This window comes from Bos mutus, chromosome 7, assembly GCF_027580195.1.
Source record: "Bos mutus isolate GX-2022 chromosome 7, NWIPB_WYAK_1.1, whole genome shotgun sequence".
Lineage (NCBI taxonomy): Eukaryota > Metazoa > Chordata > Mammalia > Artiodactyla > Bovidae > Bos > Bos mutus.
Window position 1 is genome coordinate 46,991,165 of NC_091623.1, and position 119,273 is coordinate 47,110,437.

The 119,273-nt window shown below is 55.2% G+C and overlaps 6 protein-coding genes across 10 annotated transcripts; 2 read left to right on the plus strand and 4 right to left on the minus strand.

Moving 5' to 3' along the window:
* Nucleotides 1-2,449: 2,449 nt before the first annotated feature.
* Nucleotides 2,450-36,048, plus strand: UPF1 (UPF1 RNA helicase and ATPase). Of its 2 annotated transcripts, none has more exons than XM_070373372.1 (24): nucleotides 2,450-2,950; nucleotides 14,724-14,866; nucleotides 16,505-16,594; nucleotides 18,910-19,077; nucleotides 19,470-19,650; nucleotides 20,754-20,915; nucleotides 21,540-21,657; nucleotides 21,807-21,905; nucleotides 22,356-22,464; nucleotides 22,620-22,779; nucleotides 22,883-23,001; nucleotides 23,421-23,585; nucleotides 23,679-23,793; nucleotides 24,596-24,739; nucleotides 25,114-25,327; nucleotides 28,310-28,427; nucleotides 28,823-28,979; nucleotides 29,146-29,288; nucleotides 30,678-30,852; nucleotides 31,363-31,444; nucleotides 32,633-32,794; nucleotides 32,927-33,144; nucleotides 33,483-33,605; nucleotides 34,183-36,048. In XM_070373372.1, the coding sequence occupies exons 1-23, from the start codon at nucleotides 2,729-2,731 to the stop codon at nucleotides 33,600-33,602; spliced, it is 3,384 nt and encodes a 1,127-aa protein (XP_070229473.1). In that variant the 5' UTR covers nucleotides 2,450-2,728; the 3' UTR covers nucleotides 33,603-33,605; nucleotides 34,183-36,048. The 2 variants fall into 2 exon arrangements, with proteins under 2 accessions (XP_070229473.1, XP_070229474.1); XM_070373373.1 differs by having other exon boundaries at nucleotides 21,540-21,624.
* A 359-nt stretch (nucleotides 36,049-36,407) lies between these two features.
* On the minus strand, nucleotides 36,408-38,142 carry GDF1 (growth differentiation factor 1). The gene is made up of 2 exons (XM_070373376.1): nucleotides 37,818-38,142; nucleotides 36,408-37,200 (listed from the first exon to the last, which is right to left on the minus strand). The coding sequence occupies exons 1-2, from the start codon at nucleotides 38,140-38,142 to the stop codon at nucleotides 36,416-36,418; spliced, it is 1,110 nt and encodes a 369-aa protein (XP_070229477.1). The 3' UTR covers nucleotides 36,408-36,415.
* A 244-nt stretch (nucleotides 38,143-38,386) lies between these two features.
* CERS1 (ceramide synthase 1) lies at nucleotides 38,387-57,782 on the minus strand. 2 transcript variants are annotated; one of them, XM_070373375.1, is made up of 7 exons: nucleotides 57,292-57,778; nucleotides 54,945-55,104; nucleotides 49,805-49,985; nucleotides 47,552-47,713; nucleotides 46,939-47,086; nucleotides 46,613-46,722; nucleotides 38,387-38,526 (listed from the first exon to the last, which is right to left on the minus strand). In XM_070373375.1, exons 1-7 carry the CDS (start codon nucleotides 57,526-57,528, stop codon nucleotides 38,484-38,486), a joined length of 1,041 nt encoding a protein of 346 aa, XP_070229476.1. In that variant the 5' UTR covers nucleotides 57,529-57,778; the 3' UTR covers nucleotides 38,387-38,483. The 2 variants fall into 2 exon arrangements, with proteins under 2 accessions (XP_070229476.1, XP_070229475.1); XM_070373374.1 differs by lacking the exon at nucleotides 38,387-38,526 and adding an exon at nucleotides 39,732-40,277 and having other exon boundaries at nucleotides 57,292-57,782.
* A 2,566-nt stretch (nucleotides 57,783-60,348) lies between these two features.
* COPE (COPI coat complex subunit epsilon) lies at nucleotides 60,349-78,550 on the minus strand. The gene is made up of 10 exons (XM_070373381.1): nucleotides 78,363-78,550; nucleotides 71,456-71,518; nucleotides 69,783-69,883; nucleotides 65,939-66,091; nucleotides 64,761-64,814; nucleotides 64,221-64,302; nucleotides 63,077-63,232; nucleotides 61,814-61,882; nucleotides 60,698-60,772; nucleotides 60,349-60,549 (listed from the first exon to the last, which is right to left on the minus strand). Exons 1-10 carry the CDS (start codon nucleotides 78,486-78,488, stop codon nucleotides 60,502-60,504), a joined length of 927 nt encoding a protein of 308 aa, XP_070229482.1. The 5' UTR covers nucleotides 78,489-78,550; the 3' UTR covers nucleotides 60,349-60,501.
* A 140-nt stretch (nucleotides 78,551-78,690) lies between these two features.
* Nucleotides 78,691-86,398, plus strand: DDX49 (DEAD-box helicase 49). Its single transcript, XM_005898303.3, has 13 exons — nucleotides 78,691-78,993; nucleotides 80,068-80,191; nucleotides 80,842-80,927; nucleotides 81,017-81,138; nucleotides 81,711-81,898; nucleotides 82,017-82,157; nucleotides 83,102-83,177; nucleotides 83,486-83,562; nucleotides 83,710-83,807; nucleotides 84,814-84,888; nucleotides 85,498-85,586; nucleotides 85,695-85,766; nucleotides 85,865-86,398. Exons 1-13 carry the CDS (start codon nucleotides 78,879-78,881, stop codon nucleotides 86,051-86,053), a joined length of 1,452 nt encoding a protein of 483 aa, XP_005898365.2. The 5' UTR covers nucleotides 78,691-78,878; the 3' UTR covers nucleotides 86,054-86,398.
* Nucleotides 86,399-86,987: 589 nt separating this feature from the next.
* Nucleotides 86,988-95,272, minus strand: HOMER3 (homer scaffold protein 3). 3 transcript variants are annotated; one of them, XM_070373379.1, is made up of 10 exons: nucleotides 95,090-95,272; nucleotides 93,317-93,398; nucleotides 93,075-93,231; nucleotides 92,505-92,636; nucleotides 90,742-90,849; nucleotides 89,555-89,676; nucleotides 88,917-89,073; nucleotides 88,474-88,584; nucleotides 88,281-88,364; nucleotides 86,988-87,456 (listed from the first exon to the last, which is right to left on the minus strand). In XM_070373379.1, exons 2-10 carry the CDS (start codon nucleotides 93,328-93,330, stop codon nucleotides 87,265-87,267), a joined length of 1,077 nt encoding a protein of 358 aa, XP_070229480.1. In that variant the 5' UTR covers nucleotides 93,331-93,398; nucleotides 95,090-95,272; the 3' UTR covers nucleotides 86,988-87,264. The 3 variants fall into 3 exon arrangements, with proteins under 3 accessions (XP_070229480.1, XP_070229479.1, XP_070229481.1); XM_070373378.1 differs by having other exon boundaries at nucleotides 95,059-95,272; XM_070373380.1 differs by lacking the exon at nucleotides 95,090-95,272 and adding an exon at nucleotides 94,409-94,879.
* Between the last annotated feature and the right edge of the window lie 24,001 nt (nucleotides 95,273-119,273).

The following is a 119,273-nucleotide window of genomic DNA, read 5'->3' on the forward strand; positions in this document are numbered from 1 at the left end:
AAGTGAAAGTGAAGTCACTCAGTCGTGTCCGACTCTTAGTGATCCCATGGACTGCAGCCTTCCAGACTCCTCCATCCATGGGATTTTCCAGGCAAGAGTACTGGAGTGGGGTGCCATTGCCTTCTCCAATCTGATACTAGTATAGCCAATATAGCTCTCTTTCGGTTACTATTTGCCTGGAGTATCCTTTTCCATGCAGTTACTTTTGGCCTTTTTGTTTCTGAATCTAAAGTGAGTCTTTGGGGACTTCCCTGGCAGTCCGGTGGTTCAGAGTCTGCACTACCAATGTAGGGAGCATGGGTTTGATCCCTGGTCAGGGAACTAAGATCCCACATGCCAAGTGGCAAAGAGAAAAAAAAAAAGTGATTGTTTTGCAGACAGCATAGCTGAACCATGATTAAAAACAAAAGAAAAACACCTCTGAAAACCTCTGCCTTTTAACTGGAGCGTTTAATTCATTTACACTTAGTGTAATTACTGATAAGGACTTATTTCCGCCGTTTTGCTATTTGCTTTCTGTATGTCATGTCTTTTTTCAATTCTTCCATTACTAACTTCTTCTGTGGTAAATTGATATGTTTTAGTGTATCATCCCAGAGAAGGCCATGGCACCCCACTCCAGCGCTCTTGCCTGGAAAATCCCATGGACAGAGGAGCCTGGTGGGCTGCAGTCCATGGGGTTGCTAAGAGTCAGACACGACTAAGCGCCTTCCCTTTCACTTTTCACTTTCATGCATTGGAGAAGGAAATGGCAACCCACTCCAGTGTTCTTGCCTGGAGAATCCCAGGGATGGGGGAGCCTGGTGGGCTGCTGTCTATGGGGTTGCACGGAGTCGGACACGACTGAAGCGATTTAGCAGCAGCAGTGTATCATCCACAATGTCATTTTGCAAATGTGAGGCTATGTAGGAAAAAAGAGGAGATCCTTAGAAGTGGAATTACTAGGTCAAGGGCAGGGCAGGGCATGCACTGAAACTGCTAAGTTTTACCAGATTGGTCTTAAATGATGCTACCAATTCAATTGGATACTTTCCATAGAGGGCTTTGCATTTTATTGAAAGCATCTGTTAGCTTGCTAGGATTCTCCCTTAAACTGTGTCTTCCTGTAGGGGTGGGGGGGACCCAATTATTCATTTTTTATATTCCCACGTTTTTGTGCACAGGAAGCCAAAAAAGATGTGAAGAAGGAAAAAAGGAATCTTTTATCATGTCATGACAGGAATACTGGAAAATGAGGAACCATGCAGCAGCTGGAACTTTAGGAACAGCCATGCAAACCAGGAGCCCTGTGAACTGACTTCAAGTATTTAGTCCCAGAATCTTGGGAAGTGGTGGGGAGGGTGGTTCTCTGGGCTAGGAGTTAGGAGATTAAGGCTCATAAACTAGTAATTAAACTTTTATTGTGCACCTTTCCCATAAGTCAGCCCCTGTCCACATGGAACTTTTCTTTGTAAATACCTGGGAGTAAAGAGTAGCTCATTTATTCCTCATCCCACCTTTTTATTTATTTTTGGCTGTGTTGGGTCTTGGATGCTCCTCACACGATTTAGCAGGGCTACTCTCTAGCTGTGGTACACGTGCTTCTCAGTCCAGTGGGTTCTCTTGTTCCAGAGCACTGGCTGTAGGGGGTTTGGGCTTCTGTAGTTGTGGTCCAAGGGGCTTAGTTGCCCCACAGCATGTGGGCTCACCCCAGATCAGGGATCAAACAGTGTCTGCTGCATTGGCAGGCAGATTCTTAACCACTGGACCATCAGGAAAGTTCCCCTCATCCCATCTTAATGGCTATTATTTCCCTTTCCCAGCTGAGGAAACGCTAGGCTCAGAGAGGTAAAATCGCTTGTATAATTAAAGTCACACAGCCAGTAGGTGGCCAGGTTTGGGTTTCAACCCAGAGCAGTGCTCCCAATCGCTGTTATTTCATGCCTCTGAATAACACCATTGTCCAGAGCAGCAGCAACCACCTTTTCTGTGTGCTAGGCTCTGTGGAAAGGACTCTCCCCATTCACTTATTCAACCAGTGCACACTGAGCAGCTACTATGTGCCCTGCGCCCTCATCTTAAAAGATTTGGAGAAATTAGCCCAGGGAGTTTCTCCGAGTGAAGGGGACGCACCACACTTTCCTCGCCAAGCCTCCCCAGCTGGGTGTTCCACCTCGGTAAGGCATCCAGCTGGCGCTCAATTACCCCATGGCACTATCGCCGCTTCTAGGGGCACAGACGACCACAGCCGCACCACCCGCTGCCCGAGTGCCACAGACAGCGGTTGAGGCGGACCCATGAACTCGCGTGGTCGCCGGGACGGCGGTTGGAAGCCCCGCCCCCGCGCGTGCGCGCTGCGCGTCCCGTCTGTCCGCTCGGCTCCGGCGGTACGGGCGCGGTTGAAGGCGTCCTCGAGGAGCGCGCGCGCCTGCGCCGTCGTCGGGCTCGCGCACGCGCACCTGCGCCGGCCTCACGCACGCGCACGGCGGCGACGACGGCGGTGGCGGCGGTTCCTGCCGGGGGCTGCGAGGGCGGGCGGCCCCGAAGGAAGCGACGGAGCTGAGGGGCTCAGCGGCTAGGCGCGCGTGACTCTCAACCCGGCTCGCTCCGCGGCGGGCGTTTTGAGCCGGTCCAGGGGCGCGGACGCGGCGGCGGCGGCGGCGACCCGAGGCCTGCGGCCTAGGCCTCAGCGCGGCGGCGGGCTCGAGTGCGGCGCGGAGCCGGCCGTAGGGCCCTACGCGGCGGCACAATGAGCGTGGAGGCGTACGGGCCCAGCTCGCAGACGCTCACCTTCTTGGACACTGAGGAGGCCGAGCTGCTCGGCGCCGACACCCAGGGCTCCGAGTTCGAGTTTACCGACTTCACCCTCCCCAGCCAGACGCAGACGCCCCCCGGCGGCCCGGGAGGTGGCGGCGCGGGGGCCCCGGTCGGAGCCGGCCCGGGCGCGGCGGCCGGACAGCTCGACGCGCAGGTGAGCGGCACATGGCGGCGCCGGAAGCCGGGGCCGGGCCTCGGCGGCGGGGGACCTGCTCGGGTTTCCCCTCCAGCCGTGCCGGGGCTGATCTGCTCGACTCCTGCAATCCCGCCTGGTCCAGAGTGACCCGGCCGGGTATCTCCCGCTCAGTACAGGTCCGGAGTAACCTGCCTCCAGTTTCTGCTCTCCAGCCCGACCCGGGTAAACCTACTTCAAGTCCTTCTCTGGTCTCTCCCGAGTGATCTCAGGATTTAGTTCCAGACTGAGTCTTAGCTGATCGGTCCCAAGTCCCCTTCCGGGCCTGTCCGAAGTGTCCGTCTCTGGCCTGGGCAGGAGTGACTTGTCCCCGAGTTCTCCTTCAGCTGGGTCAGTGCCCCACTCAAGCCAACTCCTGATCTGCGCCGATTCCCCCCTCAGTCTCATCTGACCGCTGCCCCACCCCCTTACCTGTAGTCTCTGGGCACCCCTGCCCTCGTTCATGCCCACTGTGCGGTAGGTTTATATTTCATTGGGCCCACGGACGCTGGCGAGAGGAGGGCTGAGGCTCCTCTAGCAGAAACGGAATTTTTGCATTCAGTAGAGAACCCCAAGCTCGCAGACTTTTAAGATTATTGAGGAGGCAGTTTGCGTTTTTTCTTCTTGCATTGCCTGTTGCTGAAACCGACCTGTTACGTAACTCCGCAGCCCTGCCTTGGAAAAGTTGGTTTTGAGTTTGTTCCTCCAGTGGGTGAGTGGTAGTGGGTTTTATATATGTGGCTTTGCCACGTCAGGAACTTTTGTTCTTAATGATGTGAACATTTAGCAAAGGCTGCTTGGTTATTTTAAATTTGGGTTTGTGTTATGAGAGTGTATCCGGCATGCACTTCCTGGATCTGAGTCCCTGACCCGGGATGGGAGAGGGCGCTGCCTATGGTCTTGGGCTAGGCTCCCCAGGAATGTAGCCATCATCCTGTGGGTCTCAAATTCCATTCCTGTGCCTGGCACCTCCCTCATTTATTTTCCTGAATTCTCAGCCACAGAAGAGCTATAGGCTTCACTTTGTCGCAGGTGTCCCTTGGCGTGAGGACCCACTGCCAGAGTCGGGGGAGCCAACCCAGCCTCAGCCAGCGTGAGCTGAAACTGTCTCCTGGGGGCTTGCATTCTAGTTGATTGAGTCACTCCCGTGGGTAGACCACCCACTTGGACTTTGTTTTAGCCCCTAATAGAAGCAGAAAGCATTTGACTCATTCTAACCCCAGATTCCTTAAAAATAGAAGCTTAATGGGTGGGGCATCAGGGAGAACAGGTGTGCACATATCTGTTTTTTCCTTTTTGTTGACATATCATGGGGGAAGGGAGAGTGTGCTTGGGAAATAAGTGAGCTGCTGTAAGCTCATGATAACACCTGTTATCAGAGTGGTTTCATGCTCTGTGGATGCTGTTTCCACAGCTATAACATGGGAGTAACAGCTGTATTTTTGTTACTTTTAAACATACCTGAAATCTGGACTCAATGTTTGAATGAATAGAGCACACAGTGCTGTCTGTGATTTGTGTCCGGTGTGTCCAGAAGACGGAGGCTGAAGATCTCTTGGCTGAGCAGTGTGCCATGATCCGTGGCAGTTCAGGGAGGCTTTGTGGAACCTTATCGTTTTATTGCAAATCCTTTTTAAACTGTAGACTGTAAAACAGCAAACTTGGGTCAGCTCTGAGTTCTAGTTTTGTCCCTTGGGTTCTGTTTTTGATTAATTGTGGGGGCGTGTCTTTCTCTTTCTGTTGAAGTAACTAATTTCCTTTTTTTTAAAAATAAATTTACTTATTTTTAATTGAAGGATGATTGCTTTACAGTAATTGATTTCTTTTACTGCACCTGAACACTGAACTGTACTGAATAAGAGCATTAGAACACTCCAGCAGAGGGAAACATTACAGTTGAGCTCACTTGTTATGACATCAAAAGGGTTTGTCCTTTTTCACTTTTAGGTAACTCTGATGACCCACCCACCTGTAGCCTAACTTTGGACTTGTGTTTGGGGAAGGGGAGTGAAAAGTTGATTATCTCCTGTGTTGGTGGCATTGGCTGCCTATGACATTTGGGAGGTTTTCCCTTATTTGTCCTCAAGACTTGCTGTATAACCAAATGTATGGTGGGGCTTCTGTTCCGAGTGCCTTTTGATTTTATCTTTTTGGATGAGTGGCTGTGAATTGTCAAGTGCCGTGCAGCTCCTTTTGTTTCACAGCTTTATTGAGATAGAACTCACATCCCGTACACTTCAGCCAATCGGAGTGTGCTCCTCAGTGGCTTTAGTGCAGAGTGTGCAGCCTCGCCCACAGTCGGTTTTAGGACATTTTTGTCACCGTGAAAAGAAGCCTGGTGCCCCTCAGTCTGCCAGTCCTCCCTTCTCTAACCCCAGGCAACCACTGATCTCTCTACCTGCTTTGGACCTTTGATGTAAACGGACTGCATGTGGCCATACTGTGCCTGTGTCATCTGCTCTTTCCCTGAGTGTGTTCAGGGTTCGTCCGCGTGGTAGCGTGCGTCGCTGCGTCCCTTTCTATGACCGGATGGCGCTCCACAGCACGGACAGACCGCGTTCTGTGTATCTGCTTGTCTGCGCTGGGCCTTTGGCTTAGCTACTGTGGGAACGCTGCTGGGAACATCTGTGTGCAAATTTGTGTGTGGGTGTAAGCCTTCAGTGAAATTCTGGGTGGTCTGGTAACAGCTGCCTGCTACCTTTTCAGGGGCTACCAGGCTGTTTTCTAATGTGTAGCTATATCACTGATACCACCTTTAATATCAGTCTTGACTGCCAACTTTGGTTTTGCCTGAAGGTTTAGGTAACACATGTGTGTCTTGGGGCAGCGGGGAGAATGGCACGCTGAGTTGAACTGAGTTGGTTCAGGTAACAACTTGTTTTCTTATTTATGAAATGAACTGATATTTGTCACAGCCCTGTCAAATGTCCCTAAGATAAGGCAACAGTTTTCTTTTAAGTATTTGACCCTTTTTGGGCCTGTCTGCTAACGTCTCCAAGGGCAGGGAAAGGTGAGTTCAGAAGTCCTTTGTGTGACAGCTGGCGTTACACGCCTTCTGGTCTGCTTAGTTGTTACATTTCCCTTTGGTGCTGCTGTCGTGTTTCCTCCAAACATCGGACTTAGGATGATGAAAATGTTGAGTTGGGAACACTACCAAACAAAAGAAGGAGTGAACCACTGATGCACACGGCAGCGTGGATGCGTCTCAAAACAAGCACATTGGGTGGAAGATGCACTGAAAAAAAAGTATATACTCTGTGATTCTTCTCATATGAAACTCTAGAAGGGACTAGGTAGCCTGTGGTGACAGAAGGTAGGACAGTGGCTGCGGGGAGGGGAGGAGAGCAGGGAGGGGAGGACAAAGGCAGGAAGAGACTGGGGGTGATGGATGTGCTTGTTATCTTGATCGATGGATTCATGAGTATTTACATACATCAGTGTGTGTCGATTTTAAAAGCTGCAAAGAGCTGCTACCTTGTCTTCAAATGCTGGCTGCCTTCAGAAGTCCAGGAAGGTTGTTCTGACACATCCTTGACTATCTAGGTAAACAGATCGTCTTCTGATTCCTGGCCCTTAGCTTATGATGAGGACTGAATTCCTTACAGTCCCAGGGTTCCTGAAAGTGGTGAGTTGAAAATTTGTGTGGACCTTTTTTGGTTGTGTGAACACTCGGTTAGTACAACTGTGACATAGTGCGCTTTGAAAAAATTGGAGATAAGATGCTGCGAACTTCACAGCTCTGGCAAGTATTCTATAGCACTTGTCTTTCATTGGATTGCCGGGGTTTGAAAACCAAAAGGGAGGACTTATGTGGCTTAGTGCTGAATAGCTGAAATAGCTTTTAACTCTGTTTACCCAATTAATTTCTTTACCCAGATTTAGCATGATTGAGGGGGAAGTTAACTCTAACACAGTAGCAAAATTCTCTATCAGCCTAGGTCCCACAGCCAAAAAGGAGACACCTTGCAAACAGCTTTACTGAGGTATGGTCGTACACCGTGGAGTCCTCTTGTTTTTAAGTGTTTGATTCAGTGGGTTTTGTTTTTTTTTAGCTGTGCAGCCATCAGACAGCCACTCACTATCTTCTGTTTCATGCCATCGCTCTTTCCTCTTCTGTTTTGCTCCTGCTGATCTTGGTAGTCTCTTGTTAAAGCCCTGAGGTAGGGAATTGGATGAGCCCACACTTGGCCACTTCAGCCGGCCCGTCGGGGATGTGTGCGGCCTGTGTGGGTTCCGCACCGGGGTGCGGAGGCTTGGCCACCCGCTCAGTGACGAGCCCGCGCGCCCCATGTGTCTGTTCGCCGGTTCTTCGGTTCCCTCCACACAGGCTCCCAGGCTGCCCTCCTTGGCCTGATTCTCGACGGCTGCCCCTCGGTACTTCCCTTTCCGCGTCCTGCTGTGCTCCAGGAGCGCTGTGGGCGGTGGCTCCTGCTGGGGGGCAGAGTGAGTCCTTGTCAAGCTGCTGTGTTAGAAATGGCAGGTGCTGCCCAGTCTGCAGTTGGCCATGGGGACAGTGAGGGTCCAGAGGAGGGGGTGGTCTGCCCGGCAAAGTGAAAGCCTTTACGAGTGGTGCTCCTTGAGTCGTTCAGGAAGGTGTGTCCACTTGGCAGGGAACACAGGGCTTGGCATGGAGGGCTAGCGAGTGCAGGCAAGGGCCAGTGTCTACACCGAGGGGCCCAGCTCAATCTGGGAGCCTTGTGTTGCTGCTGAAGGGTGCTGTGACCTCACTTGAGAGCGGGGCCCTTCGATGACGGGAGGTCCGGCGGAGTGTGGTAAGCGGGGCCCTCAGATGGCGGGAGGTCCGGCAGAGTGTGGCTGAAGCTAGAAGGGGGATTCAGGTAGAGAGTGCTGGGGTTAGGTGTGTGGCCTTCTGTGTGTGACAGAGAACGCTCATGGTACCAGGTGGCCCTTCCTCCTCTTGGGGTCCCACGGCTGGCATCAGATCCTCTTGTGCCTTTTTAAACGTGTGCTGGTCCAGTAGCAGCTTGCGAGCTGGACAGCCAAACCCGGCGTCTCAGGACCCCTGTGGACTGGGCTGTGATGGCCTCTAGACCTCCAGTTGGCTCAGGCTGCCTGTGGAGCTTTGGGGACCTTTGTCACGACTGAGGATAGCCCTTCCCGTCTACTCCAGCTCCTCCCGTAGCTCACCAGCCGGGGGTGACATGAGCCTGGCGGCGCCACTGCTCGTGCCCGGGTGGAAGGCATTTGGCTGTGCTTGTCTCCCCTCACTCTTCTCAAGTGCATGGCTCTGCAGAGCTGACACAGTGTCCGGGCAGCGCTTTACCACCTGTATTGTATAAAAATGGACGTTACGAATTCTCTCGTGTATAAGTAAATAAAGCGAACCTTGCCCTTCTTTCTTCTTGATTTGATGATTGTGAAGATTTTCCTTTCTCTTTTCCTTCTCTGATGTGTTTTAAAGCAAATCCAACTTATTTCGCTCTTCTGAGGTTGAGCCATATGAGTTAGTAATACTTAGCTGTTTAGACCTACGGTATTTAGAATGCATTTCTACAAACAGAGAAAGGGCGTCTTCGTAGCCTCACTGCTGTTACCAAATGAACAGCACCAATGGTAGTCTTTCCGCGATTGTCTAGTACACTGGACTTCCCTTTCTCCACAGTCATGTTGTTTACCTGGCCCAGACCCCTGCGAGGGCTAGTGTTAATGTGACTGCCTGTCGTGTCTCCAGCCCTGCTCTCCCGGGCAGCTCCTCTCTCCTTTTCATGCCACGAGCCAGGATCCTGTCCAGGTCACTGTCTTGTGAGGGGTCCTGCCTCCTGGACCGAACCTCTCGTCACAGTCTGGCTTCTCCCTGCAGATGTGGGTGGATCCTGTTTCAGTCTGTGAGCTCCTCTGAAAAGTGGCTGACCCCAGAGCTGGGGTGGGCTCAGCTCTCGATGAGAACAAGAAAAGGGGAGGCAGGTGGCGCCCGTTTAACTCAAAGCATAGGGGCTGCTGTGCTGGGTGGGGCCGTGTGCAGTCCCCTTTGTTGCAGGTCAGAATGGTCAAATCGTAACAGTTTCTTTTGATTAAAACAGATTAAAGAGGGCTAAGAGATTGTATCACAGTGTGTAATCATTAACTGGATCTTGAATTTAAAAAACTATAAAGGATGTTTTAGGGCACTGGGGACATGTGTGTATGTGTGTTAGATAGCAGTGTTATATTAGCATTATTCCTGAGTGTGATGCTTATATTGTGGCTGTGTGGAGAAAGCCCTTGTCCTGGGGCCTGTGACTCTGAAATGGATCAGGAAAGTAAAAGTATCTGTGTGTGTGCGTGCTTGTGCAGAGCAGGAGAGGGAGAGAGCAAGCCTGGTAAAATGTGAGTGGCTGGTAGATCCAAATGGGGGATGAGTGGTCATTCTTTCTCTGTAGTTTTGAAACTTTTTCAAAGTTGAGGGAGAGGGATCTTCTGTTAGGCTGTTCCTCAGGGCTCAGAGACCCAGCAGCTCCTCTCTGCCTCAGGCCACCTCAGGAAAGGCAGTTTCCCATTCACTCTTTTTTAGACGGTGGAAGAAAAGAATAAATGATGAATCATTTTTCATCACAACCTTTATATTTTGGATGAGAAGATGTGTTCATTGAGCCTGTCCTGTGAGAGCATACTGGGGTGTGGGCTTAGTTCTAGGTGCTGGGGTCATGGCAGGAAGCAGAACAGGCAGAGTTGGCCCCACTGGCACCCCTCGGATGGGGTCAGTGGTGGATGGAGACTGAAGGACCAGGAGCTGTCTGTGCAGAAGCCAAGGGGGTAGTGAGTGCAAAGGCCTGGGGAGTGGAGCCTTTCAGGGACCGAGGAAGGTCCGTTTTATGGTGAGTGGTTGACGCTTACAAGGTGTGGGTAATGTGTGGTCTAAAAGTTCTTACCAACACATTTGGTGGTAATTTTTAATTAACGTGCGTTTCCTCTGTGAGAATGAAGTGACTTTTCTTCCTGCTGCTCTGATGTGCACAGAATTCTGCAGTGGGTCATAAGAAACTCTCTTGGCAGAAAATCCCTGCAAGGCCTTAATCAGGGGTGGAGAGGAAACTGTTTCTTTGGCTTTCTAGACCCAGTGACCTGGTGCCTGGGGGTGTGCTCAGAGAGTGCAGGGGGAGGCTTGGGGAGGCCTTTCCCCTCTTGAGCCCAGCAGGACCCAGGGCTCCTGGCTGTAGTTGAGGGGTTGTTAACTTCAGTCAGTCCTGTGCCAGACAGGGACCTTCCCCTCCCTCCTTCTGTTATGTTGCCTGGCTTGGGTTGTGTGCCTTCTCTGTGCCAGGCACTCTTTAGTGCTTTAATTCAGTTAATTATAGTTTCTAAGGTCAAATGTATTTTTGAAGTTAATGTTTATCTTAAAACTTTCCAGAAAGTAGAGAGAGAAACTAACAACCCAGCTATGGAAGTCTGTGCTGTGGTCAGGTCACAGCAGGGCAGGAGTCGGGCTGGGCAGGGGCTGGACATGCACGTGTGCGTGTGCAAAAGTACTTGTGAGAAGGGTCACACCCACACTCCCAGCCACAAAGCTGAGAGCCTGTCGGGGAATCTGGACTGCTCTCTCTGGTCTCCTTGCCTTAGAGGCTGAGGGAGAGTCCATCTAACTTTGTCTCGTCTGTATTGCATTGTCTCTCAAGAGAGTTCCTAGAGCAGACTTAGATTTCCTGCTCCTTATGAAGCCGGAAGGGTTCATAACAGTGATGCAGGGAAAGGATCACTGCTTTCAAGAGCCTCACACATTCCCGATGCTGGCTCTCTCCTCCCTCTGTGAGGGGAGAAGTGTGGGGTCTGAGGCCTGGATGAAGCAGGATGGGTAGCTTGGGGGCCCCTGGTGGCATGCAGGTTTCTGTATTACTCTACATACTAATTTTGGCATTTCAGGAAAGTAAAGATTCACATCACTAATGTTTCCTTGAACAAAAAAGTTTATGCACCCTGATGACACATTTTAGAGGCTCCTCCTCTAGGAGTTGGTGAGACTTTCATTTTTCTTTTCTTTAAATTAACCATTTTTAAAATTGAAGTATAGTTAAAGTACTGTGTTCGTTTCAGGTGTACAGCAAAATGATTCGGTTATACACACATATGTGTATATTCTTTTTCAGATTCTATTCTGTTACAGTTCCTTATAGGTCTCTATTGCTTATCTGTTTTATTCACAGCTGTGTGTACGTGTCAGTCTCAGAATCCTAGTTAACACCTTCCCGCTCAGCCCCTTTGGAAACCATAAGTTTGTTTTCTGTGTCTGTGAGTCTTTCTGTTCTGTAAATAAGTTCATTTGTTTCATCATTTATTTGTCTGTTTTTAATATTCCAACATATAAGTGATATCATATGATATTTGTTTTTGTCTGTCTGACTCCACTTAATACGATACTGTCTCATCCATCCATGTTGCTGCAAGAGGCATCGTTTCGTTCTTTCTAATGGCCGAGTGGTATTCCACTGTGTGTGCCACACCTTCACCCCCTCATCTGTCAGTGGACACTGCTCCCGTGTCCTGGCTGCTGTGAGTGGTGCTGCTGTGAACACTGGGGGGCATGCGTCTTTTCACATTAGAGTTTTCTCGGGATACATGCCCAGCAGTGGGATTGCTGGGTCATATGATAACTCTATTTTTAGTTTTTTGAGGACCCTCCATTGTGGCTGTACCAGTTTACATTCCTACCCAGTGTACCAAGTGTAGGCAGGTTCCTTTTTCTCCACACCTTCTCTAGCATTTATTATTTGTAGACTTTTTAGTCATGGTCATTCTGACTGATGTGAGGTGATACCTTATTTGGTTTGCATTTCTCTAATAATTAGCGATATTGAGCATCTTGTCATGAACCTATTAGCCATCTGTATGTCTTTGGTGAAATATTGGCAAACATTTTCTTAAAGTGCTAGGTACTAAATGTTCTAGACTTTGTGGGACAAGAAGCAAATACCTACTATTAGGTACTTAATTCAACCACTTAAAAATGTAAATACCGTTCTGAGCTTGCGATTGTGGCCCACATCCTTCGATCTCCTGTAGCATGATATATGTGGCTGTTCCACTGCCATTAAGTGAAATCCAGGTACCGTAATCTGGCCACACACTTTGAGAAAACCAGCGTGTGTGTGCTGAGCGGTCAGCCCGAGAGACGCATTGGTCTCTGTTCGCAGCCTCACCTCGGTGCTGCCGCTGTGCGTGGCGGGGGGAGTGCTGCCGGCAGGAGAGGCGACTTTGGACGAACAAAGCACCACAAGGAATTCAGCAGATGAAAAGCGGGCAAAGCACTTCAACAGACTTTTCCTCAGAGAAGATATGCAAACGGCCAACAAGCATAGGAAAAGATCCTTAGCATCGTTAGAAGCCACGAAAGGCAAATCGAAGCCACGGTGAGTTACTGCCTCACGCCCAGCAGGATGGCCACTGTCGAGAACGAACAGAAATCACAAGTGTTGTCAACACTGTGGAAAAATCAGGACCCTTGTGCACTTCTGGTGGGTGGGAAAGTAAAATGGCGTAGCTGCTGTGGAAAACAGTAGTAACTTCCTCACAAAGTTAAGCACAGAATAGCTGTATGATCCAGCAACTCCATTTCTGGGTATATACCCCAAAGAATTGAAATCAGGGACTTGAAGAAAGACTTGGGCTTCATAGTAACATCATTCACAACAGCCAAAAGGTGAAAGCAACCCAACTGTCCATTTTCAGATGAATGGATAAGCAAAATGTTGTGTCCGTACAATGGAATATCATTCAGCCTTTAAAAGTAAGGAAATTCAGACACAGTATGACGTAGATGAACCTTTAACCCCTTACGCTGAGTGAAATGTCAGTCACAAAAGGACAAATACAGTATGATTCCACCGTGTGAAGTCCCTGTAGTAGTAGTTAGATTCATAGAAACAGCGTAGAATGGAGGTTGCCCGGGATGGAGGGAGGGAAGACAGACAGAGCTCCAGTTTGAGAAGATGAGGAAGGTGTGGAGGTGGATGGTGGTAGTGTTTGAACAACTGTGTGGATGTACTTAATGCCACAGAACCATTTAAATTTTTTTTAAAAAGGAGATCAGGGCTCTCGGCCTTAGCGCCATCTTTTGAGAAACCTCTGCGCCATGAGAGCAAAGTGGAGGAAGAAGCGAATGCGCAGGCTGAAGCGCAAAAGAAGAAAGATGAGGCAGAGGTCCAGGTAAACTTGTACACCCATGGAAGCCACAGAAGCAGAAACAAGGGAAGCCAGAGGCCAGGGACACTGGTACAAAGTGTGGACTGCATGCCTCCTAGCTAGAACTCATCAATGGATCCAGAACACCTATGGCCATTCTGATCGCCTTGACCACCTTTGCGAGACCTACCTTGCTCGTATCAAAGCCGGCCCTTTTGGCCCACTGCCCTGGACCTGGGACAACTATGGACTAGCTCTCTTCTCAGCTGTGGCTGAGTGTAACGTGTGCAATAAATCGTCTCCATCGCTGTCTTAAAAAAAAAAGGCGATCAGGGATTCACAAAGAGGTGCTTGTGGTGATGTTAATAATATTATCTTCATGACATTAAAACCCAAAAGTTGTTATTGATTTTTCGTTTAAAAAAAAATTCCCCCAAACAAAGGATACAGTCTTCTTACATTTAACCTGGACGTTCTGAAAATGAAAGTATATTAAAGTGGTGGCAGAAACTGAAATGGGGTTCTGATCTGGGTGAGACCATTACAGAGACAGGGATTCCTGTGCTGGGTTCTTGGCTTTCTTGACAACCCGAATGCATCTTTGAAATTCTGGGGTGCCCTTCTCAGGAGACGTGTTGCTCTCCGGCTCAGATGGGTGACGAGCAGTGGACGGGCTGGCCTGGCCGACCCTGCACAGCGTGGGCGTGGGTTACAGCTTCAGTCTGCCAGCTGTGCGTGGCAGCGGTTCTGCAAGGGAGCCAGGCCAGTGTCTGACCCGTCTCACAGCTCAGAGAAACCCAGGGCTCCTGTCACTCCCTGTCCTTCGTCACGGGCTGCTCCTGCTGCTTGACCCAGCTTCGTGTGGGCTGTGGCCCCTGGGGGTGATGGGGACTGTTGGCTGCCATCTGAGGGGAGCATCTCTTCCCCTCGGATGAGCTGTCCGTGTACCCATGAATGGATGTGTGAGCTCAGCAGAAGTGCCTGAAGTTCACTGCTTAGTTACTTAAAGCTGCCTGTTTGTATGTTTTTGCTGTTACAACATGTAAAAGGTAGTATATTTAGTACGATTGTATCCTGAAACTAGAAGATTGTCTTAACATTCAGTTTCTAATTCCTGCTTAAGGGCTGCCTTCCGGAGAGGGGAACTGACAGTGAAGAACATTTGTGGACTAGCAAGAGAACCACGTTGCTACGTCTGCAGGAGTCTCAGCCTTTGCTTCTGGTGCCTAGGCAGAGGAATGGGGGGGCGGCCCCTTCACCGTGGTGGGGTTCCAGGCCCTCTGGTCTGGCGCTGCACATCTGTCCTCGGGGGGACCATGCCTGGTTTGTGAGCGGTCCTTTTGCTCCTTGTGGCCCTCCGCACCCTGGTGGTGGTGTGGCTTTGTGGCTAGATGGGGTTTGCTGGGGTATGCACGTGGCGAGGCGGGTAACCTCTGCTGCGCGTGCCCTGTTTCTGGCCAGGCAGGTTTGATAGGAGAGTATAAAAAGTCACATCAGAAGAAACTGGACTGTCTCACAGTGGAGAGCAGGCCAGTGCTTCACGGGAAGGTTGCCATGGCTGCTCATGTGGGGAGATGCCAGGTGCCTGGGCTGAGACCCAGAAGCTGCGGCCTTTCATGGTGATGCTGCCCTTCTGCCGTAGGTTGGTGGCCCTGAGGGCATCCTGCAGAACGGGGCCGTGGACGACAGCGTGGCCAAGACCAGCCAGTTGTTGGCCGAATTGAACTTTGAAGAAGATGAAGAAGATACCTATTACACAAAGGATCTGCCTGTACATGCCTGCAGGTGAGCGCTTCAGCAGAGAGGGGACTCGCCTCCCAGAGCATCCACCTTCCACATGGAAGTTCCAACTTTACAGAGGCCCGTCTAAGACCATGGACTGTGACACTTGGAAACACTGTCCTTGGAAATAAGGTTGCTCAAGCCCTTGTACGCACATAAATCCCTCATCCTGGGCAGGAGAGTGGGGTCAGCACCCTCTGTCATCCCTGATTCTCTCAGCTGGAGGAGAAAGAGTCCCCTTCTCTGCCTTCCTCGGGCCTTAAGGTTGTTCCCCGGAGCCTGCCCCCTCACTCATCCGAAAGAACTCAGCACATCGGGTGAGCATCTGAGTCCAGAGGGTGAAGAGAGCATCTGAGACTTCACTCACAACGAGGTTCCTGTAGGCTTCTTTAAAATAGCTGCCTTGGGGACTTCCATGGCAGTCCATGCTGCCAGAGCAGGGGGCATGGGTTCCATCCCTGGTCAGGGAACTAAGATCCCGCAGGCTGTGTTGGGCAGCAAAGAAAAATAATAATAATAGAAAGACCTGCGTGTTGACCAGATTTGGAATTCTGATCTAGAGGAGGACCCATCCCTTGTGTTTGGACTTTCTCTTGCTTTTTTGTTATATACACACAAGGAAATTGAGACCAAAAGAGGTGAAATGATCTTGCTCGGGGCACTCTGCCAGTCAGGGCACTGGGCCTCTCGGCCCTGCCCACCCTCGGGCGCGCGGCTCTCCGCGATCAGCACCCGTGACGGCACAGAGGGCTGCTGCTTCCCTGCTTGATGGCAGACTGTCTTGCTCTGTTGGTTCTGTGCTCCCTCTCATTCCCAGTACATTTTTACATCTGTAGTAGTGTTCCTGTTCTCAACAGGCCTGTGAAGTGGCCTAGTGAAGCTGCAGTGGTTAAAGTCTGCACACCCCCTTGCACTCCTGCCGCCCGCTTGGAGCGGAGGAGGGAGAGCTGTCCTGGCACGAGGTGCCGCGGGGAAGGTTGTTGGCCAGAGCACATTCTGGTTTGAGACAAAGTCTTGGCTTTATGCACATACAGAACTTTACTCTGTGCAGAGCCAGAGCCAGTGCTTTTGTTTTTGGTGTATTGATTTTCAGAAAAGGGAGTCCGGGGGCTCTCCCGAGGTGCTCCTTGCGGGACCCTCCACTGCTGGGTTGAGCTGAGTGTTCCCAGGAGCATGGCGCCCTCTGCCGGAGCGTGTGAGGCTCTGAATGCAGCGTGGTCTCAGCTTACCTTCTGTGTGCCCAGAGCCAGGGATGTTGACTTCCCTGCTCACAAGTCACAGTTCCTGAAACTTGAGACCGAGGGAAATGACTCCGTCACCTTGGGGGTGTTAGGTCTACGTTGCTGGGCTCACCTGGCACCTTGCACTGCTCTCGTGCCCCACACCCCCAACGCTGCCTGCAAGGGTCTTTGCTGCCATCTGAGGGGTCTCCACAGCACCCCTAACCGCTTCCCTGTGTTCACAGGGTCAGGAAGCCTCTGCAGTTAACTGATTGGGTTTTGTTAGTGGGATCGTTGGGTTTGAGTATGTGTTTAATGAAAAACTTAAAAATGTTGTAAGAGGAAAGAATTTTACATCCTGCCAAATTAAAACCAGAGAGCAATCTTCCAACTTTAACTGTTGATGTTTTGACTTTTTTAGTTACTGTGGAATACACGATCCTGCTTGCGTGGTTTACTGTAACACCAGCAAGAAGTGGTTCTGTAATGGACGTGGAAATACTTCTGGCAGGTAGATAATCAAACCGCGCATGTGTCTTTAATCAGTGCTGTGCTCAGATTTGTGTGTAAATTATGGAAATGTTGAAGCGAAGCACAATATAAAATCACGCTAACAAACCTGGTTTTTTCCCCTCCTCTGTGACTGGTTTAACTTGAAACAGATGGTGGTGTGTGAATGCCTTAATGTATTTACCCTTGATTTATTCTCTGCGGTTCTTTTTATTATGCAAGTAGGGTTGGTTTAATTCTCATTCCCAGTTTTTATTTATATTTTTCTGCAAGATGAGCTCCTGGCATGCCCGTTCATCTTCATTACTGGGTGCCTGGGGAGGATGTTCCCAAGACAGTCATGGGCATCCATGGGAGCTGCTTCCTGAGAAGGCTCCCTCTGGCCTTAGCTCATTGGAGCAGTCCTGAGGCTAATATGGGCCAGATCCTGAATCATCAGATTAAATTAAGTTCACTTGACCGTCGACTCTGGGCTTCCCTTCCTGCTGTTGATCAGCAGCAGCTGTGACTAGGTCCCTTTTTTTTGGGTTTAGGTGAGACCAGCATGATGCGGGTACTCAGATTCCAGGGAGAGTCTGTTTATCTAGGCTCGAGTGGTGAGATTCCTCAGCCCCCACCACTGGCACGGGTCTAGTTCTATTGGCTTCTCTGAGGCTGCCGTGAGGTGAGGACTCAGGCCATTGCCACAGAGAAGCAGAGCAGAGTCTCCGTGGGACAGGGCTCCCAGGTCACCAGCACGGAAGCAGCATCTTCCTCTGAGATTCCTGTTTTATAGAAATAAAGTGACGAAATTCCGTAGGCGGCTTTATTCATACATAGCCCCCTTCCTATGTCTTCGGCAGCCGGATGCGGGCTCACGACCTCGTGCAGGACGCACAGTGCTCACATCTCATGTCATCTTGGAGTCAGTAATGCAAATTATGGGCTTCTGAGTGAGGCAAGAAAGGGAGCTGGGTTTTTTAGGGATATGAAAGGAGAAGCATCTTTAGGGTACCCAGAAGAGGCTGGTATCTCACTTTCCAAATGTTCTGGGTAATTTAAGCGTTACTGTGTTTGCATTAGTTCCTCTCTTGCAGGAAAAGCAATTAAATAAAACTTGCCTTAGTTGGCAACCCCATCTTCAGGTCAGCAGAGCCAAGGTCAGGGAAGTGAGCAGAGAACCTCTGAGAGAAAACAGACTTGGTCAGCCAGCACTGTGTTCTGTGCAAGGTCAAATTGTGAAGGTGATGAACCCGCCTTCAGGAAGCTTCCAACTTGGTAGAGCGTGGTGGGCCTAGAAAAGACAGGAGGAAATCACTGATTCCGGTAGAATACCCAGGGGTGGCAGCTCCAGGAGGGGAGGAGGGGTGGGGGCTTTGGAGGTACAGAGAGTAGTGGTGATTAGCTGGGTAATCTGACAATCTTTGTGGGGCCAGAGAGGATTAGGATGTTGGCCTCTGAGCCAAAGCGTGCACAGGAGGGGTTTCCCAGGGTGACGCGAGGGGAGCAGCAGGGAAGGCTGGAGGCCCAGCAGGCGCACTCAGCGTGTGACACACGCACAGCAAGGCTGGGGGTTGCTGGGGAGGCTGGGAGAGCTGAGGCAGGAGCAGGCACTACCTGGGGCCCCGAGTGAGGCTGGTGTTGGGGAGGGCGAGTTCAGCGCTAAACCAGGGACTCAGGGCCTGGCTTAGGTGAGCCGTGTCCCGGAAATGAGAAAGGCGTCAAGAGTTCTGGCCACGCGCAACAAGGAAAGAGCTGAGACAGCGGGGCTTCCAGACAGTTCAGAGCTGGCCCTGTGCTTCCGGAGAGTAGCCTTGACCTCCCGTGCTCCGTATTTTTTTGCTGTCCTCAGGTTTCTAGTACATTTGGTTATCAGGTTTCCTGGCCTGCAGCAAATGAGAAGGGGTGTTGCTCCTGGAAGCAGGCGCGGGGCCAGGAGAAGTGACTTTGAAAGGAGCAGCGGAGAAACTACGTTGAGTGAATAGGAGCAGTGAAGGGGCGAGCCTTCCTCTCCAAGACAGCAGCCTTGGCACCCGAGTTAGATTCAGTCAGGCCTAATAAGCTGGATTTAAGAAAGCAGGAATGGGGCAAGAGGGAACTGTGTGAAGCATGTTAGGGAAGTTTTCCTTAGAAATGGTTCAAGTCAGATCGATTTTTGCGCTCAGTGGGGAGCCAGTTCAGGGGCAGGCCGGTCCCTCTGGATGCCAGATGGATGAGGTGTGACCATTCCTGCTAATGGACCGTGAACGGTACCGGAACTTTTAACGGAGCTCGAAAATTGGAAGTGGTGAAAAGCCAAACTTTGGGTGTTAACTATTGATCATTTCCTGGTTTCAGCCACATTGTAAATCACCTTGTGAGGGCAAAATGCAAAGAGGTGACTCTGCACAAGGATGGGCCCCTAGGGGAGACGGTTCTGGAGTGTTATAACTGCGGCTGCCGCAACGTCTTCCTCCTCGGCTTCATCCCTGCCAAGGCCGACTCGGTTGTGGTGCTGCTGTGCAGGTGAGGGCAGGGCCCCAGTTCCCTTGTTTGGGGGGGTGCCTTTCAGGCGAAGACTCAGGCTCTCCACGGCGCCAACTCTCTGGAGCTTTAAAATAGTTTTAAGTGGTTTCTGCCAACTGGCGCGGTCTAAGGAGGTTTGGAGGGTTGGGGCTTGTTACAGAGCTAGGAATGTCATATGACCCTTTTGGGGTGTCTTCTGGTTAAATCATAAAAGTTTTAAGAGTTCAGACCTCAAGTGCATGAGGAGATGCATTTATTGCTAACAATTTAAAGGCACTGTGATCATACAGTAAAATGTAGGGAGCACCACTCTGAAGTAAGAGGTAATAAGCCTGGGGCAGGGGCAGAGGTCATCCTCACCTGGGCTCTCCCCGCCCTCGGGGTTTCTGCAGGCAGCCCTGTGCCAGTCAGAGCAGCCTCAAGGACATCAACTGGGACAGCTCCCAGTGGCAGCCCCTGATCCAGGACCGGTGCTTCCTGTCCTGGCTGGTCAAGATCCCTTCTGAGCAGGAGCAGCTGCGGGCGCGGCAGATCACCGCCCAGCAGATCAACAAGCTGGAGGAGCTCTGGAAGGTGAGGGCCTGTGGCAAAGCACGTCCCGCTCCGTGCCACGTGTTGGTGGGGGAGGGGGCTGGGACCGGGGCTGGGGTCCTCAGAAACAGGAAGGAGGGTGCCAGGGATGCCTCCTGCCAGGCCTCTGGGAAAGGAAAGCTCTGGCCAGTGGAGTTTTTCTGTTCTTGTTGAGGGCAGGGGTGGCTGGTGGGAAGGAGGAGGATGGGAGCTGGTGGTCAGCGACTGCAGCTGGACACGCCAGGAGGAGCCGGGCCCGAGCAGACAGCCGGGACTGTGTGAAACCTGGTTGGGCTTGAGACGTGTGACATGTTGGAGCCAGGGCGACACCAGGCTGGGGGCCCGCAAGATTCCTGCCCTGCCCACAGGCCGTTCTCCAGGGAAGCCCTCCTCTGGTTCTGGCTGCTTGCACACACACACGTGTACACATTTTATTTATTTTTGGTGCAGGATGTGGGGGCTTGGTTCCCTGACCAGGGATTGAACCTGAGCCCCTGTAATGGAAGCTCAGCATCTTAACTGGTGAACAGCCGAGAACCCCTAATCGCTGTTATAATTAATTAGGCTAGAGATTTTAATTAGGCACCCGTATAATTTAAAAAATGTGAATTTATCTTCTCTTCAGCTGCAGGGCAAAATATTTGTGAAGCATTGGCTAGCAGGGACCCTCTCCACCTTGATTTTCAGGTTGCCGCAGTTATCTCACTCTTCTTGTTTATATCTAAACAGCCCACTTACCTGCCAAGAGAGTGTTTCTCCTTTTGGTGCAGCGTAGTAGGATCAGGAGGAAACGGGGAGGCGGGCCTTCCTTTCTGTTTACACACTTGGGGAATCCAGTGCTCTTTCTGGCAGCTGGGGAGAATAACCTCTCCCGTGTCAGGGGCTAGGTGTTGGTTGAGGAACGTGCCCACCTGGTGGGATAAGTGTGTCAGGCTGTGTTCCTGGGGCTTCCCCCTCTGTGTGTCACGTGGGCTTCCTGATGAGAGGGCTGGGCCACTGGGAGCCCTGCTCGTCCTGAGAAGTGATGACGGGTGTGCACTCGCATACAGGGCGTCTTAAGTAGAGGTGAGAATGGGGAAGAGCGTGGTGCCGGCTCTTGTCTCTAGGAGAACCCTTCTGCCACCTTGGAGGACCTGGAGAAGCCCGGAGTGGACGAGGAGCCGCAGCACGTCCTCCTGCGCTACGAGGACGCCTACCAGTACCAGAACATATTTGGGCCTCTGGTCAAGCTGGAGGCTGACTACGACAAGAAGCTGAAAGAGTCGCAGGTGATGTGGTGTGTGCACGAGGGCTTGTTCATTTTAACAGAGCATCTCTCCTCAGGTCTGCGGAGGGTGGGTTTCTCTGCAGACTGCACATGCTGACTTGGGCCTCGGTGCAGCCCCTGAGAGGCGGAGCCGTGGATAAGGACAGGCCTGTGGGCAGGTGCCCTGCCACTCACGGCCAAACATCCATCTAGGTGCTGTCTGGCCTAAAGTCCAACAAACATTGCTTCCAGTTGGGTTTGTAGCCTTTGCCTCAGCGGGGAGAGTCAGACCCCAGGAGCCCGCAGCACCCTGAGGACGCTCCTGTGCCCATTCCTCGGAAACTGCACGGGAATCGGGAGCCCCGAGGCTCACGGGCCATGTCCTCAGCCGTCAGCTTCCTTCTCTCCCTCCACCACCCACAGAGCAGCTGTCTCCAAGAACAGACGTCGTGTGGGGGGGTCTTCTGGTTGTCCTCTGCAGGTTTTGGGGTCCTCACGCCTTCTCTCCCGGATGTGCCCTGGTTGGTGTTTCAGGCTGTCTGGTGCTGCTCGCCTAGAGGCACCTACCTATGGAAAACAGACACGAGGAGCCCAGACCCATGTCTGTGTTGCAGGCTAACAGGGCTCTTATTTTTTATATGCTCAGACTCAAGATAACATCACGGTCAGGTGGGACCTGGGCCTTAACAAGAAGAGAATCGCCTACTTCACTTTGCCCAAGACTGACTCTGGTAATGAGGATTTAGTCATAATTTGGTTAAGAGGTGATTTTAAGTTTTAAAATATTTGTGACTCTAAGTAGCATAAAATTCCTAGTTTCACCCTTGTAAAGTGTCCCTGAATTTGAACTGTTGGTGGTGGTGTCTGTGATGCGTGTGCAAACGCCGGTTTCCTGTTGTCTTCTCTCTGTAAGACATGCGGCTCATGCAAGGGGATGAGATATGCCTGCGGTACAAAGGGGACCTGGCGCCCCTCTGGAAAGGGATCGGCCACGTCATCAAGGTCCCTGATAGTATCCTTTGTGTAAAGAAGGGCCGGCCCAGGCACCCTCTGCCCCAGTCTCCGACGGGCTTGTCCCGAGTACAAGAGACCTGTGTGGGCCACGATGGAGAGCGGTCTTGAGGCCTCAAATGCAGGGAAGGCTGTGTGCAGCCCCTTTGACTCTGGTTTGTTTCAAGCCATCAGGCTCTAGTTGTCCTAGCTGATACAGAGCTGCTTAGGCAGAAACCAGGGTACTCCGAACCGTGTGCCCGAGGGCTCTGTGGAACCTGGGCCCTGGGCTTGGCTGTTCCTTGCTGGATGCCACCCTAGGCTCGTGGGGAAGACGCCCCTGGCTGCAGTGGCCGGAACCTGCCATGGAGAACACGGGCCTCTCGCTGTGCTTCCTGTGTCTGGTGTGGAGGGGCTGTCTCCTCAGTGAGTGAAGGCTTTGACAAGGATGAGACTTAACTCGGCGGTGTAGATTATGGCGATGAGATTGCTATTGAGCTTCGGAGCAGCGTGGGCGCCCCTGTGGAGGTGACTCATAACTTCCAGGTGGATTTCGTGTGGAAGTCAACCTCATTCGACAGGTATGCCCACCCCCTTCCCCCCGCGCTTGCCTGCGTCTGCTTGGCAGGCCCTGGCCCTTGGTGTGGCTGCAGTCTCCCCACTGCTCCGTGTTGTGGGGAGCCAGGCTGCCTGGCACCTTCGTGTGCCCGCCACTGAGCTGGAGCTTCCCCTTCAGAATGCAGAGCGCACTGAAAACCTTTGCCGTGGATGAGACCTCCGTGTCGGGCTACATCTACCACAAACTGCTTGGCCATGAGGTGGAGGATGTGATCATCAAGTGCCAGCTGCCCAAGCGCTTCACGGCACAGGGGCTCCCCGACCTCAACCACTCTCAGGTTCTCACCTGTCCCGCGGGCAGGAGGGTCCCAGGCCCCAGGGCCTGCGTGCTGAGCGGCCCTCCGCCTTGTCTGCACCCCTAACGGCTACTTGTATCCGAAGGTTTACGCCGTGAAGACTGTGCTGCAGAGACCACTGAGTCTGATCCAGGGCCCACCGGGCACAGGAAAGACCGTGACCTCAGCCACCATCGTCTACCACCTGGCTCGGCAAGGCAACGGGTAGGGCTCTGTGCGGCCCAGGGTGGGGAAACGGAGGGGCCCAGCATACCTGGCGTGCTGCTTCCTACGCCGTTGGTGGTAGGTCTGGCCTCTGTGGCCGCTTTTAACAAGTGAGCTTGCACAGGGTAGACTCATCCTCGGTTGTGTTGTGCCTGTGTGCACCTCAGCGCTTGGAAAGTCTCAGCAGTGTGGTCACGAGGTGATGACGCCAGAATCAGGAGTTAGTGGGGAGTGGCATGCACAGTGTGAAGATCAGGAAGTCCAGACCATCCACCTTGTTGCTCCTTCAGCACCATGTCACTCCTGGCTTTAGTCTTAGAGCTTAAGTCGGCTCCCCTGCCACCTGTGATCCAAACAGTGGTCTTGCTCTGGGCTCTTCTCTGGGCGAGCACTGACATTGCGCTCACATTTTATTGAAGGCCTGTGCTGGTCTGTGCTCCAAGCAACATAGCCGTGGATCAGCTGACTGAGAAGATCCACCAGACCGGGCTGAAAGTCGTGCGGCTCTGCGCCAAGAGCCGCGAGGCCATAGACTCCCCGGTGTCCTTCTTGGCCCTGCACAACCAGATCAGGAACATGGACAGGTGGGTGTCGGGTCCCTGGCCTTAAGGCTAGGCACGTCTCCCCGGGGCAGGCCCTGGCGGCACGCACCTCCCGCTCACACGCTGTGTTTGCAGCATGCCAGAGCTCCAAAAGCTGCAGCAGCTGAAGGATGAGACTGGGGAGCTGTCGTCAGCGGACGAGAAGCGTTACAGAGCCCTGAAGCGCACTGCCGAGAGGGAGCTGCTCATGGTGAGCTCCTCACCTGCCCTGCTGCCCGGGAACGGGTCTGGGCCTTTGGGCTTTGTCTTCCTCACTTGTTCACTTTGGGCTTCCCTGGTGGCTCAGACGGTAAAGAATCTGTTGGCAGTGTAGGACACCCGGGTTTGCTCCCTGGGTTGGGAAGATTCCCCTGGAGAAGAGAATGGCAACCCACTCCAGTATTCTCGGCTGAGAAATGCCATGGACAGAGTAGCCTGGCGGGCCACGGTCCATGGGGTTGGAAAGAGTGGGACACGGCTGAGCAACACTTGGAGTTTCACATGTTCTTTGGGCCAGAGGACCTGTTTGGATACATTAAGTCCATGTGTAGCGCCTGTAGTGGGTTCTTTTCTATTTGAGGAGAGAACTCTGATACCGTCCTCCGTGTGCTTCCTCTGAGGTCACACAGAGACATCTTATTGTCTGAAATGACAATTGTTTGCGGTAGAGTCCACTCCCTGCCAGCCTCCCTGTGGCTGGACTCTTGGGAGCCTGGTCCTGGTCTGTGCCTGGAGCCCGGGGCAGGTCCAGAGCACTGTCTCCTACTCTAGGTGACGAACCAACTGAAACCATGGTTTCCCTGGCTCGGCACTGCCCCTCAGAGGCTGTCGTGAGGCACCACGCCCTTTTTTAGGCATGACTCTCAAGCACTTAGGATCACCACAGCCTGGACTGTAGATTCTGTCAGGAAGGGTGTGGACCAGAGTGGCGTCTGCGTCCCGTCCTGCCTGCCCTTTGGGGTCTGGGAGCCCTCACCTGCAGGTGCCCTGAGGCCTGGCGCTCTTTTCCCCAGAACGCAGATGTCATCTGCTGCACGTGTGTGGGCGCAGGAGACCCGAGGCTCGCCAAGATGCAGTTCCGCTCCATTTTAATCGACGAAAGCACGCAGGCCACCGAGCCAGAGTGCATGGTCCCTGTGGTCCTTGGAGCCAAGCAGGTGGGCCAGAGCACGTCCATCACAGTCTTATTTGACGTTTTGGGTACACTCTCTTTTGTTCTAGTTCTGTGTGGTACTTAGTGCTGGAGGTTTGCTTTAGTGTCCTAGGCTCTGTTTCCTGCCCTGGCAGAGCACAGAGGGGTGCACAGCAGGCTTTGAGGGGGTCTTCCAAGGGTGGGCGCGGCACAGAGTGCCTTCGTGAAGGTTCAGAGCATGTTCCATGTGTATGGTGGGCAGTTTTCCCACTCCAGGTCAGTGTCTTGCCACTTGAATTAGTGTAGTTGGGTGGTTGTATGGACCCCAGTCCTCTTAGTCCCTGAGTGGACATGTAGGCTGTCCATGTTTGAACTGTGATGCGGGCCTCTTTATCACAGCTGATCCTCGTGGGTGACCACTGCCAGCTGGGCCCTGTGGTGATGTGCAAGAAGGCGGCCAAGGCCGGGCTGTCGCAGTCGCTCTTTGAACGCCTGGTGGTGCTGGGCATCCGCCCCATCCGCCTCCAGGTCCAGTACCGGATGCACCCCGCGCTCAGCGCCTTCCCGTCCAACATCTTCTACGAGGGCTCTCTCCAGAATGGCGTTACCGCAGGTAAGCTCGGCCCAGTGCTGGGAGTCTGGGGACAGTGCCTGGTCTCGCTTCCTTCTCAAGTGGCCTTAGGTGGTGACTGTGTGTGTAGGGGCCCCTCAGAGAGGTGCAGTGGGCAGAACGTATGCTCTAGAGTGCAGGACATTCTTGGGCATGGGAGAAGGGGAGCCCGCATCTTGGTAAGATTCGCAGAGTCAGCCGTGAGGATTCCCGCCAGTGGTGCATCACACACAGAAGAGGCGGTGAGACAACTGCCTGCCCCACTCCTTCCTCTGTCAGCGGTTCTCGAGGCCTGTGCACGCCCGAGAGCAGACTTCGGCGGTGGCCCTGGGGTGTCGGGCGCCTTCGGGCTGTGCTGACACCTGTGGTGCGACCAGGCTGCTGTGAATTGGCACCGCCACACACCTGTGGCAGGCCCTGTCCTGAGTTCAAAGTGAAGAGTCCTCCGTTTACTGGTCCCTGAGGCGCGTCCTTGGGATTCTGTGTGGGGTGGGAGAGGATGGTCTCCCGAGACGCTTGGCAGGTGTGTGAGGTGCTTGAAGGAAGGACCTACACGCTAGTTACACAGACTGGACAGCTCACAGGCATTTTCTTCAGAGGGATCAAAGCTGGCCTGTGGCTTCAAGGAAAACAACTCATAGTATTCATCACCAGTGATAAAATATGAGACTTCACTCCAAAATGAGGGTTTTGGAAAACGCGTGTCCCCTAGTATGAGCTTACCATGTCTTCCGGGTGCCGAGTAAATTTTCTGATGAGATCGTGGTGGTGACATGTGTCAGGGGTGTCAGCCTTTGGAAGCCCTGCCTGACAGGGTGAGCAGCACATCCCATTCCAACAGGCAGCAAAGGTGCTTCCATGTCACTGGGGGTCAGAGGCCATGCGAGTCAGGGCAGAGCAGAAAGGCCATCGTCCCTGAGCTACAGGGCAGCCTCCCATCCAGTTTTCAGATAGAATTGAGATAATGCCACAGTAGTGGGAAAGGTCTTAAAAGATGCTTCCTGGGACCTCCCTGGTGGTCCAGTGGCTAAGACTGTGTGCTCCTGGTGCAAGAGGCCTGGGTTCAATCCCTGGTCAGGAAACTAAGATCCCACACGTTGCAAGTAAGGGTTCATGTGCCACAACTAAAGATCTCAAGTGCTGCAACTAAGAACTAGCACAGCGAAATAAATGTTTGAAAACAAACATGCGTCCCTTTTCCAACCACTTGCATCTGTGAGGCCTTTCTAGCCTCACATGCTGTGAGGGCTCGCAGGAGACTGGGAGCAGGACTCGAGTAAGCTGGAGAGTGAAGTGAGTTGATAAAATTCACTTAAGTATATATTTTAGTGAAATATTATTTTTCATAAAAATATTTTTAAGTTAATATGTTCATCTTTCAATGAATTTTTTAAATTATTTAAAATTTTGGGGTTTTAAAATATAATATATATCGGTAGATGTAATGCACAGAAATAATAGCTGTTTGGACTGCTCCGCTTTCAGAGTGTAAAGAGACGCTGAGAGCAGCATTCGTTTGAGAGCTGCTGATTTAGAGTCTTGTTAATGCCAGCAGCCTATCACATCAGCTTTGTTTAGCTCACTTTGTAGATGAGGAGACTGAGGCGGAAAGTGTGAGTGCCTGTCCACGGCCACACGGCTGCTGTGCAATACAGTCTTGACCCTTGGAGCTGCTGGTCTGCCGGGTGGTAAGACTAGAAAAGGCCAGGTCACGAGGAGCTTGTTGGTGACGCAGCTGACACTTGTTGGGAAAGCCACCACTCAGCACTGGTACAGACTCCCGCTGGCCTTGCTCCACCTTCTCCATGGCATCGGCTCCACAGGTTGCTGGCGGTGGTTTACTGCTGAACCGTCACTGTCTGGGACATGGCACCCCCGAAGTAAGTTTTTTAAAAACTGAGGAAGTGTAAAGAAGTGCCCAGGCTTAGTGAGCTCTCATGAGGGGACCGTGTCTTACCAGCACCTGCACCTGGAAGCCCCGCCTCACCAGCACCCTGCAGCCCAGCAGCGAGCCCTGTCTGGGATGGTGCGGGCGCCCCGCCCCAGGGTGGCCGATGTCAGTGGTGGGGGCGTGTCTACAGCATGGGAATTAGCCGGCACTGTTTGCTAGCCCTTGCCCTGTCCCTCGCAGGTGGTTAAATGTTTGCCAGCCCCGAGCTTGCTCTAGCCACTGCCCTCACTTGAAACATTGAGTCTTTGCCTCATTTTCAGCTTGACATAAAAGGGATCATACCATGTGTCCTCACAGCTCAGGCTTTTCCTTCATCTATGGTAGTCTGTTTTGGTGCAAAAATTCCAGTTTTTTTTTTACATTAATCTGATTAGGCGTAACTCCAGTCAGAAATTCCCAAAAGAATGGATGGACTGTCTGATTGGACAGACTGATTTTCAGCATCGTAAGGACTTGCAGAGGGCTGAGCACCTAAGATGAACATAAAAGAGCTTGAGGACGGTGGCAGCTCCTACTCGGGGATGTCACGAGTTGCTGTCCAGCTGCAGTCCCAGAGGCGCTGCGCACAGGCCTGAGATAGAGTCCAGAGGCAGACGCACCTGTCCGCACGCCCTGGTCGGGACAAGGCGTGGGGGTCAGCAGTGTCGTTGTTAAAGGCCAGGTGTGGGTACACACGAGTCCCTTAAAGTACATCATAAACCTTCTGGAAGGAGGTAGAATGTCTTCTTTACCCTGGGGCAGACATAGGCCGCAGAAAACACTAACAGTGAGATCTGTTCCGCGAGTAAGCCAGGTTTGTACCAGCTATAGTGCTAAGTGTTGCTGGGAGTTTCGGTCAGAGGACCCCCGCCAATGGCCTCCCCTGGGACCCACAGACCTGGGTCAGTTGCTGGAGCCTGTCATTTCCTGCTCTGCCGTGTGCCTCCACCCAGGATGGAATGGCCTCCACTCTGCTCTCCACCTCAGCTCACCCAGACCCGCTGCACTTTTCTTCTCTAACAGGATGTTTTCTTTTTTCTCTTCCACGATGCCAGCGGATCGTGTAAAGAAGGGGTTTGACTTTCAGTGGCCCCAACCGGATAAACCAATGTTCTTCTATGTGACCCAGGGCCAAGAGGAGATTGCCAGCTCAGGCACCTCCTACCTGAACAGGTAAGCAGACTTGTCTGTGGTACCTGCTGGCCTCGGTGACAGCTTTTCCAGCGGCTGCGCACCTGTGGTCTTGTTTAACGTGGTGAGACTTGTCCTTGTTTTCCTTGTGCTCATTCTGTCCACACACTTAGACCAGCAGCATAGGTCCAACCTCATCTTCTCAGTGTATGTTTCCTGTTGAGCAGATCCTTTAGGAGCCTCCATGTGAGCCTTTTCTGTCCCTCCTGACTCCGTTGGTAAATGCTGGGCTGCCCAGCCATGGGTGTGCCAAGCAGGGCCTCCACAGGGTTGCACTGGAGGCGAGGCTGCCCCTGAGCCTTCCACAGCTTCTAGCCTTGGGGGGGTCTCAGGAGCCCAGAGATGGAGCCTGGGAAGTGAAAGCCTGACTTTCTTAGGACGGAGGCTGCAAACGTGGAGAAGATCACCACGAAGCTGTTGAAGGCGGGCGCCAAGCCGGACCAGATCGGCATCATCACGCCCTACGAGGGCCAGCGCTCCTACCTGGTGCAGTACATGCAGTTCAGCGGCTCCCTGCACACCAAGCTCTACCAGGTACGCCCCGAGCGCTGCCCTTCCACCGCCTGGCAGCAGGGGGCTCTGCCAGCTTCAGGTCCCAGGCTGCTCTGTGGGATTCCGTGGTGCATTTTGACACACTTCGTGCGGGCTGAGAGCCCCTTGGAGGAAGCCTGTTGGCTGACCGTGATCATTGCACCTGTAGGAGGTGGAGATTGCCAGCGTGGACGCGTTCCAGGGGCGTGAGAAGGACTTTATCATCCTCTCCTGTGTGCGGGCCAATGAGCACCAAGGCATTGGATTTTTGAATGACCCCAGGCGACTCAACGTGGCCTTGACCAGAGCACGGTACGGAGAGCTGAGTCTCGCTGGGCCTTGCAGAGGCGGCCCCTCTTGCATAGGAGGCTTTCTGAGATGCTGGGAGGGGTTAGCCCGAGAGCTGCTCCCTGCCTGCTTCTCCTCCTGTCAGTTCTCGCACCCCAGCTGCGCCTTGGGCTGTGGCACGGGGCACGGTAGAGGGGCCTCGGCAGTGCCAGGGCAGAGGGCTCCCAGCAGCAGTCTGGAGAGAACCTCTGGCCCGTGAGTTGTCTTTGCTTCTGCGTCCTGGTGGCTTTCTGTCCGGTTGCCTTGTTTAGCTGTGGAATACAGCTTTTGAAGTAGTGAGTGACCCAGAGAATCAGCTGGACCCCATGTCACCCCCACAGGAAATCAGCAACAGCCACCCTTGTGCCAGCTGCAAGCGGGACTCACGTGCACATGTTGGTTCCCTCCCCACTGAGGGGCACCTTGGTTTTCCTTTGGTAGCCAGCATAGGCAGGGGAGCCCTGAAACAGCTGATGAATGTAAACTTTCCCCAGAAGCTTGGCTTGGGCACCAAGTGGCGTGCCCAGCCCATCAGAATGCCTGAGGCAGCTGTGGAATCTGCCTCTGCCACGTGTGACTTGGTTGCCCAGGAGGCTGACTCAGGTCTGCAAATGAGGAGACTCGTCTCTGAGTACATCTTCCCACAGAGATGTTTTGACATCTGGGCTCAACAGAAACCTGCGCTCAAATAAACCCAAGTGCAGGGTTGGCAGCTTACAGGATGGGCTCCAGTGAAAGTCACCTCAGTTTGCAGTTACCCAGCCATCCCCAGCATTCCCAGAGGGTGCTGCATAGGCAGGCCGGGCATCTAGGCAAGGAGGTTGAGGGTGGCTCTCAATGTTCCTGTGTGCTGAGAAGACGGGCATGGTGGGCAGGGTGCCAGGGGAGCTGCCTGGGTACCTTGCACTTTCAGTTCAGTCTCTCAGTCGTGTCTGACCCTTTGCGACCCCATGGACTGCAGCACGCCAGGCTTCCCTGTCCATCACCAACTCCCAGAGCTTGCTCAAACTCCTGTCCATCGAGTCAGTGATGCGATCCAACCGTCTCATCCTCTGTCATCCCTTCTCCTCCTGCCTTCAGTCTTTCCCAGCATCAGGGCCTTTTCAAATGAGTCAGTTCTTTGCATCAGGTGGCCAAAGTATTGGAGCTTCAGCATCAGTCCTTCCAATGAATATTCAGGGTTGATTTCCTTTAGGATTGACTGTTTTGATCTCCTTGTAGTCCAAGGGACTTTCAAGAGTTTTCTCCAACACCACAGTTCAAAAGCATCAAATCTTCAGCGCTTAGCCTTCTTTATGGTCCAGCTCTCACATCCATTCATGACTACTGGAAAGCCATGGCTTTGGCTAAACTCTTGGTTTCTACCTCTTGCAGATACGGGGTCATTATCGTGGGCAACCCGAAGGCCCTGTCCAAGCAGCCGTTATGGAACCACCTGCTGAACTACTACAAGGAGCAGAAGGTGCTGGTGGAGGGACCCCTGAACAACCTGCGGGAGAGCCTCATGCAGTTCAGCAAGCCCAGGAAGCTGGTCAACACCATCAACCCGGTGAGTGCCCGCTGCGGGCGGGGAGAGACTGCTGGGAACCCCCTCCTCCCCAGGCTGGTGTTCTGGGCCTGTGGCAGTGCGTGATGGCAGGTGGGACTTGTGACGAGTACGAGCTGGGATGGGCTGAGCGCGTCAGTGTGTGAAGATGAGCGGTGCACGCTAGCCTGTCCCCGAGAGCTCCCACGCCAGGCATCTCGGTTGTTCTGAGGCTTTTCTCTTCTTGGCCCTTGTGGAGCATGGTGGCACGGTGGCACCCAGCAGCTCGCAGTCAGACCCAAGCAGCTGGGAGCATGGTAAACCCATGGTGCTCTGGGGCTTAAGGAGTGGGTGCTGCCCGAGCTGTTGGGCATCAAAGGCAGGGTCAGGCGAGGAAAGGTGGGCAAAGGCCAGAGCGCATGAATGGCAAGCCTCTGTGTGTGCAGCTTGGCCACCTCCCAGGCCACCAGATGTTTGGAAAGTTCTTCCTTGTGTCAGCATGATAAATTCCTCACTGACCTAAACCCTTTGCAGGGAGCCCGCTTCATGACGACAGCCATGTATGATGCCCGGGAGGCCATCATCCCAGGGTCGGTCTATGACCGGAGCAGCCAGGGTGAGTCTCTGCGGGGGACCGCCTGGCCCCGCACTTGTTGACTCTTCCCACGCCCACACCTTCCAGCCCTGTCACTCCTGCCTGACCTCTCATGCCTCTGTCCACAGAAACCTGCCTGGCAGTGAGCATTATTTCTCAGCTTTGCTTGTTTGAAATCAAATAATTGGTCTTGGGCAATTTCTCAAAAGACTAATGTTTTTAAAATAATACAGCTCTGCGTACGCAGTGGTGTCTCAGCAAATCTCGTAGCTCGGTCAGTTTGCTTCTACGCCCTCACCCCACCCTGCTTGCCCTTTGCTCTCCTTCTCCGTGGGAGGGGCACACCTGCAGCCTCGTCTCAGGTTTTGCTGCTTTCCCTGAACTCCAGCTCCATCTGTCAGACCTCAGGGTTGGGCGCCCCGCCTCTCTAGCTGGGTGAGGGTTCTGTGTACTGTGTACTAAGGTCCCTGCCTCCCGGGACCCTTCCCCGAGCCAGCTGTCATGGAGGGCCAGCACCTCGCCCATGTGCTCTGCCACCTGCCCAAGTCTCGCAGCTGCCTTTGGCCTTCTGCATGCTTGCCATTCCCCTCCAGGGCAGGTGGACCCCAGCTGCTCCTCTTCCACAGGAAATTGTTAGAGACCCTTTCCCTGCTGCAGTGTCCTTCCGGTCGTTAGGCTCAGACTGGGGGTTGTGTTCTTAAATGACAACAGATCTTGTCACCATATGTGATGAGTGCCTGTGTAGCTGAGGGTGTCCTGGGTCCACCCTTCATCCCTGAGGCCCCGTGGATCTGCCTTGACCGGAGGTTGCCCTGGGGCTTCTGTCTTCCCTGAGATCCACTGGTGTGTCAGGCTTAGGCTTTTTCTTAGGGGAGGCGGTGGGAGCATGTAATGTAACATTTGCAGTAAAAAGGGCTCTTGAAAGAAATCAGAAATGCAGCATGGTTTCCGTTTTTCACATCCCCGTAGGCCAGTGGTTCCCAGAATCCCCCAGGAGAAAAAGTTCACTCCCAGACACCAGCCCCAGGAGGCTGTCGGGTGGGGAGGATGTGTTGTACGATTCGGCATCAGGTGACTTTGCTGTCGGAGCACACCAGGCAACACTGGGACAGACAGCAGTGAGAGGACAAGACAGATGCTCCCGCTGTGGGCAGAGCAGGGCTCGTTTGGATGCGGTGTGACGCCTGCCGTTCACCTTGTGTCTTACAGGCCGGCCCTCGAACATGTACTTCCAGACCCACGACCAGATTGGCATGATCAGCGCCGGCCCCAGCCACGTGGCTGCCATGAATATCCCCATTCCCTTCAACCTGGTCATGCCGCCCATGCCGCCACCGGGGTATTTTGGACAAGCTAATGGGCCAGCCGCAGGTGAGCGCTGAGCCGGGGTCCCGTGGGAAGCCGGTTTCGCCTGGGCTGGACTCACACCCTAGGGTCGAGCAGGCGTGCTTGTCCGTGAGGCTCAGAACCTCTTTCAGGGAACCCTGGACTGCTGTCTTTCAGGCCGAGGCACCCCGAAAGGCAAGACTGGTCGTGGGGGGCGCCAGAAGAACCGCTTTGGGCTTCCTGGGCCCAGTCAGACGAATCTCCCCAACAGCCAGGCCAGCCAGGATGTGGCGTCCCAGCCCTTCTCCCAGGGCGCCCTGACCCAAGGCTACATCTCCATGAGCCAGCCCTCCCAGATGAGCCAGCCCGGCCTCTCCCAGCCTGAGCTGTCCCAGGTGAGCCCTGGCCCCTTAGCGTGAAGCAGCACACCCACGGTGGGGTCAGAGCAGCCCAGGGAGCCCTCTTGGCACACCCAGGCCCGGTGACACTCTCCCCTAACGACCTCAGCATAGGGACTGTGGGTCTAGAACACCCCACACGCAGTGCTGTCCTGGGTAGCACATATCCAGCGGCGAGGTAACCGGTGTGGGTTTCCTGCCACGTGGGCTTCGAGGTAAGTTTCCAGATGATTCCTTGGGGGTAGCAACGGGTAGGACACAGAGCAGGTTCTCACGGCCGGGAGGACGAGTACACCTCTTAATTCAGTGCTCATCTCTCCAACCTTGTCTCGCAGGACAGCTACCTTGGAGATGAGTTTAAGTCACAGATCGACGTGGCGCTGTCGCAAGACTCCACATACCAGGGCGAGCGGGCGTACCAGCACGGTGGAGTGACGGGGCTGTCCCAGTACTAGAAGGCAAGCTGGCCTCTGGAGGAGGTGTGGGTCTCGAGTCCTCCAGGGGCCGCCCACCCTGTCCCTGCCACTCTGGGTCCCGGTACCTCTGCTCAGCTGCGGGGGATATGAGCCTCAGGCGCGCTCCTCTGCCACTCTCCAGAGGGTCTTAGCGCTGCTTCTGGTGGGCAGCCAGGAGGCAGAGGGTCCCCTCACCCTGACGAGGCCGGTCGTGAGGGTGGAGAGGGCCCAGCCCCTAGGTGCCTGCGCGCCTCTGGGTGTGCGTCTCGGTCCCTCCGGGGCCCTGTGTCATGGTTGTCTGCCCATAACAAGGCCAGAGTGGAGTTAGAAGGCCTTGGGCCTGCCCCACCCGCCCGTGACCAGGGGCTGCGGGAGCTGGCGATGCTGGGAGCAGGGGCAGGGCTGTTGATTGCACAGGCCCAGCAGCCGTGACTCTCAGCCACCTTGTCTCTGGATGGGAAGTCGGTGGTCGGGGCCCCCAGCTGGCCACTGGAGTGGGGGAGCCTTCCGGGCCAGGTCCACGAGCTGCCCTGGCTCCCACCTGTTCTAAAGCCTCTTGCCCTCCCTCTCTCCCTGACAGGTGGCAGCGGAAGAGCTAAGCTATGTGGCTTAGTCCATCAGCATCTTATTCTGGGTAATAAAAAATAAAAATAAATGGATACCTGTTTTCCACTGCTAAAACTGAAGCACCACTGTGAGCAACAGGAGAGGGAGAGGAGCACCCGAGGGAGAGAGGAGCCCGAGGCAGAGCGAGCGCCCACTGCTGGCACGTGGCGGCAAGGAGACGAAGGGAGAGCGGGAGGTGGGGCGGCCACGGAGGACCGCCGCCAGCGAGCCCCGCCAGCCCCGCTCGCGAGGAGCCCAGCTCGCCCGCCGCATCCACACCTGGGTCTGCGACCAGGGCGGAGGGAGGAAGACCCTCATCTCAGAGTAGCCCTTTCCTCTGTTCTTTTCTTTCTTTTTCTCTTTTATTGAAAGGGGACTACGTTTTAGCAGGAAAAAACTTCGCGTTTCTGTGCTGAGCAGGCTGCTTGCAGTGGTGGCCATGCCGGGAGAGCCCCACAGAGTGTGGGTTCTGTCCACACCGGCTCTGATACCGCCGCGCTCATGCTGCCTGCGTTCTAGGAGGGTTTTCATTTCAAGAAAATATGGTGGTTTGTGTTTTTCTGTTTGTTTTTTAAAAATTCTTTCTAAGGAGTACTGAAAAATATACTTTCCTGAGTTTGTCTCTCAAATCTTAATGGTGGGCCTGGGAGATGTGAGAAGCTTCCAGAAACGAAGTTTAAACATGCCAACACAAACTCAAGATTAGAATCAACACCTGCAATGGGACGAGGATTGTTTTCAGTTTTTAGCTTCCAGCAGCTTCTCCCAGCGCATCAGGGCAGTGAGGGAGCACAGTCCTGGGCCGGGCAGGCAGCTCCGAGGGCCCTGCTGGACTCCCACGAGGCAGAGCGCTCCGGTGCGCCATGGACTTGGCCCCACAGGAGGGGCTTCGGGCGGGACTGGCCGTGAGGCTGGAAGGCCGGAAGGTGGCTGTTCCCCGGCCAGTTGCTTCTTCCCCAGGGTCCTTCCTGAGGATTTGGTGAAAGGCGGCAGTCAGGAGGACCCGTCCCCGACCCCAGGGAGGCCCCCACCACCCTGAGGCCAGTTGGGAGTCACTGAACGCCCCCCACCCCCACCTTGTTCCTCACCTGCCCCACTAGTTTGGAGCCACTCTACACGCGGGCACAGCTTCGATGAGCTGGGGTCATTTGTGGGGGGAGAAGGGAGTAAGTTTCCAAAATACATTGGTTTTGTGCTAAAGGGCTTGAAAGAGTTTGTCACATCAGGCGTTACACGGGGCCTCTGCCTGGGTCTGCACTGCAACTTGAAGTTACTGTTGCTGGCAGAGGCCCCCACGCCCAGCTCTTTGCACACGGTGGGGTATTGGCCTCCCTGGCCGGCCCTGGTTGGGGACCATCTAGCCCTAACCCTGCCTGTCCAGGCCCTGGTGCCCCTGACCCCACCATCCCCCTCCCAGTGTGCCTTATCCCACAGCCTCCAGCTGGCACACGGGGGAGAGGGGACGCAGGCCCCCTTCCTCTGGCACACAGGGGTGGGGGCACAGGCCGCCTTGTCTGGCAGGCCTCTTATTTATCACCTTCGCTGCAGGGCCTTCGGCCCCCACTTCTTTTGGTAGCTGCATAGTTCGGATAGGTTTCTGCTGTGACCCCTTGTGCGCCGTCCCCGCGGGTGACACACCCACCCTGTTCTGTTCCTTGGAATGCTTTGCCTCTGCTTTGTGCTGTTTGCTTTTTTTCTCCACCTTCTTAGCAGCAGTTACTATAAGTTCCCCAAATTAGAAAAACATCTGTACCAAGGCAATGTAACTTTTGGTTTTTGGTCAATTTGTTTTAAGCTCTTTTGTCACCAATAAAATCTTAATAAACATCTCTTGCTTTCACACTGGGGCTGGATAACTGCAGGGGTGTGTGGCAGAGCACTTGCCCTGGGGGTCTGGCTGGTTGGGGATGTGGGGTTCAGAGCCACCTTGATGACAAAGCTGAGACAGGGCATGAAAAGGGGAGCATGGGCCTGGGCCTGGGTCCGGCGGTTCCTAGGCTTCGGGCACGTTAGATGTTGGGCTCCGGGATGGTTTCTCCCATGGCATCATTGTTGGGCACCCCCACCCTTTACCCTCGTGGTCAACGGTGATGGTCAGTGGCTGCCAGCCCCCACCCTCCGGGCCAGGTAACAAGAGCAGAGGGGCCAGCTGCGCGGACCACGGAGTGTTTTATTAACGCCCCCCCGAACCCCGCCCCGCCCGCCCCTCAGCGACAACCGCACTCGTCCACCACCATGTCTTCGTAGTGCCGCAGCACCACGTTGTCGCTGTTATCGAAGAAGAGCACGGAGATGGGCGACAGGCGCGCGGGCACGCAGCAGGGCAGGCCGGCGGCGCCGGGGGCGGCCGCGTGCATGAGCGTGCGCAGCACCGCGTGGTTGAGCGCGGGAGTCCCGCCAGGTTCAGACAGCACCGCAGGCAGCGCGCACTTGCCCTGGCAGTAGTTGGCCAGGAAGCCGCGAGGCGCGATGACCCAGCGGTGCCAGCCCACCTCGCGGAAGCTCACGTAGAGCCGCCGTGCGCGACACGAGCCCCCAGAGCCACCACCCACTGGGGGCTCGGCCTCGCGCCGCGGCCGGGCCAGGGGGTGGCACAGGCGCTGGTCGAGGGTCACCAGCAGCAGCGAGGCCTCGGCCAGGCGCGCGCAGGCCGCGGGGGTCCGGTGACGCAGCGCCAGCGTCAGGCGGAGGCTGCGGGGCGCCGAGGCGTTGCGGGCCCAGATGGAGCCCAGCAGCTCAGCACGCACCGGCTGTCCCAGAGTGGGCACCACCTGGCGGAGCCCCACCGGCCCGAGGCCCGCTCCCGCCGGCGCCACGCTCAGTTCCCAGCCGCCAGTCGTCCCCGCTGTCGCCTCCGCAGCCTCGAAGCGCAGCTCCAGGCGGGCCTGGCTCGGGCGCTCGGCTGCTTCCACGGCCGACAGGTCGAAGACGACGGTCCACTCAGGGCACTGCCCTGCAGCTGAGGCGGGTTCCGGGGGACGGGCGGCGGCTCCTGGGAAGAAAGGGAGAGGGCTTGGCTGGCGCTGGGTCCCTTCGCGGTGCTGGCTGGCCCACGAGGGGGGCCTGGGTTGGGGACTGCAGAGAAAGGTGAGCGTCCGAAGGTGGGGGCGCACCGTCTGTTAGAAGGCGTCAAGTGCTGTGAAGCGCCAGGGGGTGGGGGCAGGGCATCACTTACGAGGAAGAGGCCCTACCCAGTTTGGGTCAACCCGCGGTTGGGGATTTCGGCAGACAGGGGGCCGCGTGCGGGGGCGGGGGGTGGAGATCGGCGAGTGGGGGATGAACGAAAGCCCGCCTGGGGCCAGGGGAACCGATGCTGGGGCGGGGTGGCATCAGCAGGAAGGCATCAAGTGGTGTGAAGCGGCAGAGGGGCTGTGATGGAGTGGGGGCAGGGCTTCATCTGCAAGCCAGGGGGCCCGGCTCTGAGTAGAAGAGCCTGGCTTTCGGACCGCTCCCTTCGCTGTCCCCCATCCCCTGTCCCCACAGGTGTCCACGCCCAGGACCGCATGGAGTACTGAAGCCCAGGTTGCTTGCAGGCTGGACGGGATGGGTGGGGATTCTCAGGGCTCTTCGGCCTCCCAGACCCACGCCGCCAGCGCAGACCCCACTCACCGCGGTCCAGGACGTGGCGCACGATGTTTCCGGCGACCCCCAGCTCCTCCACGTGGCACGGCCGCAAGGTGGCCCCCGGGGGCATCCTCCGCGGGTCCGCCCTGGCCTCCTGGTGGTCCCGGCGCCGGAACAGGCGCCACATGACAGGGGGTACGGGCCGGGATTCGGGGGCGCCCCGGGGTACGTCGGGCAATCCGAGGGCCTGGAGCAGGGCGGCGGCGGGGCCCGGGGGCGCGGGAGCGCAGGCCGGGGGTGATGAGGGCAATAGCAGGGCCAGTAGGAGGAGAAGGACTCGGCGGCCCGGACGGCGGCACAGAGGTGGCATCTTCCTCACAGGCAGCGGCCGGGCGAGTGCTCAGGGCCTGTCGGGCTCCCTGACCTGTGGGCTGGGGGCGGGACCGGGGTCCCTGGAGAGATCTGGGCTGGGTCAGGGTCTCGGGGGGTGTGGCCGCGATCCTGAAGCTGAATAGGGACCAATTGCGGGGGTGGGGTCTCCAGGGGGCGGGGCAGGGGTCCAGGGAGTGGCCAAGGAGGAGTGGGTGGGAGAGGGGGCGGAGCCTGGTAGGGCTAGGGTCCTTGGGGCGGGTTGGGGAGCCGCGTGGCTTGTCTCCGAGGGCGAGGTTGGGCGGGACTGGGTCCTGGGCGGCGAGGCCGGGGTGAAGGGGTTCAGAAGCGTTTGTCTTTAACCAGGCCATTCCTCAGCGGCTTCCTGCGAGCCAGAACCGGCCCAGGTTAGCCTGGGGACCCCACGCCCTTGCGGAGCGCCCCCCACCCCTGTCCCGCCCTCCTGGCCTTTCACATCTCTTTTCCCAGCTCCGCCTCCACCCTTCCTCCCAGCCCACAAGGCCAAAAGACCCTGCCATCTGCCTGCTGGGCGAGTGGTCCCCGCTCTTTCCCACAATTAAACCCTTCTCTCCCCTCCCCACCTCCTTAGCCACCCGCGGCTGCTGGAGGCCAAGTTACCCACCAACTCTGCCTGAACCAGGACCTGGACCTCTGCCTCCACAGGAGGCAGAATTGACCACAGCCCCCTGCGACCCCACTGGCGTGGGGCAGGCTCCTACCCACCTCCAGGAGCCTTACCAAGAAAGGCTTCCCAGGCCACGATTCTCCACCCACTGCCTGCTGTCTACATCTGCCACAGCCCCTATTTTGCTTCCATGTCCTTAAAACAAGTTATGTAGTGTTTTAAAAAAGAATCAATACTATAAGTGCCCAGCTTGAGATCCCAGAGAAAGACCCCTAGCTTCTAACAATGTGCATGGTTTGCATCTTTTGAACTGTCTAGAAAGATGTGTGCTCCTGCACTTCAATTTTCCAAATGGTGCAGCTGAGATGGCACCCATGTGCCCTGGCACTCTCCTTAATTCCATCTTCCCTGCCTGTGTTAGTGGAAGATCTCTGGGCTCCCCACTGGGAGGGGGACCTGTGCTCTGAGGGGTCTACCCAGGCCCACCTTACTGGACCCAGCAGGTCTGCCCTGCTCCTCACTGCTCCTGCCAGCCCTTGCTTAGAGTTACACCCTGTTTAACTGCCAGTCTGCTGATGCCAAGATGGACCTCACTGCAGCCTAATGGTCATGGCCATTGGCCATTCCTGTCCCCACGTATGAGAACTCTTCATGCCTTTGCACGTGATCGATCCATCAGTCTTTGCTGAAGTGAGTTCTACAGTCCAGCTTACACACAAACGTATTTTTTTGAGCCAGTAATACATTCTTGGGCTTCCCTGGTGGCTCAGTGGTAAAGATCCTGCCTGCCAATGCAGGAGATGTGGGTTCAATCTCTGGGTTGGGAAGATCCCCTGGAGAAGAAAATGGCAAGCCACTTTATTCTTGCCTGGAGAATCCCATGGACAGACGAGCCTGGTGGGTCACAGTCCAGGGGATCGCAAAAGAGTCGAACACGACTTAGCAACTAAACAACAAATATATTCTCATGATCTAGACATCAGAAAGCACAGCAAACTCAGTTTGACTGGATGACTCCTAACAATCCACCAGTTTTCCTAAGAATCCTCACAGACATATGTGGATTACTGTCCCCTGCAGCTCTCTGGTGTGTGGAGCACCCTAGCCCACAGACCCTTTCATATGAGCACTTTCCCGAGGAGATGGTCTCAGTCACTGTGATTCGCTCTTCCCTTGGCCCTTCCTGGGAGCACGTCTCTCCCCCTCAGCCCACTTCTCCGTGGGCTGCTGCTCTCTCACTGCCACCGCAGGAGTCCTTTATCTAGGAGATCAGAGATAAGCCCCCTGTGGACCGCCCATCTGTCCCATAGCTTCTGGCTTTGCCTGTTGGTCCATCAGACAGAGCATAGGTGGGATTCCTGGCTTCTCGAGTCTTCTCATAGTTCTGTTCGTTGTTGGACGACACAGTCTCTCGTTTCTGCTCTTGTTCGATTGCACAGCCTTCATTTCTGCACCGACATCTTTGATCTTTTGGAAGTCTGTGCTGGGGGCTGATGTGAGATAAAGATGGTTACCAAGGAAGCGTCCCACTGACACTTCTTCCCTCCCGGGGTTCCTTCTTTGTTAAAGTTTGATAGGCTCAGCTCTGTTCCTGCTGTTTTTAATTCCTATACTTTTATAGACGGTTTAATACCTCCAAGGATCTGTATTCCCTGCCCTGGACCTTTTTATCAGAGCTTTCCTGGGGTGATTCAGGTTTGTTTTTCTGCGCAAGCTTCCAAGTGTCCCCTCCCTCCTCAAAAACAATGTTAGTATTTGTGGGGGGAGGGGAGTACCCAATTCTGGCAGGATGGCCTCTCTGCAGTATCAGATTTACACTTTTTTAGTCTCAGTGCAACACTGCAGGGAAAGAAAAAATCAGAGTGAAGGTGGAAGATGGAGGGAGATGTGGACAGGCAGGGACCCAGGGGGTTTCTGGATATTTCCTTGCGGATAAGAAGAAGGAAGAGAAGGGGATCTCTCGAGGGTTTTGCAAGGTTTTCACTTTAAGTTGCCATCAGCTGCGATGGGCAAATGTACAGGAGAGGTAGTTTGGGAGTGGGGCTGAGGGTTGATTTTGGATATTTGAGAAGGTGCTGAGAATGGCGCTCAGAGCAGCACTGGGAGCTGGGAGAGGCACTGGGAAGTCGGGTTGGATTCAGTGACCCTGGTCGGGGAGAAGCCAGGCACATGAGCAGGAAGGCGGCAGAAAGTGAAGTGGGGAGCAAAAGCAGACTGGTGATTGCAAAAGGAGGGGTCGGGCTGGGTATGGGGTTTCTTTTGAGGGGCTGACAAAAATGTCCTAAAACCGCGGTGAGGGTTGCACAACCCTGTGGATGGACCAAAAACATTGAATTCTACATAATAAATGGGCAAACTGCATGGTGTGTGAATTCTATCTCGATAAAACTGTTTTTAAAAAGGGGAGGGGTTTAAGGGACCACCAGGTTTGTTTAGCATCAGTGGAGCAGACAGGAGTGGTCTCAGCGGGTGACGGGGGAAAGATCCCAGAGGGAGCTGGGTTCGGGAAGGGAGAGGAGGGGGGCGCTGTGCTGTAAAGGGGGATGGGGTGGGGAAGATGCTGGCCAGACTGGCAGAGAAGGGCAGAGAGGCGGCTTCTCTCTTTGATCAGAATGTCCCTGAGCAGGCAAGGGGGTAGACATCGGTGGCCCAGACGGTGGCTTCAGGAGACGGACCAGCTACCAAACAGCCAGCCAGGCAAGAGGGTGGACATCTTCCTCCCGGGGACACGGGGGCTAGTCATCAGGTGAGGGGACGATGGTGAAGACACTGGTGGCCGAGAAGGGAGAGTCCCAGGAGCGCAGGCACCACCCCGGCATCACTAGGACCCTTGGCCCACGTGGCTGCTGCGGCCAGACACGTGGGTCTCAGCTCTTAAGATACAGCAGGGCCTGCTGACAGTGCGGCAAAGGCCAATGTCTGGGGAGGTGGGGCTGGCAAGTCAGCAGAGCCAGAGTGGGGCGAGGGGCCTGGATGAACGGCGTTCCCAGCAGCCTGAGAGGATGACGGGGGCTTCAGGCCGAGGTTGTGCCCAGGGAGCGGGGGTCACTGCAGGGGCCCGAAGATGGAGGCCCAGGAGGGGTCCCGTGGAGGCGGGTCAGAAGAGAGAAGCGGCAGGAGCAAGGGAGGCATCGGTGCCACCCTGCCACATGATTTGCTCTTCCGCTCCGGAGTCCTTCGAAGTGCTTCTCAGTCGCCGTTTTCTTACTGTTCTCAGACCTAACTGAATTTTCTCATCATACGTGGTCTGCGTGATTCCGGCTCTGAGTAACTGAGGTTGCTCCTGTGGCCTGCTTTTGGTTTTGTTTTTTCCAATTTTGATCAGTGTTCTGTGCTTTAAAAGAGCATCTGTCCCTGTGCTTCCCTGATGGCTCAGTGGTAAAGAATCCGCCTGCCAGTGCAGGAAGACATGGATTCGATCCCTGAACTGGGAAGATACCACATGCCTCAGGGCAACTGAGCTCACGCACCACAACTACCGAGCCTGTGCTCTAGAGCCTGGAAACCGCAACTACGGAGCCTGTGCACCCTAGAGCCCGCGCTCTGAAGCAAGAGAAGCCACCGCAATGAGCGCCCAAGCACGACTAGAGATTAGCCCCTGCTCATCATGACTAGAGAAGCCCGAGCAGCAGCTAAGACCCAGCACGGACAAAAATACGTCATAAACATTAAGTTTAAAAATACAGAAAAGAACGCCTGTTCCTGCTTCTGAGCTGCCTGCTGGGGAGCACGGACTTAACCTCCCGGGGTCCCCTCTCGCCACGGTTTAGGGCTGCACTGTGCAGATTCCTCCAGATCAAAGGTTACACCCGAATGTCTCTTCCTGTCCTTTACTTGCAACTTGCATTTTATCCTGGAGTTGAAGTCTTTTAACCAGGTCAGAAGTGGGTTTATTTAAAAGCCCAGTCTCGTAACTGTCCTGATGAGTCCATAAGGGTTTATTTGGATGCCTATTATTTGAGATTCTGAGCTCTATTTTGCATTACTTACTCTGCTTTTTCTAACTTTCCTTTTCTGTATTTGTTATGCCTGTTTTTTGTTCCATTCTCCCCTCTACACTCTAAGAGTGTTAACATAAGTACTCACTATAGTTGGTTGCCCTGGTGGCTCAGACAGTAAAGAGTCTGCCTGCAATGTAGCACACCCGGGTTGGGAAGAACCCCTGGAGAAGGAAATGGCAACCCACTCCAGTATTCTTGCCTGGAAAATCCCATGGACCAAAGAGCCTGATGGGTTACAGTCCACGGGGTTGCAAAGAGTTGGACACGACTGAGCGACTAACATAGATAACCCAAAGGTAATCCCCTGGGGCTTCCCAGGTGGCGTTAGTGGTAAAGAACCCACCTGCCAATGCTGGAGACATAACAGATGCAGGTTTGATTCCTAGGTTGGGAAGATCCCCCAGAGGAGGGCATGGCATTTATTTTTATTTTATTAAGCTTGACCCAAACATGGCATCTTTGTGATTCTTTTTTAATTTTTGGCTGTGCAGCATGTGGGATCTTGGTTCCCAACCAGGGGTCAAACCTTCACACCGTGCAGTGGAAACACAGAGTCCCAACCACTGGACCGCCAGAGAAGTCCCAGCTCTAATTCTTTTAAATCTCTGAGATTAGGCATTTAAAAGAATTTTACCCAGGTATGTGTCAGTTTCTCTGCTGATGTATCTCTTGGGTATAGTTTTCTTGTTTTCTGAAATATTCTTGTAGAAAAGATCTGCAAGTGGTAAGCATTCTTAATTTTTGTTCCTGTGGATATTCTTTTTTTTTTTTCTCTCTCTTGATGGGCATGCTGGGGACAAAACCCAGGATCTCATTCAAGCCAACAGGTATCTTTTCTCTTGAGTAATTGTTTTTCAAGTTGTACACAAGATCCCTGGTTTTCTGTTACTTTCTTTCAGCGTTGGAGGTGGTATCTGACTCCACAGTCTTCCAGCTTCCCTTGCTGCTTTAGTCCGTCACTGTTTTGTAGGTCACCTCTTCTTTTCTGTGGCTGTTTCACATTTCCCAGGCTCCTCTGCCCATGGGATTCTCAGGCAAGAACACTGGAGTGGGTAACCATTCCCTTCTCCAGGAGATCTTCCCAACCCAGGGATTGAACCCAGGTCTCCCACCCTGCAGGCAGATTCTTTACCATCTGAGCCACCAGGGAAGCCCCATGTTTGGGGCAAGGACGCTTTTTTATTCATCCTGCTGATGATTTATGGTTTGTCACTTTCTGGAAGAATTCTCAGCGTTGTGTCTTCTCATTGTTCTCTTTCCCTGTCTGTCTTAGAACTCAGCCAGGTAATTCTTACCATTCGAGTTGTCATATTTTCCATGTGTTTAGCTGAATTCTGGATAATTTCTCCACAGCTTTCAATTTACTGATTCTCCTTTAAGCTGTATCTAATTGTTGGAGACAACTTCTACAGTAGGTTGAACATGGTCCCTAAAAAGATAAAAAGTTCCCATCCTAATCTCTGGAACTGTGAATGTGACTATTTGGAAAAAGAGTCTTTATAAATGTAATTAAGTGAAGGAAACTGCAAAGAGATGATAGTGGTCTAATGCAATGACAAATGTCCTTAGAAGAGAAGAGCTGGAGAGAAGAGACCTTGTGGAGACAGGAAATGGAGCCTCGAGGGATGCAGCCACAAGCCAAGAGGAGCCCCAGAAACTGCAGGAGGCGAGCAAGGACCCTCCCCTAGACCTTCAGAGAGTCTGTGGCTCCTGTTGACACCTTCATGTCAGACGTCTGGCCTCCAGAACTGTGAGAGAAGAACCTTCTGTTGTTCTAAGCCCCCTGGTCTGCAGCACTTTGTTACAGCAGACCCAGGAAAGTAACAGAACGTCCGATACTGTTTTGACTGGTCTCTCGGGTCTTTTACATTTTTCATAAACTTTCAACTTTAGAATAATTTTTAGATTTACAGAGATAGCATCAGGAGTTCCAGGGCAGGCCTTGTCCAAGCTTCCCCAAATGCTGACATTTCATATCCCCACAGTGCATCTGTCCCAGCTAAGAAACCAATGCTGGGGACACTGCGATGAGCTAAACAGTAGACTTTATTTGACTTTCACCAGTTTTTCTACAGATGTCTCTTCTGGTCCAGGATTCCACAACGGCATTCAGTCAGTCTGAGCTAGGACAGCTCCTCTGTCTCTTGTTTTCCATGACCTGACAGTTTTGAGGTGTCCCGACCAGCTCTTTTGTGGCACATCCCACATTCTCATTGCTTTTTATCCCATCTTGTTTTGTACTCAACTGTGCTAATTCTAGTTATCCTTAGGGATTAGGTTCAGGCAGCATTCCCAGGTCCCCTGTCATCTCTGTATGGAGTTTGTTCTTTGCCATCCTAGTGGGAATGCTGTCATTTGGGGCTGGAGGTGCCAGCCTCCCAACCCACATTCTGGCTGGACATTCTTGGGAGAGACAGAGCAGGGAATGGGGTGCGGCTAGGGGGTCTGACTTTCCCTTTGCCTTGGGCTCTCCAGGAGTTCACTGTCTTACAGCAGAAAAAGCTTTCAGAGTTTCAGACTTGGCCAAGCAAGTGCTTTCCTTCCAGAAGCCTCTGAGGGTTGATCAGACTGCTTGGTGAGACCTCACCGATCTCTATGTGTAATTCCCAACTAAAATTTGCTGGACACAGACAATCCAACACCCTTAGAACTAGATTGCCAGCTCCCACCCCGATGGGTGCATACGGCCCTGCCCTGAGTCCCATCTCGGTAAACGGTAGCTCAAGCCAGAGGTCTTGGATCGTCCTTGATTCTTTTATTTCTGTTTCACCTACATCCAGAGCAAGTCTGGTGAGTTCTCCAACACAGCTGGGATCTGACCACTGGGATGACCTCACCTGCTGCCCAGCCTTCTCGTGTCCACCATCCCTGCTCCCTGGCCTGACTCCTCTCTCGACCCCGGGCTCTGACCATCCCCCAGTTCTCTGCTCCCCTTCTCAGGTCTGTTTTTCTCTTTCTCCTCACTGCCCATGCTGACCCATGCATCACTGCACTCTGAGCCCACTGCTTCCTGGGAACCATCTTCCCCAGCCTGGTCCCTCACAATCTCCCAGGGGCCAAATCAGAGGTCTGCTGGGAAGCACCCTGGGGGCCTTCAGCGGTCCCCTCTCCCCCACCTCACTGCTGCTCAACCACTCCTCACACTACCTGTGGGGTGCTGCATGCCTTTGACCTGGCTAGTCACCCCAGCCTGCCTCCATTCACCCCTGGGGCCCCTCTAGGCCAGGGGCTTTGGGTGCCATCTGGCTCACATCCCAGGGCTGGAAGTCCCCAGGCCCACCTCCAGAAAGCTTCAAGAGGTCCCCTTTGCTCTCCGTCCCTATGGCTCCCACCTGGGTCCAAACCCTGAGCCCCATCTGCTTGGCTGACCAGTGGTTGCCTCAAGGGACCTTGAAGCCAGGGAGTATCAGCATGAACAGAGTGCAGGCTCTGGTGCCCACAGCGCCCCCTGCCCCCACCTCCAGTGCCACCTGCTTAGAGGCTGTTGTCAGTCCTGGCCAACGGCTGCCCCTCACCACTGGGCTTGGCCCTTACAGCTCCCACCACTGAGACCCTGATCTCACCCCTCACCATTCTGCCCCGACCAGGCACCTCTCTGCCCCCACCTTCCTCGCTGTCTGTTCCGACAGCGTCTAACTCTGTAGCTACATGGTCCATGCCTTTATTGCCGTCTCTCTTTTGAATGGAGGCTCCGGGTGGGGGGCAGCGTCCACCTGGGCTTCATCCGCCACCGCGTCTCCAGGGCCCGCCCTCAGCGCGCGCTCTGTCAGACAGAGGTAGTAGCTAAAGGAATGAACCAGGGCCGCCGGCCCCTCCAAACTCACTCAGCTTTGCGGGGCTTGGGGCTCGGGGCCTCTGCCGTGTCATATTCCCGCACATCCTTCAGCTCCCGCACCTGGCCCGTCAGCACTTTGGCAGCAAAAGCCACGATGTACTGTGGGAGGGGAAGGCAGAGGTGAAAAGAGAGCCCTGCGCCTCCTGACCGCTGTCTGCTCCTGCCACAGGTCCTCTGCCCCTTGCCTAACGTGGCCCTCTCACTGGACCCGTGTGAGAAGGGCCTGCACCTGGAGGGCTCCTCAGGGACGGGGACCGGAACAGGACAGGCGTCTGAGGAGGGCCAGGTGGGGAGGCATTGTGGGCGTCCACTCACCAGGAACCAGTAGAGGTTCATGAGGGTGAGCAGCAGCAGGAGCACGTTGAAGAAGAAATAGAAGGGGATGTCAGGCACCGACCGCAGGCTGCAGTAGCTCGTGGCATACAGGACCTTGAGCGGGAACCAGTAGAGGCGGAACCAGAACCTGCAGGAGGGAGGGGAGGCTGTGGGGGAGAAGCGGAGGATGGCCGCACCCGTGCCTGACCTGTCCCGGCTGGAATCATCCATCTGTCCCTGTCTCCTTACCCCATCCTTGTTCATTCCTGCCCATCTGTCTCCTTTCCTGCTCTGTCCTTTCCAGCCCACTTGCTTCTTCCCGACTCTCACCGTCTACTGCCCTGCCAGGCCCTGCCCACCCCACCAAGCCCCACCTGCTTCCCCGGCCTGGCCCTGTCCCTTCCCACAAGCCCTACCCAGTCCCCAGCTGGGCCCACCCCGTCTCTGGGACCCGCATTCTCCTTGCTCGGCCACGCCCACCCTTCTAAACCCCACCCTCTCCCCTGCCGGGCCCACCCCGTCTCTGGGACCCGCTTTCTTCTGGCTTGGCCACGCCCACTCATCTAAACTCCACCCCCTTTCCGACCTGACCTCGCCCGCCTCCTCCCCTCACCAGCTGAGGCAGAAGCTGAGGCAGCCCAGGTCGGCAGCCAGGGCGTGCAGCCTATGGTGGGCGCCTCCGCGGGACTTGAAGTAGACATTGAGCTTGGTGAACTCCAGCTGTACGTCACTGATGTCATGCAAGAAGAGCACAAGGATGCCCACCTTGTGGTACCTGGGGAAGACAGCGGGAGAGCAGAGAGGACCAGTTATATAGGATCCTACCCACACCCAGGCTCCCAAGCACAGGCCCCCTTGGCCGCCCCCCTCAGGCTTCCTGTGGGCGGGTTCAGAGCCATCCTCCTGGCCCGGCTGCCCTGCCCATCCCTTCACGGGGCTAGGTCAGCAGTAGCACCCAGACCGAGTCCACCCTGTGGCAGCCCCACCCAGGCCCTCACCCTATCCCTCGTGACTCAGGAACCTCTCTGGAAGTACTTTCTCTGATCCTTCCTCACCTCCTGACGGGTAACCTCACCCGTGACCCCTGACCCCTCTGTAACCCCTAACACTCACATGTCCAGGACCCCTCAAACTTTAAACACGACTGCCTCGCTGATGTTCCCAGGTTTACACATTTAACCTGAACACGGCCACAATCTGCAGGCTTGCCTAAGACGGGTTGGGTCCCCACCAGGATCTGCAGAAGCCTGGAGCCCCACTCCCAACCCCTCACAGCTGCGTGGCCCAGCAGCCTGAGTCCAGCCTGGATGTGGCCGTGTGCCTCGGTCACGTCTCCGTCCCCACTCTGTCCTCCTGACAGCTCAGGCTCCCGACAGTCACAGGCTGTGCTCACCACCTAACATCCCTGGTGTTCCTGGAGCCTTCCTTCACCGCCCTTCAGTCTCTGCTCACCTGTCACCCGCAACCCCCTGCACCTAACCTCACCACCTCAGCAGTCTTCATCTTTCCACTCGAATTTTCCAGTTATCACCTTCAGATAAATGTGGGGCTTTTTTGGGGGGTGAGGGGATGTTATCTGACTCTACCCTCTAGAGCAGGGCTGTCTGATAGAATTTTCAGGAATGATAGGAATGTTCTAAACCTGCACTGTCTGAGACCCAGTCACCAGCTACAGAGTCACCAGCCACATACTGGCGCTGAAGTACAGAATGTGTGATTTTGTTTAATTAACATTAACAAGGCCACCTGTGGCCAGCAGCTGCTGTGCTGGAGGGCATAGCTAGTCCAGTAGGAATAGAATATGAGCTGTATATGTCGTCATTTTTTAATTTTATTGAAGTACAGTTGATTTACAATATTGTGTTAATTTATGCTGTACAGCAAAGTGGTTCAGTTTTATATATATATGTATTTTTATATATATAAAGGCTTCCCTGGTAGCTCAGCTGGTAAAGAATTCACCTGCAATGCAGGAGACCTGGGTTCGATCCCTGGATTGGGAAGATCCCCTGGAAAAGGGAATGGCAACCCACTCCAGTATTCTTGCCTGGAGAATCCCATGGACAGAGGAGCCTGGCAGTCTACAGTCCATGGGGTGGCAAAGAGTCGGGCACAACTGAGTGACTAAGCACATTCTTACACATATATATGTGTGTGTGTGTGTGTGTGTGTGTGTGTGTATTCTTTTCCATATTTTTCCATTAGGATTTATCAGAGTACTGAATATGGTTTCCTGTGCTATACAGTAGTAATCCTTCTATATGTAATTATTTACATCTGCTAATCCCAATTTCGTTTTAAATTTTCTATCAGCCACGTTAAAAAAAATAAAGTGGAAGAGGTAAAATGAATTCTAATAATATATTCTAAATAATTCAGTATATCTGAAATATTGTCATTCAAAATGTAAATGAGGTAACAAAGGGATTGCAAGGTATTTTCACTCTCCTTTGCCTTGGAATCAGAGTGGCTTTTACATATACAGCAGCTTGTGGCTTGGACAGGCTCTGCCTTGAAGCACCGTGACCACATGTGGTGGCCACAGCAGGTTCTAGAACATCAGGGTCTGTCTGTCGGGCTCATGGTCGCACCCCCAGCAGCACCTGCCACATGGCAGGTGTTCAGTAAACACTTGCTTTGTGACCTGGCCAAGGGTGCCATCTAGGAGAGGTCAGAGTGGCACAGATGGGGTGGGGGCAGGGGGCTCTTTGCACCTGTCTCACCCTATCACTTCAGAGTCTCTCTCCAGAAACCTCCCCCATGGACACTCCCATGCCTGACCCAAGGATCAGCCTCTGTCCTGTGCCAGCCTCCTGCCACTGCTCACGCCAGCACCCTCCACCCTCCTGTCTCCCCCTGGACTCACCGGAAGGCGTAAGAGGAGACGATGAGGACCAAGGTGACCACGTGGTGGACAAGCATGACCACTGAGTCCTTGCGCCAGGCATCCAGGTACAGTGTGGCATAGATGGAATGGCCGTAGAAGCTGCCCTGTAGTAGGTAGGCCACTGCAATGTCCCGTGGCACTGCCATGCCCGTCTTCCAGTCTGGGGAGGGCCGCACCGTGCCGTCAGGGACTCACAGGGCCTCTGGGACCCCCAAGTGACCCCACTCACCCCCTCACGCCAGGGGGGTGCCACGTGTCTCTGTAGGGGTGCTGGTCACTGGCCTTCTGTTACGCACTCTCCACCCGTCATTAAGAATAGGCATTACGGTTTAGACCAATTCTAGATCTACAGAAAGAGGTGCTCCTACCCTCAAATTGACTCCTACAAGTCCATCCTAAAGGAAATCAACCCTGAATATTCACTGGAAGGACTGATGCTGAAGCTCCAATACTTTGGCCACCTGATGCGAAGAACTGACTCATTGGAAAAGACCCTGATGCTGGGAAAGACTGAAGGCAGGAGGAGAAGAGGGTGACAGAGGATGAGAAGGTTGGATGGGATCACCGACTCAATGCACATGAACTTGGGCAAACTCTGGGAGATGGTGAGGGACAAGGAGGCCTTGTGTGCTGCAGTCCATGGGGTTGCAGAGAGTTGAACACGACTGACCGACTGAACTGCAGCCCTGGAATCAGTCCTGTGCAGAATTTCCAACTCTGCCCCAGGCCCCCTTCCTGTTTCTCTTACTCACCAGGCTTGCTCGAGACCCTCTCAGCAAATCCAGACTGATGGAGGTGCCACCTGCCTCGCTGTGCCGGCCAGTGCCTGTGAGTGTGGGTGCTCCCGCACAGCAGGCCCGGCTCCACCTCCCCTCCTCCTGTAGTACCCCCTGCCCCACCCCCGACACATGCGCCCACCCACACTCCGGTCTTGAGCCTTCCTGGTGACTCCAACCCTCAGCTACTTCTACCAGCTCCCTTCTCCCCTCCTCAGCCCATCACCAGTCTCTGCCTGATCTGACCTAGAACTCCGGGCTGTGCCGTGCTGTCTGCAGCTCCTCCTCTGTTCACCGCACCCCTGAAATGGCCTCCGTGGGCTCCATCCCAGGCCTCCTGTTCCCACCCTCTGCCTCCATGACCTGGAGCTAGACTCATGTCCCCCTGGAGCCCTATCCCCTAGCTGCCTCTTCTGCTGCCTCCTCCAGTGACAAGCCTTCGCCTGTGCCCCAGCCCCTCGTGCAACAGAGATCCACGTGGGCCCCTCTCGGAGGGTCCCTCCTTGGTCCCTGCCCCCACCCCCGCCCTGGACCAGGCACTGCCATCTCCTCCCAGCACTGCCCCAGCTTCCCGGCCTCCAGAGCCAGTTCCTGACTGCCTGACGGTCCGTTCTCCCTGCAGCCACCTCAATGGCTGGGAATACACAGACCCCATGACCTGGCAAGCCCACTCGGCCTACGGCCAAGGGAAATGAAGACAGGGGCCCTTTATACCCATGTTCATGGCAGGAAAGGGGAGGAGCCCCAGTGCCCGTCAGCAGGTGAAGGGATGCACAAAATGGGATAAATTCACACAGTGGAATATTGTGCAGCCACAAAAAGGAAAGAAACATTAACACACTACAATGTGGATAAACCTCAAAAACATTATGCTGAGTAAAAGAAGCCAGACACAAACTAGTCACAGATAATCACAAACCAATGATTCCATGTAGAAGAAATGAGCACAACAGGCAAATCCGTAGGGACTGAAAGCAGATTAGTGCTTACCTGGGGCTGAGAGAGGGAGGATGGGGAGCTGCTAATGGGGATGGGTCTCCTTTGGGGCAAGATGGAATGTTCTGGACAGACATGGTGCTTGCACAACACTGACTGTGTAACTGCCACTGAATTGCTTGCTCACTTCAAAATGGTGAATTTTGAAAAATTGTGCTAAAAGTATATATAACATAAAATGTACCATCTAGGCCACTTTTAATTTCAGTAGCACTAGGTATATTCACAGTGTTGTGCAACCAATCCCCAAACTCTTTCTATGTTGTAAAACTGAAACTCTGTTCCCACTGGACACTCCCACTGCTCCCCCTCCCCCAAACCCCTGCCCCCCACCATCCTACTTTCTGTCTCTGTGGACTTGACAATCCTGTGCTGTGCTTAGTCGCTCAGTTGCGTCCGATGCTTCGTGACCCCATGGACAAAGGAGCCCGGGAGCCTGGTGGGCTTCTCTGTCCGTGGGATTCTCCAGCCAAGAATATTGGAGTGGGTTGCCATGCCCTCCTCCAGGGGATCTTTCCAACCCAGGGATCAAACCCAGGTCTCCCGTGTTGCAGGTGGATTCTTTACCATCTGAGCCATCAGGGAAGCCCATGAATACTGGAGTGGGTAGCCTATCCCTTCTCCAGGGGACTCTTCCCAACCCAGGAATTGAACCGGGTCTTCTGCATTGCAGGCAGATTCTTTACCAACCTAGCTATCAGGGAAGCCCTGAGTGCCTCATATAAGAATCACACAATATTTGTCTTTCTGTGACTGGTTAAAATCCATTGATTCTGGGAATTCCCTGGGAGTCCAGTGGTTAGGACTCTACACTTTCATTGATGGTGGCATGGGTTCAATCCCTGGCCAGGGAACTAAGATCCTGCAAGCCACATGGTACAGCCAAATAAATTAATAAATAAAATTAAATAGTTAATTCTTTGTTATGTGTAACTAATTAAAAGAATGCCAAACACCCGACAGATCACTCACCCTCAACTTTAACACGCCCAGGGCTCCCGAGACTCGGCAGCCGAACTCACAGTCTTAGGAGGCTCTCTCAGCACGTTGTGGGTGCAGCTGCGTAGCAGCGCTGCAGTCAGCAGAGGGAGCCCCCCACCCCGCACCTGCCAGGCGCCTCTGTCCCTCTTGAGAAGGAAGGAACATAGAGGCGCCCTCTGTGGAAACTGGACACCCACTTTTCCACCTATCGCATCGGCAAGACTGGTACAGTGGGGAGCGAGTATCCCCTCTCCAGCCTTGGGCCCCGGATCTGGGGTAGAGGGAAATGGGAAGCAGATAATTCCCCATCCGGGCTGCGTCTGTACCTCCTGGCACATTTGGAGGGGGGCAGGCAGGGCTGGGTTCTGTCCCTGGACCTCTGACCTTGTCTCCACACACACTCCCTTGCTGCTCTGGACTCTCCACATCACCCTCGCCTCATCCCCCTCCTCGATCTCCAGGATCAGTTCCTGGTCTCCCCAAACCTGCCCCACCTCCACCCCACTAGACCCCACCATCAGCCCCACCTTCCTCCGCTCTCACACTCACCTCCAGTTTGGCAGTGAATCCTATCAATTCTGCTTTCAAAAAATTTCTTAATGATATGATCTCTCTCTCTCTCTTTTTTTTAGATTTGGTCATGCTGAGCGGCATGCGGGATCTTAGTTCCCGACCAGGGATCAAACCTGTGCGCTGTGCAGTGGAAGCAGAGTCCTAACCACTGGGCAACCAGGGGGAATCCCCTTAAAACAGTTCTTAACCACTTCTCTCCCTGCTTCAACCCTGTTCTGGCCACAGACACCAGCTCCCGCCCTCAGCCCCTCAAGTCATCCTGTCGATGCCCCCGCTTCTGCTCTCCGCCCTCTGGTTAAGGCCCCCAGTGCCCCTGCCCCAGCTGACTGGGCTCCCTGCTGTTTCTGATCAGCCAGTAGCGTGTCTGTCTGACAGTAGCCTTTACATCTCCTATTTGCCCCCGGCTCCTCCCAGTCCCCACACAGAAGTCACCTTTGGTGGGACCATTCCCATCCCTGTGGCCTCCCTGGTGGCTCAGACAGTAAAGAATCTGCCTGCAATGCAGGAGACCTGGGTTCAGTCTCTGGATCAGCAAGATTCCCTGGGGAAGGGAATGGCTACCCATTCCAGTATTCTTGCCTGGAGAATTCCATGGACAGAAGAGCCTGGTGGGTTATATATAGTCCATGGGGGTCACAAAGAGTTGGACACTAGCTAACGCTTTCCCCATCCCTGTAGAAAATGCCCTTCTTCCCACCTCCCAGACACCCCATATCCCCTCTCCTCTCCTCACTCAAGATTTCTCGTCTGTACTTGTCACCATTAACAGACTTGCTATTTCATGGTCTGCTACCCCAAAACACAGGGGTAGGGCCCTTTCTCTGACCTGCCCAGTTGTGCCAGAACAGCACCTGGTACACAGTAGGTGCTCAATAAATGGGCACCCAAACAAGTAGCTAAATTGCAAGTGTGGTCTCACAGAATAATTTATGAGGAGGAGCCAGAGGCAAGTCCATGCCCAAAACTTTGAGAGAGTTCAATTACAGTTCATTCTCAGAAAATCAAATGACAACTAAAACCTCCCCCCAGGGATGCATGACATGGGAAAAGTGGCCCTGTGGACAGCAGGGTCCCAGAAAGACAGACACACAGGGCTTCCATGCTCAGCTCCCTGGTGCCACAGGAACCCTCTCAGGATGTTTATATCACACGGCAGGAAACACACCCATGCGTGTCCCAGACACATGGCCTGTGTGGTCAGCACAAGGGGAGCGAAGTCTGACCCTCACTGCAGACTGTTCTCTATCAGCCTGCCGGTTGGTGACAGACGACACTGCAGTCACCTTCCTGCCCACCCCCCACCCAGAGCTCAGGCCAGCAGACTTCCACACCGAATCCACCCAATGGATGCAGCCACTTCTCCCCACCTATACCTCCTCGCCAAGCTGGTCCAAGCCACACTGGTCTTTCGCCTGCCCTCTGGGCCCGGCTCCCCTTCTTACCCAGGATTCATCTCCTGGGAGCCAGAAGTTTCTTATAATCCACAAACCCACCCCATCTAGGATGAAACTCAAGCTCCTGCCCATCCTCCTCTCATCTTTACATATCAAGCTCATGCATGCCCCAGGGCCTTTCCACTTGCCGGACTGACTGCCAGGGCCCACACAAGGGGTACCCCTCCTCTAGGATGTCTCCTTGTGTCCTGACACAGGGTCAGGTGCCCCCTTTCCTGGCCCACAGGCCCCTTGATCGCCATTGTCTCAGGGCTGATGTCCAGTATGGGATGTCTCATGAGTGTCCATGTCCCGAATAGAGCCCTCCCCCAACCTGCCCCACCCTGGGAGGCGCCCTACCATAGAAAACGGAGGGTGGGTCGTGAAAGAAGGGGTAGTCAGTGCCGAAGAGCAGGTAGGTGCTGTAGCTCCAGGCGCCCAGGTAGAAGAGAAACTTCCAGGCGCTCTCAGGCATCTTGGCGGCATCTCTAGGCTGGAGGCGGCACCGCTTGGCTAGGGGCTATGGGTGAGAAGGTGGGTGGGCCATCAGCACTGGGGGCCCAGGTCCACTCCTCCAGGAAAGGGAAACCGAAGCCCAGGGACTCCAGGCCAGGTCCCCACAGCCTCCTGGAACGTAACCAGAGCCCATGAGTGCCTGCCAAGAGCTAAACTTAGTGCCCAGCTGTCCAGTCAGTGGCCTGGGGAGGGGAGTGATGGGGGAGACCTGAGAGGAAACGTGAGGGGAGGCTGTGAGCAGAGGAAGGGGACATGTAGGTGTAAAGCCAGGGAGATCGTGCGGTCAGTCCAGGGGACTGGGGGTGGGGGGGTCTCAATAGGAGCTGGAGGTATGACAGGGAGGAGGGAGGATTAAAGAGAAGATTTGGAAGGGGCGGTGGGGGTGAACCTGTGAAGAGAGCATGGAGGCAAATTTGGGGGCATTTGTGGGGGACACAGGGGGCTGGAATCCAGTGATCGCCAGGGGGAGAAACTTGAGGGGAAGGGGGTGCCTCAGAGGTGGAATCTGGGGAGACCTGAGAGGAACAAAGGGCTGTGGAAGATGGCGTAGGGATGTGGGGCAAGACCTGGGAACGCAGGGCGACAAAGGAAGGGAGGATGCAGGAGAGGAAGAAAGAGGGTGAGGGAAAGGACATCAAAGATGGGACCTGAAGGGACATCGGGGAAGGCACAAGAGAAGTGGGGGCATGCAACGGTGAGACGTGGAGGAATCTAAGGGGCTCAGAGCCCCTGGAGTCCTGGAAGCAGAGCCTCAATCTCCCTGGGGGCGGGGCTCCACAGCGGCCGGCCAAGCCCCGCCCCCTTCCCGGAGGCGAGGCTGAGGGGGCTGGAGCACCAATAGTCGCCATGGAGACAGTTGGAGCCAGCTCCAGTAACCCCTGGCAACCAGACAACTGCCAAAAAGATGAGCTTTGGAGGACAAGGCAGCCCCTCCACCCGTTTCTGGGGAAGGGCGAGCCACAAATTTGGAGTGAGTGCCAGACCTCCGGGGATTCCAAAAGTGGGGGCGCTGTGACCTTGCTGTCCCCTGCCCAGCTCCCTCAGTAAGTGAGGAGGAAGCCTGCTCCAGGCTGGTAGTCCCAAACGGACCGTATCCCCTTCCCAGGCTCTGGTGTTCCTGGACCTCCCACCTCCCAGCTGGAAACTAGTAAGGTGGGGGAAGCCACAAAGCCAGACTGGGCCCAGAGCTTACATATGGAGGGGCTCTCGTCATGCCTGCCGCCCCCTCCCTGGAGCAGGGTGGTGGCTGGGGTCTCTACCCATCATGTGGGTCAGATGGGGGTGGGGACAAGCAGCCTTGACTTAACAAGGGCCAGCCTCTTCCCCGCCAGCAGAGAAAGGCCCCTTTGTTGGCTCTGGGCACTCTGTCCCTGCACCCCCTGCCAGCTCTGGTCAGACGGGCGGAGTGATCCTAGCTGGTCCTCAGGGGAGTCACAGCCCAGCGATGAGTCCAAACGCCTTCCCACAAGCTCCCACAGCAGCGACCCCTCCCCAAGGAAGGGAGGGAGTCCAGGCACCAATGTCACCCCCAGTCACTCTCCAGGTGGGGGAGGTGGCCTTCCCAGGCTCGCCGGAAATTCAGTAGTTCGGTCGCGACCCCTTGGGGGCCATACAGTCCAGCTTTGAGGACCCAGGCCGCGCGATCTCTCCCAAAGACTGAGAACGCGGCGTCGTCAGGGAGCCCCGGGTTTTGCAGCCCTTGATCAGAGGGTGGCGCTGATTCCAGAGAGACGAGCTACAGCGACCGGGCAGCTCCGGCCTCTTCCCCGTAGCAGCGGACAAGCCAGTCCCACCGCCGCACCGACCCAGGACACCAATACGGTTCGGAGAGCACCCCCCACGACCCGGAGAAGCAAAGCGCAGAAGGCCCCTGTGCGCCGAACCTTCTCCTCCTGTGTCCTCCGCTCCTCGGTCTCCGGCTCCACCGGGTCCGAAAGACTGCGCAGCAGCCAAGGCCCTCCCACCTCCCGGGGCCTCCTTGTGCCTCACTGACCGAATCGGTTCCCCATCTTGAACACCCTACCCGATTCGGGGTCCCCACGTCCCACGCTTCCCCGGCCCAGTCACACCCCCGCATCCACCCCCACTCCCACCCCTTCCTGACCGATAGGGCACGCGGCGGCCCACGATTCCGCGGCCCGAGCTCCTCCAGCCCGGGGGCCCCCATGTCCTAACCCCCAGCAGCACTGACCCGAAAGAGGCGCGAGGTGGCCGCCGAGCGCAGCACGGTCCAGCCGAGCGCGCCAAGGGCCAGCAGCAGCAGCTCGGGCGGCGCCAGGTGCGCGTGCTCAGCCAGGCCGCGGCGAGCAAGCCCCCAGCCGCAGTCCGCGCAACCCCGCGCCGCCGCCAGCGCGCTGCCCCAGCCCCGCTGCACCAGCTGCGCGTAGCTCGGCATGGGCTCGGGCCCCGCCGACCCCGCCGCCGCCATGCCGCCGCTCCCGGACGCCCCGGCAGTCTGCGCCCGCCCACGGTGGCCGCCGGAGCCGCGCGCCCCGCGTCACGCGCTGCAGTTGGGCCGGGGGGCGCGCTGGCGGGAGTTCTTGGGACGAAGGGGCGGGACCGGCGCTAGCTCCGCCCCGCAGGGACGGGGCGCGGCGTTTACGATTTCGGGGCGCGCGGTAGCTGGGTCCCCCGGAGGCAGCGGCGGCGTCGACCTCCGGTGTACAAGTCCCGGCGTTGTCGCGCCGCGTCCTGGAGGCGGGCCAGCGCTCTGGCTCATTTTCCAGTGGAGGAAACCCAGGCGCGGGAGGGCGGGGTAGAGATGGAACGGGCATCTGGCCTGCCGCCCGCCAGGCCTGAACCCAAGAAGGTCCGGAGCGGCCCTGTGCCCCCATCCCTCGTCCCCGCTCGCATGCCCTTGCTCACCCTGGGCCCCTTCACCCCACCAGGCTGTGTCCCCGACATGGGGCACAGCGAACACCAGCAGGCCGCACCCGGGACCCGCGGTTCCCTTTCCCAGGCCCTCCAGCTTGTCTCTGTTGCCCTGTCCCACACTCACGCCTCACCACGTCCTGGCCTGAGGGCCACCTGCTGCTCTCCATGCCCCTGAGGACCCGGCAGGCCCCCGCAGCAGGTTAACAGACCTTCAGGGAGGCCAAGGGAGTGGGTGCCCCAAGGTGTGTGGGGGGCCACGTGGGTTGAATCCGAACCACTGCTTCATCGGGACCACTCCTGGTGATCTTCCATTGCCCACCCACCAGGCCGTGTCCAAAGCCCCCAAAGGTCACCTCTTGAGGACATCGTCTCTTCTGCCACTGACAGCCTTCATTCCAGCCCCCGGGGATTCTTGTACACTTGTGCCCCTCCCTTCCCCCTACCTAGGAGTCCTCCCACCACCTTTCAAGGTAGAGTTAAGCAATCAGTGTGGGCCCTGCAGGAGCCTGGCTGGGTTCCATACAGCCACTAGCCTGACCTGGCCTTCAAGCACACAGGTGAAAATGGAGGAGAGAGGGGTCAAGAGGACCCCCATCCCTCTTCTTTTCCCTTACTGCCTGTCCCAACCCCTAGTCTTCCAGCACATCCAATTCACTCCACCTTCAGACATTTCCAGAATCCAGTCAAGTCTCTGCATCTGTACAGCCTTACTGAACCCCTGGCCACCCTTGTGCCTCCTCCTCACCCCACACAGAGGCCAGAGGAAACCTACCTGCTCCTCCGCTGCTCACAGCCTTCCATGGCTCCCATCACCAAGAGTAAAAGCCCACCTTCTCACTGTGACTCACAACCCACCCTCACGGCCTCCTCTCTTCACCTTGCTCCTTCCATTCCAGCTGCACTGGCCTCATGGCTGGAGGTAGCTCTCCAACAGCAAGCAGTTCTGCCCCAGGGTCCTCGCACTGGCTGTTTCCTCAGGTATTGGCAAGGCTCTTCCTTCCCCTTCAGGCTTTACCTACGTCAGCTGGTCCTTGCACCTCCCGGATCCCCCTGCCCCATCAGCCTTCTTATTGGCACATGTCACCATCTGTCCTGCTCTGCCTCCTACTATTTTTTAATGTGCTCTCCGTGTGGGCAAGGATTCTGTCCATTAAAGATACCCAATTCCATAGCCAGCCTGGCAAGCTGAGGGGAGCTAAGGGGTCCCAGGCTGCTGGACATGCCTCTGTAAGTCCAGCTGGGTAGCCCTGCACCGCCCCAACCAGCCATCTCTGCCCCCACCCCTCCAGGCACTATCTGGTCACTATGGCACCCATCAGTAAGGGGAGAGCTGCCCCCCCACACCAGCCCCAGCCCAGCCTCAAGTTTCATTTTGGCACGGCCCAGGTAGGAGGCTGCCAACGGGTGGGTGCAGAGCAGAAACAAAAGGTGGCTCCTGGTGCTGGCAGCTGGGAACCAGAGCTCCCAGGCACTGAGGGCTCTGAGGGGGGCTGCTGAAGTCCCAAGAAAGGGACCTGTACCTTGCCCTTCCTGAAAGGGCAGGCCTCCTCTTCCCCAGGGAGCTTACCCCAGCCCTCACCCTCATACACACCCCTGCCCCGGAAGGCTTCTGCCACCTCAATCCCCTGCTGACCTAGCGGGGAGGGGCTGGGGGTCCCTTGCTCTCTGTCCTGTCTCGGCAGTCAAAGGCCACCTCTGAGACAGATGAGGTCAGGTTCAGGGAAGCCAAGTATCGTCTTTCTTTCCCTCCCCAGGCAAGGGCCCAGAGACAAAGCTCCATCGGGCTTGTTGACTCTAGTAAGGCCCCAGGATCTTTGCACAGGCTGTTCTTTCTGCCCAGGAGGCTTGACCTCCCAGAACCTGGGCTGACTGATCCTTCTTGTTCAGGCGGACACAGCTCAACGGTGACCTCATCCCAGAGACCCCGGCCACTCCCCTTCCCTCTGTTGTCCAGCTTCTACTTATCAACGGGTGCTCACTAGGCAGTCACCTTTCTGGGCAAGGAGCTCAGTGCTTCGGCCACAGCGGTGCTTTGGCACCCACGCCCCCATCATGGCGGGCCTGTCCTGACTCACCACACGGCAGCAAGGAGCAGGGGCCGGTGCGGTAGGGCAATGTTTCCTCCTATGAGGACCCGGCACGCCCCCTCCCCACTCAATTGAGCTGAGACCCGAGTACTTCCGGCACCCTCACCACCTCCAGACCCCCCAGGGGTGCTGCGTTTAAATCCTGGTACCCCTTGTGATGGCTGTGACCTCCCTGTGCCTCAGTTTCCCTGGATGCCAACTGGGCGTGGGGGTAGCTGTTTGGTCAGCAGGGGTCCCTCCCATCTGCCCCTTCAAAGTGGCTGGAGCAAACACAAATTGGGTGGGGATTCCTGGAATGGAGACATTTATTGAAAAACGGCAGGCTGGGATGGGCTTCCAGCCTGTACTTCTAGCCAAAGGGCAAGTGCCCGGCAGAGAGGGCAGCAGAGCCCTGGCCTCGAATTCCCACGGCTCCTCCGGAAGTGCATCTGGGGCAGGCCTCAGGAGCTGGGGGCATACTGCAGCACCAGCCGGTCAAAGTCGTTCTCCTTTGATGCGAGTTGGGGGTGCAGGAGTGGGGGGGGCGCAGAGAGACAGAGAAACGGGAGAATCTGTGAGCCAGGCCCCGAGTCCCCACCTTGCCTAGTAGAGCCTGCGGGATCTGGGGTGCAGAGCTGGGCCACCCCAAGGGCTCACCTTGGCCCGGTACTCCTTGATGAAGGGGTGCGACCTGTGGGCGTCCTTCAGCTGGGACAGGTAGCGGTTTGTCACCTGTGGGAGGAGGCAAGGTTAGCTAAACGTGGGGACCCACGTTGGCTCTGACCTGGAAAGCAGAATGGGATGAAGCAAGGGCCACCCAGCCAGACCCAGGCAAGAGCCCCGATTTCCCCTCCGTTTTTCCATCACCCCACACCCCGGAATCGTGCTGAACTAGAGGGGACCCTGGGGGGCGGGGCCGGGAGCCTGTACTTGCACATGATGGAAGGGATGCACCAGGTTCAGGGATGGGGGCTGGGTGGGGACCCAGGCCCGGGGAGAGGCAGGGGGCCAGACGGAGTGGACGGCAGGTCAGGGGGATGGGGCTGGGAAAGGAGGCGAGTCTGTTCTGGGCACACTGTATGGAGACACCCCAGAGGCCTGGGGATGGGAACTGGGGACAAGACAGAACCTCGCGCCCAGCCCTGACATACAGGGCTATGGGCGTCTATGCAGCTCTGCTTCTTCCAAACTGGTAGTCTGGGGGTGTCTCTGTGCTGAGTGGGGGCGCTGTCCTATCTGTCCCACACCACCCCAGCCCTGAGGCTGCCAGGGGCCCTTCCACAGGCACTGGGGACAGACCCCCATGAAGCCCTGGGGTGGGGGGCCCCTGGCCGCCTGGGCCTGGCACCTAATGGGCAGTGCCCGCATCCTCCCCCTGCACCCTCAGATGAGACAGGCTCACTGGGATGGCTCCCCTGGGCCCCATTTCTCTGTCCTGTTGCCTGCTCCTGACTGTGAGATGACACAGGCTGGCTCCCACCGTGGGAGCCCCGAGCCTCAGCTCACGTGTCCACAGGACTCTCTGAGCTCTGGGCAGGGTGGGGGCCCTGGGGGAGTGACTGTACCACCAACTTCCCAGGGTCAATGGCAGCCGCATCCACTCATGGGGAGCAGGTTCCTTCCGCAACCCCAGGCTAGCCTTGAAGTTCAGACTCCGTGACCTCGAGCTCCCTGTGGAGCCGGGGCCTCACTGGAGACCCCTGCCCACCACAGGCTGGCATTGCGAGGGCCAGAAAACCCTGCTGCACCTACTGGGGGCGGGGAGGGGCCTACCTCAGGAGGCTTGCCCAGGTGTTGGGACAGGACAACGAGGTTTATCAGCGTCTCAGGGTGGCCGCTGTCCTGACAACAAAGGGGATGGGCAGGGTCAGCTTCTCCAGGCCAGTGGATTGGCCCACTCACAGGGGTGGGCCAGCTCAGACAGGGCTGGGGCTACAAGACGCAGTGTGCCCCGTGACTGGATGCTTGGCCAGGTGGAGACCTCGGAGCCTTCCCTTCTGTTTCCCCACACCAGCTGCTTTCCCCAGGGGCTTGGTGCTTCCTTAACAGGTCAGACTGACATGAAGACTCCGCTTGCTGCAGTTTCCGAGGGGCCTATTTATTTATCACAAATCTTAAGGTGACAGAGTCTAGGCCAAGGCAGCCTCAGCATATCACAGCCCAGCGAGCTGGTCTTCCTGCTGCAGCTGTGAGGCCTGAGAACGTGGGGTAGGGCCCGCCCACTCCCCAGGGGACTTGACAGGAAACTGCAGGAAATTACCAGAACCTCCAAGCAGCTGACCTCCCCTCTCCCGCCCACACTGGGCGCTGAAGCCCGGGGAATCCTGGGAATGGGCTCGGCTGCTGCCTTGGCCAGGAACCCCAGCCCAAAGGCCCTGATGGGGGGCGAGACATGGCGGCGACATGCCAGTCGGGGTGTCACAGGCTCAAGGGGCCGCATGGACCCTGGGCACCGGCATGGGTCACAGCTCCACACACGCAGCCTGATGACCCCACCACGCCCTTGGCCTGTCCCCGCGCGGCCAACAGCCTGCCGTGACAGCCCGGCCCCTCGCAGAGGTGAAGAGGGAGGGGCTGCCCAGTGGCGTCAGTTTCTCGTTGTATCAGAAACTGCCTCAGCTGTCGGTCGGGAGAAGGCAGGCCACTGCAGCGGCCCCCAGCCTCTGCGGGCGGCACGCTCAGGCCCTCCGCTCGGTGAGCACGGGCACAGGCGACACGTCTGTGTGCGCTCTGCTCGCTCCTCAGCAGCCAACGGCAGGGGTCTCTCTCAAGCACAGATCCAGGTCAGGGGTCATCACCCTGAAACGCCCCAGGCCAGGTAGGGGCGGCATCAGTGAGGAGGAGACGGGGCATGTTTGCTTAGCTCAGGCCTGGGCTGACTGGATCCTCCCATTTTCAAAAGAAGTCAGAATGAGGACTGTGGTTCACAATCCCGACTTTTAGCTGCGTCAGCGTGAGAATCCCCACCTGGCCAGCAGGCAGGCCGTAGGGTCCCTGCCGCACCTGTTTCTGGGGTGGGGCTGGGCCTGCCCTTACCTTGTCCAGTGCCTCCTGCAGTACGCCCTCAGCAGCCTCCCAGCGGCCCTGCGCCATGTGGCAGGCTGCCTGCCCATTGAGCAGCAGCAGGGTCGGCGAACACTTGTCGGCCATCTCCTGGAAGATGTAGTAGGCGTCCTGGAGCTTCTCACCTCCCTGCGGGGACAGTTGGGACACCACCGCCTTGTCACCCTGCTACCCTGCCCTGCCCCGGCCTGCTCCCTCCTGGAGGATCTCAGGGCAGGCACCCTGGGGACACCGACACCTTCCGCACAGAAGCCCTTGAGCAGCCTGTACTGCGAAGGGGCCGAGGCGTTGTGCAGACCCCTCAAACCCGGCTCCCTCAAGCCCTCAGTTTACAGACTTGAAAGGCTCAGCTTCAAGGAGGAATCAACGCACTGGCAGCTGGGCCAAGGTCTGGGCTGGGACACAGGGCCCACCGGCATCTGCTCCATGGTCGGTCCTGAGCCCGCCCACCCGCATTCTGAATAGCAGGTTCTGTCTGCCTGGTAGAGACACAGTGTCACGCTGGCAGGGGAGCCTGACACGAAGATGCACTTGTGAACAAATGCAAGGCTACAGAGAGGACTGTTGGGGTGTGTCCCCTGCACTGAATGGATCCTATGGGGTGAGGCCTCAGCCGTGCAAAACAACATGCAGATACACGCAGACAAGGAGCACACTTTAAAAAGCCTGGACAAGAGCGTGAACTCAGAGAAAGGAAGTCAAAAGCCCAAGACCGAAACAGGGCTGCTGCCAGGAGAGGGGTGCCTGGGCATGTGGGGGTAGGGGGCTGGGCTCGAGGAGGGACTTGGGCCCCAGCTTTGTGCCAGGAGCTGGAGAGCAAGCTGAGCAGCAGCCAAGCCTGGGGCCAGGCCCCAGAGTGTGAGTGCGTGCAGGGAGAGCATGCCGAGTCCGGTTTGGAGCCCCCCAGTCGGTTCACCCTGGGTCTGGCCAAGCTATTTGGCCTATAGGAAGCCAGAAGGGGTCAAGGCTGAGTGATGGGGAAAACGTGCTGGGCTCTTTCGGGTGACCGCCCCCAAGAAAGCACGAGGCCTGGGGTGTCCATGAAGCCCAGCAGCAGCCTCGGGGCACCCGGCTGCTCCTGCCCTCGTGCTCCGGCCCAGGCTGGGCAGGGGCTCACCGCAGCCAGGCTGACCCAGGCGGTGGCCAGCTGGGTGAGCGTAGCGTCCTCGTCCTGGTCCTGCATCTTCTTCAGCTCCTTCCTGGGGGCGGAGGAGAGGTGCCCAGTGGCTGTGGGGCCAGGCTGCTGTCCCCCACCCCTGCCTGAGTTCCTTGCTCATGAGGCCTTAGCACCCCCCTGCGGCTGCACACACCCGAAGCCTGCTCCCACCCTGTAGGCCGGGCCCTGCTGCCGGCCTCACAGAAGGAAGCTGAGGCACCGGCAGCGACATCCCTTGTCCCAGGCAGCACCACGCAGGGACGGGTAGGTAAGCAGTGGTGCCGTCACCCCTGTGGACCAGAACGCACTACATGGAGAAACATTCGCATTGCTGATGATCTGAGCCAGGGGGCGTGCTCGAGGTGGTCCCCACTGAAGACAGAGGACCAGTTTCTGGAGAATTCAGGGTCCCAGCACAGCCTGGCCTTGGCTAAGATACCCTCCCCTCCCACCCCCAGGCACAGGCCATTGCCTAGCAGCCCCCGGTGGGGACGGGCTTACCGGGCAAGGTCCAGGCGGTCAAGCTTCAGCAGGATCTGCACTGTCATGGCCATGCTGCAGGAAAGGTATGTGGTCCGTGAACCCTCACCCCACCGTACCCTCCCACTGGGAGCTCACTCTGTGTAAGCACCACCTTCCCGAAACTTCCTGTTAGTGCTCGGGCCACCAGTCCCACTTTGCAGAGGGGAAAACTGAAGCTGACCATCAGCCCGGTAGAATCAAACTCTGTGGGCACTGCTCGCCGTAACCAGCGCCCCATCGCTTCCCAGGCCGTGCCTCCGTCGAGCAGGATCAGGCCTAGAGCTCCACGGGGTCCCCAGGCCTGCGGCCCGCTCCCTGCCCATCCCATGGCCAGCCACCAGGTTTGCACCCGCTTCTTTCCCAGATGGAAGAGCTGCAGGTAAGCAAGTGCTCCTTGCCTTCAGCATCCACACCCACCAGCCCCTCTTAGACCTAGACAGCTGGGACCGGCGATCACTAATGTGGCCTCTTGTTCCAGAGCCTTCCCGCCAGAATGACCCAGTGCCCAGAAGAGCCTGGGGAGGGGCATGAGGAACACTCGTGGGTCCACTGCCACCGCAGCCACGTACCGGGCCGACTGCAAACCCCCTTCTGGGTTGAGGTGGGGTATAAATGGGCGAGAAGGAAGACTAACCAAGGCAAGGCAGCAACTAGAGGGCTCGTGGAGCCCTGGCCAGAGCAAGGATCACACCACAGCCCAGAGCCGCCTCCTGGGGTGGGGGTGGAGCCAGCTCAGGCTGCACGGGGCTTCAGGGCCCAGGCCTGCAGTGCCCAAGGCCCGGCCTCAGTGGAGGGTGGTGAGGGCCCAAGGAAGAGGTGGACAGGCCAGGGCCCTGGACAGAGGAGCACAAGGCTTCGTGGAGGGAGGGCGGGCACAGAGGCCTCAGGCAGAGACAAAGGTGCTTTCAGCTCTGCTGCTGCGAACAGAGGCTTTTCAGCAGAGGCTGCCATGTCCTCAGAGCAGCAGCCCAGCCGTGCGGAAGAGAGTGTCTCTGGGACTGGGAACAAGAGCTGGAGCTGGAACGAGAGGCCTGCACCCCACCCCAGGCCCACTTTCCAAGCAGCCCCCCTCGCCGTTCCTATGACAACGGCTGATGAGGCTCTAAGCTGCCTCTCAGGCAGCACCCCCCAAACCCCCGTGTAGGATGGCCACTCACCACTCCAGGCTGTCCCCCTGGTGAAGGGTGCGCAGGGCTGCATCTGGGTTCTGGTCGTAGAAATAGATGGAGGCAGCCATGAGCAGGAAGGTGGTGTTGGTCACATCCACGCTCCGGCTCATCTCCCGGTCCAGCTCGGCCACGATCGCATCCCTGTGAGACACAGCTGCTCATGGCCCAAGGCAGGGGCAGGAGGTGGCCGCACCCCCAGGGGGAACAGACAGGCCCAGAGACGGCGAGTCAGGCCCCCGCGGGCACAGAGCAGCAGTAGGCAGGATGGGCCCAGCTGTCTGCACCAAGAGCCCCTCTGGGTGCCAGTCCCCACCTCATCAGGCACTTCTCAGCCTTCACACACACGGGGAAACCGAGGCCAGAAGTGGGGTCAGGTGCGCCAGGCCCCGTGGGGAGATGCGGTGCAGGAAGGGTCATGCCTGGCCCTGCCCGCAGATGACCACCCAGGCCCCGCGCTACCCCGGCATCAGTGCTCAAGGGCTGAGGTGTCCACACCACCCCAGTGCAGAGGGGTGGGCTGGCTTTGCTGGGGGCACCTCCCACGGCAGGGACATGAGGCTACACAGGTGCACTCCATCTTCATGACGCCACCAACTTCCCCAGGAGGCTGGTGGTCTCAGCAGAGGGTCCAGGTCTACCTCGGTCAGCACTGGGCCTGGGTCCTGAGGGCGGCTGTGTGGGAGGACGCCCCGCGGCCAAGGTGGCTGTCCCTGGCTCCCCAGCCTGACTGCTTCCGACAGGTGGGTGGTGTGCTGGCGCCAGGCCAGAGTCCAGGCTGGCCTGAGGACCAGCTGGGCGCACCCACACGTCACATTACACCAGAAATGAAGTGCTTAACTGAACTGAGGAGTTGGGATTCTTGTTTCAAAGGGCTGCTGAGCAATTAATGAGAGAAGGGCCCTGTGTCACTACTGGAAAATGTTGTGGCTCGGGACCGATGTCATCTCAGCAAACGCCTACATCTCACGTGGGTTCCTGGGGGGTGGTGACCAAATGTTTGTGTACCCCAGGGCCCCTGGAGGCCAGGGACATGTCTTCAGCCTCTCCGCGCCCACCAGAGAGGGGCCTGACGGACAAGTGACTTCACAGCTGAGTATGCTGCCCACTGCGCGTGTGGCAGGACTGTGCAGGGATCCCACGGGGCTGGCATGAGCTGCCCCAAGGCCACCTCACAAAGCTTCCTGCCTGCTTCCCCGCGCAGGCGGTGAACATGCAGCCTGCACTTGTCCTCCTAACATCGGTGTTGTAGGCTGTTACTGGGACGTGCTGTGGTCACCCCGTGGGCTCTGGTGCCTTCTCCACCACCTGCTCCCAGGCAGTCTGCACTGTCAGGACGGGCGCACTGTGAGCACCAGCTCCACGCCCTGGGCTTCCTGTCGGTTCTTTTCTGTAATGCTTGTAGCAGTCCCGGAGCTCCTTCCCCTTCCCAAAGGGCTCATCACCCAGGCTAGTGAGGTGCAGAGAGGGCGCCTGTCTTAACTGTCCGGGGGTCATCACAAAGCACCAGGTGCCAGGAAGCAGTGGAACAACAGGATGTATTCTCTCACAATTCTAGAAGCCAGCAGTCTGCAATCAAGGTGTTGTCAGGGGACTTCCCTGTGGTCTAGTGGCTAAAACTCTATGCCCCCAACGCAGGGGGCCCTGGTTCAATCCCTGATCAGGGAGCTAGATCCCAAGTACCACAGCTAAGATGTCGCATGCCGCAACTAAAGATGCTGCAGTGAAGATCAAAGATTCTGCATGTGGCAACTGAGACTCAGTGCAGTCAAATAGTTTGTTTTTTTTAAGGTGTTGGCAGGACTGGTTCTTCTGCAAGGCTCCAAGGGACAGCGTGTCCGGGACCGCCCCGCCAGCTCTCGGAGCTGTGGCAGTCCTTGGCTTGTGTCTTCTTTTGTCCAGATCTCTGCCTGTGTCTTTAGGTGGCCTCCGCGTCTGTGTCTTCTCTCCCTCTCTTCTGAAGACACCCGTCACTAGGTTTAGGGCCCACCTTACATCCAAGATGAGCTCAAGGTCCTTAACCACTTACATCTGCAGAGACCCCGTTTCTAACGAGGTCAGGTTCACAGCTTTTGGGGGTCCCGGTGTCAGACTTTATTTTCCTGGGTTCCAAAATCACTGCAGATGGTGACTGCAGCCATGAAATTAAAAGACGCTTACTCCTTGGAAGGAAAGTTATGACCAACCTAGATAGCATATTCAAAAGCAGAGACGTTACTTTGCCAACAAAGGTTCGTCTAGTCAAGGCTATGGTTTTTCCTGTGGTCATGTATGGATGTGAGAGTTGGACTGTGAAGAAGGCTGAGCGTCGAAGAATTGATGCTTTTGAACTGTGGTGTTGGAGAACATTCTTGAGAGTCCCTTGGACTGCAAGGAGATCCAACCAGTCCATTCTGAAGGAGATCAGCCCTGGGATTTCTTTGGAAGGAATGATGCTAAAGCTGAAACTCCAGTACTTTGGCCACCTCATGCAAAGAGTTGACTCATTGGAAAAGACTCTGGTGCTGGGAGGGATTGGGGGCAAGAGGACAAGGGGACGACAGAGGATGAGATGGCTGGATGGCATCACTGACTCGATGGACGTGAGTCTGAGTGAACTCCGGGAGTTGGTGATGGACAGGGAGGCCTGGCGTGCTGCGATTCATGGGGTCGCAGAGTCGGACACGACTGAGCGACTGATCTGATCTGATCTGATTCAGCTGCCACCGCTTAAGCCTCTTTGAAGAAACCCCTCAGGTCTCTTTGTGGACCAAGGAGCCAGATCAAAGTAGGCTGCGCACAGGGTGCTGCCCTCCATGAGGAGCAGAGTGGGGGTCACAGGAGATATCCACACTTGGGACCCACAGAGGGCTGCAGCAGCCCATGAGGGAAGCTAGTATCGACGAGGTCATGACCTCATCCTGGTCTAACAAGCTCCACGGGGCAGAGTTCAGGAGAGGACCTCCCTGAGATCCCCCAAAGCATCACAGTGCTGTGAGAGAAGGCCCCGGCGCTGAGACGGGCAGCTGGAGTTGGCTCACAGAGCAGAGCGTCTCCGTGTCATGGGCTGTGCTGCCGCAGCCTTCTAGCCCAGCCACCCTCTGGCGGGTGTTTCACCTCTGAAATCCCAGGGGGCTTGTGAGCAGTCCATTTCTGGGGGTGGGGGGAACCGAGATGCAGGGGGACCACAGGGCCTGCTGGGTCAGGCTGGTGCTCCGCGCACAGGTGAGGCAGGGCCACACAGCTCCCAGCCAGAGGCTGAGCTCACAGGCACCTGGGTGAGCATCCCAGCCCAGACCTGCCTGAGCAGGAGCCACCCGAAGCCAGCATGGCCGGACTGTGAGCGGTCTCAGACCCCACGCCGGGCAGCAGAGAACAGGCGGGCCTGGTCCTGGAAGACCCAGCGCTTCCGGGTCCCTACAGCCCTGACCCTCGCCTCTGCCGGCCACCGCCTGAGGGAGTCTGATGACTGCTGATCAGCGGCACGAGGTGGACATGCAGCTCAGAGTGAGGACATAGCGTCCACCCTCCCACCCGTCTGCAGAGATGAATGACAGGCGGTGCAGCCGCCAGCGCCTCCCCGCAAGGCAGGCGAGCAGCAACGGAAGGTGGGAGGGTCCCCGCGTGTGTCCCGGGGAAGCTCTCTGAGCAACAAGGCTCCCGCAGCCCCTAGGCAGCTGTGCAGTCCCCACCTCTGGTCCCCCACCCCGCAGAGACCTCCTTGAAGCAGGGCCCCTCACTGCCCCCGCTGTGCGGGTGAGGGGAGCCAAGGCTCAGCAAGGCGAGGGGACACAGCAGGGATGCCGACCAGACAGCCCCTGCCCACCCAGGCCCGCCCACGGTGCCCCAGCCTCACCGCCGGCTGTCGCTGGCCAGGTACTCAGCAAACATGCGCACGGCCTGCAGCTCCGGGGCGGAGGAGGGCTTGATCTCGTCGAGCACCACGCCGTACTTCCTCTGCGGGCAGGACACGGACGCTGTCAGCCCTGCCTGCCCTCCCGGTGCGGTTTGTGTCCCAGACCCCGTGGAACACACAAGGGCTGCTTGGTGCCAGCAGCGCCCTGCTGAAGCCCCAGTACCTACCGCTCCCAGGGACGCCCCTTGGCCCTCGGGAGCCAGGCTGCCCGCTGCTCCAGCTGCAGACCCTGGCCGGTCACTGTGCAGCACCGCGTGGTGAAGGGGAGGGGGTCATCAGGATCAGGGAATCTGGGCACGTGCTTCGCCCCGCCCACAGACACCCAGCAGGGAGGTCACTGCCAAGGGAAACCGCAATCAGGGACCCATTTTCCTGTTGCTTTCCAGGCAGTTTCAGTGTGTTCATTGCCTTCTACATGTCTTCACCTTTAGTTTTTAAAAATTTATTAAAAAAGAATTTTTTGGCCTTGCCACGCGGTATGTAGGGCCTTAGTTCTCCGACCAGGGATCAAACCTGTGACCCCTGCATGGAAGCCACAGAGCCGTAACCACTGGGCCACCGGGGGAGTCCCTACATATGTTTATCTTTTAAAGACACACACGTATATGTGAACATATCCAAGGAGACTCTGGAGTGCACTGGGCACCCTACTCTGATGGGGGCACATGTACCCTGGAGGTGGGAGGTAGCAGGGAGGAGCACCTGGGCCACAGGGGGAAGTCCCCTCAGGTTCTAGAATGCTCCGCAGAGGGAAAGAGGCAAACAGACCTGGGAAGCCACCTGAGGCCTGACGTGAGGCCACGTGCCCCCCACATGGCAGCCCAGGCCTGCCCCCTCCCCGCTGCTCTAAGGGCATGAGGCTGGCAACCACACCCGTGCTGTGGGCCTGGGGTGGGAACCCGGCGGGCACAGCTCAATCCTCTGCAGAGTCTGGGTTGTTTTTACAACAGGGGGATGAACTCTCACTGTATCATGTCCCAGGGGAATGCTGCTTTTTAAGACCCAGGTAAAGAACCTGCCTGCCAATGGAGGAGACGCCAAGAGATGTGGGTTCCATCTCTGGGTGGGAAGATCCCTTGGAGTAGGAAATGGCTTCCCCCTCTAGTACTCTTGCCTGGAAAATCCCATGGACAGACGAGCCTGGCGGACTACAGTCCACAGGGTCACAAAGAGTTGGACATGACTGAGCACAACATGTAATGATGCTTTTAAAAATTTAACTGTAGCGTCTAAACTGCTAGCTCTAGTTAATAAGAGTATCAATACCAGTGCATCACTTGTAACAAAAGTGCCCCACGAACCCAAACTGTTAATGAGAGAAAATGCCTGTGGGATGGGGCTAGGGATTTGGAATTCTTTTTATCATCTGCTCGGTTATTTTGTAAACCCAGAACCATACTGAACAAGTAAAATCTACTGATTAAGTGGAAAAAAAAAAAAAAGCAAAGCAAGAAACCCCAACGCCAGTCTCCTGAGCTGGTGCTGCAGGGCCTCAGTGACCTGCACCGACTTGGGGCGGCCACACGGGCTGCGTGGCTCCCGCCCCCTCCGACACTGCTCCTGACTCTCCTGTCCCAGGGCCCCGGCAGTCATGGTCAAGGGCCCACGCTCACCTGGGCCAGGTATGCTCTGTACAGGAAGACATCCCGCTCCACATCTCTCTCCGGGCTGGATGGCTGCAGAAGCAAAGGCAGGTCAGGACTCATGGGGGCCGTGCAGCCAGCAGGCCCGCAGAGGCCAGCCGCGGGCAGCCTTCCCAGGAGCCTGGGCCCTAGTCCCCGCCCTGGCTCTCTGCCGCCTTAGGACCTTCGGCCGCAGGAGAGCAGCCGCCACGGACGGCACGCAGCATGCTGGGCACCCCATTCTGTCCTCCCCAGGACATCCCCCTGGGAAAGGAGGCTCGACTGTCACCCCCATCTGGCTGGGTGAGAGACAGGGACACAACAGTGCTGAAACGGCCCCAGCCATACAGAAGGGGCCAGGGCAGAAGCCACGTTTCTGATCACGGGACACGGCTGCTCATGCCGATGGGGAAGGACCCTGAAGTGCAGCAGACCAAAATGGAAGCAGCTCGACAGTCCGGGTGGTCTGAGGACGCCTGCAGTGGGGCTGGGGGTGGGCGTGCACTGATGCCTAAGTCTGTACAAGCCCAGAAAGCAGGCTTGGGAAGACTCCTATCTGGAGATGGATGGCTGATGCTGGAGAAGGGATGGGACCTGGTGCGGGACGTGCAAAGCAGACTTTACGGTCTGCAGCGGATCCTTCCATGCTGCTTTGGTTTCAAAATGCTCTTTAAACGTGACAAACAGGAGAGACGAAGATTCGCCTCACTCAGAGGACCTTTCTGGGAGAGCTCAGCTCGGCTGCCCCAGCACAGCAATGCTGGGGTCTAGCCAGGCGGGCGGAGTCCTTGGGGACTGCCGTGTCCGTGGGGACGAGGTCCACAGGCCATGTTCAGTCAGCCCAGTCACCGCACAGAACCCAGCAGCAGCTGTAAGGCGCTCATGCAGAGTTCACTGCAGGACCCTGAAGAGGGCCCCCGTGCGGCTGTGGGCACGCGAGGGCCCCTCCTTGGGGGAACAGCCTTGGACCATGCCCTGGAGTGCTGGCCGACTTCCTGGAGGCCCCACGGTGCCTGGGGCGGGCAGGCACAGAGCAACTCAGCCCAGAGGGCGTGGGGGTGCTGGGACAGGCCACGCGGGGGCCGGGAGAGGAAAGTGACCGGGCAAGCGGGCCTGGCCACCTTGGAGCCGCCACTCCAAACCACGGGGCCTGGGGACCCACAGAGAGAACGGCCTGCCAAGCTGCCCGAGCTGGGGGACAATGGCCTGGAGCCCCACCAGTGGGCGCATGCCAGGACTACCCTCCCCCAAGGCTGAGAACCAGACTCCAAGTGCCCAGGCCTTCTTCCCAGCCTGAGGGTGTGAGGGAGGTGGACGTGTCCTCCTCTCAGGCCACCGGAGACTGCTAACAAGAAGCCTGGCTCCTGGCCCCAGCTGGACTCCAGCCAGCTTCGCCACGGGGTCTCGGTAGCTTGCTCCAGCCACAGTGGCCAGCCGGGATCTGGCCAGGACTTGGAACACAGTGTCTCCTAAAGAAGTGACTCTCAAAAGACCCTGAGCTGGACACTGGGGAGGACAACCCAGCTGGGGTCCCCATACCACTTGCAGTATAAAAAGAGAGAGAGAGAGAGACAAGGGGCTTCTCTGGGGGCTCAGTGGTAAAGAATCCACCCACCAATGCAGGAGACACGGGTCCAATCCCTGATCTGGGAATAGCCCACATGCTGCAAGGTCACCAAGCCTGTGCGCCACAGCTACTGAAGCCCCAACTCTACAGCCCGTGCTCTACCCGAGAAGCCGCTGCAGTGAGGCCCACACTCTGAGTACCCCCGTTCACCGCAACTAGAGAAAGCCTGCGTGCAGCAGCGAAGACCCAGGGCAGCCAAAAGTAAAATAAGTAAGATTATCTTCTTCAAAACAAGAGAGAGACAAATGCTGGCTCTTGGTATCTGTGAAGCACTGACACAGTGAGATGCCCTGTGAGGGACCAGACGCCACCCTGAGCCTCAGCTGCCCTCTGCGTCAAACAGCACACCACCGACCCTGCAGGATGGCCGAGGGGGGGTCACTGAGACCCCACATGCAGACCTCAGGACTTTCCCAAGCAGCCAAAGAGAAGAGCTTCTGGGAGGCATAAGAACGAAGACAGTTGTACAGACCAGGGAACCCCAGGAACCATGAAGCGTGCCACCAGGGGAGTGCCCTGGTGCCTAGTCCTGACGGCTCATCAGCACCAGCTGGGAGCTCAAAGATCCCAAAAGCCAGGAGGCTCACGTCCACCAGTGACATCCAACCACAGGGAGGGGGGCCTCAAACTGCCTGCAAACGGCTCAGAGGTGCAGCCAGCGCTGAGAGCCAGGGGAACTGTCCAGGGAGGCCAGGGGTGGGGTTGGGCAAGGGGACCACATCCCATCCTCTGACTGGCCATCAGTGTCACCTGACCACACTAGACCGTCACCTCCTGGAGGCTTTCTTAGCTGCTGCATCCTTAACACCTGTGCGGTGCCTGCCATCTTGTGGGCACTCGAGAAACGGCCAAGTAGGGAAACAGACATCACGACGTTGCCAGCACCGCAACACACCAGGGGCTCCGCCTGGGGCCACCTCTGGGGGTGCCTGTCTGAAGTTGCTATAACCAACCACCACCTAGGGTGGGGTTCAGAACAACAGAAACTCATTCTCTTGTGGTTCTGGAGGCCAGAGGTCCGAGATCAAGGTGTCAGCAGAGCTGTGCTCCTTCCACAAGCCGAGAGGATCCGCCTTTGCCTTATCCAGCTGCTGGCGGCTCTGGGTCATCCTTGGCTGGCGGCTGTGTCACCCCAACCTCCGCCTCCACTTTTTCTGTCTGCCTCAAGCCTCTCTCTGCCTTTCTCTTAGAAGGACACCAGTCACTGGATTTAGTTGCTGTTTAGGTGCTAAGCCGTGTCCGACTCTTTGTGACCCCATGGACTGTAGCACGCCAGGCTTCCCTATCCTTCACTATCTCATGATTTTGCTCAAACTCATGTCCGTTGAGTTGATGATGCCATCCAACCATTTCATCCTCTGTCATCCCCTTCTCCTTTTGCACTCAATCTTTCCCCAGCATCAGGGTCTTTTCCAGTGAGTTGGCTCTTCACATCAGGTGGCCAAAGTACTGGAGTTTCAGCTTCAGCATCAGTCCTTCCAATGAATATTCAGGGTTGATTTCCTTTAGGATTGACTGGTTTGATTTTCCTTGCAATCCAAGGGACTCTCAAGAGTCTTCTCCAACACCCCAATTTGAAAGCATCAATTCTTCAGTACTCAGCTTTCTTTATGGTCCCACTCTCATAGCCATACATGACTACTGGAAAAACCATACCTCTGACTACAGGGGCATTTGTTGGCAAAGTGACATCTCTGCTTTTAACATGCTGTCTAGGTTTGTCTAGGGCCGATCCTAAATCCTGGCTGATCCCATCCAGAGATCCTTCACTGGATTACAGCTCCATGTGTGTTTGCTCAGAAGTGTGTGACTCTTTGTGACCCCATAGATGTAGCCCGCCAGAATCTTCTGTGCACCGAATTTCCCAGGTAAGAATACTGGAGTGGGTTGCCATTTCCTCTTCCAGGGGATCTTCCTGACCCAGGGACTGAACCCCACCTCCTGCGTCTCCTGCATCAGCAGGCGGATTCTTTACCATGCACCACCTGGCAGTGTGCAAAGACCCTTTTCCAAATAAGTCACAGTCACAGGTTCCGAGTGGACGCATCTCATCAGGGACACCATTTAAGCCAATACAGGCTGCCGAAGAGGGTTTAGGTGGCCTGTGGACCAGAATTAACGCACGTCAAAGGGCTCAGCAGGGAAAGGACTCCCATTCTTCTGGCCATGTCAGGGAGGATCTCTTGGTTTGGTGCCAGTGCATCTTTACCATGTTGCAGAGAGGGCACCCAGGCCCCAGCTCAGAGGCTGCGCCACAGCCTTGCCTCCAACAACAGTGATCTGCCAGCCGATCTGGTTTCCTTTGCTTTCCACAGCTCTCTGCGTACAGCAGCTCGCGCTGCTTCCTTCAGCAGGGAGGCAAAATCTGCATATTATGACACAGGAAGACTCGAAGAACACACTGCTGTAACATAAACAGAACAGACACACAACAGAAGGCAGAAGGTGGATCGCCGAGTGTGACGCGGAACCTCACGGGGCCCTGCTGAGATGAAAGTCACGGCTCCCGTCCGACAGGAGGGGAGAGCAAGGCTCAGAGGGGTGCTGTGACAGCCCTGGCTGCAGGGAGAACACAGAAGAGCGAGAACCTGAGGCAGCCAGGCCTGTCTAAACCTTCCTGTGGTCTGCTTTACCCAGCAGGGAGGCACGTTAACAACTGTGACGCTGAGCGCAGTAAGGCCCCGAGAGATGTCCACGAGCCCTTGGGACAGCTCTCCTTACGTCACAAAAGGGATGTCACAGGTGTGATTAAGATTATGGCCCTGAACATGGGGAGACCATGCTGGGTTATCTGGGAGGGTCCAGTCTAATACAGAACCCCTTAAAAACAGAGGACTTTTAGACAAAAGGAATGAAGGGGAAGAGGAAAGTTGCAAGATCCCAAGAACCCCCATGCCTGGATCTTTTTTCTTTTTTAATTTATTTGGCCGCACCAGATGTTAGCTGCGGCACAGGAGATCTTCACTGCAGCATGTGGGATCCAGTTCCCTGACCAGGGATTGAGCCTGGGCCCCCTGCATTGGGAGCATAGTGTCTTCACCACTGGACCACCAGAAAAGTCCCTCCATGGCTGATTCTGAGATGGAAGGGTGATGTGGGAAGTTGAGGGCTGGAGAGAAGCATCTAGAAGCCTCCAGGAGCTAAGGGTGGCCCCTGGCCAAGAAGCAGCAACTTCAATGAGTAAGGAAAGTGATTCTTCCCCACAATGTCCAGAAGGAACACAGCCGGGCCGATACCTTGATTTTAGCTTAGTGAGAGCAGGGTTGGACTTCTGACATACAGAAGCTACAAGATAGTAAACTTGTGTTGCCTTGAGCTGTCCTTAGTCACATTGACAATGGAAAACTAATACAATCATGCAAACGTGGTTTCAACGAATCCGAACCTCTTACTGAAGTCTGAGGTTTTACCCTCCATACCACAGATGACACTCAGGGACATGGGGCTCACTGCCAAAGGCCAAAAGGGAAAGCAAGCCTTCTCCACTTCAGAATCCAAACTCCTCCAACCCCTCGGCCGCCTCCGTGAAGACGTCTGCCACTCCCTTGCATGGTGCTCCTATGGCCTCTCAGACCTTCGGAAAAAACTCCAAACCCTTGCTGTGCGCACCCCCCCAGGCCCTCCCTCTCACTCTGCTCACTTCATCCTTCATCTCCCCAACTGCGCTCGCCCCACTTCTGCAACCCCAGCCTCTTAGGCCTTGACTACACAGAGCTCACCCCTGCCTCAGTACCTTTGGGACTCTCACCTATGGAGTGAGAGCCTTCTCAAGGTTTGATCACAGGGTTAGATGACAGTCACAGAAGCTTGGTCTGATTTGACCACTCCCACATGAAGCAGCCACCACCGCCCCGCCCCCAATATCTGATCAGCACTTTCCATCTCCTATCCCTGCAGGGCTCAAGTTGTAATTACGTAGTCACTCGATTCTTTACTTGTTTACTCTCTTCAGAACACTAGACCGTGAGGGCAGGCAAAGACCCTGTCACATTCACGGCTCTTAAAAACCCTCGGGATTTCCTGGTGGTCCAGTGGTTGGGAAGGAGTCTGCCTGCCAGTGATGAGTCAAGGAAGATTCCACATGCTTTGGAGGAACGGAACCCATGTGCCACAACCACTGGGCCAGCACTCTAGAGCCTGCAAGCTCTGACTACTGAAGCCCTTAAACCTAGAACCTGTGCTCTGCAGCAAGAGAAGCCACCGCAGTGAGAAGCTCATGTGATGAGTAGTCCCTGTGCTCTGCAACTAGAGAGGAGCCTGAGCAGCAATGAAGACCCCACACAGCCAAAAATAAATACACACAAAAAAAGTGTTTTTTAAAGTCTCCAATAGCTCACTCTCAAAGTGACAGACAGTACCATCCATCTCCTTCCCAAAAGGTGCTGCTAGCAGTCCCGGCTGCCCCCTCTCCTGTCACCCACTCACTGCCTGGGTCTTTCCAGCTGCAGTTTCTAGCTCTCAGTCAGGCTCACTCCCACCACTCTCCATCACACCACTTCCTGACACCTTTTAAATAACTTACTTTTATTTATTTGTATTTGTATTTGGCGTGGCATTTCGAACTTCCCCAACCAGGGATGGAACCATGCCTCCTGTAGTGGAAATGCCAAGGCTTAAAAGCTGGACCACCAGGGATGCCCCTGATACTTTATTTACTTTCTTATTGTTTATCTGCCTCCCTTGGGAGCTGAGGTTTCCAAGAAAGTTGGGAGTTTTATCTATTTTGTCACAGCTTTGAGCCTAGCACAGATACATGGCCTGGCCCATACAGATGATCAGTGAGGAATGAATAAATGAGCAAGTCTGGGGAGAAATAAACTGGCTAGTGGGGCAGGGTAACAGGCGAGAAGTCATTTCTCTCTTGAGCCTCCTTGTTCTCTCTCCTGTAAAATGAGGATAAATAACAGTCTCTACTTTAGGGGTATTGAGGGCATGGCGGAAACAAATGAGAGCTATTATCGTTGTTACTATTATTACTACCGCAGAGTAGTATTATATTTGTTACTATTACTATAGAAGCATGAACCTCTCTCTTACTCGAACGCCTACTAAGGTGCAGACTGAGCGGTCAAAGAATTATCACGAAATGGTACTGCTTTGAGTTTTGTCAAGGGACAAAGACAATTCCTCACCGCGTTCTGAAGAGATGTAGGGGGTGAAACGGCGCAAGGAGAAAAGGTAGGGTTTTTTAAATCAGAACCCGACCCGCGGCCACCAGGAAGCGTCTTTCGTCTCCGCCCCCAGCGTCTCCCAGCCCCGGAGCCGCCGCACCTTCACCCGCTGCGCCTCGTTGATGCACTGCTGGTAGCTGCCAATGTAGAAGGCGTTCTTCACGTCGAACAGCTCGTCCACCTCCCCGGAGCCGCCAGAAGCCGGACCAGGAGCCGGAGGAGCCATATCGCTGCCCTCTCACTCGCTCCCCTTCCTGAAAGACACGTCGGCCGGAAGGAGGCAGCCACCTACGGCCACGCCGGAAAATGTAGTTTACTGGCTCTTCCCTGGAGATGAGCCAATAGAAGACTCTTAAAGCGGACTAGAGGGGCGGGAGACGCAAGTGCGTCTCGCAGGGCATCTTGGGAACTGTAGTTTAATTCGATGCTGAGATCCCGCGGGATTCCGGGAAACCATGGTAAGGATGTAAGGATGTGGTGGAGGCTTTGAACCGTGAGTTGGAGAAAGTGGGACCGAGCGGGAGGCAGATCCAATGAACGGGAATGCTTTCTGACGTCATCGACACGCGCCGGAAGTACCGTTCACACGCGCGCTCACACTGCCTTGGCTGCGAGGATGGCAGGCTTCGCGGAGCTCGGGCTGTCTTCGTGGCTCGTGGAACAGTGTCGGCAGATGGGTTTGAAGCAGCCCACGCCCGTGCAGCTGGGCTGCATCCCCGCCATCCTGGAGGGTGAGTGTGGCTTGGTCTCTTCAGGAGGCTTCCCCGCAACTGTCGCTTCTCTTGCCTTCTCTCAGCTTTTTGCCCACGCGGGTCCTGTGAGGCAAGGGGCAGCCCTGGCCCTTACGGGCGATCCTGGGTTCCGGAGAACGACTAGGTAATGTTGGCGTTTAGGCTGTACGACTGACTCGCCTGCACAAGTGATATAATCTCTGAAACGTTCGTAGCCTCATCACTGGGAGGGTTTGATGAATACCTAATAGTGCTGGGAAAATTCGATAGAACTTGCTTTACTGTCTTCATTTTACAAATGGCAATTGAGGTTGTCAAGATTATTGGTAATTCCAGGACTCTGGTCCCTAGACTGCTCTTCTCTCCACCCCTTTGGACCAGCCCAGTTTTGCCATTAAAGAGACGCCTTCAGGAAGCCTAGGATGTGACAAGTTAAGGCATTAAATAAACAGGGATGAAGAGTCAGTAGGGAGAATAAGATTCAGGTTGGGGGAGGGTATTCTGAGTTTCCCAAGCTCTGATCCCAGGGAAGGAGTCAAAATGAGATTGTGGTTCGTAGCAAGTATCTCAGGTCACATGGATGTGGGTTCCAGTCCAGGCTGTTACTGGCTGTATGTCCTGGGCAAACCTTTGACTCTGTTTCCCCTTCTGTTAAATGAGGACAATAATGGCCTCACTCTCCTTAAATGTGTCTATTACTCTAAATGGAAAGTTGTCGTAATGTCTTCAACAGGAAGGGCACAGGCTGGTACTAAGCATATAGTTCTTGTCATTATTGTTAAGTTTCTAAGTCATGCCCGAGTCTTTTGTGACCCCATGGACTGTAGCCCGTTGGGCTCCTCTGTCCATGGGATTTCCCAAGCAAGAGTATTGGAGTGGGTTGCCATTTACTTCTCCAGAGAATCTTCCCGACCCTGGAACCTATGTCTCCCGCACTAGCAGGTGGATTCTCTACCACTGAGTCACCAGGGAAGCCTGAGCATATAGTCATTGCTCGTTAAATGTTAGCTGCTGTAAACTGTGCCTGATGGAATACCTGTCTGCACCTGTGACGCTGCTGTGTTCTCTGCCCAGGTCGGGACTGCCTGGGCTGTGCCAAGACAGGCAGCGGCAAGACAGCAGCGTTTGTCCTGCCCATCTTGCAGAAGCTGTCTGAGGATCCCTATGGCATCTTCTGCCTCGTCCTGACACCCACCAGGTGAGTCCCACCCCCCACATACAGACACATGCCTCTCGGGTGAGTGAACCAGCTGTGTGGTCTTGGGGATGTGCCTTTACCTCTTTGAATACACTTTCCATGTGTGTAAAATGGGAACAGAAATTAGCCCAACCCTTAGAGGTGCTAAAGAATTAGCAAGATAGTGTGTGAAAAGTGCTGAGCACAGGGCTTGACTCAGGGCAAGCAGGAAGGCCAGGAAGTAGGCATATGGGCAGAGGAAAGGCCTGGACAGAGCTGGGGGCAGAGAGGAGGGGACTTGGCCACTGACCCACTGACCAGCCTCGAAGCAGGGGGATGCGGGTGGTGGGCGGGTTAACACCTGGGTCTCGGGCTTTGATGGCTGTGGTGTCAAGGCCATTGCTGAGGATGTGGGATGAGGAAAGGCCAGTTTGGGTGGGACTGGCCGAGGACAAGCCATACTCTGTTCAGGCACCCAGCCTAGTGAGAGGGCAGGAGCCACAACGGGCTTCCAACGGTCAGTATCAGAACCTTTGTCCAAAGGGGACTGGGAGCCATGGAGGGTGTATCAACAGGAAAGATGCAAGCAGGAGGCCCTATTGATGGAGGCAGGAATGAGAGGCAGGCACAAAACCCCCATCTGACTCATGCTGGCCCCTTCATGCCCACAGGGAGCTGGCCTATCAGATCGCAGAGCAGTTCCGGGTCCTGGGAAAGCCTCTGGGCTTGAAAGACTGCATCATCGTTGGTGGCATGGGTATGGGGGAACCCAAGGAGGCTCTGGGCGTGGGACTGCTGCAGCCTCAGACCATCTACCTAGCCCCACCTCTCGCATTCCACCCACAGACATGGTGGCCCAGGCCCTGGAGCTTTCCCGGAAACCACACGTAGTCATTGCCACACCGGGGCGCCTGGCTGACCACCTCCGCAGCTCCAACACCTTCAGCATAAAGAAGATCCGCTTCCTGGTGAGTCAGCCTGGGGCCCTGATTCATCCATTTGGGAACTGTGCGTCCCATTGGCCATCTATTACCGAGTTAGGAATGGTGACAGTGACATCTCAGGGACCAACGAAAGGGGGCCTGTACTAGAAAAGATGGGCTTCCCAGGTGGCTCAGTTGTAAAGAATTCGCCTGCCGATGCACGAGATGCGGGTTCAGTCCCTGGGTGGGGAAAATTCCCTGGAGGAGGAAATGGCAACCCACTCCAGTATTCTTGCCTGGAAAATCCCATGGACGGAGGAGCCGGAGGTCTACAGTCCTTGGGGTTACAAAGGGTTGGCCACAACTGAGCACACGTGCATGCACACACTAAAAAAGTTAGTTGAGGGCAGGGCCTCTCTGAGGAGTTAACGTTGAAGCTGAGATGGGCAAGAAAACAGGCCTCCAAGACCTCAAGGGAGAGTGCTCCAGGGTGCACGTCTGAGCCCAGAAAGGAGGCACATGGAGGAGGTAGGCTGGGCCCCGGGCTGGTGGTCGGGCCTCGGACAGCAGCCTCACCCCAGGTCCCCACCCCCTGCCTGCTGCGGCTGATGCTACAGGTGATGGATGAGGCGGACCGGCTGTTGGAGCAGGGCTGCACTGACTTCACCGTCGACCTGGAGGTCATCCTGGCAGCCGTGCCTGCCCGCAGGCAGACGCTGCTCTTCAGCGCCACGCTGACCGACACACTGAGGGAGCTACAGGGCCTGGCCACCAACCAGCCCTTCTTCTGGGAGGCTCAGGCCCCGTGAGTCCGTAGCTACTTTCTGGCAGGGGGACGGGGCAGGGCAAGCGGGAGGCGGGGTTTCCAACAGAGGTCATTGACCTCATTCAACAGAAGGGGAAACAAATGTGCCCGTGCCCAGGGTGCGCACCGTGGAACAGCTGGACCAGCGCTACCTGTTAGTGCCTGAGAAGGTCAAGGATGCCTACCTGGTCCACCTGATCCAGAACTTCCAGGACGAGCACGAGGACTGGTCTATCATCATCTTCACCAACACGTGCAAGTGAGCACGGCGGGCCTGCCGCTCCCGTCCCCCGGCGCCTCATGGAGGTCCAGCAGGTGGTCTGTGGTTGGAGGGGTCAGGCACACGGCCAGTCTTGGCACTCCAGGGCCTCTGCTCCGAGCAGCAGTTTCAGAGGATTCACTCAAGGAGGCTCAGAGAGGTCAAGCAGTTTGCTAATAAGGTCACCCCCATGAAGACTGAGCCAGGATTTGGGGGTCCTCAAACCTGCCCTTTCCTGGTGGCTCAGATGCTAAAGAATCTGTCTGCAGTGCAGGAGACCCAGGCTCATTCCCTGAGTTTGCAAGATCCCCTGGAGAAGGGAGTGGCAACCCACTCCAGTATTCTTGCTTGGAGAATTCCATGGACAGGGGAGCCTGGTGGGCTACAGTCCATGGGGTTGCAAAGAGTCAGACAAGACTGAGGGACTAACACTTTCACTTTTTGAGACCTGCCCTTAACTGGAAGAGCTGAGGGCCTTGGGCTCTCCCCAGGAGACCCCTGCAGCAGCTGGGAAGGCCTTGGAGCAGCCAGTTCGCTGTGATCTCGGGGTCACTGAGTTCCAGCACATCACCCCCACGGCTGTCCTCTCCACAGACCCAGGGATTTCAAAATTCTTTGACATAGTTGGGGAGAGCATCAAGGAGCTGTAGGCCGGTCTAGCCTGACCCAGCGTAGAAGGGCAGCCCACAGCACATGGAGGAGACCTCCTGACCACTGCCCCCCAAGAATTTCTTGGGCTACCAGAAGAAAACAGGCTGGACGTAGAGCACTCTCTTGTAGGCTTAGGCCAGGGAAGGGGTCAGCAGGCAGGACGAGGCACCCCTGCTTCTCCTTCCCCAGTCACGCAGGGCCACTGTTGGGGGTCTCGGGGTGGGAAGGCGGGGGCAGAGCACCTTCCCAGGACCCCAGCACTAGATGGACCAACAGCCTGTCCTTCCCACCAGGACCTGCCAGATCCTATGCATGATGCTACGCAAGTTCAACTTCCCCACCGTGGCTCTGCATTCCATGATGAAACAGGTGAGGCGCCAGGCGGCCACCCGGAGCCCTCCCCGACCAGCCTCGCCCTGGGGACCCCTCCCGGCCCCAGGGCTTTTGCTCAGGCCCTCTCCTCTGCCTGGAACACTCTTCCTGCCACCCCATCTGTCCCATTCTGGCCTCCTCAAGGTCATCTCCCTTGCTGGACTGTGAGCCCCTTGAGGGCGGAGACCGTCCTGGCCTCTGCCGTGCGTGTCCCCAGGCCTCACACAGTAAGCATACACTCTGAAACATTTCTTGGGATGCTACCTGATATCCTCCCGCCCCAATTCTCTCCCAATTTGGCACAGAAAGAACGCTTTGCCGCCCTGGCCAAGTTCAAGTCCAGCATCTACCGGATCCTGATTGCGACAGATGTAGCCTCCCGGTGAGCAGCTCCAGGGTGCCCCTACAAAAGGGCCAGAGAGGGAGGGTGGCTTCAGGCAGCCCCAGCTTCACCGCCGAGTGACCTTGGGTGAGTCCCAACCTCGGTTTCCCCACCTGGACAGAGGCGCTGAGTGACCTCTGCCTCCAGGGGCCTGGACATTCCCACTGTGCAGGTGGTCATCAACCATAACACCCCTGGACTCCCGAAGATCTACATCCACCGCGTTGGCCGGACAGCCCGCGCAGGTGAGCAGACAGGGCAGGCGCTACCCATGCAGGGGGCACGGGTTTGATCCCTTCTTGGGGAAGATCCCGCACACTACGGCCAAACCCCCCCAAACAACCAAAAAGACACAGGTGCGGGTGCTGTCTTCTCCACATGACCCAGGCAGCACTGAGCTGTCCCCTGGGGACACGGCACACAACCCCCTCCCCACCACCACCTCTTGCCTCACCCGAGCCCCCTTCACCTGTCAGGGCTGGCCGTCCTAGCCCAGCAGCAAACAGGTATACAGATCCTGATGGGTAAGATGCTGCCCTGTGGGATTCAGTGTTCAAGTTCAACCACTTGCTGTGACTCCTGGTAGGAGCCTTGTGTCTGCTCCTCAGCCCCACCCGGAAGGGGCACAGAATCCGGGAGATTTTCTCACACCTGGAGTTGGCAGAGCCATGGTTTCTGGGGCCAGACTGGCCCTTCTCTCCTGCCCTGTGGCCTCAGGTCGATCACATCAGCTCTCTGGGCCCCCACCACCCCGTCCAACAATGGGTAACAAGAATGTGACGCCTGTTTGGGGCCGCTCTGAGGGCCTCAGGCCTGGTCAGCTCCCAGGGCTGTTCTAGCGCATTGTCTCATGGAAGCCGGGAACAGAGAAGGTGGCATGTAGGCTTCGGAGCTGAAGCCTGTCTGGGCTTCCTGCTGACAGGACTGGGCTTGAGCTCCCCGGCAGCCACACCAAAAAGGGAAATCAGCCACATCACCAGCCCCTGATTAAGGCCAAGCTGGCAGGACAGCTGCCTCTCCCTGGAATCCTGCTGCTCCCCTGGGACAGACCTGCCTGCCACACAGAGGTCAAGCAGGGGGCTGAGACCTGACGCTCTAAGCTTCCTTCGTTTCCACTCATTCCTCCACCCACTGAGCTCCTGTACAGTTCCCCTTGATCAGGAGGAGCTCTGAGCTGCCTAGCAGTCAGGACCTGCTTGTATCGGCCCCTTCTCCTGGCCTCCAGCACACAATCTGGGTGTGTCCCCACAGGGCGGCAGGGACAGGCCATCACGCTGGTGACGCAGTATGACATCCACCTGGTTCACGCCATCGAGGAGCAGATCAGTGAGTGGTGTGGGGAAGGGAGGGTGATGCCTCCGGGTGAGACGTCCACTCACCCTGTCAATGCCTGCCTGTCTGCTCATGTGAGGAGGCTTAAACTGCACTTTCTTTCCTACACAACCCCCATAGAAGTTTCATTGGCCCAGCAATTGAAGCAGAAACTCTGTCGTGGCCTCCAGCAGCCGAAAGCCACATCTGATGGGAAGGGACTTTGGTTTCTCAGACCACAGTGTGTGGGTGGTCCCTGCAGATGAGTCAGAAGCCCCAGGGCTGTGGCCTAGGCAGGTTTTTAAAAATCCCCTTGGGTGGGATCTCCAGCTCTGGGGCATCTCCAACTACTGCACAGACTGTTCTGAGATTTAGAAACGTCTTGACTTTAATGGACACTGTTTTCAGAAATAAAACAACTCCTAATCAAATTCATAGTGTTGTTAACAACCAGAAAGAGAGAGCAGTCTGTACCCAGCTCTTGCCAACCTGATCTTTATCTGACATGACTCTGTATGGCCTTGCGTGCCCTGCTGCATGGAGAGCTACATGGTTGAAATCTCTCTCTGTGGTGCCTGCCCTTCCCTGCCCCCTCTCAACCCCAGGCCCCTGCTGTCCCCACAGAAAAGAAGCTGGAGGAGTTCCCAGTGGAGGAAGCCCAGGTCCTACAGATCCTCACACAGGTCAACGTGGTGCGGAGGGAGTGTGAGATTGTGAGTGTCAGGGAAGGGGCTCGTCCTCGGGGACCCAGGGTGCATCCTTGAAGGTGGCAACCCCTGTGATGGTCTCTCCCTCCCCCTACTCTTTCCCCCCCTGCCCAGAAACTGGAGGCTGCCAACTTCGATGAAAAGAAGGAGATTAACAAGCGGAAGCAGATGATTCTGGAGGGGAAGGTGAGGGCTGGCTGAGCCGTCTGTGTGGTAGGGGCAGGGCGCAAGGGTCCCCAGGGAGGGCGCTCAGCTTAGCCACCTTCTGGTCCTGCCCGTGCCAGGACCCCGACCTGGAGGCGAAGCGCAAGGCCGAGCTGGCCAAGATCAAGCAGAAGAACCGGCGCTTTAAGGAGAAAGTGGAGCAGACACTGCAGCGGCAGAAGGCCAGCAGGACTGACCGCAGGGGGCGCCCACCCAGGGCCCGGCCTGAGGCCTCCTTGTCCCTAGCACCCGCTCAGGGTCCAGCCTGAGTTCCACACAGCGCCCACTTGCCCAGCCTGGGACTCCTTCATCAAGCTGAGGGTTGGCGCGCCCTCCCCTGAGGACAGAACCCTCTGCCAGCCTGCCCAGTGCCCCTCAGCAGAGCCCGCTGACACACACGCTGTATAGCGCACAGCCCTCCACCCTGCAGCCTCTGGTGGCCCCTTTTCAGAGCCTTGGCTGGGAGGCGGGCTGCTGAGGAAGAAAGAACACTGGCTGTGAGGTTGGGCCCCGGTCCACCTGGGGCACAGTGACCCCAGCCCAGGGTCACCCTGGATGTGCGATGAGCAGAGGTGTGTCACTTGCAGGAGGTGCTTAATAAATGAGGCTTTTAGCTTCTGCAGCCTGACTTTGGGGAGCAAGGGCAGCGAGAAGAGGGTGTGGCTGCCTGTGCTTCTCAAGTCCCCCGGAACATCATGCTGCCACCCCACCCACTAGTTCTCCTTTCCTGTCGGGCCAGGCCCAAAGCCTTGGACTGTGGTGTTGACCATTCCAGCCGAGTGACCTTGGGTGGGAGAAGTCCCTTATATGGGCCTCAGTTTCCTCATCTGGAAAATGGGTATAGCAACCGCTCTACTACCCAGATGTAGACATGATGTTTTGGAGAGATCGTTTCCATGCCTAGTGAACACAGCCACATTCTAGGAGCTTTCCCGCTTGCCCACTTGGTTGTATTTGGGGTTTGTGGCTAGAGTGAAGTGAAAGCGGGGGGATTAATCAGGGTCCACGTTAGTCCAAGGTGGTCCAGACAACATGGGCAGGGCTTAAGGAGACAGGGAAGCAGAGCCACGTGTCCTGGGCGTGCTCCCTCGGGCTTTCTGAACCTCGCCCTCCAGGTGGCTTACCAGGCTGAGGGCAGATGGACGGAGGGCCCAGTGCTGGCGGTTGGGTACACCCGGGCTGCTCAGACACCACGCACACAGCCACGCTCAGAAATGTAATTTGGGCACCAGCACATGCCCTGGGGAGTCTAGAAATTCTACACAATGAAAAGCTCAAAAACAGCCTCTGAGCTGTGAACAGCCAGGGCTGGCTGGAGTCCTGTAGACAAGCCCTCCCCAGGCTGAGTCGGGCCCCAGTCGCTGCCAGGGGGCTTGGCCCACTGTGCCGCCTGCGGCCTGGCCTGTGCCCCAGGCGGGAACCGTTTGTGTAAAACCAGCTCCCACAGGCCCCTTCCTCTATGCAGACCCGGAGGCTGGACTCAGGGCGCGCCCTCGGCCAGGCGGGCCAGCCCCTCCCGCAGCTCGCTCAGCTCAAACAGCCTGACGTCCAGCAGCTGCGCGGCCCGGCCCACCTCGGCCCGTGCCCGCTCCCGCTCGACTCGGGCCTCCTCCAGGCTGCGCTCCGTGGCCCGCAGCTGGTGCTCCAGCTCTGCGTTTCGGGTTTCCAGGTCCTACAGGGAGAGAGCAGGCGGTGTTGGGGCCCCAGCGAGTCTCAAGGGTCCAGCGTCTCAAAGCGGGTGCTGGGGACCACAGCCCCCACTCTGGGCCAAACTCTCCCTGTCTGTTGGCTTTCTCCCAGCTACCTGTACCCAAGATCTCCCTGGTCCCCCAGCCAATTTGAACTGACCACATTCCTCCTCAAAATCCTCCTGTTCTGGGAATGAAATTCAAACCCCTCCCTCTCCTTGCTCATTCCTGCTCAGCCTTTCTGGCTTCCTGTGGTTCCTTCAATACTTTCTCCCCACCTCAGGGCCTCTGCATTTGCTGTGCACGCTGCCCAGGAGAAAACAGGGAGCATTCCCTCAAATACTCTCTCTCTCTGGGGGCACCAGATCCTTTAACTTCTCCACCTGCTGGACTCACAGGACATGCCCCTATGAACGTTCCTCAGATAAAGTCTTCAGTGAAAGCCAGGCCAGCTACATCTGGGTACAAATACAAGCTTCTGGCCTCAGACGGGGATGTGTGAGGATTTGAGAGGGGTCAAGAATGGAAATTTAACAGAGACTCCAAAACTGCTTGTTGAATGAATGGAAGAAGATGAGGCCTTGTCCTAATAACCATCACTTGACTCAGTCCTTCCGTGCACCTGGTCATCTGAATCCTTCACAGCCTTAGATGTCGTCCTGACTCCATTTATAGGTGAAGAAACGGAGGTTCAGGAAGGCCCACGGCTGCCCAGAACCCGTGGGAAGGGAAGATCATGTCCGTCCCGTTCCAGGGGCTGGCTGCCACGCGTAGTCACCCCACCCCACCCCACAGCAACCACACATACCTGCACCTTCTGCTGTGTCTCCTCACGTTCGGTGTCTGCGGCCTCACGGGACCCACTAGTCTGGCTCCTCAGCGTCTGGATCTCCTGATGGAAAAGTTCCCAAAATCTGTTCTGAGGTCCTTGGCTCCCCTGGGGGAGAGGAAGGCAGGCAAGGCCCAAGGAAGCACACAGGCACACAGAGGCGCTCACACACCTGGTCTTTGGTTTCCACTAGTGCCTCCAGCTGCTCCAATGACTGGCTGGGGCCCTCCTTCTCACTGACGGAAGCTGGCTCTGCCGCAGCCTGGGCTTCCAGCTCAGCCACCTGTGCAGACAGAAGGTCAGTCCCTGATGACCCAGTCTGTACCCTCCTCACCCTGGGGATATGCCTCCTGATCAGTCAAGCCCGTGACTGGGAACTCATCCCTTCAATCTGGGCCACTACCTCACCTCTGGCAGGTAGGACTCTAGGGTCTGACGACCCTCTGTGGCCGACATTACTTCAGACCCATACTACAGAGCAAGAAACTAAGACTCTGGGAAGTGACCTGCCGAGATCACACATCCAGCCAGTTGAACCCAGGACAAATAGGAGGCAGGGCCTTCACAGTGACCCTTGGGCCACTTAGGGTCTTTGGGAGGGTGGGGCTTCCTCACCCGCTGCCGCAGCCTCTCAGCCTCTGCGCGCTGGGCCTCCAGCTGCTGCCTCCACTGGGCGGCGGCCGCGTTGGCCTCTCGCAGGGCACCGGCCAACTTGTTGTTACTGTCCTGCAGCGCGAAGAACTCGGCCTCCCACTGCACCTCGCCCACGGAGCTGCGAGAGCGCCGGGGTCAGCAGAGGGCAGGGCGGGGGCCTCACTGGGCCGGGGCGGGGCGAGGCGGTGCTGGGTCTGAGGCGGTGCTATGGGCGGGGTCAAGAGACCTCGAGACAATGGGGTGGGGACGTCCCGGGGAGGGACGCTCCGCGAGACACAGTTCGCATGGAGGGCAGTATCAACCCATGGGATGTGGACAGAACCGGGTGGTGGGGAGGCACCCGTGGGTTTAGAATTAGCTGGGGGAGGTGAGGACGGGCTAGGGTTAGCCCCGAGGAATGGATGAGGCAAGCGGGGTCGGCTCTGGAAGGGGCGTAATCTGGGTGTCTCCTCCCCAACCCAGGCCTGTACTGGGATCCCGGGCGTGGATCCACTGTCAGATTGCGCCACTTGAACGAGTCCCAACAGTTTCTGAGAAATTCCTCTCGCCTCCCCCACCTTTCGTCCCGTCACGCCCCGTACCCTCTGCTACCCCCTCACCCTTCCGACAGCATCTTTTTGAGCCGCTCGCGTTCAGCGGGACCCGGGGCATCCGCGCTCTGGCTGCGGAATAGCTTCTCATCGCCGGGGCCATTGGTGCTGACGAGGGGGCTCGGAGGCACCTAAGGGCATGGACAGAAGTGAAGTCAAGTAGGGCGCGGTTTCAGTTAAGGGCCAGCTAGGTCATGGTTGGGGTCAGGGCTGATGTCAAGGGTCCTGACTGAGAGGGGGCAGGAGGTCCTTCCCAGCACTGGGATCCAATCGTTCCTCTCCCCTCCTCACCCACCATCCGTGGCCCCAACATGGCCCCTGGGCTGTAGTTTGGCGCCCTGTCCCGCCTCCTTGCCTGCTGGGCTCTCACCAACCCACCAGCAACAAACCTAATGCAGGCTAGCCTAAACCCAGGGAGACAGATACTCATAATCTGCAAATCGGGGAGCAATCTGATGCCTCGGTGCTGTTCCCTCACCGCAGTGACCTCTCCTGGGGCCAAATTTCAACAGCTATTTAAAATTCCTATGGGAAATCTACTCCATTAGGCTAAATTCATTATGAATCCACCTGGTGCCTGGACCACAGTCCCGAGGGCAGGGACCAGCCTACTTTTTTTATCTTCTTAAGCCCTGTGCCCAGTCCAGGGTGTGGCACACAGTAGGTGGTCAATAAATGATGTTGAATAAGTTAGTGGGGGGAAATGCTCAGGGACAGTTTTTTACCCCACCCCACTACTTAGGGCTTCCCAGGTGGCTCAGTGGTAAAGAACCCGCCTGCCAATGCAGGAGACATAAGAGACGCAGGTTCAATATCCCTGGGCTAGGAAGATCCCCTGGAGGGCATGGCAATCCACTCTGGTATTCTTGCCTGAAGAATCCCAGGAACAGAGAAGCCTGGCGGACTACAGTTCATAGGGTCACAAAGAGTTGGGCATGACGGAAGCGACAGTATGCAAGCACGCACCGCTACTTAGCCATTTCACCTCTGCCACGTGAGCTGGTTTTCTGGCCTTCCTTTATCTAACTTTCAGACAGGCCTGTGACATGCTCCCATGGCACCCACAGCCCTTTTCCATGGTCCCTGCCATGGATCTAGTTTTACATCATCAGTGAGCGTTTGGTCCTGAGCACCGGCAGAGTGTTTAGACCCCTCCCCTCCATAGCAGTTGAGTTCCTGGGACAAGGAGTGCTGACCTGGTGGGCAGTGAGCCCCAGCGCTGGACTGGTGAGCTCTCCTCCATCCTGAGATTTCTCCCGTGCCAGCCTTGCTGCTTCCTTCACTTCCTGGAACTTCTCAGCAAACTGAGGGATGAGGGATAGGAACAGTCAACAAACTCCCAGCCCCCTCCACCAGGGCCCCACCACACGATTCCCACCCAGCACCAGCTCTGTCACTTTGGAAGAGAAGGAAGAAGGCTGGGAAAATGATGCCCAAGGAGCAGAGTGGGTATCAGGCTAGAGGGCAGGGGTGGGATGTTCACGGAGGCCACCTTGAGAAAGAGATCCCCTTTCCCTCTCAATCAGCTTATCTCAGTAAGGAGAGCCTCAGGTGGGTGCTAATCTGTCTTTCATGCCTGGGAGCTTATGAATATCCTTTGTGACAAAGAGAAAGCAGGTCTTGCACTTGGAGCCTCTGACAGGCACCTGCAGCCAGTGGGAAAGTAATCACCCTGTTCTCATTTTTGTTATATTATAGTTTACATTAATCTCCCATACCTGTTTTCCAGCTAGAGTAGGATACACTTTTTTTTTTCCATTTTATTTATTTATTTTTGGCTGCACCAAGCGGATTGTGGGATCTCAGTTCCCTGACCAGGCATTGACCCTGGACCATGGCAGTGAAAGCCTGGAATCCTAACCACTAGGCCACCAGGGAACCTTTTAAAAAAATTTTTGTTTATGTATTTATTTATTTTTGGTTGTATGGATCTTCACTGCTGCTTAGACTTTTCTCTGGTTGCAGCGAGCAAGGGCTCCTCTCTAGTTGTGGTGCACAGGCTTCCCATCGCAGCTTCTCTCGTTGCAGAGCACAGGCTCTAGGGCACATGGGCTCAGCAGTGGCAGCTCCTGGGCTCTAGAGCACAGGACCCATAGTTATGGCGCACAGGCTTCATTGCTCTGCAGCATCTAACATCTTCCCAGTCCAGGGATTGAACCTGTTTCTCCTGCATTGGCATGTAGAGTCTTTACCACTGAGCCACCAAGGAAGCCTCCAACCTTTTTAAATTTTAAAATAAATTTTCTTAGCTTGAAAGTAATTTTAAAAATATTTACAGATATACACTCCCTTGGTTTGTGCAAAGTGGCCAGTGCCATTCATTGGGGGTATTGGTGGTAGGTAGTGTTTTCAAAAACTGTTCCAGGATTTCTCTGGTGGTCCAATGGTTAAGACTCCACACTTCCAGTGCGGGGGGGTGCAATCCTCAGTTGGGGAACAAAGATCCCATATGCTACATGGCGTGGCCAAAAAAAAAAAGTCCCAAGAGCAACTGAATACTCATATGTGAAAAAAATACTCCTACTTTATACCGCCCATGGAAATTAATTAAAGATCTAAATTTGAAAGGGAAACTAATGCTTCTAAAAGAAAAGAGAAGAAAAGCATCTCGGAGAGCATGAACCATACAGGGAAACAATTAATAAGACAATGCCGAATTCTAGAAACAGCAGAGGGTGGAGGGAGGTGGTGATGAAGGTAGTGCCAGGGGTGTGGGGAAGCACTCAGCCCATCAAAGGCACCCAGAGAGCAGGGTGTGTTCAAAATGAAAGCAGGTGGCCAACTGAGCTGGGATGTGGACCAGGGACGTGGGAAGGGGCTACAGGCTGGTCCAACTCTATATGCCCATTCTGTAGCTGGGAAGATGGACGCCCAGCATCTGTCCAGGCTCCCCCAGTACACACAAGACAAGACCCAACCCCAGCCCTGCTCCTCCCACCATGTACCCCCGCAGGCCCACCTGAGTCAGATGCTGTTCAGAAGCAAAGCCAAGACCATAGACAGTGTTGGCGCGACTGTCTGCCCACTGTCCAAACTTCTGGGAGGTTTTGGTAAAGGTCATGTTGGGAGTGACAGTGCTGTTGATGATGGCCTGGGAGAAAAGTTCATGGGTGATGGAACTGGTAATAATCAATAGGAAACCCCCAGGGAAAATCGCCTTCTATTAGTCCTTCTGTGCTAAGTCGCTTTAGTCCTGTCCGACTCTTTGCAACTTTATGGACTGTAGCCCACCAGGCTCCTCTGTCCATGGGATTCTCCAGGCAAGAGAATGGGAGTGGGTTGCCATGCCCTCCTCCAGAGGATCTTCCTGACCCAGGGATCAAACTTATGTCTCTTACGTCTCCTGCATTGGCAGGTGGATTCTTTATCACTAGCACCACTTGGCTTGAGCCATTTCAGAAGGAAGATGGAGACCCAGAAACATTCAGAGTATCCCCTGGCCCCCAAGACACACAGCAAGGCAGCAAATGGACCCAGTCCTGTCCTGGGATCCTTGGCACCTGCCACCCCACCCAGGCCCCACCAGGACCTTGGCACCCCCAAGGCTGATGATTCGGTAGACATTGCGGGTGGCATCATAAAAGTAGGAGACAGTGAGCGCGTGTTTGCCCGCGGGGATCCAGTTCCGCTTGGTGGCCGGGTCGATCTGGAACACGTGTGCCCGTGTGCTGAAGATGGGCTGCTCCCTGTGTGGGGAGAGGGTGCTCAGTGGGGGCCACCCACACCCACCCCCAGGGACTCAGGGTCAAGCTGGCAGAAGCAGGGGCTCACCTGGCTGTGGACATTGGTCAGGCTGGTCTGGGTGGGCTCCAAGTAGCAGCCAGTGGGATGGTGGGAACTGCTGGTTTGGCCTCTGGAGGGAGAGGGGGTTTGTGAGTGTCCCCCAGGCCAGGATGAGGGAGGCCAAGCATGTCCAACCCCATGTACACCATTCACAGAATTTCGACCCCAAAGTGAAGGGAATGTAGCCCGCCAGGCTCCTCCATCCATGGACGTCTCCAGGCAACAATACTGGAGTGGATAGCCATTCCCCCTTTCAGGGGATCTTCCCAATCCAGAGATCAAACCTGGGTCTCCTGCATTGCAGGAAGACTCTTTACCATCTGAGCCCCCAGAGGCCATCTCTGTCCTGAGTGTTGCAGGAACATCCTCCAGATGCAGATGGCCTCTGACAGGAGGCACCTGGCATCCCGGGCATAAACCTCGCATCTTCCTGCTTACAGGACTCCCAGTGAAGTCTTCTCTATCTCTGGGCTGGGCTAAGGAGGCCAAGGCCAATTCCTGTTCAGCACCTTCTGACATTCATCCAGTACTCTTCAAAGCAGGGCCGCCACCAAAAGAGTGAGGCATTACTGGGTGCCTACTGGGAGACCCGTCCCCCACAGGACCGCCAAAGAAACCCCTCAGCTTCCACTCTAGAGCAGAGGCACTCCTTGGAGTCAAAGTCCAAAAATCCCCAGGGAGCCTGCAGCCTAGTTAAAGGGACAAGATGCAGCTGCACAGGTCCGCTGTGGTGGCCACGCATCACCACTGAATCCCAGTATGCGCGCGGTTGGGTGGGAACCAGGTCCTGGAGAGACCCGGGGGAGGGCAGGCAGACGGAGGGAAGAGAGGCCTGAACTCCGTAGCCCCCGTGGTCAGAAAGGGGAGTGCACCCCCTCCCTTCTGGGCAGCTGCTGTCCTGGTCACAGGGTCTGAAACCGGAGCTCGGGTTGGGGGAGGGGCGGTGACTTTGGCCGGCCTTGGGGGTGGGTCCCGGGTCGAACCGGGGTTCCGGGGGCACAGGGGTCTCAGACACTCAGGTCCCTCCTGCCCGTCCGGACGCTCCTGCCACGACTTGCTGCACTGGGGCAAGTTACTCACCAACTAGTCATGCGCCTCGGACGCCTCCGGCCGCGGGGCTCCCCAAGGGGAGCCCGACCTGCCCGGTGTCTGGGATCCAACACTGCGTTTGGTGGTCGAAGCCCCACCCCACGAGCCCCAGTCCAGGGGATCGGATATTCATTCGGGATCAAGACCCCACCCGCGTCACGACCAGGACGCCCCAACTTCGGGAAGTGTCGCCCCCAGCCCTGGAACTTCCAAGATCCCTTGCCACGGCCCTCCAACACTCCGGGTCCAGAACTTCGGGGACACGTTATCTACCTCCTGCAACCGCAGGTCCAGAACTTAGGGGATCCTTCGCGCTGTCCCTGACTCCTGAACTTCGGGGACCCCCTGCCACCCTTCCATCCCCAGGTCGGAAATTTCGGGGTTCCCTCGGGTCGCCCCTCCACCCCAGGTCCGGAACTTCGGAGACACCTTCACAGTCTTCTCCAACAACGGGGCCGGAACTTCGGGATCCCCTCCCAATGTCCCCTCCCTGACCCCGACTCCGGAACTTCGGGGTCCCCTGACCTCTCAAGCTCTGGCACTTCGGGGCTCCCCCAGCCGCCCCCAGCCTCCGTATCCCGAACTTCGGCGACCCCCCCAGCACCCTCTCCAGGGCTCTCGAACTTCGGGGCCCCACGCACCCCCAGCGCTGGCTCGGTTGGCCGGGCTCACCCTGCCGGCTCGGCGCCCCTCAAGTGTCCGGGCGCGAGACGGGTGCCGCCCCGCGGCGCCGACTCGCCGCAGCCCGGCGCCCCGCTCGCTCGCTGGCTCCGGGGCCCGCGCCCTCCGCGCCGCCCGCGCCTTTGTCTGCGCCGCCGCCGCCGCCGCCCGCGCCGCCTCCGGTCCCATCGCGGCGGGTCCCGACGCGGCCGCCGCCCGCCCCGCCTCCCCGGGCCGCCGAGGCCGCCCCGCAGCGCCCCCTGCCGGCCCTCCTCGGCGGGGGGGCGGGAGAGAGGGAGGGGCAGGAGCAGGGAGGAAGAGGGGGAGGGTGGGGGCAAGAGGTTAAGAAGGGTGCGGAGGGGGACAGTCAAAGGGTAGAGCCAGAGACCCGGACCCAGAGACAGAGAGACGGAGGAGAGAGGCAGAGACACAGGCGACAGGCAGACAGACCTAGGCGGACAAAGGAGAATGTGGCCTCATCCTCCTTTCAAGGGTGTATGTCGGGGGTGTGTCCCCGATCCTCTGGGCCACGGCTGCTTTTGTCTGTCATGGGGAGTCAGGTCCCTCTTCACCCGAAGGGAGTCCAGGTGCAGGGCACATCTGCCCCTTGGTGGGCCCAGGCGTGGCTCGTCCTCAGTGCCCGTATGCAGAAAATGAAGAAAGAGACCTTGGCTGAGAGGAGGCTGGAAGATGCTGCTGCTGCTAATGGGGCTTGATCCCAGGTGCGCTGCTCAGATTGCTTCCTGCCTGCTCTCCCACCCCACTCTGATCCCCAGGTGGGGGCTTCTGTCCACCTTGGGGCTTCTGTGTCTCCCCAAACAGCTGTCTCTGTGTTGATGAGGTTGGATTAGGATTATCATTGCTGTTAAAGTGTCCCCAAATCCCAGGTTGGGGGACTGTCCATGTCCACCTGCCACTGAATGGGTGAATTGCCTGGAGGTCCACAGGCCTGGGCTTGTCACTACTTCCTTCCTACACTTCTGGGAGACAGCCCTTCTAGAGCTGACCCAGGATCTCCTGGTCCAAGCCTGTGGAGCCCCCTTGTCAGTCCCAGCTCCACCCTTTCTCTGGAAACTCCTCCAGAGCCACACCGTGCCATCAGTTCATGGACAGGGGCACTGAACCAAGGAAGGCCTGCCTGCACTTCCATGAAGCTCTGAGCCTCACGTATATGCATGTTCAGTCGCTTCAGTCGTGTCTGACTCTTTGTGACCCTGTGGGCTGTAGCCTTCCAGCCTCCTCTGTCCATGGGATTCCCCAGGTAAGAATACTGGAGTGCATAGACATGCCCTCCTCCAGGGCATCTTCCCCAACCAGGAATGGAACCTGCATCTCTTATGTCTCCTGCATTGGCAGGTGAGTTCTTTACCACTAGCACCACCTGGGAACCCCACATTTGAGGTTTTTGCTTTTTCTCTCCTCTGTCTTCTTTGCTTGTTCTTGTCTGTTTCCCCACATCTGAGCTGGTTGCTCCCTTCAAATTACCTATAGGTGAATCCTAGGTCACGTTGTTTCTGGAGCCTTCATCCCAGGCCAAGATCTGAGTTTTCCTCCCTCTCAGCCTTTGCTGAAGCTGTTTCCTCCACCTAGAATGCCCTTCTCAAAGTCCTATATTCTGTTTTGTCCTTCTAGGCTCAGCTCCACTGCCCCCTCACCTCCCAGATGCTTCTCTGACTGTCCTGAGCTTGGTAGGGACCTCGCACACCCCTGCTGCACCACCCTATCCCTTTCTTTGGGGTCCCTGATTTATTTACTGGTTTGATTGTGGCCAGAACTGACCCATCCTTGAGCCTGAACCTCACTCAGCGTGAGAGGGACTATCACTCCAGCTCAGGAAACAGAGCCACAGACTCACTTTCTCCACCTGCCTCTAACTTCACGGCATCTGCATAAGCAAAGGATTTGGCTTCGCTCTCAGGCCCGAAGCCACAAAACGCTTGAACACTGTAGGGAACAAAGAAAATACCGTCTGTTCTGTGCAGAGTGACTTTTCCTTATAACCAAAAAAAAAAAAAAAATTTTTTTTAATGTAACTGGAAAGGTCCTGGCAGGGCTGAGGCTTTTGGAGGCCACTCAGCATGTGCTGAGTACTGGCCGGATGTAGAACTGGGGTCAGGTGGCTGTTCTGGGGGGGCGGGTGGGCGAGGAGGCCACAGCGTGATGGAGAATGGGGTCCTCTCTCAAGTCTCCAGGAAGGACTGGGATGGAGCTGGCCTTGAGCAGCCCTGACCTGAAGTTGTCTTAGTCCAGTTCAAACTGAGAGAATGATTCTGTCAGTGAAGACTGGGCCTTCTTGCTTGGAGAATGGGGCTGATGCTCATGGTGCTGGGGTGGGGGGAGGAGGCAGGAAGAATCCAGGCAACACCATCAGCTTCTCACTGTTCCCTGGGCACAGATGAGTAGGAGGCTGCCTTGAGCGCCACTCCCGCCTCAGCCTGAGCCCTCTTCTGCGTGGCCCTTGGGCCTCTCTTACAAAGGACTGGGAATGTCCTTGAGGGGCGAACAGAGGCCACCAACCCAAGGTGGCTGACTAGGAACGACAGCTTCCTCTTGGGGCTGAGGAAGGACATGAGGGAATGCACTTCCTGCCATAGGAGGAACCAAGCAGGAAATAGAACAGCTCATTCGGCTCTCAGCTCAGTTCAGTTCAGTTGCTTAGTCACCTCTGACTCTCTGCGACCCCATGGACTGCAGCACTCCAGAGTAGCTCTTATAGGTGAGGCTCTGGCCTCTGTCTCATTAAATCCGACCCAAACTTTGCGCTGAAGTTATATTGTCTCTCTTCCCTGGAGGGTTCCTGTCCCACCAGAGCAGCAAAGCGGGGAGAGTGTCTGTACTCTTCCCCCAAACCACATGCCCAACCTCATGGCATGGATTACAGGGACCACTCAGGTCTGTTTATGTCATGATTTGGTTACTGCCTACTTTGTTCAAGCCTCTGTCCCACCACCTAGAGCAAGCCTGACCTGCAGCAGGAACTCTGTACATGTTGCCAGAAGGAAGGGATCCCAAGGGCCCTTCCTAGGTCCTTGGTGGCCTTCAATGTCACAGGAGCCAGGGTGCCTCTTACCAGCAGGAGGACCTTAAAGAAATCACTTTTCCTCCCTGTACTTTAGTTTCCCCATCTATAAAACATGCATTTAGAATGGTACCCACTTCTGAGGCTTCCTGTAAGGCTCCAATATGGCCTGGCATGAAGAGGGCATGACCCTAAGAGCTTAATAAATGTCTGCTAGTTATAAACATCATAGTTATTCTTGGCTATCTGGACAGGCGGTTTTGATACTGAGCCAAGTTCTTTAGACTTTCAGGGTTTGAAGGGTCCCAACCAGATGTGAGCTCTTGAGGACAGAAATGGGTCCAACGTGGCATGATATCCTCTAAATCTTTAGCTCTGGGGCCTTCATGTGTCTCTCTAACCACCCTCCTTCTCCTACTTCCTATGCCCCCAAGTTTGCCAGTTGGGACAGCCACAGAATCATATCCTCCTAGCAAACTCCTATTCATTCCTCAAACCCCTACCCACCACCCCCATGACCTCTTCTCTAAGAAGGCTTCTTTCCTGCTAAACCCTCCCTTACACCCTCCCTCCTGGTGGAAGTGTCTGTGTTCAGGGCTGATTCCCCCAGCCCGAGGGTATCTCAAGGGCTCAACCGTGGCATCTCTTGGATTTGGCATCTTCCAGCATGGGTTAGCTGCATGGGATTCACGGCAGAGGAAAGTTTGATGATTCTCAACTCACACACAAAAACTGACCCCACCTTAAATTCAGATCTATTTCAATTTCTGCCAAAGGCCAAGGTTAATTCATTAAACAACAGCCCCCAGGAAGTAATGAAGACAGGTACCCACCTCCCCCACCCCACCCCACCCCAGCCCTGGCACGAAGGGGCTGGGGCAGGGGGTCTGGCACTGGATTATGGGCTAGACCTCCCAGGACCAGGGTGGGTTGGGGGTTAGGGAAGCAGAACTTGAGCCCCCTCCAAACTCCAAACCTGGATCCGTGGTTTGGTTCCCACAGACCTAATTACCCTCATTTGCCACATGTACTAATTACCTCCGTTGTACCAGGTGGCTGGGCGGGGCTGCCCCACTTTCGGGAGGTAGGTCGGGGCCCGATTATTTTTGGCTGTGCCGTCCTTGAAGGCTCTACCATCCATTCGTGTGAAGGGCAGAAAGTGGGGCAGAAAAACCAGGACCACATCAGGAGAGACAATGGGAGACTTGAGAGTCAAGTTGGCCTAGGAGCCCCCTGAGCAGGGGATTTGGGCCTAAAGCTGAGGATCTTTGGCACTTACCTGCAGCAAAACCTGGAGAGGCTGAGACTCATTCATCTCCATGGTGGATTGGTCTGGAGGCCTGTTTTGAATGTGAAATAATTGGTGAGAGAGGGCTTGGATTGCGGGTGTTAGTCAGACAGGTCTGGGTTTAAGTCCTGAGTCATCCCCACTTGATGTGTGTTCCTGGGCACCTGACCCTCTCTCTTTGCATCTTTCCTGAGGGATAAAACAGGGATCATAAGTTACAAAGAGTGCTCTGGGCAGAGTGCACAGCATGTGCAAAGGCCCTGAGGTGAGGATGGACTAGTGTGTTGGAGGAACAGCCAGGAGGCCAGGGTGGTCAGAACAGAGTGAGTAGGAAGTAAGCAGGGGGAGGCTGAGGGCTAAGGAGGCCACAGGAGCCAGGTGGGACCCCATGGGTGGTGGTGAGGTAGGTGGGTTTCCTTCTGAGGGTACTTGGGAGCCATGGGAGAGTTTGGAGCCAGAGAGGGAAAGATGTGATTGGATGTGCATTGCAGCCTGGTAGGATCTGAGATCCCCTACAAGGGATTAAACGCAGGCCCTTGGCAGTGAAAGTGAAGAATCCTAACCACTGAATGACCGGAGTATTTTCCAGGGTTTCAACTCTTAGGAGAGAACTAGGTATCTCTATGGGCATCCTAGGTGGCTCTAGTGGTAAAGAACCTGCCTTCCAGTGCCAGAGACACAAGAGATACGGGTTTGATCTCTAGGTCAGGAAGATCCTCTAGAGAAGGGCATGACAACCCACTCCAGCGTTCTCGCTTGAAGAATCCCCATGGACAGAGGAACGTGGCGGGCTACAGTCCATAGGGTCACAAAAATCAGACGCTACTGAAGTGACTTAGCACACACGCAGAACACTATGCAGTGTGCAGAACAGCGGCAGACCCTGGGCCTCAGTTTCCCAGTCCGACAGAGTCCAGAGGCTTTGGCAGCCCCAGGGCACTCTGGACTCTCAGCCAGGGAACCTCCCCCTACCCCAAGCTCCCAAATTCCGGCCAAGCAGCCTACATGGACTCCCTTCCGCCTGCCCTCTCCTCCTACTCGCCTTCTGTGGCCGTGAAGGAACAGCTGCGGGAACAGAGAGCGGGAGGCCTCGGGGAAGGCTGCGTGGAGGGGCTCCGGGGGCCGTGTTCCCGCTTGGTGACAGCCCACATGAGGCCGCTGGGTGCCGAATGTTCTTGCAGGAACTGGGTGACTCAGATGCCTCATCCTCCCTCGGTCTGCCAGGGGACGTCGTTCCTGGTCCCCAGGCACAGGCTAGAGTCAGGATTCACCCCTCTGGGCCACCCCCAAACCAGCATCTCCACCCCCAGGATCCCTTAACTGGTGGCATGGCTCACTTTCCTGCTCCAGCAACTTCCATGAGTCTCTTGGAGGTTTCAGAGAGAGAATCTAGCACCTCGTTTCCATTGGCCCAGCTGCTGAACCCCATCTCTGAACTTTTGCACTTGGCCTCGTTTCTGAGCTTTTGTACTTGACCCCATCAATGGCCTGGAATACGAGCTCTGCTAAACTTCCTCCTCCAGGAAGCCTTTCCAGGTTCCCTCCACTACCCCAAGCCTGACCCTCCAAGACACAGGAGTATCTCTCTCTGGCTTTGCCCTTACCCCAGACTGGGAGTCCCTCAGAGTCTTGACTTGAGCAAAGGGCTCTCAGGGGCTCCACTGTCCCCCAGTGTGGGGTACAAAGAGAAAGGGAGACGCCGGCCGTGGCAGCCCAAGGCAGGACCCCACAGGCTGCCTCCTTGATCTGATCTCTAACTTCATTTTTTTGGTTGTTGGCCACACTGTGTGACATGTGGGATCTTAGTTCCCTGGCCAGGAACTGAACCCACGTCTCCTGCAGGGGAAGAGCTGACTCTTAACCAGCGGCCCGCCAGCAAAGTCCCGCTTGTTGTTGTTCAGTCGCTCAGTCATGTCTGACTCTTTGCGACCCCTTGGGCTGCAGCACGCCAGGCTTCTTTGTCCTTCACTGTCTCCCAGAGTTTCCTCAAACTCATGTCCACTGAGTTGGTGATGCCATCCAACCATCTCATCCTCTAACTGTGTTTTTATAGAAGAGGAAACTGAGGCTCAAGGGACTCAGGCCAGTTCCCCAAATTACAAGCTAGCCGAGTGGAAAAGCTTGGCCTGAAACCTGAATCTGATAGGCCAGACTCTGCTCCCTGCAGCCTTCAGAGTCTTATTTACCCAAAGGGCTTTCACTTGCCTATGGGTAGATTTGGCATAATCTAGGCTCAGACTCAAACGTTCCAAATCGTCCCATCTCCATGGATACCCTGGGGACTTCCCTGGCCCTCTCTTTCCTCCTCCTCTCTCTCCCTCTCTCTTTTTTTTATTTTTTGGTCATACCCATGCAGCTTGCCAGACCACCTGACCTGCCTCTTGAGAAACCTGTATGCAGGTCAGGAAGCAACAGTTAGAACTGGACATGGATCAACAGACTGGTTCCAAATAGGAAAAGGAGTACGTCAAGGCTTTATTTTGTCACCCTGGTTATTTAACTTATATGCAGAGTACATCATGAGAAACGCTGGGCTGGAGGAAGCACAAGCTGGAATCAAGATTGCCGGGAGAAATATCAACAACCTCAGATATGCAGATGACACCACACTTATGGCAGAAAGTGAAGAAGAACTAAAGAGCGTCTTGATGAAAGTAAAAGAGGAGAGTGAAAAAGTTGGCTTAAAGTTCAACATTCAGAAAACTAAGATCATGGCATCTGGTTCCATCATTTCATGGCAGATAGATGGGGAAACAGTGGAAACAGTGGCTGACTTTATTTTTCTGGGCTCCAAAATCACTGCAGATGGTGATTGCAGCCATGAAATTAAAAGATGCTTACTCCTTGGCAGGAATGTTATGACCAACCTAGACTGCATATTAAAAAGCAGAGACATTACTTTGCCAACAAAGGTCTATCTAGTCAAGGCTATGGTTTTTCCAGTGGTCATGTATGGATGTGAGAGTTGGACTATAAAGAAAGTTGAGTGCCAAAGAATTGATGTTGTTGAAGTGTGGTGTTGGAGAAGACTCTTGAGAGTCCCTTGGACTGCAAGGAGATCCAACCAGTCCATCCTAAAGGAGATCAGTCCTGGGTGTTCATTGGAAAGACTGATGTTGAGGCTGAAACTCCAATACTTTGGCCACCTGATGTGAAGAGATGACTCATTGGAAAAATCATTCCCACCTGATGCTGGGAAAGATTTAGGGCAGGAGGAGAAGGGGACGACAGAGGATGAGATGGCTGGATGGCATCATCGACTCGATGGACATGAGTTTGGATGGACTCCAGGAGTTGGTGATGGACAGGGAGGCCTGGCGTGCTGCAATTCATGGGGTCACAAAGAGTTGGACACAACTGAGCAACTGAACTAAACTGATGCAGCTTGCAGGATTTGGTTCCTGGACCAGGGGTTGAACCTGGCCCTCGGCAGTGAAAGCTTGGAGTCTTAACCGCTGGACCGGACTACCAGGGAATTCCCTGCTTCCTCCTCTTTAAGAAGGAGATTCTTCATTTTTCCAAAAAAATTATAGATTTGGCTGTGCTGGGTCTCAGTTGCGGCATACAAACTCTTCGCTGCTGCATGTGGGATCTAGTTCCCGACCAGGGATCGGGCCTGGGCCCAGCGTTGGGAGCTCAGAGTCTTAGTCACTGGACCACCAGGGAAGTCCCTTCTCTTTGTAACTTATGTTTATTGAGCACCTACTGTATGCCAGTGCTCTGGGAGGCGCTGCCCTCGGGGACTCAGAGCCGTCGGGTGGATGAAATGGATGGCAAGTGAAGGGCAGAGCAGGCTGGCCTCAGTCAGCACTATGAGAAGGAAAGAAAACCAAGCAAAACAGCGGACAAAGACAGCTGGTAGGCAACGGCTGCTCTGAGATGATGATTCAAGGGGAAAGAGCGTGTGCAAAGACCCTGAGGGGGGAACGCACTCCGCCTCTTGGGGCAGCATCAGGTGTGGCTAGAGCAGAGTGAGTGGGGGCACAGTTGGGGGCCGTGTGGGCTGGGCATCAGAAGGAGCCTTCTGGGCCCCAGTGAAGAATGGAGACTGGGGAGCCATGGGAGACTTTTGAGCAGGAGAGGGACAGGATTTGCTTTTATAGGTTGAGATAAGATTCACCACAAATGGACTGAGGAGGGTGATTCTAATACTTTCCTCTTCGTTTATCATGAAGCAGAGGGCATCCTGGACTGTGCTTGATAAAAAGAGGCATTGTTATCAGCTATCACTAAATCTTTAGGGATGGCCACAGGCTCTGAGCACATGTCCCTCCCGGGTCCTTGAGGAGGAAGCTCATCTCAGCAACCCCCTTTCTGCTTTGTCTGGCCTTCCTCTTTCTCTCTCAAAAACTCTTCACACTGGCTCTGGCCTTATCACTGAAATCCCAGGCCTCCAATAGGCCGGAAACATCTGGTTTCCGGAGCATACAGATCCTCTAGTACCAAGGGAGGTCACAGAGGGGCCTGCTTTACCCTGGGCTGGAGAAGGGGGACCACTAAGGGACAAAGGGTCACACACTGGACACCAACCACATATAGGGGAGACACTACCTCCTGGATGCAGGCAGGGGCCTGGGTTCGAATCCACGTGTCATGCTGAGTCACTTCAGTTGTGTCCAGCTCTTTGCGATGCTATGGGCTGTAGCTCGCCAGGCTCCTCTGTCCATGGGATTCTCCAGGCAAGCATACTTGTGTGGGTTGCCATTCCCTTCTCTAGGTATCTTCCCGACCCAGGGACTGAACCCGGGTCTCCCACGTTGCAGGCAGATTCTTTACCGTCTAAGCCATCAGGGAAGCCCCCAAAGTCATGTCCAACTCTTTGCGATTCTATGGACTGTAACCTGCCAGGCTTGTCTGTCCGTGGGATTCTCCAGGCAAGAATACTGGAGTGGATTGCCACACCCTCCTCCAGGGGATCTTCCCAATCTAGGGATCGAACCCACATCTCTTATGTCTCCTGCATTGGCAGGTGGGTTCTTTACCACAAGCGCCACCTGGGAAGCCTGGGTTCGAATCTTTCTCTGTCTAATTCTGTCTTATTCTGGGAGGCCTGAGAGTAGCGGCCACATGCTTCCGGGGAGGGGAACCATGGGTTGGCTCTGCTTGCATTCACCTGGCACAGCTTAAATGCTTGTTGATTGAGGCAGCGGGAGCACGTTGCTACGTTAGCCTGTGGGGTTTAACAGGACCCAGTGCCAAAAGGAAGTGCAGGGCCCCTTGTCAAAAAATTAATCAGATCTTTAAAGACTGTAACCTCAGACCCGTAAGCTCGGAAGCTGACCCCCTCAGCCTCCTGAAATGGTAACAAGCATGATGAGTGTAGCGGAGGCAGTTGAGACTCAGCCTTCTTGTCACATCTTGGAGACCCCCAAAGATGTGGTGTTCTCCTCAAAATCCTTAAATTCTCTACTGTTACAATTCCCAAATTGAGTGGGGAATTCAGAGTCTGGGAAAAAGGTCTTGCCACATCAAGACTTGAGGTCTCTCAGACTTCCCTGCTGGTACAGTGGATAAGAATCCCCCTGCCAGTGCAGAGTTGAATCCCTGGTCCGGAAAGATTCCACATGCTTCGGAGCAACTAGGTCCATGTGCCACAACTACCGAGCCCATGCTCTAGAGTCTGGGAACGGCAACCACTCAAGTGCCCAAGTGCCTAGAGTCCATGCTCTGCAACAAGAGAAGCCACTGCAATGAGAAGCCCGAGCACTGCAATGAAGAGTCGTCTCTGCTCACTGCAACCAGAGAAATCACGCGTGCAGCAACCTAAGACCCAGCACAGCCAAAAATAAAAAAATTAAAAAAAAAGACTTGGGGTCTCAGTGCATCCTCTGGAGAAGGAAATGGCAACCCACTCCAGTGTTCTTGCCTGGAGAATCCCAGGGACAGAGGAGCCTGGAAGGCTACAATCCATGGGGTTGCAAGAGTTGAACACAACAGCAACTAAACCACCACCACCATGGATGTGTCTAGTTGCTGGACTGAGTCCTTGGGGGTGTCTCTGCTGTTCTGGGGGCAACTTCCAGGGAGAAGAAGAGCAGAGACATGAGAGAGGAGGGGCTGAGTGACCCCCACAGTGTTGGCCAGGTGGTCAGTCAGTGGTTGGGAGTGGCCTGCCTTGTCTCATTCATCCATCCACCCATCCACTCACTGTCTGTCCATCCAGTCATTCATCTATCCATCCATCCACCTACCTACCTTCCAGAAATGATCCACCATCCATGATCCACCCCCTGCTCCTCTATCCACACATCCATCCAGCCAGCCTTCCACTTCTCAGTCGAGCACACTTCTACTCATTCTTCAAGCCCCAACTCTACGTCCCCTCCTCTATGCAGCCCTCCAGATTTTTCAGACAGAGCATCTGGCCCAGGCCTGATCCCATGGAGCAGAGAGCAAATGTATCTGATTTGGCACCCCCAGGCCTGGCGCTGAGGCTTCTCAGGGAATTGGCAGTACCAGTGTGAGGTGTTGACGAAGGAAAGTCGAAGCGAAAGTGTTCGTTGCTCAGTTGTGTCCGACTCTTTGCGACCCTGTGGGCTACAGTCCAAGCTCCTTTGTCCAAGGGGTTCTCCAGGCGAGAATACTGGAGTGGGCTGCCATTTCCTTCTCCAGGGGATCTTCTCGAACCAGGGATTGAACCCAGGTCTCCTGCACAGCAGGCTGATTCTTTACCAACTAAGACACCGGGGATGGAAAAGACCAGCAATTTCTGCTTATGACCCACTGAGAAATCAAATTCCCTGTGGGCTACAATTCCCTCTATCAATAATAAAGCCATCATCATATAAGCCTAATAAAATGGCTGCAGGGAAGGAAGGAATCCAGGCTCGGCCTGAGTCCTTTCCAGGGAGAAGGAGCTCTAGGAGCGGAAGCTTCCCTTGACGCTTATGTGCTGTGTGACATTGAACAGGTCAGACTACCTCTCTGAACCTCAGTTCCCCCATTTGAAAATTTCTCCATCTCAACCCGAGCCTTTCGGGGTATTAGTTCCCCAATCAGGGATTTATTCCAGGCCTCAGCAGTGAAAGCTCAGAGGCCTAGCCACTGGACTGCCAGGGAATTCCATGTCCATCATCTTAATTGTATATTTTCTAGAAGTCCCAGCACAGCCCCAGACCCCAGGAGCTGGGATGTACCAACTTTACTCTGGATGAGAGGCCGGGAAGAACTAGACTGGAGGAAAGGAGAGGGTGGCTGGGAAGATAAACAACGGTTATGCTGGGTGAGGAGGGGGTGAAAGATGTCAGCATACGTTTTCTAATGGAATTAGCTTTATGTATTTTCTCTCCTGATTGCCAAAGTAATATGCTCAGTGTAAAAACAGTTTCAGAAAACGCAACAAGCATAACATAAATAATCTAAATAGGTCCTTTGTTATAGCATTTAATTTCCTGAGTGAATTTTTATTATGTGCCTATGATATGCCCAGTGCTCACTGTTACGTTAAAAAAAAAAAACACTGGCAAAGTGTTGAGTGAATGACATTTTTATTTATTTATTTGACTGCGCTGGGTCTTTGTTGCTGGGGGGGTTGCCGTGCGCGTGCGCGGTGGGCTTCTCATTGCGATGGCTCCTCCTGTTGCGGAGCGCAGGCACTAGAGATCGAAGGTTTCAGAAGTTGGGACTCGCGGGCTTAGTTATCCTGCGGCATGCGGAATCTTTCCCGACCAGGAATCGAACCCATGTCCCCCGTTTGATACGTGGATTCCTTTTCTTTTTTTACTTGCTGATTTTTTTTAAATTTTTCTAATTTTTATTTTTATTGGTGTATAATTGATTTACAATGTCGTGTTAGTTTCTGTGGTACAACGAAGTGATTCAGTTATGTATATGTGTAGATTATATAATATTGGAGAAGGAAATGGCAACCCATTCCAGTATTCTTGCCTGGAGAATCCCATGGACAGAGGAGCCTGGTGGGCTATATAGTCCACGGGGTCGCAAAGAGTCAGACAAGACTGAGTGATGAAGATGCATATATATTATATATAGAATTTTTTTTCAGATTCTTGCCCCATTTAACTTTTATAGAATATTGAGTAGAGTTCCCTGTTCTATACAGCAGATGACAGGCGGATCCTTAACCAATAGACCACCAGGAAAGTCCAGTGAATGAAATTTAAAAAATAAACACTCAGAAACCATTGTTACTAACATGATTGTCTGTTTCACTCCAGATTCTTTTTTCTCAGCTACAATGGAATCACACTGTGTATGTACGCTGTACGACTTGTCAGTCAACTTCCCACACCAGTCAGTACCATTAGACTCTCTTACATTGAAAGACATCATCATTGTCCAGCTGAAGGCTCATCTATGATTTACTAAACTGATCCCCGATGGTTGGGCATCTAGGCTGCTTCCTCGATGAGTGGTTTTTGGAGAAAGCCTTAAAAGTGGAATCACTCTGTTGCACACTTTTCAGGGTTTCTTATGGATACTGAGAGCCACCCTGCTTCCGTATGTCCATAGGGGTACCCATATCTCATTCCAATACCATTGGGTGAGTGTGTCTTTTTTTTTTTCTTGAGAGTTATGTTTTATGCAGCAGAAATTTTTAGGAGTTCAAGCTGAGGAGACTGCATCTCAAGTAACCCTGAGAGAACTGCTCTGAAGAGAAGAGCCAGGTTATATAGAAGTTTTGCAACAAAGGGCAGGTGGTCTGAATGTCAAAAGATTATTGCCAATTAAAGAAAACCAGGGGCTTCTTTGGTGGCTCAGGGTTAAATAATCTGCCTGCCATTGCACGGATCCAATCCCTGGTCTGGAAAGATCCCACATGCCGTGGGGCAACCAAACCCAGGGTCACCACTGCTGAACCAGTGCCTCAGAGCCTGTGAGCCACAACTGCCGAAGCCCTTGTGCCTAGAGCCTGTGCTCCGCAACAAGACAACCACTGCAATGAGAAGCCCGGGTACCGCAACTAGAGAGCAGCCCCGCTCACCGCAATGAAAGAAAGACCCAGCACAGCATAAACAAAAAAAAGAAAATCTGAAAAAAAAAAAGAAAACCAGATATCCCAAGTTAAGGAATTTAGTGCTTTCTATGTATGTGAGAGACTTTATTTTTGGGGGCTCCAAAATCACTGCAGATGGTAAATGCAGCCATGAAACTAAAACACACTTGCTCCTTGGAAGAAAAGCTGTGACCAACCTAGACAGCATATTAAAAAGCAGAGACATTACTTTGCCAATAAAGGTCCATCTACTCAAAGCTATGTTTTTTCCCGTAGTCATGTATGTATGTGAGAGTTGGACTTTAAAGAAAGCTGAGCGCAGAAGAAGTGATGTTTTTGAGCTGTGGTTTTGGAGAAGACTCTTGAGAGTCCCTTAGATAGCAAGGAGATCCAACCAGTCCATCCTAAAGGAAATCAGTCCTGAAAATTCATTGGAAGGACTGATGCTGAAGCTGAAACTCCAATACTTTGGCCACCTGATGCAAAGAACTGACTCATTCATTGGAAAAGACCCTGATGCTGGGAAAGATTGAAGGTGGGAGAAGGGGACGACAGAGGATGAGACAGCTGGATGGCATCACCGACTCAATGGATGTGAGTTTGGGAGGTATTCTCCTTCCTGAGTGCCCTCAGGGCTCACCAGCTCACATTGGAGAACTGGAATGGCTGATGACTCATCTTTGTTGATTGATTTGACAGGAAACAGTCCATTTCTCAGTTCCTTCTCTTGGTCCAAAATTTGGCCAGTGTTTGGGGAGACATTGTCCATTTCTTTGAACATTTGACATTTACAAATAAATATTAGAGACGTTTACTTTGCAAAATGTGGATTAAAATCAGAGGCGCCCAGTGGGACCCAAGGGGGCCTGAGGAGTGAGTGCTTAATAGGTATGGGGTTTCCTTTGTGGGAGTGATTTCAGCAATGTTCTGGTATTAGACAGAGGTGACGGTCCACAGCACTGTGAATGTGCCAGACGCCTCGGGATTGTATAGTTTATAACGGCTGCTTTCTTTTTTGTTGCGTTTTTTTAAGCTTTGTTTCTGGCTGTGTTGAGTCTGCTGATGTAGCGCTTGTGTTTTCTCTAACGCAGAGGGCCGGGGCTACTCTCTAGCTTCAGTGCCCAGGCTTCTCATGGCAGTGGTTCCTTTTGTTGCCAAGCACGGGCTCCGGTAGTTGAGTTGCCTGGGCATAGTTAATCTTCTCGGACCAGGGACTGAATCTGTGCCCCCTGCCCTGGCAGGTGGATTCCTGCCACTGGATCACCAGGGAAGCCCCACAATGGATAATTTCATGTTATGTGAATTTTACATCAAAACCAACCAATTAGCCAACAAACCAGAACCCCCAACCTGGAGTCTGTGGCTTCCAGAAAGTCCCCCAAACCCTGCTCAAATTTCCTCCAGGAAGCCTCTCCTCACGACCACATCCAAGCCCCTGCACCTCTTCCAGCACTTTCCATCTGTCTTCTTTATCTTCATAGCTCTCATTACTTCCTGGCATTCATTTATTCATTCACTACCTGTGCTTGGCACACAGTAGGTCCTTAGGGAATATTTGTAAAAATCAATGTTTATGAAAATAGTATCCATGACCCAATTATTGTCACCCCGCCGGGCAAAAAGATCAGACACAGTGTACTACAGAGAAATCTCACCCAGGCAAGAAAAACCACAATCCACCCAAAAAAGGTCATTCAGGCTAGGAGAGGTGATGGGGGAGAGGCAAGGGAGTGGAGGTGCTGGAGTGCACAATTCTAAGCCCTCCCTGATTGTACTTTCCTCTTTTAAAAAAAATTTAATTTATTTGGCTGTGCCGAGTCCAGTTGGGGCATATTGGATTTTTTAGTTGCAGCACCTGGGATATAGTTCTTTGACCAGGGATCAGATCTGGGTCCCCTGCATTGGGAATGCAGAATCTTAGCCCCAGGACCACCAGGGAAGTCTCATGTATTTTCCGCATGTCTGTCTTTATAAAGCGAAAACGAACTGTGTGTGTTTCATCACATAGAGTATGGGAGATGGGAGAAATTTTTCTAGAGTGGCTCCCCTTGGTTAAAGGGGAAGGAAAGAAGGTGTCTTTGGTGACAAGTTGGGGGACCCTGGCCCTAGGGAGGGACTGCTGGGTCTTGAGTGGCTGGACAGCGGGGCTCACCAGGGGGCAGTGGCCAGAGGGAGAAGTGTCCCCCTCTCCCAGGGCTTGAGATGATGCCCACATTGGCCCCCACACACAAAGCCCAAGCCCTGGGGCGCCTTGATTGTTTTTCCTGGTCCCTGGGCAGAGCTTACACTCTCTGCTTAGAGAGCTGCGTGGAGATAGCAGAGGAGTCTTTCCGTCGTGTGTCCCGTACTGCCTGTTGGACAGCCAGACATCCTTCCCTTAGTTCAGCTGCTGCTGCTGCTAAGTCGCATCAGTTGTGTCCGACTCTGTGCGACCCCATAGACGGCAGCCCATGAGGTTCCCCCGTCCCTGGGATTCTCCAGGCAAGAACACTGGAGTGGGTTGCCATTTTCTTCTCCAATGCATGACAGTGAAAAGTGAAAGTGAAGTCGCTCGGTCGTGTCCGACTCTTAGCAATCCCATGGACTGCAGCCCACCAGGCTCCTATGTTCATGGGACTTTCCAGGCAAGAGTACTTAGTTCAGCTAGATGTTCTGAATTAATCCCTCGCCCCCACACACACACAAAACAGGGAGGAAGCAGGCTGAGGGGTAGGGCCCCATTGCCAGGCCGCCCTTTCCACCCTGTGTTCCCAGCCTCGTGGGCTTGTGTGAAAGTGGGGACAAAGACTTCCCTGGTGGCACGGTGGATAAGAATCTGCTTGTCAGTGCAGGGGACGCAGGTTCGATCCCTGGTCTGGGGGGATTCCACATGCCGCAGAGCAACTAAGTCCGGGCCCCACGACTACTGAAGCCTGAGTGCCCTGAGCCTGTTCTGCAGCAAGAGAGGCCGCTGCGACGAGAAGCCCAGCGCAGCAACAGAGAGCAGCCCCAGCTCGCTGCAGCTACAGGAAGCCTGGGAGCCGCAATGAAGACTTAGGGCAACCAAAGGTTAATAAGTAAAAGTTAAAAGAAAGAGGAAGGAAAAGTGGGGATGAGCACAGGCTTCCAAGTCGTCACATACAAACAGCACTGAGTGCCCAGCGGCCTGTGTGCAATGGGCGCTGTCAGTTCCGGTAGTGGTTATGGATCCTGCAGGTCTCAGAAGCCTCTGTGATTCAGCTCTGCTCTCTCCTGCCGTTTCTTCCAGTGCAGTGACATGAGTCCGATTACCTGGCCTCAGAACCCCCCCAGCCCTTCCCACCACCACACCTGTGCCCATGCACTGCCTTTCACTTGGAATGCCCTTTCCCCTCCCTCCTTGCAAAACCGTGCTCAGTCTTTGAACCCACTCAGCGCTTGCTCTTTAAATAGACAGGATGTCCCTGGTTTTGAGGTGACTCAATGCTTGTGACAATATACAGCCTTGACGTACTCCTTTTCCTATTTGGAACCAGTCTGTTGTTCCATGTCCAGTTCTAACTGTTGCTTCCTGACCTGCATATAGGTTTCTCAAGAGGCAGGTCAGGTGGCCTGGTACTCCCATCTCTTTCAGAATTTTCCACAGTTTATTGTGGTCCACACAGTCAAAGGCTTTGGCATAGTCAATAAAGCAGAAATAGATGTTTTTCTGGAACTCTCTTGCTTTTTTGATGATCCAGCAGATGTTGGGCTGGAAGAAGCACAAGCTGGAATCAAGATTGCCAGGAGAAATATCAATAACCTCAGATATGCAGATGACACCACCCTTATGGCAGAAAGTGAAGAGGAACTCAAAAGCCTCTTGATGAAAGTGAAAGTGGAGAGTGAAAAAGTTGGCTTAAAGCTTAACATTCAGAAAACTAAGATCATGGCATCTGGTCCCATCACTTCATAGCAAATAGATGGGGAAACAGTAGAAACAGTGTCAGACTTCATTTTTGGGGGCTTCAAAATCACTGCAGATGGTGATTGCAGCCATGAAATTAAAACACACTTACTCCTTGGAAGGAAAGTTATGACCAACCTAGATAGCATATTCAAAAGCAGAGACATTACTTTGCCAACAAATATCCATCTAGTCAAGGCTATGGTTTTTCCAGTAGTCATGTATGGATGCGAGAGTTGGACTGTGAAGAAGGCTGAGTGCCGAAGAATTGATGCTTTTGAACTGTGGTGTTGGAGAAGACTCTTGAGAGTCCCATGAACTGCAAGGAGATCCAACCAGTCCATTCTAAAGATCAGTCCTGGGTGTTCTTTGGAAGGACTGATGCTGAGGCTGAAACTCCAGTACTTTGGCCACCTCATATGAAGAGTTGACTCATTGGAAAAGACTCTGATGCTGGGAGGGACTGGGGGCAAAAGGAAAAGGGGACGACAGAGGATGAGATGGCTGGATGGCATCACTGACTCGATGGACGTGAGTCTCAGTGAACTCCGGGAGTTGGTGATGGACAGGGAGGCCTGGAGTGCTGCGATTCATGGGGTCGCAACGAGCTGGACACGACTGAGCAACTGAACTGAACTGAACTGAACTGAATGCTTGTGAATTTTTTTTTAAGTCTTTATTGAATTTGTTACAATATTGCTTCTGTTTTTTATGTTTTGGTTTTTTGGCCCCAAGGCACATGATTCTTAGCTCCCTGACCAGGGATCAAACCCTTAGCATTGAAAGGCTAAGTCTTCCACCAGCTGCTGCTGCTGCTGCTTAGTCGCGTCAGTCGTGTCCAACTCTGTGCGACCCCAGAGACAGCAGCCCACCAGGCTCCCCTGTCCCTGGGATTCTGCAGGCAAGAACACTGGAGTGGGTTGCCATTTCCTTCTCCAATGCATGAAAGTGAAAAGTGAAAGTGAAGTCGCTCAGTTGTGTCCGACTCCTAGAGACCCCATGGACTGCAGCCTACCAGGCTCTTCCGTCCATGGGATTTTCCAGGCAAGAGTACTGGAGTGGGGTGCCATTGCCTTCTCCCACCAGCTAAGTCCCAACAATTGTGAATTCTTGTGATGGGCTTATATGAGAGTGGTTAAGATAGCTGAGGACCCTAAATTTAGGGTTCCTATCCTAGTGTGCCATGACACCGCGATTCTCTTGCTTGTGAAAAGGGAGCAAGGAATACCCTTGGTACCTGCCTCCGTGGGCCAACCAGAATAGGGGAGGCGGCCAGGCCAGGGGAGTGCAGTGGGCAAAGTGCAGGGCCCTGGAACAGTAGGGAGGGGACTCAGTCAAGGGTGAGTTGGTAGCAGCTCCGCATCACTGTGCAACTCCATAAGGACGCAAATAGGTGGCCTCGGGCCACCAGGACTGGGGGCCCCTGAGCTGCAGCCTGCCTCCGACCTCCAAAAACAAGCTCCCTCTGTGAGCCAGCAGCCCTGGGATGAAGTCGATGGGTGACAAATAGCCTGCAGGAACCCGCAGTCTCCTCTCTGGCTTCCTCTTGGGCCTCCCGGCCTCCAGTAGGCTCTGCACACTAGGCAGGGCCGAGATGGAGCGCCCTTCTAATGCTTGAGGGTGCTGGGGAGCCGTGACCCTCCAGGGTGAGCCCAGGCAGGGTGTGGGGAGGAGCTGAGGCACAGCCACCAGGGTGGAGCTGAGGACTGAGGAGGGAGAGTTGTCAGGACTAGAGGTCTGAGTGAACGTGGGTTTGGGCGTGAGAGGCATCAGGGGTTTTGGTCTCAGGGGCCTGGAGTGGATGAGGACGATGGCGTGTCAGGCCATCAAAGGATGCTTTGGAGACATATGTCATCGGGAGAGGGACATCCAGGGAACTTCTGGCCTGGGATTCTGGGATGCAAGTCCTTTCCCAGCCTGCAATCCTGCGAATCATGTGGGGCACAGTCGTTACTCAATAAATACTGGCTGGGAGACAGTGGAGAGAGCTATATACACAGGGAAGTCCAGGCCTGGGGGGAGTGCAGGGGAGGTTTATTCAGCATGCATTGAATCCTATTGGGTTGAGCCTGGGATGCCACTGGGGACAAATAGAGACCCGCGTCTATTATCACGGAGTAACAATTCCGTGCAGGAGATACTTGTGTGTGCGTGCTAAGTCACTTCAGTTGTGTCCGACTCTGCAACCCTATGGACCAGAGCCTGCCAGGCTCTTCTGTCCATGGACTTCTCCAGGCAAGATTACTAGAGTGGGTTGTCATTGCCTCCTCCAGAGTATCTTCCAGACCCAGGAATCGAGCTCATGTCTCTTATGTCTCCTGCATCGGCAGGCGGGTTCTTTACCACTAGGGCCACCGGGGAAGCCCACAGAAGACATAGTCAGAGAAATAAATGTCTAAGTTTGAATGGAGCTATTGGAAAGAAAAGAATTAGCTCCATGAGAGCTTTATCAGTGACTTAAGCTGGGCTGGGGAGCTGGGGCAGGCTTTTGGAGGATGGTTGTCGCTCAGGGATGGAGAACTCAGTGACAGAGGCAGGCACAGGGGAAGGTGTTTCTGACGAAGGGTGCTGCATGTCCAGAGGCCGAGGAGTGGGGATGAGGTAGATGTCAATGTGACCAGAGGGAGGCAGAGCGTGGCCCGAACTCTCCGGGCTGGGGCCATCAGGAGGGGCAAGGAGGGGCAGGGTCTTGATGGGGAGCTGGGGTTTTATCCCTAGCGGGCTGGGGGTGCACAGGAGGATTTTGAGAAGCACCACGCAGCAGAAGTAGGGAGGAGGAGGAGGAAGCAGGGCTTGGGGCCTTCCAGAAGAGACTGGGGCAGCTCAGGTGGGGGCATCAAGGTGGAGAGAAGTAGGCTGACTCGGGATGTCTTTGGGATAAGAAGATGTCCTACAGTTGTTCCTCAGTCTCCATGGGGGCATTGGCTCCAGGATGCCCCTTGGATACCAAAATCTGTGGATGCTCAAGTCCCTTATATAATATGGTGTAGTATTTGTGTATGAGTGATGCATATCCTCCTGTACATTTTCAATCATCTCTAGATTACTTATAATCCCTAATACAATGTAAATGTTAATGGTTGTTGCTGGTACAAAGCAAATTCAAATTTTGCTTACTGGAACTTTCTGGAATTTTTTTCTTGAATATTTTTGATCTGTAGTTGGAGGAATCCAAAGAAGCAGAACCCATAGATACAGAGGGCTGACGGTATAAGACATTTGTGGGGATAAGGTGTCTGAAGGAGTCACTTGTTCTGAGGGAGAAGCTGGCCATGGGCCAAGCCAAGGACCGAGGAGGGGGTAGCCTTCTCTTCTGGGAGACAGCTCCACAGAGCCCATGGACTGGGGATTAAGGAGGCTCTTCCATGATGACGGTCTCTGAATGGTGGCCGTGAGCTTGTGCGGGTACCTGTCCTCTGGGAGCAGGATAGAGCCGTGAGGAAGTGCCCAGGGCTTTGCTGAGAGCCAGTCTGTGCTATAGGGACCCCACAGTATGGGCCGGGGGAAGCTCGGCTGTCCAGCCTGTGTGACAAGGGCAGATGCACACCCTCTCTGGGCCTTACTCACTTCAGCTACACCAGTGGGCACTGACACCAGGCTCTAGGGCTGGGTGAGGGCTCACTGGGATGAGATGTGAAGAGAAACCGCTGATGGGGCGTCCTGTGTACCCCTTGCACCTGCTCAGCTCCCAGCACCGTTTCTCTGGCCATGGCTCTCTTTGCCTACCTGAGGAGCCAGCTGGAAGTGCCAGGCCCCTGGTACCAGATCAGCCCAGGCCACTCTGACGTCAGCCTTCGGGTGGCACGGCTCCGAGGTGTGCTCTAGGCCATCTTGTGAGACTCCCAATGGACACAAGACCCAGTTGCCCACAGCACTGCCTGCACGATTCCATCCTCCGGCTACTGCATCCCAGCTCTTCACTCCCTACCAGCTCTTCCTGGGGTCACCTCCCAAGTAATCCAGGGACCCTCAAGTCCTTGTCTTAGAGTCAGTCTGTGGGGCCCCCAAACTGCCGCTGGGGCTTCCCAGGTGGCTCAGTGGTGAAGAATCCGCCTGCCAATGCAGGAGACATGGGTTTCATCCCTGGGTCGGGAAGGTCCCCTGGAGGAGGGCATGGCAACCCACTCCAGTATTCTTGCTGGAGAATCCCATGGACAGAGGAGCCTGGCACACTACAATCCATGGGGTCGCAAAACAGTCAGCCGTGACTTAGGATCTAAACAACACCAACAGGCTACTGATAATGAAAGTGACTGAACTGAACAGACTGGATTTGCTCGTTCTACAGCCATTTAAAGAGAACCACCCCGCCCCCGGCCCGCAGTCCCCAACACCTGACCAGACCCTCCCCACCTCCGGGGTATTTGAACCTCCCAAGTTCAGTGTGATCATCTCCATGACATAGGTGCAGAAATCAAACCCAAAGACTGTGATGGCCATGGCCAAGGGCCCACAGGGCAGGAGAGACAGCAGCAGTGCAGGGCTTCAGACGTGGGCTTCCAAACCCTTCCCATCCTCCCAGCTCTTCCCAGTGGCTCAGTTTGTCTGGGGCTTGGGGTGTGAGGTGGGGTGAGGTATCTTTCCGGGGACAGATTGAGGAGAGTCAGGCAGACTCCAGGCCAGGACTCAACTTCCAGAGTTGGCTGCTTGGCCCCTCCCTGCCACATGCCCGGTGAAACTACAGGTTTAATGCACTCTCCTCCTCCAGAGCATGTCCTGCTCACAGGAGGATCTGGGCTCGCTTCCCCCAGCCCACATACCGTCTTCAGCTTTCAGGCACCTGCCCCTCCCCACTCCAGCCACCCTCAACAATCTCATCTTCAAAGGCGTATTCCAGGCTTTATGCCTTTGCTTGGGCAGTGTTCTCTAAGGGAACATCTGGGGTCTGCTGGAAATCAGCCATAGATGTTCCTAGATGTTCCTGGAGTAAGGGTGGAACCAGTCGGGAATGACTGAGTGGTTACTGCCTGCTTGCTAAGTCGCTTCAGTGGTGACCAACTCTTTGCAATTGTGTGGACTGTAGCCCGCCAGGCTCCTCTGTCCATGGGATTCTCCATGCAAGAATACTGGCGTGGGTTGCCATGCCCTCTTCCAGTGGATCTTCCCAACCCAGGGATCGAACCCATGTCTCTTACATCTCCGGCATTGGCAGACAGGTTCTTTATCACTAGTGAGTAGCTACCAGCAGCGGGAAATCCTTGTTTCTGTTTGTTTGTTTTAGGCATTTTTTTGGCTACACCACACGGCACGTGGGATCTTAGTTCCCTAACCAGGGATCAAACCCTGTCTCCTTGTAGTGGAAGTGCGGAGTCTTAACCATTGGACCACCAGGGAAGTCCCCAAACCCTCATTTGTAAACCACCTACTCTGTTCTGTCTCAAAGCCCAGGCTGGTAATTCCCCCCTGACCTGACCAGTCTCACAAGCCCACCTTGCAGGTAAACAGATTCAGTGCTGACCCTGGGCTCCCCTCCACTTGCTGGCTTCTCCCTCAGCCACGACCCTCTCCAACCACCACTTGTTTCCACATCTCCTTACCTGGAAGAACTAAGTGAACAACTCCAAACATTTATTGAGTACCAGCTGTATGCTGAGCACCCAGTGTGACTCCTCAAAGTTCTCTCAACAGCCCATCATGAATGGGCAAACTGGGGCACAGAGCAGTCAAGGTCCTTGCCCAGCTGGGAAATGAGGGTCTAGGTTTGGAGGAGGGAGCTCAGTGTACAGAGAGGAAAACTGAGGTGTGCAGAAGTGAAGTAACACACCTAAGGTCACACATCAAGGACGTGCAGGAGCGGGTTTTGAGGTGACACTACTCCTGAGGCCACCGTACAGAGGGGAAAGGGGGGAGGCACAGAGGTCAGTGGGCTGCGGAGGACACCTAGATGCCAGCATTGAGGATGCACTCCTGGGGGGCAGGGCTCCCCACAGGAGGGGTCAGCTGGGATGCATCTGTGCGCCCCTTGGAGGATGTGCTTAAAGGGGCTCGTGGGGCGAGGCTATTCAAACAGCTGGATGGAGTCATGGAGTGAGGGAGGGGCAGATTGCTCCATTTCGTGGGCAGGGCTGGGCCCTCTGTTCTATAGAAGGGCATTAGTGTGCTGAATGGCTGCGGGCGAGATTCGGCAGAGCAGCTGCACGTGTCTGTGCCTAGACCGTGCTGTCTGCTCTGGCAGCTCCAGCAAGAACCTGCAGGGCCACGTTGTCCAGGCACTGTGGTGGGGAAGGGGCTGCCACTTTAAGCTGCTCTTCAAGGAAGTGGGATCCCCACCCTCTGTCTGAGCCCCACTCCCCTTGGTCTCTCTAAGCCTCAGTTTCCAAGTCTGATGAAATATTTGCAACTTATATCACAGACAAAGGGTTAATATATACCTAATACAGAGTTCCCAGAGATAAAGAAGAAAGTCAACTACCCTATGTTTAAAAATGGACAAGAGATCCCATTAAAAAAATACACTGGCCCTGAAAACATGCTCAACCTTGCTCTCATAAGAGAAATGGAAAGTTTTAATCTCAGTTTCTCTTATCCTTCTCTATCCCTTCATCATTCCTATACCTGGACTGCAAGTGTGATGGCTGGAGCTGAGGCAGTCATCTTGAACCATGAGACATTAGGCATGGAGGCCACCAGGAAACAAGGCTGAATTCCAGAGGACTTTGTAGAGCAGTACCACACCAGCCCTGGACTATTTATCTCTGGACTTTTACAAGATAGAAAATAAATTTCCATTTTGTTTGGGGAAGAAAATATACAGAGATAGAAACACGACCTTACATCCTTGGTGAGGCTGTGAAGAAATAGGTACTTCTGTTCATTGCTGGTGGGGATGTAGCCTAGTATAATGGCATGGTGGAAGTATGCAGTAAATTTATGACTGTTCTGGGACTTTGCTGCTGCACACACGCTTTCTCTGGTTGCAGCATTCACACTTCTCATTGTGGTGGCTCTTGTTGCAGAGCACAGGCTCTAGGCATGTGGGCTTCTGTAGTCGTGGTTCCCAGGCTTAGTTCCCCCATGGCACGTGGGGTC

What these genes read in the sequence shown, in the direction of transcription:
- UPF1 (XM_070373372.1), top strand. Translation starts at nt 2,729, where the DNA reads ATGAGCGTGGAGGCGTACGGGCCCAGCTCGCAGACGCTCACCTTCTTG. An exon ending in CCGAGAGGGAGCTGCTCATG is followed by an intron (nt 23,794 to 24,595) that starts GTGAGCTCCTCA and finishes TCTTTTCCCCAG; the next exon opens with AACGCAGATGTCATCTGCTG. An exon ending in GTGGCCTTGACCAGAGCACG is followed by an intron (nt 29,289 to 30,677) that starts GTACGGAGAGCT and finishes TACCTCTTGCAG; the next exon opens with ATACGGGGTCATTATCGTGG.
- GDF1 (XM_070373376.1), bottom strand. Translation starts at nt 38,142, where the DNA reads ATGCCACCTCTGTGCCGCCGTCCGGGCCGCCGAGTCCTTCTCCTCCTA. An exon ending in GCGCCACGTCCTGGACCGCG is followed by an intron (nt 37,201 to 37,817) that starts GTGAGTGGGGTC and finishes CTTTCTTCCCAG; the next exon opens with GAGCCGCCGCCCGTCCCCCG.
- CERS1 (XM_070373374.1), bottom strand. Translation starts at nt 57,528, where the DNA reads ATGGCGGCGGCGGGGTCGGCGGGGCCCGAGCCCATGCCGAGCTACGCG. An exon ending in CCACCTCGCGCCTCTTTCGG is followed by an intron (nt 55,105 to 57,291) that starts GTCAGTGCTGCT and finishes TCTCACCCATAG; the next exon opens with CCCCTAGCCAAGCGGTGCCG. An exon ending in CCCACCCTCCGTTTTCTATG is followed by an intron (nt 49,986 to 54,944) that starts GTAGGGCGCCTC and finishes GGCCCTCCCCAG; the next exon opens with ACTGGAAGACGGGCATGGCA.
- COPE (XM_070373381.1), bottom strand. Translation starts at nt 78,488, where the DNA reads ATGGCTCCTCCGGCTCCTGGTCCGGCTTCTGGCGGCTCCGGGGAGGTG. An exon ending in CAGGGGGACAGCCTGGAGTG is followed by an intron (nt 64,815 to 65,938) that starts GTGAGTGGCCAT and finishes CCTTTCCTGCAG; the next exon opens with CATGGCCATGACAGTGCAGA. An exon ending in ACCTGGGCAAGCCTCCTGAG is followed by an intron (nt 60,773 to 61,813) that starts GTAGGCCCCTCC and finishes CTCCTCCCACAG; the next exon opens with GTGACAAACCGCTACCTGTC.
- DDX49 (XM_005898303.3), top strand. Translation starts at nt 78,879, where the DNA reads ATGGCAGGCTTCGCGGAGCTCGGGCTGTCTTCGTGGCTCGTGGAACAG. An exon ending in TAAAGAAGATCCGCTTCCTG is followed by an intron (nt 81,139 to 81,710) that starts GTGAGTCAGCCT and finishes CTGATGCTACAG; the next exon opens with GTGATGGATGAGGCGGACCG. An exon ending in AGATGATTCTGGAGGGGAAG is followed by an intron (nt 85,767 to 85,864) that starts GTGAGGGCTGGC and finishes TGCCCGTGCCAG; the next exon opens with GACCCCGACCTGGAGGCGAA.
- HOMER3 (XM_070373379.1), bottom strand. An exon ending in TGGGGCTCACTGCCCACCAG is followed by an intron (nt 89,677 to 90,741) that starts GTCAGCACTCCT and finishes CCATGCCCTTAG; the next exon opens with GTGCCTCCGAGCCCCCTCGT. An exon ending in TAGTGGAAACCAAAGACCAG is followed by an intron (nt 88,365 to 88,473) that starts GTGTGTGAGCGC and finishes CTTTTCCATCAG; the next exon opens with GAGATCCAGACGCTGAGGAG.